At 41.8% G+C, this 125612-nt stretch overlaps 8 protein-coding genes and 1 long non-coding RNA gene across 11 annotated transcripts; 5 read left to right on the top strand and 4 right to left on the bottom strand.

The window, feature by feature from the left end:
* Positions 1-8459: 8459 nt before the first annotated feature.
* On the top strand, positions 8460-10090 carry LOC309702842 (HLA class II histocompatibility antigen, DR alpha chain-like). Its single transcript, XM_082527463.1, has 4 exons — positions 8460-8601; positions 8692-8940; positions 9195-9476; positions 9562-10090. The coding sequence occupies exons 1-4, from the start codon at positions 8544-8546 to the stop codon at positions 9690-9692; spliced, it is 720 nt and encodes a 239-aa protein (XP_082383589.1). The 5' UTR covers positions 8460-8543; the 3' UTR covers positions 9693-10090.
* A 1420-nt stretch (positions 10091-11510) lies between these two features.
* LOC309702837 (H-2 class II histocompatibility antigen, E-S beta chain-like) lies at positions 11511-15138 on the top strand. 2 transcript variants are annotated; one of them, XM_082527457.1, is made up of 6 exons: positions 11511-11642; positions 11731-12003; positions 13856-14069; positions 14168-14235; positions 14326-14439; positions 14770-15138. In XM_082527457.1, the coding sequence occupies exons 1-6, from the start codon at positions 11588-11590 to the stop codon at positions 14793-14795; spliced, it is 750 nt and encodes a 249-aa protein (XP_082383583.1). In that variant the 5' UTR covers positions 11511-11587; the 3' UTR covers positions 14796-15138. The 2 variants fall into 2 exon arrangements, with proteins under 2 accessions (XP_082383583.1, XP_082383582.1); XM_082527456.1 differs by having other exon boundaries at positions 14314-14439.
* A 36314-nt stretch (positions 15139-51452) lies between these two features.
* Positions 51453-53425, top strand: LOC309702845 (H-2 class II histocompatibility antigen, E-D alpha chain-like). Its single transcript, XM_082527466.1, has 4 exons — positions 51453-51593; positions 51672-51920; positions 52371-52649; positions 52839-53425. The coding sequence occupies exons 1-4, from the start codon at positions 51536-51538 to the stop codon at positions 52967-52969; spliced, it is 717 nt and encodes a 238-aa protein (XP_082383592.1). The 5' UTR covers positions 51453-51535; the 3' UTR covers positions 52970-53425.
* Positions 53426-54597: 1172 nt separating this feature from the next.
* Positions 54598-58277, top strand: LOC309702839 (H-2 class II histocompatibility antigen, E-S beta chain-like). Its single transcript, XM_082527460.1, has 6 exons — positions 54598-54729; positions 54938-55210; positions 56930-57143; positions 57238-57305; positions 57394-57513; positions 57926-58277. Exons 1-6 carry the CDS (start codon positions 54675-54677, stop codon positions 57949-57951), a joined length of 756 nt encoding a protein of 251 aa, XP_082383586.1. The 5' UTR covers positions 54598-54674; the 3' UTR covers positions 57952-58277.
* A 520-nt stretch (positions 58278-58797) lies between these two features.
* LOC309700339 (uncharacterized protein) lies at positions 58798-68117 on the bottom strand (the record flags this gene model as incomplete). Its single annotated transcript, XM_082523864.1, has 6 exons — positions 68034-68117; positions 67610-67697; positions 67126-67531; positions 63842-64001; positions 63514-63649; positions 58798-58960 (listed from the first exon to the last, which is right to left on the bottom strand). Exons 1-6 carry the CDS (start codon positions 68044-68046, stop codon positions 58798-58800), a joined length of 966 nt encoding a protein of 321 aa, XP_082379990.1. The 5' UTR covers positions 68047-68117.
* An 18-nt stretch (positions 68118-68135) lies between these two features.
* LOC309702852 lies at positions 68136-77431 on the bottom strand. The gene is made up of 4 exons (XR_014275764.1): positions 77315-77431; positions 75525-75557; positions 69674-70362; positions 68136-68251 (listed from the first exon to the last, which is right to left on the bottom strand). It is a non-coding gene; the product is annotated as an uncharacterized lncRNA (long non-coding RNA).
* A 4151-nt stretch (positions 77432-81582) lies between these two features.
* LOC309702836 (H-2 class II histocompatibility antigen, E-S beta chain-like) lies at positions 81583-109309 on the bottom strand. 2 transcript variants are annotated; one of them, XM_082527455.1, is made up of 6 exons: positions 109188-109309; positions 108812-109084; positions 106131-106344; positions 105966-106033; positions 105763-105876; positions 105026-105389 (listed from the first exon to the last, which is right to left on the bottom strand). In XM_082527455.1, exons 1-6 carry the CDS (start codon positions 109240-109242, stop codon positions 105364-105366), a joined length of 750 nt encoding a protein of 249 aa, XP_082383581.1. In that variant the 5' UTR covers positions 109243-109309; the 3' UTR covers positions 105026-105363. The 2 variants fall into 2 exon arrangements, with proteins under 2 accessions (XP_082383580.1, XP_082383581.1); XM_082527454.1 differs by lacking the exons at positions 105026-105389; positions 105763-105876 and adding an exon at positions 81583-81752.
* Positions 90268-93241, top strand: LOC309702848 (uncharacterized protein). Its single transcript, XM_082527469.1, has 4 exons — positions 90268-90742; positions 91612-91760; positions 92447-92611; positions 92689-93241. Exons 2-4 carry the CDS (start codon positions 91704-91706, stop codon positions 92806-92808), a joined length of 342 nt encoding a protein of 113 aa, XP_082383595.1. The 5' UTR covers positions 90268-90742; positions 91612-91703; the 3' UTR covers positions 92809-93241.
* Positions 109310-110511: 1202 nt separating the features above from the next.
* Positions 110512-112727, bottom strand: LOC309702841 (H-2 class II histocompatibility antigen, A-U alpha chain-like). Its single transcript, XM_082527462.1, has 4 exons — positions 112570-112727; positions 112243-112491; positions 111211-111492; positions 110512-111040 (listed from the first exon to the last, which is right to left on the bottom strand). Exons 1-4 carry the CDS (start codon positions 112625-112627, stop codon positions 110910-110912), a joined length of 720 nt encoding a protein of 239 aa, XP_082383588.1. The 5' UTR covers positions 112628-112727; the 3' UTR covers positions 110512-110909.
* Positions 112728-125612: the final 12885 nt, after the last annotated feature.

Genomic DNA, 125612 nt, shown 5'->3' with positions numbered 1-125612 from the left:
TCTGTGGAAGCTCCGCCATAGCCACCACCAAACAACTTTACACATCTGCTAACCAGAACGCTGTTTACTCGAGTGTGACATTATTCCCAGGTCCTTGTTCCGATTTCCGAGGTAAGTCGAACGCAACACACGAAGTACGAATAACGATCTAAATCCCAGTAACGATTAACGCGTCCCTGATTTTGGCATAATAACTAGTTACCGTGCTCGTTACCACAATAATAACATAGTTACTGTAACGCGTTACTTAATAACACGTTAGTCCCAACACTGCTCATACCGAGTTTAGAGCTGCTTCCACAGTGAGATTTGATACGAGAGAGAGCGAGATCAAAACAGCCACGAAAAGTCCCGCATATATGTGCCCAAGGGTTGTGTTGAAGCAATCAAGTGAAGAATAACTGTTTTCCAGTGTGTTGTTTTGCAGTGTTTTTTTTTTTTTTTGCATTGTTGATTTGTTTTTCACCGAAGCAGCTAATAAAGCATAATGGACTTTTACAATTTTGCCTCTTTCTTGTCAGATTCTATAATAGAATGAAACAATAGTGCCAGTTATAAATAAAGACAACAAATTGCATGAATTACAAAACACTCATTTTATTTCTATTAGATCTGAAAATGTTGTGTAACACTACAGCCTGAAACAACAAGTAGATGCGTTTGCCTGTACAGGAGATAAAGGAAAAAACAACAGCTGTGAAATGGAATCGTCCAAATCACCAAAGTAAACTGGACCTGGGCTTGTTGCAGGATCTGAAGTTACTAAACATGTTGTGAGTTTGTGCACTCACACTTAGGACCATATAATAATAAATATGTGCGTGATGAAAGTTGGGCAGCACGCTAACATCCTTACTCCACTCTGTATGCTCGCGTGGGTCTGACCCTTTCACTCTTTTGATTTTTTCCTCCTACTTTTTTTTGCCTTTTCGCCACGTCTGTCTTTGTACAGACCATTGACTGTAGAAAAGAAGGACGACGTGACCCCGCCTCCTCCCATTGTGCAAAAATGAAGCCAAAATATCCCGCTTGTGGAGGCTGCCATCTTGCAAATTTGGAGCCAGAGTCTGCGCAGTAGTGACTTGAGGTGGAGCGACTGTGTAACGCTCCCGCCCACACGCCCACTGGACGTAGGGTTGCCAACCGTCCCTTAAAAAACGTAATCGTCCCGTATTGAGCTAATAAGGGACGCACTTTGTCCCGTAATACAGTGAGAATCAAAAGTAGTCTATAAATGTTAATGGAATTAACGCTTTGTTTGAAAACATAATTCCCAGCCCCTCTCCTGCTTTGTGACCAATGAGCTGACAGCACACTTATGACAATTCGAGTATGACAATTCAGATTACCGCTCATCTCATTGGTCGAGGAAAGGTCGCTTACGGAGAAAACACCGGAAGACAACAGATGACCACAACAAGAAGCATGGCCAACAGGGAAACAAACGCCGTCACTGCGGTGCAAGTCTCGGACGACAGTACACCTAAAGCTGGGCAAACACTGTGCGATTTTTTCAGTCACGTTATTCAGCTCCTGCTCAAACTGCACGATTGACTCGCAGGGGTTAGAAGTTGGTAGGTCACGATGTACTCTCACACTATACGGCCCGATGCTCTGATGCGACCCGAGTGCTCACACTGTGCCTCCATAACATGAAGGTTATAACAGAAAATCTGTCGCTCTCTCTCTCTGTCTTTCACTCACACAGACACACCACCACCATCAACTTTGCTAAATTGCTAATGAAAAACATGATCAGCTGTGATTGAGCAGCAGTGTAGATCCAACTATTTTCACGGTTGTTGTGGTCGTGATCATTTTGTGAGGCCACATCGAAAAGGCTCGGATGAGCTTTCCAAAGTTCTACAAGTTGTGCCTCCATCGCTTGTGTCCAGATCACACGCTGCACAGCCGTGCTGCTCCGTCTTTTTCACCGACGTTTACGTGTTTGCGCGCGAGCAGTGTGAGCGGCTCACGAGCGATTGATGATCGGGAGCTGCTCGAGGTGTTAATCGCGTCTCGTTACCCCACGTATACTACACGACGCACGATGAAGGCCAAAATCGGGCCGATCACCAAATCGGTCGCACGACTCAAAAATCGTCTCAAAATGGGCCAAAAACCGCACAGTGTGAGCCCAGCATTAGAGCAGCAATGTTTGTTCCCCTCAGAGAAAGAAAAGAAAAAAGGCTGCAAAAGTACAGGGAGGACTGGGAAAAGGGAAACACCTGGCTGGGAAAAGTTAATATGGGCATGTGCAGTGAATATCAGCGCTATGTGGCCAGAAGTGTGATAATATAATTTATTTTGTGTAATAAACAACTGCAAGGATAGATGATTACAACAAATAGATCACTAATACATAAAAGTAATACATAGATGAATAATGATGATGAGTTATGATGCGTAACCATGGGAACAAGCGGGTTTACAAACAGGAGCAGCTGATTAGCTTTAGAAAAGCTGAAATAATACCTCAGCTGAAGCCAATTGTACTAAATGCACTAAATGTGCACTGTTACAAGAATATTTTTCGTTCTATTATTTTAAGTTAAGCAGGACAGAGTTCTTTTAAAGAAAGATTTACTTATATCCTCAAAAGTTAAGCATGACAGGCTTCTGTTTAAGAAAGAGACCTGTTTTACTGTGTTAATGTTGTCATTGTGAGCTAAAAATAAATGGCTAAATGATCATTTGTTTCCCATATGGTCATATCACAAAGAATATGCATCTGCTTAAATCAAATTCAAGTCAAATGGTTAAAAAATAATTTCACACACAAAAAAAGAGCTACCACACTGGGAAGGGTGAAGACAACTGGGTTGCCCGGCCCTGGCCACGAGGTGTCCCTTATTTATTTTTCAGGGAGTTGGCAACCCTGGCTGGACGTGACCGCAAACACGCCCCCTACACTTTTTACGTAGCCTGGCGACTCGAGGTTTTTTTGCTGGTTTACAGTGACTGACGACTTGTTTAATTAAGGTAAATACAACCATGTCACTGTTATAAAAAAAGACACACAGTTTATCATCTTATAGTTCTACAACATCTAAAATCGCTCTGTTGTTAATTCGTTAGTTAGATTAGCCGCTAGCATACGCACTGTGTTGGGGGCTTGTTGCTAGCTAGTTAGCGATGCTACACCTGCTACTCTAATAGTTTGTTATTGAAGGATTCAGGACTTCTTATGGTTTTTTATCCGTTTTTAGACAGCGATGAGATCAGCTGCACACTCCACAGAGGCCCAGAGTTACTGTTAATATCAAAAATATAACACTTTGAGATTTTAACATAAGACTGTGAGTGTAATGGATCTAAAACTGTTTAAATCTCTACAGCCTGGTAACATGGAGACTTTAAAAACATCAGCAGAAGGTTTCAGTAGTGTAGTCTAATTTGTTCTTTTCATTTAATAATAGAGTCCATATTATATCAACAGCTACATTCACCCTGGAGAGAAACTAGTGAGGCAGACCATCAGGACCAAGCTGGGTTTCCTGGGTCCAGAGGTTTGGAGAAACTTCTTCCCTTTCTTCCATCACAGCTGTCCTGTTGACCCACTGAAAGAGGCTTCATTTAAGAAACACCAGGAACACTGGAGCTCATCGCATTGATCAAGCAGGACTCATGATCTTCACCAGCAGCTCCCTCACAGGGAAATCTTCAGCACTCCTCCGTAGGCCCGCCCCAGGAGATGGATAAACCCAGCATTTCATCAACACTGTGATGGAGACCTTTGGTTTGTGTAATGTTATAAATACTCGGATACTCCCCAGAGGCTCCGGACTTTTACATAAAGATATTATATTCAGTCCTGTACAAAGTTATATATTTAAAAATATGTGATCCTCTCTGGTTACTCTGGTATGAATAACTCTGCATCACTTTATGGTAAATAACACACTAACTGCAAAAAACTGTGAAAACTGTGACCTTTGACCTTCATCAGGTTTTATTTAATTGTGTTAGAGAAACTCAAACGTGCTCTTCATGCAGCTGAGTGCATCAAGTGATTAAAACAGAAGCTGTGCAGGTCTGAGATACAAACTGAGGTCGTGTTAGTGCTGATACATAGTGACACAGTTACATGAGTGATTAATCCTTTTGTTTTTTTGTCTTTAACTTTATAAATAAAGCTGCAGCTTTCACTACAGCACATGTGGTACTTTAACCTTTGTACTGTTTTCATCAGTTCATTTTGCAGTTAACATGTGAACATGTTGGATGATCTGTGCTGTCACTGGGTGGTGCTGAGGTCTGAATCTGAGGGCAGCTCCTGTAATCAAAGAGAACAGAACCATCAAACTCAGATATAAATTTTATCCCTCAAAATTGAAATAAAGCTGATTCTTCTGTCCTCACACACTCAGGATCTGAAGTTCTTCTCTTACATTTTTCAGTATTACAGTACACTACAGTACTTTGATCCATAGTTCCTGATTAATGAGGAGTTACTGAAGTACAAGCTTTAAATTTTTTTTACTGTCTTTACAGATGTGGCAAGAGACTGAAAACATGCTGTTGTTTGCACATCGAGGGCAGGGATAGCTTAGTAGGTAAAGTGGTCGCCCCATGATCGGAAGGTCGGCGGTTCGAATCCACTTAACGGCTACCCTGAGGTACCCCTGAGCAAGGTACCGTCCCTACACACTGCTCCCCGGGCGCCTGCTTAGTGGGCTGCCCACTGCTTCACTGAGTGAATGGGTCAAATGCAGAGAAAAACAAGTAATTTCCCCATGGGGATCAATAAAGTATCCATTATTATTATTATTAATATTCAGCTCTGCACAGGAGCTGCAGCCTGTTGCTCTTACAGTATAACACTTGTAATAAAAGTACAGTAATCAGTGAGCAGCCCGGAGCGTTTCTCTTGATTTCTTTAGTCGGTGTAAATTCATTCACCTGCACAGATTAGCTAAACGAACCTGACAGCCGAGTGCTCATCTTAGCTAGCTAGGTGTCAGGACCGAGCTAAGGACGGTAGTTACGGAGTAGCTGACAAACACGTTTAACTTACCGAAAAAGTGCAGCGGGGCCTCGGGTCCTTCTGTCGGGGAGTCCAGTTTACTGAAGAACACCTCAGGCTGTCAGGTTAAAACACTCGGTCGTGTTTTCGTAGCGTAAACGCTGGCCCTCCTCTCAGAGCCTACCTCTATCTGCTATTCCCGAACAGAGATACGCAAGTTTCTCCGTGACTGCAGCTGCCAGTCAAAGCTGCTATGATGACGTTTCACCCCAATCTAACATCACCGCGGTAGGAATTAGAATCAAACTTATGGGAGAGGAGACCCCTCGGACATCAATCAGCGTGATGAGAACTGTTGATAACAAAAGAAAGAATCTTTGGAAAAAGTTGATCTTAGGAGAATAAATTTATTTTAGTCTGACCCCAGTCCCATCCGCTAACATGGAGGAGGCGGGGTTTATGACCTATACTGCAGCCAGACACCAGGGGGCGATAGAGACGTTTTGGCTTCATTTTGGGGACCTGACGTGGTGTCCGTCGTTTTGTACAGAACTGTTCTTGGGGCAAATAAAATGCAAGTAGGGATTAAAACCGCAGAATGAATGATTACCGGTGCTGGAAACACTAGCGCTTGATGCAGTGTTTTGATTTTGTTGCCATGGGTACCCACAAAGCAATCCATGAAAGTCACGTGGTCACAGGGGAGGGGGCGTGGTCACGAGTTTGGGTCGAGCCGCCATCTTAGTAGGCCAAACAAAGGCTACAGGAGGAAAGCACACAGAAACATCAGCTGTGGCTCATACTTGCTGTGTTGTCGTTGCAATGTTAGAGCGCGCGATCGGGAAGGAATAAGCTGGAAAATGGGCTCTTTTTTTATCGTCTCCCCTCCTGAGAGCAACGCGAAGGAGCTTCGACACACAGGACACATCACTAGAGCTCATGTATGTTACCAAACGAGGATGGCAGGCCTGGATAGCAGCGGTGAGTCGAGCTCAGCTCTCTGCCATCATGTTTGCTGGTGTGCTCCCCACATTTTCATTCCGGTAAGTTCCAAAGAAATTCACATTGCTGTTTATTTTTGTTTATATACTTTGTTGAGAATAGATTCCTTGATATAGATCAGAGTTAAAGAGAATATAGTTTGCTTGCAACATTATAATATTGCGGTTAATGAGTGTAAGAATACAAAATAGAAAAAAGGCCTGAGATGGGAACAAAGAACTGAGGTGCAGGCAGGAGGACAATCAACCCCCAGGACAGTAGCAGGAGGTACTGAGGGTGAGGAGCAGACCATTGTCAATGGACACTACCTTAAAAGGAGATGGGGTCAGGGTGTCACTGTACTAGTCCATTGTGGAGGTGTTTACTGTAGAGGGGAGGAGACCAGAGGTTATAACTGTAACTGTTAGATCAGCCTTTAGCATAGGATGCAGTAAGAATAGTGTATAATAGGGTAATAAAAGGATTGTGTAAAACATGGGAACATCTCAGCGTGATCTCTACCAGGACCAAAAGAATCACAGAGACCGGCGTTGTCTCAACAGCTTTTAGTTTTATTTTCAATGTGCTGAGGTCATAATTAGAACAAACATCCTAATGTGTGATGCAGCAGAACTGTTCTGTTTATGGAGCAGCTCGGTGACATCTCCACAGTAGCAAGTGGAGTTTGCCTTTTTTGTGGATGGTGTGTTTATGTTTTCATCTAGAGCAAATTTTGGGGCAGCTGCTGAGGAGAAGTCAGTGTTATGTGCAACCTCTGCGCAACACAGTGTGTTTGTTTTGATTCGTGGCCTTCTAACATGGCGCCGGGATCCCACAATGCACTGCGGCGTGACGTCAACTCCAAAGCCCTTTAATCCATAATGTGAATATAATATGGCCAATATTATAGTTATTGTCAGAGTATTAGGATATATTACAGCAGTGAGCCTGAACTCTGTGTCAAACACTGAGCTTCAGTAAAGATTCAAGTTGTATTTATTTATATTTCCTGTCACCTTAAATCTTCACTCAAAGACAAGTATCTGTGACAGTGTGTATACAGATGTATTATATATAAGAGACAAATATTGTTCGTTTAATTTGTTGGCATTACTAAATTTGGCTCAGTGCTTACATACATGTGTAAAAAGCAAATGTAGGAGCTGTGATAACTGTGTCTGATAGAATGAAGAGTCGACTGATATATGAAATATTCCTTTATTGGGTGAGAAAATCAGACCATGTCATAACTGCTGTAAGTCACACAGAATAGATATCAGAGCCTTAAACAGGCTGACGTCTGCTAAATGGGTCAAACTGGGCAGAAAGTCTACAAACACATAACATCCTTATAGAATATGATGTAACACTATAGATCAACTTAGCTCAGAATATATAAAGCATATAAACAGTTACAGCAATATGATGCAACAAACACAGCAGCTACTGATCCAAAATACTCAAAGCTTCATAGAACTGAAACCAACATTTATTTTAGCTCCATTCTGCTGCTGATACAGACTTTAGGTTTCTGAACATTAAACTTGTTGCTGCCTTTCATAGTGTGTAGCTTGAAGGCCCTGAGTACTTTCTCCCACACTGGAAACACTGGGATGATCACATTATTTGAACATTACCTAATAAGACTGATTCAGCACAGACAGTTATGTTAAACTTTGCTAGCAGTCCTTCACAAACAGGGAACAGTCTGTCTATTCTCTCCATCTGTCAGCTGCTGCTGGAGAACACTTCAGATTGGGACAGCCTTCGTAGCGTCGCTGTGACGTAATAGGTCCCAAAATGCGTACTCGAAGCGTGCGGACGCTAAATTGGGACACAGCCAATGATCTGAGATGGACTGACTCACCTGTCACACCTGCACAGGTGAGCTGTGTGACAGCAAAGAGCTGATTGGCTGATTATCAGCAGAGGAAACAGGAAACACTTTAAACTCCTCCTCAGCTCTAACTCAGCTGCTCCTCTGACAGCAGGTTAACTACTGAACCATCTGATCAATAATCACTCTCTGAAAGCTGATCAGGTTATTGTAGAGGTGTCAAACATAAGGCCCGGGGCCAGAATCGGCCCAGTAAAGACTCTGATGGACCTGCTGGATGCATCTACAACATATGATGGAGGCGTAAAGTCTTTGTGTTTGTAAAAGTTTCCTGCTGACAAACACGGCTGTGACTCTCACTGTCACAGTAACACACATGAACTCAGGTGTGATTTCAACTGGAAACTATTTAAATAACACATGAAGTCATATTTCACAGTGTTTGTAAACAAACTGAATCATTTTATTAAAATAAATTGTTTTATTTTGAAAATCCTCAGAGTGGAAGCTGATCGGGCTGAGCTTTATTTTGAAGAGTCTATAAATATTGATTATTGATCGTGCTGTGTGTCTCAGATCATGTTCACCTCCAGCTGCTGTCTGCCTGGACACTGATGACATCATGAACTGTGAGCTCTGTGATTGGCTGCTGTGTGTTAGAGCTCAGCTGCACTTTCAGTCACTCACAGACTCTCACACACACTCTGTGAGGTTCACACACAGACGCACACTCTGAGTTTAACTGTCAGAGATCTGCTGATGAAGATGAAGGAGCTGCTGCTCTTCCTCTCCTGTGTCCTCTGTGTCTCTGCTGACGGTGAGTTTGTCTCTGTAAACAGCAGGTTATTGATCAGGTCATTGATCAGGTTATTGATCAGGTCACTGATCAGTGTTTGATGTGTTTCAGCTCTGCACAGTGACATTGGTATCAGTGGCTGTTCAGACTCTGATGGAGAGTTCATGTATGGACTGGATGGTGAGGAGAAATGGTACGCAGACTTCAACAAACATACAGGAGTGGACGCTCCGCCAGACTTCATAGGAAGCTTTAATTACCAGGAAGGAGCTTATGAAGGAGCTGTGGCTAATCAACAGGTCTGCAGAGCTAACATGCAGAACAGTCGTAAAGGGATGAAGGACTTCCCTCTAGAACGCGGTAAATACAACATGTAACACCTGTCTCACCTCACCTGTGTTTACACTGCACGCTCTGTAGAGTAACACACTGATGACATCATCAGCATTAATGTATTCTGTCCAATCAAACACAGGGAGATTCAAATGCATTAAATATATGAGATTATTCCACGTTAACCACATTCAGACTGATCATGTGTACAGAAACTTCCACCTGACGTGTTTATATTTATGTAAAATTGATCCTCCTTTGCCTGATGTGTTTGTGCACAGATGCTCCTTCAGGTGTGATGATCTACACCAGAGATGAGGTGGAGTTTGGAGAGGAGAACTATCTCATTTGTTATGTGACTGGTTTCTATCCTGCTCCTGTCAACGTCTCCTGGACCAAGAACAAAGAGAAGGTCACAGGATCCAGCATCAATATTCCCTACATCAACAAAGATGGGACCTTCACCCAGATCTCCAGACTTCAGTTCACCCCACAGCTGGGAGACGTGTACAGCTGTACAGTGGAACATCTGGCCCTGACTGAACCAGCAACCAAATTCTATGGTGAGAAAACTTAAACAGAGAACACTGACAGAGGTACAGATGAGACAGATGTGTGTGGTTCACAGTTTCTCCTCTTTGTCTCCAGAGGTGGAGGCGTCTGCTCGCTCTGATCCAGGTGTTGGGCCCTCTGTGTTCTGTGGAGTGGGTCTGACTCTCGGTCTGGTCGGTGTGGCTGCTGGAACCTTCTTCCTCGTCAAAGGAAACGAGTGCAGCTGATTGGCTCACATAGTTCTACAATGAGCTCATAATCAGACTGTGCTATATGTGTGTGTACAGAGAGTTCACCTGTAGTGAACATCTGATTCCTCTTTTCTGTCTGCTTCCTGTTACCTGTCCATCTGACATGCTTTAATAATAGAACCCCACCTGTTCTGTCTGTCATCATAGGTGTCAATAAAGTTTGAGTCTGGAATTAAAATCAAAGCTTCTTTCAGCCGCTCTCCCACCACAGCTCCACAAAGTCAAAATATAACAATGAGACTGAAATCAGTTTTATCTGAACTCCGTGTCAGGAGATCTCAGTGTGTTCATAAACTGTTATAATGATTCTTTGTTTATCAAACTGTTTCAGATTTTCATATATCAATAAAACATCTGAGTAATAAACCCACAAATCTGTGTGAGGCTGTTCTTTAAATCAGCGGTCCCCAACCCCCGGGCCTCGGACTGGTACCGGTCCGTGAGTCGTTTAGTACCGGGCCGCGAGAGTTGAGGCTCAGGTGTGAAATGTTTGGTTTTCAGGGTTTTTATCGGTTTTCAGCGTTATTTTGTTATCGTTTACTCTGTTTTCCTGGGTCTTTTCACGTGTGTTATGAATAAATCGTCTTTTTTTCAGTACCGGTACTAGTTTTATTTTGTTGTATTTATCCGCGACACCTTAAAGGCCGGTCCATGAAAATATTGTCGGGCATAAACCGGTCCGTGGCGCAAAAAAGGTTGGAGACCGCTGATCTTAAGTCTTTTTAAATGTTCATGGATCCATTTCACTCTGTGGTTTGAGTCAGTGCAGAGCTGAGTCAGGTGTGTCTCTGTGGGTTCAGGTGTTTAGGCTCTGCTTCTTGTTAATCATCCTGTAACACCATCTGTGACATTGGTCACTGATGGTGTTACTAAATTCCAGCTTTTAAGGAAGATTTCAGGTGTGTGTGTGATATCAGACTTTTAGCTGTAACTCATCTGTATGCTGAAAGGCAGAGATTCATCGACTGATCATAATGCAAAGCAAAGATGTAAAACTAAATATCAGATAAAGATGCTGATGCAGACAGTTGAATTAAAAGTCAATGAATGTTTATATAAATGAAGCTAACATGTTTATACTCGTGCTGTAACATGTTTTAATATCTGACATTTAAATGATTGAAGCAACATTATATTTACACTAAAAATGACATTGAGATGAATTATTTTCCTCATTAACAATCTGCTCACTAATAATCAGCATCTATTAGCTGAATATGAATTTTTCAGTATGAAAAAGGTCAGATCTTTGGAGCAGCTGAATCACATTTCACTGTTACATTGAGAGTAAAGGTTCAAATTAGCTCTACATGATGACATCACACTTCACATTAATTTAAATACATGCCTGATTTCATGTTTGAGACATATTTCAATCATATCCATGAGATCTGTATAGATCATGAGATCTATAGACACAGGACGTGTTAGTATAAACAGTGTGATGCAGGACTGAAAAGTACTGAAAGAGAGTGGATTGTTTTATTGATTATTAAACAGGAGGAAATTATGAACAGATGTTTTATTATTATTACAGCAGTGCTGATGTTAGGAGCTGGTTTAGTGTTTGCAGATAATTATTGTAGATTTATCCATGAGTGCAGACTGTGACTGAAATATAAATGAACACAGAAAGTATTGAGTGCAGCAAAGAGGAAATGTGCTGATGAAGTCTCAGAGTGCTGCTCTCTGCTTTTAAAGCCTTAATAGACTCTAACACACACATTCACAGTCATGAAGAGTGTGAGCTGTGAGCTGGTGTCACAGAGTTCTTCCTGGTAACAGCTGACGCTGTGGTCATGTGACCTGTCCTCTGTTTTTAGAGCAGCTCTCAGTCAGACTGAGTCAGTTTGTCAGGAGAACTCAGGAACATGGCTTCATCCTTCCTCTGCCTCAGCCTCCTCTTCATCAGCCTCAGCACAGCAGGTATGATCAACACACTGATCACTGATCAATACACTGATGAGTGATCAGGCCACAGTCTGATGTTCTGTGTGGCTCTGTTTGTTCTCAGATGGATTCATGGAGTATAATGTATGGCGCTGTGACTTTAACTCCACTGAGCTGAAGGACATCGAGTTCACCTTCTCTTACTATTACAACAAGATCGAGTACGCCCGGTTCAGCAGCAGTGTGGGGGAGTTTGTTGGATTCACTAAGTTTGGAGTGTATAACGCAGACAGATGGAACAATCTACCAGGAGAGCTGGCTCGATGGAGAGCTCAGAAGGAGACGGTCTGCCATAACAACATTGGTGTCGACTACCAGGTTGCTCTGTCTAAATCAGGTGAGTGTGCTGGTCTGTGTGACATCATCAGGTGTTGACCTCACTCTGAATCATTTATGATGGACTCACAGCTGCAGGTCAGACTCTGGTGATCAATAACTGTAATAAATCACTGACTCTGAACACTCTAACCTCAGTCTGTGGCGCTCCCTGCTGGTGAAACAGGCAAACTGACAAACACAGAGCTCAGCTGCTGTTATTTAAAGTGTGTGTGTGTGTGTGTGTGTGTGTGTGTGTGTGTGTGTGTGTGTGTGTGTGTGTGTGTGCACATTAGAGAGGCACTTTCACTGTCCACTTTTAAAACACGTCTTAAACCTCATTTTTATTCTTTGGCTCTGAGCTTCAGCCAGGCTGCCAGATGTAGTTTTTCTTTTAATTAATTGACTTTATTATTATTTTTATTTGTATCTTTTGTATTTTTATTATTTAGTTCTGATGTACAATAATTTTTGTCAGCTGTGGTTGTTTTAAAGCGACAGGGAGCTCTGTGTGTCACACACAACCTGTGACCTGTGTAACATGAGGTTAGTAATTCATGTGTGACAGAATATAGTTTTCTGTCTATTAAATTATCTAACAGACAGATTATAAAGTGTTTCTTCATGTTATGGATGAAATCAGCTCCTAGCAGCAGCTCAGAGAAACATGAGGAGAACCAGCTCAGACCTCCTGTGGAGAGCAGCAGCTGTCTGGTTCTACATGTTCCACTTATTGCTTTAGAGTCTTAGATGGTTATATTTATAATTGCACCTAAACGCACCATGAGTGTTGACCCATGTGTAGATGAGCAGGCTGTTTAAAGCAGTAACTTCCTTTCTGTGAGATGGTGTTACCTTAGAGAAGGAAGCATGTGTGAGAGGTTTCCAGCAGCTCTTATGTGACCCATCTGTGTGTGACTGGTTAGAAATATGATCTAATAAACAGTCACAGTGACCCCTTCAGGCTCTGGATGGTACAGTCTGATCAGAGTTCCCCTCCATCAGGGCCTTGCTCACCACCACCATTATTGTTCAGATTTTCATCACCAACTTTCCCCAGTGTAATAAAATAGCACCCAGTGTAAAACATTCTTTAATCAGCTGCTCGCAGTGTTTCTGAGTTTGATTTTGTTGATAGTTGTAAAAATCAAACAACAAAAAAACACTGTAAAATGAAAAAAGTGTATCTATCAATATTAAATCATTTGCACTTAATAATTTCTGCTCATCAATCAAACAGCTGGATGAGCAGAAATCCAGACTGGGACCAGCTATGGATTCAGTCCTTGATGTTGATATTAAACTGAGTAAAGCAGGCTGGGATCATTTATGTGTGGATGATCTATAGCGTTAGTGTATCATCTAGTTCAATTCAATTCAATTCAGTTTTGTTTATATGTTATTATATGCTGTGGAAGAGAGACAGAGGTTAATAACAGATGTGATTCAATGCAAAGAGGTCTGTTAACACATAGTGAGTGAGAAAGGTGACTGGAAAGGAAAAACTCAATGCATCATAGTCTGCACATGTCAGATTTTAGTTGTAAACCAGCACAGCAGCTGATCTGCAGGAGGATCAGTTCACTGATGGTTCACACTGATGTCACTCTGAGTCAGCACTTCACTGGATGTTAATAAAAACTGATCCAGGTTCAAGTCTGGTAGATTTCCAGCACATACAGCTCTGCATGTCTTACTTTATAATAATAATGTTTACAGCCTGATGATGTTTCTCCTCACAGCTGATTCATGATCTGATGTCAGACTGGTTATATGTGACTCTACTGTTGACAGTATCTTTATTAATGCACATGTATACAATCATCCCTGATGATATGACGTTAACAATAACAGAAACTCATATTGTCTTCCAGTTAAGCCGTATGTCAGACTTCACTCCATGACGCCTCTCTCCAGTCAGCATCCTGCCATGTTGGTCTGCAGAGTCTATGACTTCTACCCCAAATACATCAAAGTGAGCTGGCTGAGAGATGGACAGGAAGTCACCTCTGATGTCACTTCCACTGAGGAGATGGCAGATGGTGATTGGTACTACCAGACCCACTCACACCTGGAGTACACACCCAGGTGAGCATCATAATCAGTAGAGACGAGACTTTTAATATAAAGTCTAGACTACAATTTAAAAGTTTAAGATCTGAGAGTCACTGATGTTTGTGTTGAAGGTCTGGGGAGAAGATCTCCTGTAAGGTGGAGCACGCCAGCCTGGAGAAACCTCTGATCACTGACTGGGGTAAATACCTGTCTGTATCTACACACCTGTACACACCTGTACATACCTACCTGTCTGACTCTCACCTGTGTGACTCAGATCCCTCCTCAGACTCGTCCCTGCCTGAGTCAGAGAGGAACAAGCTCGCCATCGGAGCCTCAGGACTGATCCTGGGTCTGATCTTATCTCTGGCTGGATTCATCTACTACAGGAGGAAGGCCCGAGGTCAGGACTCTCACTCACAGACCAGTTCATAACCCACAGAAATCAGTTCAGACCAGTCCAAAAGTAAAACCACATTACATTAGCCTAAAACTGGTTTGGATCTGGTTTACGTCAGTGTATTTTTTTTATATATTGAAGTTTTAACATTTAACCCAATTTTAGACCATTGCTGTTTGTTTTCGAACAACTGTTAGATAGATTAATGTTTCAAACACAGGTTTTTAAAACATGAAACATGAAGCTTTACTGAATCATTGGCATTGATCAGTTTAAATTCAGTGTCCATGATGTGTTTGTTGGTGACTGTGTCCTCGTCTCTTCTTCTTTCAGGTCGTATCCTGGTTCCCACTAATTGAGTCTGTTCCCGGTTCTGGTTCTGTCTGATGTTATAAAAGCAGCTGCTTCATGTGTTCAGCAGACTGATGATGATGATGATGATGATGAGTCTAGACTCTGAACCTGATCCAGGACCCTCTCACAGCTGTTGGTGGGTGTTTTGGTTTTACTGGGATGGTCTTGGATCAGGTCTAATGTAGACTCTGCTGTGCTTCACTGTGCATCTCTGCTGTTTAATCCATGTAATGTAATCCCTGTAATCCACGTCTCTGAATGATTTGGGTGTTTCTGCTCATCTGATTACCATAGATCACACATTTTTACTGGAGGTCATTGTTCCAAAATAAATGACTCAAACTCTCAGCTGTCTGTTTGTTTACCTGCATCATGTTAATGGCATACTGAAGATTTTAATGATGTAACAAAATCCCGGTGTGTTGGCCAGAACACCACTTAAGGCCACATTGTCCCAGAGTATAGAGGAAATAGCTTGAGGTTCAGTTTGAGGCACTTTTATTGTCACAACTCAATTCCTGGGGCTGTAAACACATTTGCGTGGACATGTGTGTGGTTTTCTACAAAGGAAATAAACAATACAAATAGATGATAAATAAAGAGAATAGACAAGTGCAATATTCAGATATAGACATATATAGATCAGAACAATTTAGTACACTTCAAACTGCTCACACTATGCAACTAAACAGCATTAGTGCGAGGTTAAGTTACCGTCGGTACATAGGAACTACTTCACAATAATAAATACAAAATAAAAGCTTCCCCAATATAATCTGCTGTCATGCTCTTATTGCATTTCGTTGCCCTGTACCTGTGCATGTGCAATGACAATAAAGTTGAATTCTATTCTATTCTATTCTATTATTGCGAAGGGCAATCAGGAACGCGATACTTCCGGACGAACTACGATCGGTATTTTATTAATCCTCATAACTAATTGTCTGCTGCAAACTCCGTATTTTAAAGTAAACAATCACCAGCATCACATACAACATACAGGGAAGGTCTGATAACACAGGAATGACGTTATGGACATGTGAGAGACCGTACATCAGGGGTTTGTTTATTTGTTTGTTTGTTTATTTATAAGGAACCCCATTAGCTTCCACAACAGTGGTTGCTAGTCTTCCTGGGGCCCAAACCATCAAATACCACCAAATAAAATGTTACACAATGAGTTGGATGCAAATTGTCCACATAATTTGTCTCTTAGATCCACAATAAGGTTTTACAATTCTGAAAATGTAAACATGTGAATATTAAAAATTATATAAAAAAGCAAAAAAACCAAAACAAAACATTCAAACAAAATACACAATTTCCATTACAAGTGACATTACCCTCTACAATTTTTACAAATACATTAAAAACTGCCTAAATAGGCTTTTAGGTGATTTTTAAAATTATGAATAGAAGCCAATTCTCTAATTGCATAAGGCGACTTATTCCACTGAAAAGATGCTCTGAATATAACAGAGTTTTTCAAAAAGTTACTTTTAACTCGAGGAGTTACTAAATTGTGTTTAGTTGAGAATCGTGTAGCATGATTATGTATTTCATCTGGATGCTGCAACTGAGCATAAAAAAAGTGTGGTGTGTTTACCAGTATTGCTTTCTTTAGAAATACAAGTAAGCCATAGTATCATTTAGCTTGTACAGAAAGCCAAGAAAGTTTATCATGCATTTTATCAATACTTGTATAATATGAACACCTTAACACTAATCTGGCCGCCCTATTTTGGACTAACTGAAGTCTGTTCAGATCTGTCTTATTAGCTGCTGACCAGATGACTGAGCAGTACTCTAGATGAGATAATACTAGTGCATTAATGACATCTTTCATAATTGAAGAAGTGATGTAAAAAGAGCATTTCCTAGCTATAGCTATGCCCTGTCCCATTTTCTTAATAACAGAGTTGATGTGCTGAGACCATGAAAGGTGGTGGTTTATGGTAACACCAAGTAATTTAGTCTGGGTGACCTGTTCTAATACCGATCCAGATATGGAAAGATTTAGTTGTGGGCTGTTGACTAAGCGGCCTCTACTTCCTATTGTTGAAATTCGTTCGATTTGGGTAAGAGAAGAAAGCAGGCCGAGTCCAGGTAGGTGTCAAAAATAGTGATTTTTATTACACACTTTGCGCAGAAGTGTGGGAAGAAAACTTGCAACACATTCTCCGCCGGGCGGACGCTCTCCATCCTTATATTACCCATGATGACGTCACACAGTTAGACCTTACTGGAAATGATAACAGTTTCCCCACACTCCAAAAGTTCTCCTTATATAGACATCAGATGATACTTTAGAGAAAAACAAGTGTGATATGGTTGTGCATTTTGTGAGACTGTGTGTCCAACAGAGAGGATGTCCTGAGACGAACTCCCTGTGTTAATAAGTGTGTATGTGAACGTGCGTGTTTTACATAACTCTCTATGTGCGTGTTTGGTGTAGGCCTGCAAGTGAACTAGAACAAGGTCCTGCTGGACCCTCCAGTTATGGACGGTGAATACAATGCTGTGGATACCATTTGAGACTGATTAAAATGATGATAATATGCATACATTACTCTTTTCTCAGATTACCATAGATGTAATTCAGAGATTATACTGTCATCAGATTCGACAATGATGAATGATTGATCAATGATAGTTCTGATTATAAAATGTCACCATAAGAATACAAAATAAAATATCTCTTGTCCACACTATTAACATGGATTTGGATTTAGACACGTTTAAAATCATGTTGTTTTTACTTATCCAGTCAAACACGTTCAGCAAATCTAGTTGTAACACGCTTGTCAATTCAGAGTGGCTACTGGCTGAATAAAACATGGTGGAATCGTCAGCGTACATTACAAGATGAGATTTATCCAGGACGTAAGGCAAATCATTTGTAAAGACTGAGTAGAGAAGTGGACCGAGGCAGCTGCCTTGGGGTAGACCACAGTTCATTTCACAGCCCTCCGAGAAATAACCGTTATAATAAACCTTTTGCCTTCTTCCAGACAGATAACTTTCCATCCAGCACAGAGCAGCTGGTGAAAATCCATAATATTTTAGTTTATCTATCAAAAGATCATGATTTATCAAATCAAATGCAGCACTAAAATCCAAAAAACTCATTTTAGTTCAGGGGCCACATGGAGAAAAGTCTATTCTCAAGTGGGCCGGACTGGTAAAATCATTGTATATATAAGTTAAAAACAACAACTTCAGATTGTTTTCTTTGTTTTAATACGATCAACATAAAAATAAATCTAGAGCCTGTGGACAGTATGTTCAAAGTAGTACAGGCACAACATAGCTATTAATCATAAAACATCTCAAGTTATTGGAAAATTCTGAGGACAAAGAACACACAAACACACAGTGCCTTTCAGTGCTGTTGCATAGTTTGACTCCTGATACCTGACATCTGTAGCTTTCACCAGCTCATCAATATCAGGCTTCACATCCTGAGCGGCAGCTAACTTCAGGATGTGATTCGAGTGCCTGTGCGTGAGCCTTGAGCGCAGTTTTGTTTTATTTATGCTCATTACAGAGAAAACTTGCTCACAAAGATACGTGGTTGCGAACATGCACAACAGTTTTGCAGCGAGGGCGTCAAGTTGGGGTAACCTGGCAGGAGATTCTGAATGTGTTCAAGCCAGCTGCGACAAATTTGCCCTTCAAATCCGAGTCACACTGCAAGTCTATTATTTCAAGTTGGATGCTGACGGGCAGATCAAAGGGATTCACGGTGAACGGCGAGCACAAAACTTTGAAGTCTTTCTCCAGTTCACCAAAAATCTGAAATCGTTGCTCAAACTCTAGTAATAGTCCTGTTATTTTATCTTTGAACCGCTTCATATCTGCCACACTTTGGATCGTGCACACATTTTTCAGACAGGGGAAGTGAGCTGCATCACCACCAGCGAGCTGCGTCTCCCACAATGACAGCTTCAACTTGAAAGAACGTATGCTGTCATAATACTGCGTGACAACTTTGTTGCGTCCTTGCAGCTGTTTGTTCAAGTTATTCAGGTGCTCTGTAACATCCACCATAAATGCAAGGTGCTGCATCCATTCTGCAGAATGAAATTCTAACACTGGTTTGCCCTTTTCTTCCATAAACTGTTCAATTTCTTCTCGTAAATCAAAGAAACGCCTCAGCACAGCACCTCGGCTCAGCCATCTTACCGCAGTGTGGTACGGCAGGCCATAGATGTGGTCTTTCTCTCTGAGAAGACTGTCAAACTGACGCTGATTGAGGCTTCTGGATGAAATTAACAGTTTGGATGACCACCTTCATGACGTTATCCATTTTCAGTGACTTGCAACACAAAGCCTCCTGGTGCAAAATACAGTGAAAAGTCCAAAAACCACGTCCTCCATTTGCAGATTGCACTTTATCTCTGAACCTTTTTACAACGCCTGCTTTCTTCCCGATCATTGAGGGCGCACCATCTGTAGCCAGGCTGACAGCGCGGGACCGGTCCACTCCGACCCTGTCCAACGCGCCGACGAGTGCGGTGAAAATATCAGCTGCGGTCGCTGTATCTGTCATCGGTACCAACTCCACAAACTCCTCGGTGACGGTCAATGTGTCATCAACTCCGCCGATGAAAATTGCCGGTTGCGCAACATCTGTAATGTCCGTGCCTTCATCAGTTGCAACTGAAAACACAATAAATGACTATTTTTTGCTTCAACTGTCTGTCCAAATCCGCTGAAAGATCAGGAATCCTGTCGGCAACCGTGTTTCTTGTCAGGCTGATATTTGCAAAGGCCTGGCGCTTTTCAGGGCACACAATCTCCGATGCCTTCATCATACATGTTTTTACAAATTCACCCTCACTAAATGGTTTTGAAGCTAGTGCAATTTCGTTAGCAATGAGGTAGCTGAAAAATTGCTGCTCATTTTTATACTTTATAAATTCATCTCACGGGCCGAATTAATCCCGTTTGCGGGCCTGATCCGGCCCGCGGGCCGTACGTTTGACACCCCTGCCTTAAACAAAAGCGCTGCTTTGCACCCTAGTTGCAATTATGCAACACACGTACTCCTTTATGCAACACACATGGTCCTGCATGCTACACTCTATTTCATACATAAGACACTTCGTTCACAAAATGAAATTTCAGGGTGCCATTTGGAAAACACATGTATCCAAAATACAAAACACATCGGGTAATTGCAACCACTCAAATACACACCTGAAGGCACCTACTTGCAAAACTGAACACCAATTAGCCAACTACAAAAAGCCCTCAGTTTAGCCAATTCAAGAACTTTGCAAGCATGGATGGAGGGAGAGCAAGAGAAGGAGGAGGAGGAGCACTGAAAAAAATGTTTTGTTCAATTTACTCAATTTTTTTATGACAAGTGGTTGCACGAAATAAATTTGTTTGAATCCAGAAATATTTTTTAAGTACACTGAATTTAATTTAAGCGAGTAAAACCAACATATATTTTTAAGCTACTTTAACTTAACCTTCCTCTCGTGTTAGCTTTCTGTTATCATCTCTTATGTTAGCGGGTCGGTTTTGACCCGTGAATTAAATCAGCTATAAAATATACTAAAAACAATAAGTTATCATCCAATTTGTTTCTCATCTCTTGGTTACCTTGTTAGGCTTCCTTATCCATGAAAATGTTGGTTTTAATACTTTTGGTGTGCGCCTCTGGGTCTTTTTTTGTCACTATACCCCTCGATTTCAATTAAAAAAAACTGTAAAATTAACCTCAAGAGAATCATATTAATAAATAAAAGGTTTCTGTGTTACCTGAGTATTACTGAGGGGTATAGGACACATCTCTTAAATAAATCTGTTTTATTGATTTTTTTCATTTTAAGATTAATAACTAAAATGACATCTATGGTGTTACGGGTCAATTCCGACCCATAGACATTTACATCAAGAAAAGACAAAAAAAGTTTGTTTTTTTCAGCAGTAGACCTTTAATATAAACTGAAAAAAAGAAAAAGTCCACTCCTCCTTTGTTTTGGTTATAGCCGTGGGTAATTGTGGGCTTTTTATCACTTCCCAATGATACAGCTTCACCTCAGTTTCCTTTGTGAAGTTCTTGTCCGAGGTCATATCTGGTAAAAAATAAAATAAAATATCACAGCTGATATTGTGATCCTGCAGTCCAGTGGTCATATGGAGGACCACACATTTTCATTGTTTCTTCTCAGGGGTGCCACTCGCAGCTTTGACTGTGAAAATCTGTACATTCCAGGCATAGTTGGTTTTTGCATCACAGGCTTCCCAGATTTTTCTGCCGTTTTTCCCTTGCTTACTGGGTATATATTGCCGGAAGGGGCATTTTCCTCAAAAAGTGGACAAGACGTTCATCCACTGACACTGGCCCTGGGATGAACATCAGTGGAAGAAGCTGCACCCATCTCTCCCAGACATCCCTGATGGGAGCAAGCTTGTCAGACCTCGGTCTGGTCTCTCTGTTGTCAAATCTGAGGACTCTTGAATCAAAATGATATCAAATGTGTGAAGTGACATCGTTGCCCAGAAAATGTTTCTGCCTGTCGATGCATCCCATAGACAATCAGTGGCCTCATTGCAGCATCTGTACACTCCAGCAAGAACAATGAAAGCATCCAGGTATTCCTCATCATGTCGCCATTGACTTTTTTTCCTTCAAGGTTTATCATAGTAATGATGATTCTTTCTAGTGACAATGGCATAAATATCTCAAAACATCTCTTGATGTCACTGACTTTGGTCAGAGCAAACCTTGTGATTCCAGGGGTCATTTTGATGACATTTGCAGCAGCTGCCCTGCCATGTACATCATGAGGTACTGAGCTCCAAAAGATCTTACCATTTTTGGACTTGAATCTTTCAGCAGGGGTAGCTTCAGCACCAGCGACCTCCACCTCTGATCAGATGTGTCTGTGTCTTCTGGATGATAGTCCACATTGTCTTCCTCCTCAGAAACCTGCCCATCTGAATCGCTATGCTGCTCTGTGTCCTCTCCTTCATTTTCACCAAAATATGATCCTGAACTTAGCTCACTGTGAATCTTCTTCTCAGTTTTTGTATGCTGCAAATTGTAAATGTGCACTCTGGAAGTCAAATGGCCACTCAAATAGTGAATTCACCTCACATGCCCGTGTTTATTTTGTTTTGTTTTTGTGCAGGTATACTGCAAAAAACATGCAAAATAAGAATCCCCTAAAGCTCATATGATTAGGAGAGGCGCTTGCTGTAAGTGTTTTAGCTGACAGTGCACTTATGATTTCAGTTTTGGCTTTAATTATTGCTTCATACTCATAATATTATACCTGGGTCGAAACCGACCCTAACAACACAAAGGTCATAATTTCAACTAGGGCATTTTATAATTTAGTGAAAATATTTTTTTTCGTTTTATTTTGTAGAAATAGAGGTTCCTGACAAAGTCAAAAAGCCTTGAAACAATAAACAAATGTATGTGATTTTTTTATGCATTTGAAATTTAAAATGGGTCGGTGCCAACCCTAACACGAGAGGAGGGCTAGAGTTGATCAGAGGCTGGAGGTTGAAGTGCGAGCTTACCCTACGGGGGCTCAATCAGCACTCCCCCCTCACCACTGAAACAACCAAGTGTGAGATTTCTCTAATGTGCTGTCTTGGGGGTGTCGGGGTTTCCTGGGACCTCAACCTTTTTGCAGTGGCTCTGATAAATCCAGGAGGGTCTCTCCGCTATTTTGCAGGTCAAGGTGATGTTCATAGGAAACTGCTGTCATCACCACCATAGCTTCTGGTTCCTGTGCTTTTCACAGAATCATAATGCCATCCTTAGACTCCCCCTGCGCTGTTGATGGAGCTTGGCACGCTCCCCTCATCCTTCAGGTGCCCGTCTGTTGTCCACAATCTCCTCTGTTGGCCTCTGGAAACCCCCCTTGGCACAGCTCTCATTCCAACGCAGTTTCATGGTCCTTGCTGTGGCTCCAAAGTCTGATCTCATGATGGGCCCTAACTAGCTTGACCTTTGACCTCAACCACTGCCTGGTGCTGTCAGCTATGCCTGGAATGTTTCTGCTTCTCACTGCTGCACCTGTATTTTAGAAAAACTTCTATTTGGAGAGCATGTCAACAATCATCAAACCACATTCTTTAGTTCAGTGAACTTATAGGCCATCAAAGCCTCATCTGAACATGGGTGCACCACTTGCATAGGTTTAATACCCGTAAATAAACGGTTAAATCACTGCAACAATAATAATAGAAAACATTGTTTAATGTTAATCCTTGGACTCCACCTCTTGACGCATGGACACTTCTCATGCGTCAACTCACCAAACCTGGATCCCTGTCTTAAAAACTGGCTCCACCAGGAGCCTGCATACACACCTTCATGGCCTGGAAAACAAAATCTAGAAGTAAAATCAAACTTCACACTTATAAACAATTATATCATAAGAGTAATAAGCATTCAGCACGGGCAAGACAAGTGTCATGTGCAAGTTTTCTCAAATCATTAAATCACTATTATCACCCCAATTTGCCCCAGACATGGATCATCCCATGTACTCAGTTAACATTAATGTAATCAGTGACTGCCCTTAAGCAAAGTCACTCCACTTATATATTATTATGGGTCCAAAAGTGGCCAGCAAATGAGCCCATAATAAACTATTCCATAAATACCGTAATCTCTCATTTGTTTTACTCATGGCACTTGTCCGCTTCTGCTGAATCTTCCACATGCAGTCCCAGAAAAAACAAACATAAGCAATACACATTGACTGTGGTCAGACGGAGGTCAGACACAGGTCAACAGGTTCCAGAGGTGCCATAAAAAAGACCATAAAGTCAACCATCCCTTCTCGTGGAAGGAATGTCATTCACATATAAACCCAGAAATCCTATAGTAAAAAAAACCATTAACTAATCCTCTTATAAACCACATGATCAAACACATGATTAATCATCTGCTGTAAAAAGAAATGTAAATGTTATAGCGCTGCGCAGGTGTGTACACCTTCTCACAGTTTCTTTTACCAGTCAGTCAGCTTTCTTTCCTTTCACTCACGCATTCATACATTCATTCTTTGCTGATAGTGGAACCTGTAGTCGCATTTAGTTTCCACTTCCAGCAAAATGACGTCATTGCAAAAGGAAAAAGAACTTTAGATTGGATTACATCGCTGGATCCTTTTTAGGCCGGGACTTTCATTTAATATTGTCCCAATAAGTGGCTTTCTCCAGAACCCATTTTAATGTGGAGAAAACTCACTTGTAAGGCTTTCTCGACAGGTCGTATAGCACTTTTAATTCCCGACGTACAGATCTGCTTAAAGAAAAGAAATAGACAAACAAAATCAGTGCCTGTTCAAAAGATAAAAATGAAAAATAACAGAGATTATCAAACAAAACTTTCAGTGCACTGTGAAAGTATCAAAATAAAAAGGCCTTGTTAAGTCATGACACAAACTCCTCATCTCAGGAGGGTAAATCATACCATCATACTAATCGGCAAGCTCGACTTCACAACAGGAGAAGAATCATCAGCTAGATTCACTCCAAACCAACCATCAGCTGCACAACACACACATAAGCCTAATGTGTCTTATTAGCTATGAGTTTAATCACCAGGTCTGTGCTTTTCACTCATTTAGGCCACAGATTTTATTCAGTTTTCCTTTTTCCCTTCATCATAAAACATGTGACATGTTGTCGCGCACTTCACAAAGGAAGTTTGTTCTGACGTATTCAGAGTTGTGTATCTAAATACAGGATTCACTCGCACATCAAAGCAGGAAACTCAGTGTTTTAGAGTCTCCACTCAGCACACAACAAACTCCAACACATCTCATTCACTCGTGCTAGAATTCAGTCACCTTTCATTAATCTAAGAACGATCAACTAATTTGCATATCAGCTATTAACCCACTAAGTTGACAGGACAGGAAAGCATGTTCAAAATAGTATCACAAAAGACAATTTCCCTCATACAGTAAATTACTTGCTGCATCAATCAAGCAGGAAGCTTCTCCCAATTTACCATTTTAACACTAAATTTATTGTCTGATCGCTGGTTGGTCAAACCAGGATCTTTTTTCCCACAAAAGTTAAACTGTTGTCCTGCAACCTAGAGAGTCAATTTTTTGCATTGGATAAATTCAGTATTTGATAACAAGTGTCTGCTAAATTGACACTATTTTAACACTGATGAAAGATAACAAGCTAAGTTTCATTGCATGGGTGTTTGTGTTATTAGGCAGGTCTAATGCATGTCTGTGGAGCTGCATATCCAGCAGAGCATGTAATGTGCTATGAGTCCACTGGTCTTTGCATCACACGAGGTGACTTGGACAAGATGATAAACAGACTCACACACTTAAAATGTTGTCTAATCTTCATGAGCTCTCTTGTGTTTGTATTAGTCGGGTTAATACATCTTCTGTTTCTGTGTGTCCTTTTATGTACCTTCCCCCTTTTTCTGAAACAAAACCCCAAATTTTGTTTCAGAAACATCTAAATAAAAAACTCTGTCATAGTCAGGCACAGCTAAACCCCAAATGCTTGCAGGTTACCATCGGCAACCACACTGTGTGTTGTTAACCCCTTCTACAAATGCCCTCTCTTAATGTGTAACACTTTGTGTATGATTTTTTTTTATCTCTGGTGGATATTATCTGTATGTGTCGTGTCACTTTCCATTTTTCTAACAGTACACTTTCATACCTCAGTGCTTGTCTTCCTCCCCCTTTTGTGGTGGTCTGGACACTGTGTCAATCCTCCACTTCCAGGCAGTCGCTTGTCTCCCCGGATTCCTTAACCTAATTTGATTGCCCACACTAAAACAGCAGCCTCAGTCCTCTTCTGCTCCTTTTCTTCTCTCCCACTTTTCAGTCCAATGGCAGTCAGCTTTTTCAGTTTTGTCCCGTGTCACTCTTTGTCCCACTGTCTCTTTTATTGCCATCTCACTCCAAACATGGCAAGTGTCAAACTCAGACAGTCTTCTCAAAAGTCCTTCACACACAGTGAGGTTGCAGCTGGCTGGAAACGCATCTCCATCCATCCAATCTAGATGGTGGTTCTTCTCTTCCTGATGCCGTTTGCCCACAGCGCTGCTGGACCTCTCTGCTCAGATTGTCTCTTGGACTCCTGTCCACTGTTGATGTTCATGCTCGTGCTTCTGAAACTGCACTCGGTGTCTTCAGGGAGAGATTCGTTTCCTTGGTGCTTGCTTGTTCAGGATGAGGACGGGAAGCTGCAAAACAATTCAGCCAAAAAATTCTGGCTGAGTGTTTCTATTTTTTCTAATGATTTCAACCTATAATTTTCTTCTGACTGCTGCCCGTGGAGAATTGATCCAGGTCCGTTCCCCACCTGTAAACGACAGACTGAGAGACTTTCATTATTATCCTCACTGCTTAATCAACACACATCTCTCTCTCTCTCTCTCTCTCTCTCTCTCTCTCTCTCTGTGTTTGTGTGAACCGTCCTTTCTTAAAAGCAAAAAATAAGATTGTAGTTGTTCTTGGTTGATCAACACAAAACCTTTTTCCTATAATTATTTTTCATCTACAATGTAAATTTTGTCTCTTTTTCACTCTTTTTTGTTTGTATTATTATTATTATTTTTTAAATAGCTGGTGATCTGCAGTATCACCGCTCTCACAATCAAAAACAATTATTTTTACAAAGCGCACAAAAACACTGTGACATCAAACACATTCACACTCACTTTTTCATCTGCGTAAATAAATCACATAGCTGATATGTACCATGGTGATCCATAAATATGATCACCAGTTTATTTAACTATTTTTCAACCCAACAAAACAAATAAACAAAAACATAATGCTGATGTTATGAACACTCTACACACAAGTCAAGATGCAGGAAAACTGCTCAAGGAAACGCTGCACACTCCAGTTATCACAGTTCTGTTTGTGTGAATTATCTGCTTTCATTATTAATACCAGTTTATAGGTTGTTATCCTTTTTATTATTAGTTTGAATGCATTAAAATTAAGTTGTAATTTAGCCTTTTGTTTATTTTACTTTATTCCTCTTGCATTTATATCTATTCAGTCGGGTCTGTTTCCAACCCTTTTTTAAACAACTAAAAACTACTATGATCTCTAATTTTCACTGGGTGAGGGATTATTATGTTCTTCCTAGTCTGAACTGCTCTCTTCACCTGAGCTGCTATCCTATTCTGAGTTACTGTCTTCTTTGTTTCTTACAGTCACGTACAAAATGTCCCTCTTTTATATTATATTCAGTGCGCATGCGCCAACCAGCGTGCAGCCTGTTACAGTCGCTCCTGCTTTTCTCTTAGTTTAGCTCTTTTTTCTTACGTATTCTTTTTTTTTCTGACTTGTATTTTCCTCCGTTTTCTATCTCTTACTCAATCATGTGGATTGAGAGAGTTTTTGTTCTTCTGGTGGCCGTGGAACTGTTACTTTTATCATGGAACGGGACCGCGGCACATCTCCTACACGCACGGACTGTTTACTCCAGAGATCAGCTGATCGCCCTGATGCCGGGCGGCTCGCTGGCCAGGCCCGCAGAAGTGCCCGCAGAAGTACCAGCTGAAATTTGGAGGAAAACACATCGGGGATGCAGAGGTCAAGGACAGAAGAGAAGAAAAAAGGTGACGGTGAGACAGCGGAGGCTCGAAGCGAGGAGGAGGTTTAAACCGTGTCTGCCGTCTATCGTGATGGGAAATGTGCGATCGTTGGCAATTAAAATCGACGAGCTCTCAGCACTGGTACGGAGTCAGAGGGAATACCGAGAGTGTAGCCTGATGTGTTTCACCGAATCATGGCTGCACCAGGTCATTCCCGACGAGAATGCTTCCGTGGAAGGCTTCCACACTGTTCGGGCGGACAGGGACAGCATCGCTAGTGGTAAGCGTAAAGGAGGTGGGCTTGCTGTTTTAGTTAACAACCGGTGGTGTAACCCTGCCAACATAACAATCAAAGAAAGGATTTGTTGCCCGGACACTGAACTGTGTGCTGTTGGACTCAGGCCGTATTATTTACCCAGGGAATTCTCTCACGTCATCTTGGTGGCTGTTTATGTTCCCCCCTCTGCTAACCCCACAGCTGCATGTGACACTATCCACTCTGCCATAGCTCGGCTACAGACTCAGCACCCGAGTGCCTTTATTGTGATCTCGGGTGACTTCAACCATGTATCACTGGACAATACACTACCAACATTCAAACAATATGTGGACTGTCCCACCAGGGGAGAGAAAACTTTAGACTTACTGTATGCTAACGTCAAGGATGCATACAGCTCCTCCTCCCTCCCCCCACTTGGTAGGTCAGATCATAACCTGATTCACCTCACCCCCCGCTATGTGCCAATTGTGAGGAGGGAACCTGTGACCACCAGGAGCGTTAGGAGGTGGTCAGAGGAGGCAATAGCAGAACTACAGGGCTGTTTCGAGGTGACCGACTGGGAAACACTCTGTGAGCCTCACGCCGAGGACATCAATGGGCTTACTGAGTGTATCACAGACTACATAACTTTCTGCACCGACTCCATTGTTCCAGCTCAGACTGTTCATTGTTACCCAAATAAGATAAGATAAGATAAGATAAGATAAGATAAGATAAGATAAGATAACCTTTATTAGTCCCACACGTGGGAAATTTGTTTTGTCACAGCAGGAAGTGGACAGTGCAAAAGTTATGAGGCAAAAATTAGAATACAATAAGAATAAATACAGTACACAACTGTACAGAATAGAATAAAGTAAAATAAAATACTATATACAGTAGAATAAAATAAAATAAATATACAATAAGATAAAAATAGAATACAAATACAAATGCTATATACAACTGAGTAAAAATACAACGATGACAGAAAGGATTATTGCACTTAGTATTATTGCATATGTATGGATGTGTGTGCTTGATCAGTTAAAGTCTTTATTATGGAGTCTGACAGCAGTGGGGAGGAAAGACCTGCGAAATCTCTCCGTCCCACACCGTGGGTGCCGCAGTCTCCCACTGAAGGAGCTGCTCAGTGCTGTCACAGTCTGCTGCATGGGGTGGGAGACGTTGTCCATCAGGGATGACAGCTTAGCCGCCGTTCTCCTGTCACTCACCACCTCCACTGGGTCCAGAGGGCATCCTAGAACAGAGCTGGCCCTTCGGATCACCCTGTTCAGTCTCTTCCTGTCCCCAGCAGAGATGCTGCCGCCCCAGCAGACCACACCATAAAAGATGGCTGAGGCCACCACAGAGTCATAGAAGGTCTTCAGGAGTGGGCCCTCCACCCCAAATGACCTGAGTCTCCGCAGCAGGTACAGCCTGCTCTGCCCTTTCCTGTAGAGGGCGTCTGAGTTATGAGTCCAGTCCAGTCTGTTGTTCAGATGAACACCAAGGTACCTGTAGCTGTCCACAGCCTCAATGTCCATACCTTGGATGTTCAGTGGTTGCAGTGGAGAATGCTTGTGCCTGCGGAAGTCTACCACCAGTTCCTTGGTTTTACTGGCGTTGATCTGGAGGTAGTTCAGCTGGCACCAGTCCACAAAGTCTTGGGTCAAATAACAAGCCGTGGGTGACTAAGGACATCAAAGCCCTCCTCAACAACAAGAAGAGGGCTTTCAGAGGGGGCAACAAAGAGGAGGTGAGGAAGATCCAGGTGTTACTAAAGGACAAGATCAGAGAGGCTAAGGACAATTACAGGAGGAAGCTGGAGTGGAAACTCCAGCAGAACAGCATGAGAGAGGTGTGGAGGGGCATGAAGACCATCACTGGATTCAGGCCAAACAACAGCAGGGGAGCTGAGGGAGGTGAGAATAGAGCCGACGAGTTGAATCTGTTTTTCAATAGATTCGACACCACAGTGTCTGCTCCCACCCCCACAACCTCACCTGCAGTCAGCCTGGAATCCAGAGCCACACCACTGTGCCAGCCTCTCTCTTCACATGTTGCCTCCTGTGAGATTCCTGACACCCCTCCCCCACCCATCACCTTCACTCAATACCAGGTTGAGATGCAAATGAGGAGACTTCACTCAGGCAAGTCTGCTGGACCAGACGGAGTGAGTCCCCTTGTCCTCAAGACCTGTGCCCCCCAGCTGTGTGGAGTCTTTCATAAACTGTTTATGCTGAGTCTGAGTCTGCAGAGGGTCCCGGTGATGTGGAAGACATCATGCCTCGTCCCTGTACCAAAGACGCCACGTCCCAGTGGCCCCCAGGATTACAGGCCCGTGGCACTGACCTCCCACATCATGAAGACCCTGGAAAGGCTCATCCTGGACCAGCTGCGACCCATAGTAAGACCACATCTGGATCCCCTTCAGTTCGCTTATCAGCCTCGTCTCGGAACAGAGGACGCCATCATCTACCTGCTCAATCGTGTCTACACCCATCTGGACCAGCCGGCGAGCACTGTGAGGGTCATGTTTTTTGACTTTTCCAGTGCTTTCAACACCATCAGGCCGACCCTCCTGGGTGATAAGTTAGCAGCGATGCAGGTGGATGCTTCTCTGGTGTCCTGGATTGTTGATTACCTGACAGGAAGACCACAATATGTACGTCTCCCACAGTGTGTGTCTGACAAGGTGATCAGCAACACAGGGGCACCACAGGGGACTGTCCTCTCCCCCTTCCTCTTCACCCTCTACACCACAGACTTCAGCCACTGCACAGAGACCTGCCATCTTCAGAAGTTTTCTGATGACTCTGCGGTGGTTGGATGCATCAGCAGGGATGATGAGACAGAGTACCGGGCTGTGGTCGACTCCTTTGTCACGTGGTGTGAGCAGAATCATCTGCAGCTCAACGTGGCAAAGACCAAGGAACTGATCGTGGACTTCAGGAAGACCAGGAAACACTTGACCCCTGTTTCAATCCAGGGGGTCAGTGTTGACATTGTGGAGGACTATAAATACCTTGGAGTACACATTGACAATAAACTGGACTGGGCTAAAAACACCACAGCACTTTACAGGAAGGGCCAGAGTCGTCTCTATTTTTTGAGGCGACTGAGGTCCTTCAACATCTGCCAGAAAATGCTGAGGATTTTCTATGAGTCTGTTGTGGCCAGTGCGATCCTCTATGCTGTTGCATGCTGGGGGAGCAGGCTGAGGGTCGCAGATGCCAACAGACTTAATATGTAAATGGCCTGCATTTGTATAGCGCTTTTCTAGTCCATAGGACCCCAAAGCGCTTTACACTACATTCAGTCATCCACCCATTCACACACACATTCACACACTGGCGATAGCAAGCTACATTGTAGCCACAGCCACCCTGGGGCGCACTGACAGAGGCGAGGCTGCCGGACACAGGCGCCACCGGGCCCTCTGACCACCACCAGTAGGGAAACACGGGGTTAGTATCTTGCCCAAGGATATTTGGCATGCAGCCAGGATGCAGCCTGGGATCGAACCACCGACCTTCTGATTAGTGGCTGACCTGCTCTGCCACCTGAGCTACAGCCACCCCCAATAAACTAATCCGTAAGGCCAGCAATGTTGTGGGGATGGAGCTGGACTCCCTCAAGGTGGTGTCGGAGAGGCGGATGCTGTCCAAGATAAAGACAATGTTGGATAACACCTCCCACCCACTCCATGACATGTTGGTCAGTCACAGGAGCTCGTTCAGTGAGAGACTGAGATTACCGAAAAGCACCACTGAACGACACAGGAAATCATTCCTGCCTGTGGCCATCTCCCTGTACAACGCATCCACTTAACACACTGTTTGCTGCTACAGCTACACATGTTTCTTTTCCAGCTATTTATTTATGAGTGACTTATGTATGTATGTATGTATGTATGTATGTGTATATATTGTACTATTCTTAGTTAGCGTATTGTCTGTCTTGTCTTAATGTTGGTTTAAAATGGAGCACTGTAACAAAAAATAATTTCCCCCAGGGATCAATAAAGTATTCTGATTAAAGGATTGGAATAACCAAATAACTTTCAAATAAAAAAACTACAATGATCAGTGACATAAAACAAATTGCAAATGGTTTTAATTACTGTTTTTTGCAGGGGGACACGTAGTGTGTTACTGATGGTGACCTTTGTTACTTTGGTCCCAGCTCTCTGCAGGTCATTCACCAGGTCCCCCCGTGTGGTTCTGGGATCTTTGCTCACTGTTCTCATGATCATTTTGACCCCACGGGATGAGATCTTGCGTGGAGCCCCAGATCGTGGGAGATTATCAGTGGTCTTGTATGTCTTCCATTTTCTGATGATTGCTCCCACAGTTGATTTCTTCACACCAACCTGCTTACCTATTGCAGATGCAGTCTTCCCAGTCTGGTGCAGGTCTACAATTTTGTTTCTGGTGTCCTTTGACAGCTCTTTGGTCTTGGCCATAGTGGAGTTTGGAGCGCGACTGTTTGAGGTTGTGGACAGGTGTGTTTATACTGAGTTCAAACAGGGGCCATTGATACAGGTAACGAGTGGAGGACAGAGGAGCCTGTAACAGAAGAAGTTACAGGTCTGTGAGAGCCAGGAATCTGGCTTGTTTGTAGGTGATCAATTACTTATTTTCTACCATAATCTGCAAATAAATTCTTTAAAATTCTGTCAATGTGATTTTTCTGGATATTGTCCCTCTTTTGTCTCTCATAGTTGAAATATATCTATGATGAAAATTACAGGCCTCTCTTATCTTTTAAGTGGGAGAACAATGGGTGGCTGACTACATCCTTTTATGCCCATGGAAGCAGAACATCACTGACACTGAATCCAGCAGAGTGATGATGGTGGGACAGTTCAGAGGTAGAAATAAATCCACTATAGGACGTGCAGTTAGACAGCTAACTAACATGAGGGTATATCAATGGCCCCGCCCCTCCCTGAGGCTGGTTCAGTTGGTTTCTTCCTGTTTAAAGGGAGTTTTTCTGCTTCACAATAAGAAAATAAAGTAAGAATAGAAGTCGATTTGTTTCTAATGCAGGACTTCGTGTGTGTTTGTAGTATTACCGTACTGCAGTGAAGGATCAGAGCACTTCTGCTGCTGTTCAGCTTTACCTGGTGACTGATGACTCAGCTGCTTCTGATTGGCTGCTTGCTGCAATAATCAGCTCTAAATTTTTATTTATGTATTTTTTCAGACTTTGTGTGGACAGGTGATTATTACTGATGTGACTCAAACCTGCAGGCTCCACTCAGACTGTCAGACTGGTTAAACTGGTTTGGGACATTCCAGCCTTAAACTCTGACTGATCTGACTGAGTGTGGATCCAGCAGGGGGCGTCTGACACTGTGTGTCTCTGTTGCTGTTCACATACAGTCTTCTGCCTGTAGTAACAGCTGACACAGCAGCAGCTGCTTTTCTGATTGGCTGCTGGCTGAACAGGAAGTGAAAGCACAGAGAGAGCGGGGACTTTCTGAGAGTTCAGGTGACCGATGGTAAACCTCAGAGACGCTGCTGCTGTTTACGTCATGTGACTCAGTTCTCAAACACTGAGTCTGAGCTTCATGAAGCTCGCTGTTCTGCAGCCAGTCTGACCTCCGAACTTTCAACAACTGCTGAACTCTGGGTCCTCAAAATCAGTGAAAAGCTTCAGCCAGAACTGAACCCAGAATCCAACACGTGTGTGATAACCTCAGACTTTAGTCATAGAGACACAAACAGTTAAATACTGTGACATCTCTGAACCTGCAGAGTCTTGAACTGGATCGAACAGAAGAGGATATAAAGCTGCTGCAGGACCTCTGGAAACAAAGGAACTGAAAAGAGAGTCGTCAGTGGAAAGAGGCTAAAGTTGGCTCCACTTCCACTTCACCATCCACCCAAACATCCATCTATCATGCATACATCCACCGTTTTGCTGTCTGATTAAAAGCCTTTTATGTTCTTTAGTCACAATAAAACCATGAAAGTGATCAGAAACCTCCAGCCTCTGATGATTCATCTTTATCTACAGTTTGTTTCTTGTATTGAAGGCAGGATCCAAACATCGAGCTTCATATTATCCATATTTCCATCTTCACTGGCTGCTGCTGTTTGCTCATTAATCATTGATTATGTACAAATGTGCTTGAAATAAATGATGAATTAATTGTAAAGGTTGTCAGTCCTGTGTGTGCTCAGCCTCATGAAGGTGCAGCGTGTTCCTGACCCACACTGTTTATACGTTTACATGTGTGGGTTTAGTTTGATAAGTTATGTATTTAGTTATTAAACTTATTTTAACACAAATGGAGGAACAACAACACACAAATACAGCTGTTTAGTTTGTATCAGTGTTTATCACACATGATTGATATGAAGACGTGGAGATGAGACACAAACATGAACAGTTCCTGTTCCCTCATACAAATATATTATTGAACTATTATGTTCATACAGCACCAGGTTCACTCAGCTTTGATAGGAACGTCCTTCAAAGAGCTGCTTGTTGCTGCACAACACAAGCATGTGTACCTGAGTGAAGTATGTGGACTTTTCCTTAAAAGGAATATTCACATTTATAAATCCACAGTTCACATTTATGTGTTTACAGTTGATGTGATTTTGATTCATCTTCGAGCAGTTAAAGTGAACCTGAATTACTTCCCTGATAAACTAAGAACATCATCCACCTATGAAGTGAAAATAAACGTGTGTCACTGCTCAGCTGGTTGGACTGAACTACAGCCTGCTGCAGCTGCAGCACTGACCCTCCTCACATCACAAACAGTGCATGAAGAATAATCACATTTACTGAACATATTAATGTTTTATAAGACTGGAAGCTCTCGGTGAGCACACATATTTGCTGCATGCAGGAGAAACTGTGATACAGCAGGAAGCTTCTGGAAATATCAAAAACCAGCACATGTTGGTCTGACTGTGGCTCCTGTATTTACTCTAAATAACTTCGTCTGGTTGACTTGATTAGCATTTGTTTTAGGTCTTTGTTTCTTATTAAAGTGTTAAAATGATGTGATGTTTTTCACTGCTGCTGTTTTGTGTTTTCAGATGATGAGGTTGACTGTTTGTTCCTGTCAGACAAATGTCTGTCTAAGCTGAAAAATCCATGAATGAACCAAGGCCCTCCACCCTGCACCAGACTGAAGAAGGACACAGCTCCTGGACTCCTCAGTGAAGCTAGAAACATCTGAACTCTTAACTGTGCCGTGGTCAGGACCAGCCCAGGCTTCAGGTCCATGGAGCACACTGAGCACCCAACCAAAGGCTCCACTGAGCTTCAGTCCACCAGGATCTAAACCCAGGACTACAGCATGAAGCACTGGCAGACGGTCTTGACTCCACCCCTCACTGTCAGGAGTTCATCCACTATTTCAGCCTCCAGGATGAACTAAGTCTCCTTGGTGGAGGACAGCCTATGGTCTCCATCTCCAGGGAATTCAAATGGATCAGACTCCTGAAGGAAACCTGCACCTCTCCAAGTGACACCTCAAGAATATCACAGCCTCAGCTCCTCCACAGCATCCTGCAGCACCTCGCCCTCCATCTACATGACACCACAGCTGATCCCAGCCTGGTCTTCACTCCATCCTGCTTCACCTGATGACTTCATCCTCAGGAACAACAGGATGAAGACAAAAAACCTGCTTGATAATTTCCTAAATCCACAGTCTGACCTGTTTAAACCAGATGCTCTGCATCTGTTTGGGGTCCTGGAGTCTCTGAACCACCACACTCACCTCAGTGCAGTGTCTCAGCTGTGTGGTGGGTTGTTTCAGTCTGCTGGTCTCACACACCTGTCTGTGATCAGTCTGTGGTGACTGTGATGTGACTGTTATAGATAACTTTACCCTGCTGTGGGAGCACAGAGGACTCTAACAGAGGGACGGTCTGCACACTGTCAGAGCTGCTTCTCACATGATGTCTGCAAACATGGTCTGTATAGTTTACACAGAACCACAGTGGCTGTGTCCCAATCCAGCCACCGCACCGTCCGTAGTACGCGCAGTACGCGCAGTACGCATACTACAGACGGTGAGTACTAAGGTCGTGTCCAAATTCATGGGCTGCTTCCTCCTGAGGCCGCATTTATAGACCGATTACGTCACAGCGACGCACCGAAGGCTGTTCAAATTCATGGACTCCTCCGAATGCAGCCGACAAATGCGTCCTCCTCTTCCCCGAATTTGAAGGACGGGTCCTCAGGAGGATGCAGCCCATGAATTTGGACACGACCTACAGAGATTGAAAGATCATTCAGGGGTAAAACCGCAAAGGGTTTTGGGTAGGGGTGGCAAGCGGTACTAGCACACACAGGCTTTCACAACAACAGCCACACAGCGATAAAAAGAACACAAATAATAGCAAGAAGCTGTTGTATTATTAGTTGCATTACAGCCACGGGAAGTCAACGGGTAAAGAGATCGGTTAATCGGATTACGTCGTGGAAGAGAAATTGTTCGAGCCATGTTTCCAAAGTAACAAAGAGGCGACGGATGGCCTGGATTGCAGCCGTTCAAAGACCAAATATAACGTCCCAGAACACTCCAGCTCACATGTTAGTCTGCTCCAAGCATTTCCACAAAGGTCAGTCTTCTGTTGTAGTTATTACGTATTTATCATAACATAATTGTTGATGTAGGTTACAAATAAGTCTTATATTGATTTGAATTTAATTCGTTGCTATGCTGCTTTGTTCACTGTGGCTTTGTGGGCTAATGTTTGTTGTGTTTTGTAGGAAAACCAGAAACAAAATGCAGGAATGTGATCCAGACTGGGTCCCTCTATCAACCTCGGTCAGGCCGTGTTGGGTAAGTTACTTTAAATTAGTAACTTAGTTACATTACTAGTTACTTCTCTCAAAAGTAACCCAGTTACTTCAAGTTACTCGTTACTTCCAAAGTAACTTTGGTTTTACTCAGACTTCTCTTGTTAATGTGTTGCTTCTGTAACTGGATACCCAGCCAGACTGCCAGTCTTCTAGCTTGCTTACTTGCCACAGTGCACTGTGCCACCTACCAATAGAAAGGAAAATATAATGTGCATATTTCCACGAGAGAAATCCCACGCCTGGACCATCGTTGACCGCCGCCATGATTCTAGCCTACGTCACAGCGTCATGTGCGCCTTTTACATCCAACACAAAAACTGCAGTCGTGGTGCTTTGATTGTACTCAGAACTCTGAAATTCTGCCTTCTGAATAGGAAGATGTAGGTAACACCAGACTGCAGATGAGCTGCACACAGGGCTGGACTGGGACAGAAAATCGTCCCGGGCATTTTGACTAGAGACCGGCCGCCATTATAGGAAAAATTATAAAGCCTTTGAATGAAAATAAACACTGTTGTGACAGTGATGTGCACTGTTCTGATGGTATATATGCATCAATCTATCAATCGTTTGTTGTAAGATTCAGATAATTATTTTTTTAAAAGTGAGACATTTTAAATGAGAATAAGAAAGAAAAGTATTTCTTTGTGCCCTCCTCTCCCTGTTAATGCCCTACCTGCCCCCTGGCAACACTTTGCTAGACCCGCCCCTGCACAGTTACCAGCTGTCAGCTACTTAGAAAAGGATCCTGGTGTTATTTGTCTCTCAGAAACAGTTCATAACTTCAACTCATTCATGTCACCTAAAAGGTAAACCTGTTTCTCCATCACAGCTCTGATGATCCAGTAAGGACATCTCCTGGTTTCATCTTCATGTTTCCCTCTCACCACATATCCAAACCGACATCATGACCAGCAGCTTTACAGCTGTGGCTCCAGCAAACATCAGCTGATACTAGAAATTAATATTAAATAAATTCTAACAACAGCTGATCAAGCTTAAACGTGCTGCTGTTGTTTAGCGCGACTTCCGCTGGTTTCCTCTTTCGGCGCAAAGTGAGCGATAAACAAACAAGAGAGACGATCAGCTGATCATTGATCAGTTTCATGATTGAAGTAGAAACAGAGAGGCAGGGGGAGAGGATCAGAAAAGAAGAGGCAGCTGTGCAGCGTAACGACAGAATAACTCCAGCTTTGTGCCTTTTTTTCATTCTAGCTGAAGTCCGGGACAAACTGTTTTCAGCTCAATACGAAGTGCGTAATATTTTCTCTGAATACCAGACGATTCAGCTTTTTACGGGACTTTACTAACTAATAAAATAAACTTCACTATCAGTAACATCATAGCACCACACAGCTGTATAGAAACTCATGCTAGCTCACATAGTACGAGTTATTGTAACTGACTGTAAAAAGTTAGCACGACTAAAATAAACTCCACCTAAACTTGGTTTATATCTGACCCAGATAGACTGCAGCTCATAACTTCTTACCTGAAGTTCAGTTCACCGCCTCGGGTCTCTGCTCCTCCTGCCTTTTCCTCATCCACCTGCTGGGCTCCACCAGTTGCTAATGTTACTGAATCTGTGTAAGCTCCGCCATAGCCACCACCAAACAACTTTACACATCTGCTAACCAGAACGCTGTTTACTCGAGTGTGACATTATTCCCAGGTCCTTGTTCCGATTTCCGAGGTAAGTCAAACGCAACACACGAAGTACGAATAACGATCTAAATCCGAGTAACGATTAACGCGTCCCTGATTTTGGCATAATAACTAGTTACCATGCTCGTTACCACAATAATAACATAGTTACTGTAACGCCTTACTTAATAACGCGTTAGTCCCAACACTGGTCATACCGAGTTTAGAGCTGCTTCCACAGCGAGATTTGATAAGACAGAGAGATCAAAACAGCCACAAACGTCCCGCATATATGTGCCCAAGGGTTGTATTGAAGCAATCAAGTGAAGAATAACTGTTTTCCAGTGTGTTGTTTTGCAGTGTTTTTTTTTGTTGCATTGTTGATTTGTTTTTCACCGAAGCAGCTAATAAAGCATAATGGACTTTTACAATTTTGCCTCTTTCTTGTCAGATTCTATAACAGAATGAAACAATAGTGCCAGTTATAAATAAAGACAATGAATTGAATGAATTACGAAACACTCATTTTATTTCTATTAGATCTGAAAATGTTGTGTAACACTACAACCTGAAACAACAAGTAGATTGCGTTGGCCTGTACAGGAGATAAAGGAAAAAACAACAGCTGTGAAATGGAATCGTCCAAATCACCAAAGTAAACTGGACCTGGGCTTGTTGCAGGGATCTGAAGTTATTAAACATGTTGTGAGTTTGTGCACTCACACTTAGGACCATATAGTAATAAATATGTGCGTGATGAAAGTTGGGCAGCACGCTAACGTGCTTACTCCACTCTGTATGCTCGCGTGGGTCTGACCCTTTCACTCTTTTGATTTTTTCCTCCTCCTTTTTTTTGCCTTTTCGCCACGTCTGTCTTTGTACAGACCATTGACTGTAGAAAAGATGGACGACGCGACCCCGCCTCCTCCCATTGTGCAAAAATGAAGCCAAAATATCCCGCTTGTGGAGGCTGCCATCTTGCAAATTTGGAGCCAGAGTCTGCGCAGTAGTGACTTGAGGTGGAGCGACTGTGTAACGCTCCCGCCCACACACCCGCTGGATGTAGGGTTGCCAACCGTCCCTTAAAAAACGGAATCGTCCCGTATTTAGAAACAAAAGCACACGTCCCGTATTGAGCTAATAAGGGACGCACTTTGTCCCGTAATACAGTGAGAATCAAAAGTAGTCTATAAATGTTAATGGAATTAACGCTTTGTTTGAAAACATAATTCCCAGCCCCTCTCCTGCTTTGTGACCAATGAGCTGACAGCACACTTATGACAATTCGAGTATGACAATTCAGATTACCGCTCATCTCATTGGTCGAGGAAAGGTCGCTTACGGAGAAAATACCGGAAGACAACAGATGACCACAACAAGAAGCATGGCCAACAGAGAAACAAACGGCGACACTGCGGTGCAAGTCTCGGACGACAGTACACCTAAAGCTGGGCAAACACTGTGCGATTTTTTCAGTCACGTTATTCAGCTCCTGCTCAAACTGCACGATTGACTCGCAGGGGTTAGAAGTTCATAGGTCACGATGCAGGTCTCACACTATACCGCCCGATGCTCTGATCGACCTGAGTGCTCACACTGTGCCTCCATAACATGAAGGTTATAACAGAAAATCTGTCGCGCTCTCTCTGTCTTTCACTCACACAGACACACCACCACCATCAACTTTGCTAAATTGCTGATGAAAAACATGATCAGGCAGCTGTGATTGAGCAGCATGTAAATCCAACTATTTTCACGGTTGTTGTGGTCGTGATAATTTTGTGATGCCACATCGAAAAGGCTCGGATGAGCTTTCCAAAGTTCTACAAGTTGTGCCTCCATCGCTTGTGTCCAGATCACACGCTGCACAGCTGCGCTGCTCCGTCTTTTTCACCGACGTTTACGTGTTTGCGCGTGAGCAGTGTGAGCAGCTGTGGTGACACGCTCACGAGTGATTGATGATCGGGAGCTGGTCGTGAGGTGTTAATCGCTTCTCGTTATCCCACGTATACTACACGACGCACGATGAAGGCCAAAATCGGGCCGATCACCAAATCGGTCGCACGACTCAAAAATCGTCTCAAAATGGGCCTAAAACCGCACAGTGTGAGCCCAGCATTAGAGCAGCAATGTTTGTTCGCTCAGAGAAAGAAAAAAAGGCTGCAAAAGTACAGGGAGGAATGGGAAAAGGGAAACACCTGGCTGGAAAAGTTAATATGGGCATGTGCAGTGAATATCAGCGCTATGTGGCCAGAAGTGTGATAATATCATTTATTTTGTGTAATAAACAACTGCAAGGATAGATGATTACAACAAATAGATCACTAATACATAAAAGTAATACATATTTTAATAATGATGATGAGTTAAGATGCGTAATCATGGCAACAAGCGGGTTTACAAACAGGAGCAGCTGATTAGCATTAGAAAAGCTGAAATAATACCTCAGCTGAAGCCATTTGTACTAAATGCACTATATGTGCACTGTTACAAGAATATTTTTGTTCTATTGTTTTCTATTAATTTATATAATTTTAAGTTAAGCAGGACAGAGTTCTTTTAAAGAAAGATTTACTTATATCCTCAAAAGTTAAGCATGACAGGCTTCTGTTTAAGAAGGAGACCTGTTTTACTGTGTTAATGTTGTCATTTTGAGCTAAAAATAAATGGCTAAATGATCATTTGTTTCCCATATGGTCATATCACAAAGAATATGCATCTGCTTAAATCAACTTCAACTCAAATGGTTAAAAAATAATTTCACACACAAAAAAAAGAGCTACCACACTGGGAAGGGTGAAGACAACTGGGTCACCCGGCCCTGGCCACGAGGTGTCCCTTATTTATTTTTCAGGGAGTTGGCAACCCTAGTTTACTCATATATGCTTAAAGTTTTATAATCGATTGCATAATGATAGAGGTTTGATCCTTAGCAGTCTGTAAAGACTGTGTGTGCCTTCCAGAGTGCTCTGGCATGCACACACCACTTGGGGCCATGAGAGAGGTCGTACCCTCTCTTACTGATTTATGGTGTAGGACAGGGGTCTCAAACTCAATTTAGCTGGGGGCCGCTGCAGGCAGAGTCTGGGTGAGGCTGGGCCGCATTAGGTTTTCCACAAGAAAGGCATGGTCAAAAAATTCCAATCTTCTCAAATCTCTTTATTTTTATTTTTTAACACAAAATATGAAAAATAAATAAACAAATTAAGAATTAATAATCATAAGAGAGATACTCCCTACAGTATGTGACAAAATTTGATTCGATTTGATTGATGGTAAATGGCCTGCATTTGTATAGCGCTTTTCTAGTCCCTAAGGACCCCAAAGCGCTTCACACTACATTCAGTCATCCACCCATTCACACACCCATTCACACACTGGTGATGGCAGCTACATTGTAGCCACAGCTGCCCTGGGGCGCACTGACGGAGGCGAGGCTGCTGGACACTGGCGCCACCGGGCCCTCTGACCACCACCAGCAGGCAAACACGGGGTTAGTATCTTGCCCAAGGATATTTGGCATGCAGCCAGGAGGCAGCCTGGGATCGAACCACCGACCTTCTGATTAGTGGCTGACCTGCTCTGCCACCTGAGCTACAGCCAAATCAATCGATTTGATTGATGACCCTAATCATGACCTTTTGACCTCCCCCCTCCCCCCCGGAAGTGTGTAATTTGATCCCCTAAGCGCGCCACCTGTTGCGCCACCTGTTGTTGGAAAAAAAGAAAAAAAAGTTTTTAGAGGGAGGGAGGGTCTGCGGCAGGGGAGGGGAATAAAAAGCAGAGAGGAGGCCGTCACAATTTCTAGGCACAGACGCAAGATGGATCCTTTCATTCTGCAGCCCAGCGTTCCTGTGTACTTGGACGGCGAAGAGATCTGCTCTCCCGAGGCCGCTAGAGAGACAGAGCGACAGTTAGTTTTCCACAAACTCATAGTTTGAATTCTGTTTCAATATTATGACAATTTTCTCTGTATTTCTTTTTTTTTTTTTACAATAGCGGATGTAATTTTACTTTCTTAAGCTGCACCGGTGCTTGTAATGGGAAAAAAGAGTGACTTCCTATTGCCTGTAGAGAACCGTTTCTTTCAATAGTATTTTATTTTCCTATAATACAGATGCAGTAAAAAAAAAACCTTTAAGATGATCAGCCTAGCAACAAATTGCATTTTTAGGCTACACCATAGCTTGTGATGAAAAGAAGAACTTTCTATCCACTTGTAACCTACAGGCTGCCTACCCCGTATGTGTAAAAATGAATAAATATCCCTTAGTGAATAGTTTTCTTTGAATACTACTTTTCCTTTGAGAGTCCCTTTTACAAGGGACTGAAAAACAAACCATAAAAGATAATTGCCGTGACAGGCGATCTTGTTTCACACACACACACCGCGGGTCAAGGAGGAGTGAGACAGCAGATATCAGTTTTTTCTCAATGCTTATAACCTATAACGCGCCCCCCAAAAAATATTATTATTATTAAAACATCTATATGAGGTAGGTTTTGCGCAGCCTGCTCCTTGGTAGAGTTTTTTTCTTCATTACTTTTACAATGGGTTTTCTCAATAGACAGAAAATGAAAATGATGACGCTGAGGAGTCAACAGCCGATATTATCATTGCTTGTAACCCGGTAAATAATTTCGTACATCTCCCCATAAAATAAGCCTTAGTGGAAAAAAGCTCATATTCGAATAAGTTTATTAAAGCACCCCCCTCTGTGGGAAAGAGTTTTTTTCTCAGAGTCAAGTTTAAACCATGAGGCGAGTTTTGTCAACAGGAGGCGAGTTTTGTCACGAGCAAGAACAAGGGCAGACAACTGTTGCCCATAAGGTAAAACAAATATCCGCCTCTAAGTCGTATTTTACCGTTGCAGAATGTGGAAAACAGACAGCCCTCACAAGAAGGCACCCAAAAAGGAAATTGGACACACCAATTCCCCCCCCCCCCCCCCCCCCCCCCCGACTGCACACACACACACACACACACACAGAGACCCGAAGGATGAGAAAAAAAAAACCCCTCTCTAACTGACAATATTGTCAGGAGAAAGATGCGAAAAAACAGATGCCTAGCTAGACGAGGATAAAATGACAGAAGAAACGAGAGGGGAGTCAAAAGAGCCGATATCTGCTCAGCCCCTACTGTGAAAGTTCTACCAATCGCGAGGAAGAGTCCGTGAATATTATGTCAGCATTCCGTTCAAACAACACCGCCGATCAGAGCGCCAGGGCCATCTCGCCATTCTCTCTTAGATTAAAATTGCATATCTTAGATAAAAAAAAATGATATTTTTAATGTGTAGCAGAAACATTTGATAAATGTTTTCTGTCACTGGGATAAAGGCACAACTATAACGTCTCACACATATGACATTAAAGGCATCATATAGTATTTATACATGGCTCTGCATTCTGGTATGTTAGGCTTTAAAGGAGTTTAACATAATCTTCAGCCTATTCCTCTTTATCTTCTTAGCAGTAGCAATGAAGTGGTATTAACTCTTGCAGAACATCCACGTAACTGTATACATAATGTATGCTCAGAGAGGCCAATGCATCAGGGAAACTATTTTTTAAGTGACTATGTGAACTCCTTAAAAATAATACAGAGAAAATATTATAGTGTCCTTAAGGCTTCAGATGCATTAGTCTTCTTGTCTACGATTTGCTCAAGAGAGTAGAAGATAAATGAGGGAGCAGTAATGTCTGGGAAAAAAGGCAGAATATTTGGCTGCCATTCTCTCTGCAAATATTGGTTCAGTTTGTTTGAGGTCCCTTCGCAAAATAAACATTTTACATTTTGAACAGATTATCCTACTTATCCAACCTGGACACTTTACGATAGCATGTGAACATGTCTTTAACCTCTATGCATGGCCGACAAAGACGGACCACCCTTAGAAGGAGGGGGGTGGAAGTCACTTAACGTGGAAGTTTGTGTCCTTTGAAATGCACCATTTGTGATTATCAGATGGAGCTCAGTGAACATCGGAATCCATCCTTTATTAAGGATGTCCCATTTACTTTGTCGTACGTGTAGATACCCGATGCTTAAATAATTCCTAAGGACCCTAATGTAATAATAATTTAGTGCCATGATTTACCCCAACACTAGAGCAAGTGAACAAGTTCATGCAAAATCCAGCCTCACGTTGACAGCAGACAAAAGAGCATCATCTGAGTCAGACACAGACATGGAAACGGCACATTTCATAGGAGCAGCCCCACATTCAAAGCCAATGGAAAACTGAAGACGTGTTGCAATAAATCACAAGAGGACATGTAAATCTTGCCTTACAGATGTTTGTGGAAAGATTAGAATGGCAAGGCGATAGGTCATAACTTAGGAGCAGACCTTGTAACAAGAGGCAGATTGTAGCAACTCTCACACAGCTCCCACGGGAGCTGGCAGTGTGTGCAAGCTAAGCTGTTACGGTACCCGGTGAGTTTTTAAAGCATTGTTGTTTCTCCAATGATCACTCGAATGCAGGCTTTATACATCTATGCTGTAAACCTTTAGGTTTGGTCAGGTGTTGGCCAGCTAGACAAGCCAGTCTAGCATGCTGCAAAAAAGGCCTCCGTCACACGCTGGAATGTCTCCATGGGTCATGGATATTTATTGATGGCATCTGTTCCAGGTTAAAAGGCCACAGAATGTACAAGTACATATGGAAGTCTCTTTTCTCTTTAGAGAGGCCTTTCCCTCAATCAGTGCGGATGTCCAGAGAATATGTCCCTTCTCCAGCCTTTGACTGTACACATGTAAACTGACAGCCATCCGCTGAGATTTATCAGGACAAGATTTATGTTTTTAGCAGCCAGTTCTCGCTCACTGCGGGCAGTGTTTTTCTTCCTGCACATTCTTATTAGTTTAGTTTATTACAGCAGCACGTCTGGTGAGGTCATTTATGGCCAACCATGGTGGTAAGACAAACTCATTTATAACGATGAGCCTTCAACACCTTGGATGAGCTCACTTGTACCTTCCTCTCGCTATGCCTTGTTGCCCAGACATCAAGCTCCAGAGCTAATGTAATCATCTGTTTGTCTGTATATTTGTGCGGGGATGTGACGGGCTAGGGATCACTGTTGTTGGTGTTGAATTGGTAGCTCGGGGGACATTTCACGTGCTGGTGAATTTCTTCTCCCACAGTTATTAAACACTATTGAGATCATATGATAGAGGCAGCAGGCTGGGGCTACATGCCAGTGCAGTCCTCAAAAAAAACAAGACTGGAAAATATTTCTTTTTTTGAGCTCCTGTACTAAAAAATTGGTGACACGTGCTTGCATCACATTTTCTTTTTGCTTCATTGTTTTACCTTTGAGCAACAAACTAACAAATGACAGATGTTTTTACTTCAAACTTGTATCACAACAATTTTTCATTTGCATGCAACAGATTTTTTTGTTCATCTCTCATATCTAGAAGTAGAAAAACAATCACATGTGTGTTAGAAGAGGCTGAAAAGATGTTGAAAGACAATTAGCAGCTAAATGCCATGTGTTTGTACTATCACAGGTTCCCCGCTGGTATTGAACTTATGACCCTGATCCCTGAGGGAGATGTTCGGACAAAGATAGAGGGCAGTAGAGAGATTTAGACATGCTTATGGATCCTGTGTGGTCTCCAGATATGCAATGTGCAGTCCAAACACACATTCAAGCCTTGGCTGAAACTTAGCCTTGATTCATACTGAGTATCCATCTGGTAGAATACCCAGCAGCGTTGTACCCAGCCCTCTGCAGTTCCCATTTCAGAAGAGAAAGCACACTGACAGAAAGAAGCACAAAGGAATAAAGATTAAGATGCCACATTGAAAATAAAGCGCTTGAACAATAAATGTGTGTATAAATACACTTTCAAAATGAAAAATTACAGTAAAACGGTTGCATTATAAGACTGGATTTTTCTGTTTTTTAGATTATTAGAAATAAATTTGTTTGGCTGAAAATAAAACTCACAGATTGTGTCCCTGTCATATATGTGCAGTAGATAAATATTTTTCATTCATTCAAATTGTTTGTGCTAAAAATATGATAATTGGCTAATTATATTTTTGAAGCTGCCACATTTCATCTGGAATGAGTTCCCTGTCTCAAAATGCAACACATCGTACACGTGTGTTAGAAACAACTTTAATATTTTTTATCAAGAGAGGGATATTACATTGCATTCTGTGCGTGCATTTAAGGACACTGAAAATTCTGCTATTGTAAAAGTGGAGATGATGAGTTTTTCCCCAGGAGGACTGCACAGCCAACGTTGCTCTCCTTTGGTCACACAATAACGAGAGTCACATCTGTGGCAACAACTTCTCACAGTGCTGCATGCAGTGCAAGCGACAAAAAGGAAATGTTACTCATCATTTCATAAAGGCTGATCATACCCAGACTCTTAACAGATATTTATGTTTTACGAAAACCAGTCTTGCAATTTCACCAACAGAGTGAGAGCCGGAGCTTCTTTTACCCACTCTGAATGAAGGCAGCTGAAGTGGATTAGGCTAAATGTCCTTGGAAAAAGGGGCTCACCACAAGAGTAAAGGAAAAATCTTACAGCACAACACTGACCGCTCGGTGTGTTCCAACAAATAGTACTAAGTACTAAGTCTGTTCATTGCATCCAGCACTACAGAGTGAAAACTTTCTTTATAAGAGTTTGAAGGTATAAGCAAAGCTGTATAAGTTGATGTTAATTGAAGATAAACTCAGGACGAGTTGCAGTTATACTGTAATTCTGACAATATTGCAGTGTCATAGCAGATTGGTGCCATCTACCTGAAAACACTTTCACTGACTTTATTATGTATAAGCTTGCATGTAATGAGGTATTCTGCAAGTGACTTGGTGCACTGGCGTGTCTTCCACTTTCAAAATTGCTCACTTTTTTTATTTGCAACACGCAGAACTGGTCCAATCACGATTTATCAGGATATGTATCTTAAAAATAATCATTGGATTGAGTAGAGATGATGATATCGGGTAAAGAGATGTGCAAAAAAGCCTCCTCAATCAGCTGTGGCAGCCAGCTGTTAGAATCATACACTTCAGCCTGGTTGCAGGGCAGTGGATGATAACAGACAAACTTTGTGCTTCTCCATGGAGACAGTTGGCAAAGACAGTATTAATGTCTAGTTGAGTTCAACTTAGGCAGCAACAGTTTGTGTAATGTTATAAATACTCGGATACTCCCCAGAGGCTCCAGACTTATAAAGATATTATATTCAGTCCTGTAGAAAGTTATACATTTAAAAATATGTGATCCTCTCTGGTTACTCTGGTGTGAATAACTCTGCATCACTTTATGGTAAATAACACACTATGTGTAAAAAACTGTGAAAGAATTCCAGATGACAAGTTTGTAGTTCAACATACAAGTGACGACCTTTGACCTTCATCAGGTTTTATTTAATTGTGTCAGAGAAACTCAAACGTGCTCTTCATGCAGCTGAGTACATCAAGTGTTTAAAACAGAAGCTGTGCAGGTCTGAGATCAGCAGCTTTGTGAAACACCAAGCTGAGGTCGTGTTAATGCTGATATATGTGACACAGTTACATGGGTGATTAATCCTTTTGTTTTTTGTCTTTAACTTTATCAATAAAAGAGCTGCAGCTTTCACTACAGCACATGTGGTACTTTAACCTTTGTATTGTTTTCATCAGTTCATGTTGCAGTTAACATGTGAACATGTTGGATGATCTGTCTGCTGTCACTGGGTGGTGCTGAGGTCTGAATCTGAGGGCAGCTCCTGTCATCACAAAGACAACAGAACCATCAAACTCACATATAAATTTTATCCCTCAAAATTGAAATAAAGCTGATTCTTCTGTCCTCACACACTCAGGATCTGAAATTCTTACATTTTTCAGTATTACAGTACACTACAGTACTTTGATCCATAGTTCCTGATTAATGAGGAGTTACTGAAGTACAAGCTTTTACATTTTTTACTGTCTTTACAGATGTGGAGACTGAAAACATGCTGCTGTTTGCACATATTTAATAATCAGCTCTGCACAGGAGCTGCAGCAGGATGCAGCCTGTTGCTTTTACAGTATAATACTTGTAATAAAAGTACAGTAACAGTAATCAGTGACTGAGCAGCCCGGAGCGTTTCTCTTGATTTCTTTAGTAAATTCATTCACCTGCACAGATTAGCTAAACGAACCCTGACAGCCGAGTGCTCATTTTAGCTAGCTAGGTCTCAGGACCGAGCTAAGGACCGTAGTTACGGATTAGCTTACAAACACGTTTAACTTACCGAAACAGTGCAGCGGGGCCTCGGGTCCTTCTGTCGGGTAGTCCAGTTTACTGAAGAACACCTCAGGCTGTCAGGTTAAAACACTCGGTCGTGTCTCCGTAGCGTAAACGCTGGCCCTCCTCTCAGAGCCTACGCTCTATCTGCTATTCCCGAACAGAGATACGCAAGTTTCTCCGTGACTGCAGCTGCCAGTCAAAGCTGTAATGATGACGTTTCACCCCAATTTAACATCACCGCGGTAGGAATTAGAATCAGACTTATGCGAGAGGAGACCCCTCGGACATCAATCAGCGTGATGAGAACTGTTGATAACAAAAGAAAGAGTCTTTGGAAAAAGTTGATTTTAGGAGAATTAATTTATTTTAGTCTGACCCCAGTCCCATCCGCTAACATGGAGGAGGCGGGGTTTATGACCTATACTGCAGCCAGACACCAGGGGGCGATAGAGACGTTTTGGCTTCATTTTTGGGGAGCTGACGTGGTGTCCGTCGTTTTGTTTTTGTTTGTTTTGTTTTTGGGGCAAATAAAATACAAGTAGGGATTAAAACCGCAGAATGAATGAATGAAACACTAGCGCTTGATGCAGTGTTTTGATGTTGTTGCCATGGGTACCCACAAAGCAATGCATGAAAGGTCTGCCAACCTCTTTCGTGACGTGACGTCAGGGGAGGGGGCGTGGTCACGAGTTTGGGTCGAGCCGCCATCTTAGTAGGCCAAACAAAGGCTACAGGAGTGAAGCACACAGAAACATCAGCTGTGGCTCGTACTTGCTGTGTTGTCGTTGCAATGTTAGATCGCGCGATCGGGAAGGAATAAGCTGGAAAATGGGCTCTTTTTTTATCGTCTCCCTTCCTGAGAGCAACGCGAAGGAGCTTCGACACACAGGACACATCACTAGAGCTCATGTACGTTACCAAACGAGGACGGCAGGCCTGGATAGCAGCGGTGAGTCGAGCTCAGCTCTCTGCCATCATGTTTGTTGGTGTGCTCCCCACATTTTCATTCCGGTAAGTTCCAAAGAAATTCACATTGCTGTTTATTTTTGTTTATATACTTTGTTGAGAATAGATTCCTTGATACAGATCAGAGTTAAAGAGAACACAGTTTGCTTGCAACATTCTAATATTGCGGTTAATGGGTGTAAGAATACAAAATAGAAAAAAGGCCTGAGATGGGAACAAAGAACTGAGGTGCAGGCAGGAGGACAATCAACCCCCAGGACAGTAGCAGGAGGTACTGAGGGTGAGGAGCAGACAATGGTCACTGTTATGTTTTCATCTAGAGCAAATTTTGGGGCAGCTGCTGAGGAGAAGTCAGTGTTATGTGCAACCTCTGCGCAACACAGTGTGTTTGTTTTGATTCGTGGCCTTCTAACATGGCGCCGGGATCCCACAATGCACTGCGGCGTGACGTCAACTCCAAAGCCCTTTAATCCATAATGTAAATATAATATGGCCAATATTATAGTTATTGTCAGAGTATTATGATATATTACAGCAGTGAGTGAACTCTGTGCCTCTGAACTTCAGTAAAGATTCAAGTTGCAGTTATTTATATTTCCTGTCACCTTAAATCTTCACTCAAAGACACTCAAGTATCTGTGACAGTGTGTATACAGATGTGTTATGTATAAGAGACAAATGTTGTTCTTTTAATATGTTGTCATTACTAAATTTGGCTCAGTGCTTACATACATGTGTAAAAAGCAAATGTAGGAGCTGCGATAACTGTGTCTGATAGAATGAAGAGTCGACTGATATATGAAATATTCCTTTATTGGGTGAGAAAATCAGACCATGTCATAACTGCTGTAAGTCACACAGAATAGATATCAGAGCCTTAAACAGGCTGACTTCTGCTAAATGGGTCAAACTGGGCAGAAAGTCTACAAACACATAACATCCTTATAGAATATGATGTAACACTATAGATCAACTTAGCTCAGAATATATAAAGCATATAAACAGTTACAGAAATATGATGCAACAAACACAGCAGCTACTGATCCAAAATACTCAAAGCTTCATAGAACTGAAACCAACATTTATTTTTAGCTCCATTCTGCTGCTGATACAGACTTTAGGTTTCTGAACATTAAACTTGTTGCTGCCTTTCATAGTGTGTAGCTTGAAGGCCCTGAGTACTCTGAGTACTTTCTCCCACACTGGAAACACTGGGATGATCACATTATTTGAACATTACCTAATAAGACTGATTCAGCACAGACAGTTATGTTAAACTTTCCTAGCAGTCCTTCACAAACAGGGAACAGTCTGTCTATTCTCTCCATCTGTCAGCTGCTGCTGGAGAACACTTCAGATTGGGACAGCCTTCGTAGCGTCGCTGTGACGTAATAGGTCCCAAAATGTGTACTCGAAGCGTGCGGACGCTAAATTGGGACACAGCCAATGATCTGAGATGGACTGACTCACCTGCACAGGTGAGCTGTGTGACAGCAAAGAGCTGATTGGCTGATTATCAGCAGAGGACACAGGAAACACTTTAAACTCCTCCTCAGCTCTAACTCAGCTGCTCCTCTGAGACATTAACTATTGATCCTGAACCATCTGATCAATAATCACTCTCTGAAAGCTGATCAGGTTATTGTAGAGGTGTCAAACATAAGGCCCGGGGCCAGAATCGGCCCAGTAAAGACTCTGATGGACCTGCTGGATGCATCTACAACATATGATGGAGGCGTAAAGTCTTTGTGTTTGTAAAAGTTTCCTGCTGACAAACACAGCTGTGACTCTCACTGTCACAGTAACACACATGAACTCAGGTGTGATTTCAACTGTAAACTATTTAAATAACACATGAAGTCATATTTCACAGTGTTTTTAAACAAACTGAATCATTTTATTAAAATAAAGTATTTTATTTTGAAAATCCTCAGAGTGGAAGCTGATCAGGCTGAGCTTTATTTTGAAGAGTCTATAAATATTGATTATTGATCGGTGCTGTGTGTGTCCGATCATGTTCACCTCCAGCTGCTGTCTGCCTGGACACTGATGACATCATGAGCTGTGAGCTCTGTGATTGGCTGCTGTGTGTTAGAGCTCAGCTGCACTTTCAGTCACTCACAGACTCTCACACTCACACGGTGAGGTCCACACACACACACACACTCAGAGTTTAACTTTCAGAGAGCTGCTGATGAAGATGAAGGAGCTGCTCCTCTTCCTCTCCTGTGTCCTCTGTGTCTCTGCTGACGGTGAGTTTGTCTCTGTAAACAGCAGCTTATTGATCAGGTTATTGATCAGGTCACTGATCAGTGTTTGATGTGTTTCAGCTCTGCACAGTGACATTGCTGTCGGTGGCTGTTCAGACTCTGATGGAGAGTTCATGTATGGACTGGATGGTGAAGAGAAAGCCTACGCAGACTTCAACAAGCAGGAGATGATCTACCCTCTGCCTCCTTTTATTGATCGTATCACTTACCAGGAAGGAGTTTATGAATCAGCTGTGGCTAATCTACAGATCTGCCAACAGAACCTGAAGGTTGTTCGTGAAGATATGAAGGACTTCCCTCCCAAACACAGTAAATACAACATGTAACACCTGTCTCACCTCACCTGTGTTTACCTGCACGCTCTGTAGAGTAACACACTGATGACATCATCAGCACTGATTTACTTTGTCCAATCAAACACAGCCAGCTTCAAACTGATTAAATATATGAAATCATTCCACCTTAAGCACATTCAGACTGATCATGTGTACAGGAACACTGACGTGTTTATATTTGTGTTTATATTAAAGATCACAGTTTATTTTATTTTTCCTCCTCTTAGTTCCTCTGAAGCTGAACTGAGTCTGTCTGTAGTTTAACTTCATGATTCTGACCTCACTCTAGCTTCTCTCACACAGACAGTGATGACATCATCTGACTGAACACCTGAACTTTTTATTGATGTTTATTATCATCATGATCACCTGCTGATGGGAACCAGCTGAGCTCTGATCCTCTGCCTGATGTGTTTGTGCACAGTTGCTCCCTCTGTGATGATCTACAGCAGAGATGAGGTGGAGTTTGGAGAGGAGAACACTCTGATCTGTCACGTGACTGGTTTCTATCCTGCTCCTGTCAACGTCTCCTGGACCAAGAATCAGCAGAAGGTCACAGGATCCAGCATCAACATTCCCTATCCCAACAAAGATGGTTCCTTCAGACAGACGTCCAGATTGGTCTTCACCCCACAGCTGGGAGACATCTACAGATGTGCAGTGGAACATCTGTCCCTGACTGAACCGCTGACCAAGATCTATGGTGAGAAAACTTTATTTAAATGTCTCTGTGTGTTTCTGTCTCCAGAGGTGAAGTCCGAGCCCAGTGTTTATTACAACAGCTGGATCTGATCTGAGCTGACAGTTTGAGACAGCTGTGGGCACATCATCCTGTGTTTCCTGTTTGTGTCCAGATGTGAAGGTTCATGTTTCTCTGTGTTTGTGTCTCCAGAGGTGGAGGCGTCCGCTCACTCTGATCCAGGTGTTGGACCCTCTGTGTTCTGTGGAGTGGGTCTGACTCTCGGTCTGGTCGGTGTGGCTGCTGGAACCTTCTTCCTCGTCAAAGGAAACGAGTGCAGCTGATTGGCTCACAGTGATGATGTCATCAGTGTTATATGATGAGCTCATAATCACTGTGACTGTCCTGTATGTAAGTGTGCAGAGTTCACCTGTAATGAACATCAGATTCCTGTCTGCTTCCTGTTTACCTGCCTTAAGTTAATCACCTGTATGAGCTGTTCTGTCTGTCTGTCTGTCATCATGTGTGTCAATAAAGTTTAACTCTGAATTCAAAGCAAAGCTACTTGCAGCCGCTCTCCACCCACAGCTCCACATGTTCGATCCAGCAGATGTTACCTGGACTCTGCTCCTGCCACAAAAACAAAGAAGATAAAAGTCAAATCATTGTTGCTTAAATCGGTTTCATCTGAGCTCAGGTGATCTCAGTGTGTTCATAAACTGCTATAATAACTCCTTGTTTATCAAACTGTGTTTCAGATCGTTATGTATCAATAAAAACATCTGGGTAATAAACACAAATCTGTGAGTCTGTTCTTTGTGTGTTGTTACAAATGCTCACTCTCTGTGGTTTGAGTCAGTGCAGAGCTGAGTCAGGTGTGTCTCACTGGTGTCATTATTTAGGTTCTGCTTCCTGTTTGTTGTCACGTGACTTCATTGGTCAAACATACAGTTTAATGAAGGAATCTGTGTGTGTGTTTAAAATGAAAGATATCTGAAGTTATCTTAATGCCACACAAAGATATAAAACTACATTTCTGATCATGTGTATGCTGATCCAAACAGGTGAGAGAAAAATCAATTAACAGTTTATAGAAATGAATCAACATGTTTAGTACTTCTGTTGTAACATATTTTAATATATAACGTTTAAATTGATCCTGAATGCTGTTAAAATCTCATCATGATTCATTTCAGTTTTCTTTATATACCAATAAATCCCACCAATAGTGACCTGAAGGAGTCACTTTTGTAAGGCAAAGATGCTACAGTAACACAGCACAATAATCATTTTATATGAGCTGATGTCCATCTGCTGCAGTCTGACTGTTAACGATTTTATGTTTGAATCCAAATTTGTCTGCTTTAGTATTTAAATGGCAAATTCTAATTATTATTTAATTTAATCACAGTAAAACGGGATTCAGCTGCTCCGAACACTGAAATGTAAAAATATATCTCTACATGATGACATCACACTTCACATTAATTAAAAAAAACCCTGTTTTCATCTTTGAGACATTTCCATCACATCCATGAGGCCTGTGCTGTCACACAGAGGAGCATCAGCCAGCTGCATGGAAATCTTTCACAATAAAAGTGTTTCTATCCTTTTAAAGACAAACAGGAAGTGTTAATATAACAGTGCGATGCAGTCATCAAAAGTGCTACAAAGATGCTGGATTGTTTTATTCATTATTAAACAGGAGGAAGAAGAGAGAAGATGACAGTTTTTAATATTACAGGTTGTGGTTATTATTACAGCAGTACTGATGTCAGTGGCCAGTTCAAACTGTTTGGTGCAGATAAACATTAAAGATGAATGATGCTCTGACTGTGGGATATAAATGAGAACAGAAGATTCTGAGTGCTCTCTGTTTTTAAAGCTTTAATGGACAAACACACACACGGTGATGAAGAGTGAGAGCTGTGAGCTGGTCCCACAGAGTTCTTCCTGGTAACAGATGATGCTGTGGTCATGTGACCTGTCCTCTGTTTTTAGAGCAGCTCTCAGTCAGACTGAGTCAGTTTGTCAGGAGAACTCAGGAACATGGCTTCATCCTTCCTCTGCCTCAGCCTCCTCTTCATCAGCCTCAGCACAGCAGGTATGATCGATATACTCATCAATACACTCCTTAATATACTGCAGAGATACACTGATCACCAATCAATGTACTGATCACTGGTCAATACACTCATCACTAATCAGTATAGTGATCAATACATACAAATCCACTCATCAGCACACACATACACTCTCTCACTGGTTGTGATCAATACAGTGATCAGTCCTGATGTTGTGTTTGTTCTCAGATGGATTCATGATGTATAATGTGGGGCGCTGTGACTTTAACTCCTCTGATACGAAGGACATCCAGTTCATCCTGTCTTACTATTACAACATGATGGAGTACATCAGGTTTGACAGCAGTGTGGGGAAGTTTGTTGGATTCACTCAGCTGGGAGTGAAGAACGCAGACAGATGGAACAAAGATCCAGGACAGCTGGCTGCAATGAGAGCTCTGAAGGAGACGTACTGCGTACCCAACATTGGTACTGACTACAGCAACCCTCTGTCTAAATCAGGTGAGTGTGCTGGTCTGTGTGACATCATCAGGTGTTCATGTCACTCTGAATCATTCATGATGGACTCACAGCTGCAGGTCAGACTCTGGTGATCAATAACTGTAATAAATCATTGATCACAGCTCTGACTGTAACGTCACAGAGCTAACCTCAGTCTGTGGCGCTCCCTGCTGGTGAAACAGGCAAACTGCAGCTGTTCATCATAACACACTGATGATATTAAAGTATTTATTTAACCTGTTCGAGGTGAAATATTGCTCACATTAATTTTATTAATATTTCCACATAAATATTTCTAACAGCATGAAGCAGCCTGACAGGTTATTGAACACTTTTTTCTTCTTTACTTATTTTAAAGCAGATAAATCTTATAAACACTGATGTTTGTTTAAAGTTGGATTTTCACACTAATGTGTGTCTGCAGTTTGTTTCTTTGTTGTTTGTTGATTTCTTTAACAGCTTCACACCTGCACACATTTACAGCTCAGATCAATGAGTCAGTGTAACAGTGGAGTTATTAAATATACTGAAACAATTATGAAGTTATCATCATAACACACACAACCTGTGAGCTGTGTAACACAAGCTTAATAATTCATGTGTTCCAGTGGGACAGAACACAGTTTTCCGCTGGTTGAACCGTCTGATAATCAAACGAGTGTTTCTTCATGTCATGAACTACAGTCAGCTCCCAGCAGCTCAGAGGAGCATGAGGAGAACCAGCTCAGACCTCCTGTGGAGAGGAAGCTGTCTGATAGTGAAAAGGGATTCCACGTGTCTTATCCATCAGTTTTGGGTTATAGATGGCTAGATCTACAGTGCACCTAAATGCACCTTGAGTGTTGACCCATGTGTGGATGAGCAGGCTCTTTACAGGAGTGACTTCCTCTCTGGAGTGAGATGGTGTGACCTCAGAGAAGGAAGGATGTGTGAGAGATTTCCTCCATCAGCCAGCAGCTCTTGTCTCACCCATCTGTGTGTGACTGGTTACAAATATGACCAAATAGACAGACACAGCGCCCTCTGCAGGCTCTGGATGGTACAGTCTGATTAGAGTGACCCTCCATCAGGTCCTCGCTCACCACCACTATCACCATCTCCTCCACCATTGTTGTTCAGCCTACAGTTGTTCATACCTACACCCAAACGTAATGAAGCAGCAACCAATGTAAAACATTCATTAATCAGCTGCTGTGAGTCTTTAGCTGTGAAAAACAAACAACACAAACACACTGTGAAAAGAAACAAGTGTATCAAACAAAAATAAATCATTATTAATTTCTGCTCATCAGTCAAACAGCTGGATGAGCAGAAATTCAAACTGGGACCAGCTGTGGATTCAGTCCTTTAGTTTGCAATCAGTACTTTATCAGCTACTCTCTATATGTCAGACTTTAGTTGTAAACCAGCACAGCAGCTCATCTGCAGGAGGATCAGTTCACTGATGGTTCACACTGATGTCACTCTGAGTCAACACTTTGCTGGATGTTAATAAAAACTGATCCAGGTTCGAGTCTGGTAGATTTCCAGCACATACAGCTCTGCATGTGTTACTTTAAAATAAATGATGTTTACAGCTGCTGATGTTTCTCCTCACAGCTGATTCATCATCTGATGTCAGACTGGTTATATGTGACAGTATCTTTATTATTAAACATGAATACAATCATCCCTGAGAATATGATATTACCAACGACAGAAACTCATAATGTCTTTCAGCTAAGCCGTACGTCAGACTTCACTCCAGTACGCCTCCTTCTGGTATCCATCAAGCCATGTTGGTCTGCAGCGTCTATGACTTCTACCCCAAAAACATCAAAGTGAGCTGGCTCAGAGATGGACAGGAAGTCAGCGCTGATGTCACTTCCACTGAGGAGATGGCAGATGGTGATTGGTACTACCAGATCCACTCCCACCTGGAGTACACACCCAGGTGAGCATCATAATCAGACTTTTAGTAAAAAGTCTGCACTAAAGTTTAAACATTTAAAGTCCAAATCTGAGAGTCAGTGATGTTTGTGTTGAAGGTCTGGGGAGAAGATCTCCTGTGTGGTGGAGCACGCCAGCCTGGAGAAACCTCTGATCACTGACTGGGGTAAATACCTGTCTGTATCTACACACCTGTACACACCTGTACACACCTGTACATACCTACCTGTCTGACTCTCACCTGTGTGACTCAGATCCCTCCTCGTCCCTGCCTGAGTCAGAGAGGAACAAGCTCGCCATCGGAGCCTCAGGACTGATCCTGGGTCTGATCTTATCTCTGGCTGGATTCATCTACTACAGGAGGAAGGCCCGAGGTCAGAGCAGGACTCTCACTCACAGACCAGTTCATACCTGAAACCAGTTTAGACCAGAATGAAACCAGTTTAGACCAGTCTTAATCTCAAACCACATTACATGAGTCTAAAACTGGTTTGGATCTGGTTTACATCAGTGTTTTATTTTATATACTGATGTTTAAAATTCATATTCAGGCTGTTTTTAAACCAGTTTCACAAAGTTGTAGACCAGTACAGTTTATTTTCAGACCACATTAGTGTCAGGCTGCATTCAAACCCATTTTTTAATGCATTTTTTTAGAGAACTCTCAGACCTGGTCCAAGCCCTGAAACATGAAACTGAATCACTGTTACTGAGCAGTTTGAAATCAGCTTCCATGATGTGTTTTCAGAGTGTTGGTGACTGTGTCCTCGTCTCTTCTTCTTTCAGGTCGTATCCTGGTTCCCACTAACTGAGACTGGATCCTGGTCCTGTTTGTGTCTGATATTGTAAAAGCAGCTGCTTCCTGTGTTCAGACTGATGATGATGATGATGATGATGATGATCTCTGTCTGGACTCTGAACCTGATCCAGGACCATCTCAGTGTTGTTGGTGGTTGTTGTGGTTTCACTGGGATGGTCCTGGATCAGGTTTAAGGTGGACTCTGCTGTTTAATCCATGTAATGTAATCCCTGTAATCCACATGTCTGAATGATTTGGGTGTTTCTGCTGTTCTGATTACCATAGATGACAGATTTTTACTGGAGGTCATTGTTTCAAAATAAATGACTCAAACTCTCAGCTGTTTACCTGCATCATGTTAATGTCAACCTGAAGATTTTATCGAGCTCCACTGTCCTGCAGGAAGGCTCAAGATCATATAGAGAGTTTTTGGAGGTGACTGATATGAAAGATATACAAGTTGTGACAGTATGTATGGAAATATCATAATAACTATAACTAATACAATTTCAATTTCCTGAGAAAATGGGGTGTGAATGCAAAAATCAGCAGAACAATAGAAATTTAGCAGAAATATTGAAAAAGCTGAACAAGCTGAAGTTCCATCAAAACTACTTGTTGTTGAACTGTGAAAACTGGGCAGAAACTTTAGAAAAGCCAGAAAGAACAGCCAGCAGGTACACAAAATAAGGTAAAAATGACATGACTAACAATGTTACAAATATGGACACACATATTTAAATTAATAACACTTGTGTCGATGTTCTAGAAGGAGTCGTCTGAGCGCGCTCATTAAATCACGTGATGAGAGCATGACAGAAGCTGTTAGTGTGCACACGCGTGTCTGCACGTGAGACAGTCAGGAGCTTTCACCATTGTTCACCATCGCACAGAGGGACTGGCAGCTCACAGTACTGACATCCAGAGTCACCATGAACTGTGTCCAGCAGCTGTTTGTGCCCAATGGAGACACACCTGTGGGGCTCTTCAGTCCCACAGAGTCTCCATTGGGAACACCTGTCCTACACAAACATGGCAAACAGAGGTGCTGGTGGAGTTGCTGTTTGTGTGAAAAGTGACATTGAAGTACCTCCACAATGTAACTGATGGTGAGTTTGTGACTTTAAAAGTTGAAGCTCGGGTGACTGATTTCAGTCGTATACAGACCTCCAGATCATTCCTGAAAAACCTGGTAAGCCTGTCAGACTCATTAGAGGTCATGGACTGTCACCACATCATAGTGTTACTGTGACTTTAATGAGAATGTTTTATCCAGGTGTTACGACCTGTCTAGGGGCCAGGTTATATCATGATTGAGCATTCACCAAGACATAATGTGTATGTCTGTGTCCTGTTGACCTGCTGCAACCACATGATCACCATAGTTTTTCTTTTTGGATGAAAGTTTGCAGGGCTAAATATGTGTTTATGCTGTGTGGACAGACAAACGCAGAGGACAGATTTGAGGTCCACATCATTGGTGTGGCCACGACTGACATGCAGAACCAGCTGCAGCTACTCCTGGAAACCTGACAGAGCGTCTATAGTGAGGGGGAAACGTGGAAGCACTTGGATGAGGAACTGGATAGGACGAGGTCACCGTTAACAAGACAATCAAAGGGAAACAAATCATGCAGATAGAAAAATATCTGTGTCAATAATTTAAAGAAAACTATTTATGGTTCCTTTATTTTGTTCAGGCTGTTCAGACAAACATGCAAAATGATATTTTATAAATTATAAAGAATGAGGTTCATTGTTTTTTATGCTTATTCATATTTTAATGGCACCTTATTATGAGCAGTACAGTATTTAACAGTAATAGTTTTAAGTGCTTTGCATTAAAGATTCTAATAAAGAGTTGGAAATGCATGAAACAGTCTGCAGCTTTGATACGACACACTTTTCATCTGCTGTTTAAGCATAAAAATGATCTGAAGCAACAGAACGTTCCACCAGAAGGACAACAAGTGCCCATCTGTGTGGTCAACACCATTAGTGATTGGTTTTTGGGGAGGAGGAGGAGATTAAAAATGTTGTTAAAAAGAAGAATAACACAACTAAAAATAAAGATCAAAGCTTAATGTTGTATTTTGTAGGTATTAAATGGGGCGCGTCCATCAACTCTGTACCTTCAAAGAACCCAATAAATTCCTTTCATTATTCATTTTAACATTGCTGCTGTTTAATGCTTTGTTCAGATAATGATGTGAGGGCAAAATGATGAAGTCCAGATTTCTGGGTGGATGTGATATCAATGAAACCAGGCGTGAACATTTGATTAAAAGGTTTATCCAACAACACTGAATTACAGGATTAAAGCAAAGATAAATCACAGGATATCAGTTTGTATACAACGAGTGCCACCTGACACACTGAAACAACAAAACGTTTAACACTGAGGTGTTTGAAACATGCATTCAGTGATTTGTAAAACAAAAAGTCTTTAGTGTGGATCTATTGAACCTAAACGTACATTTGTTACGATCCAGCTCAAAAGCCTCAACATAAATATAGAGACTAAAATAAGTTAGTGGTACCATCTCTTTCAGCTAAGACAAAGACTGTATACCAATTTAGGTTCTGCAGCCTTAACAGTCTACAAGGGCCGCGAAGACCACTAAGGCCGGAAGTGCGAGGCTTGTAGGCTCATGAAATGGGATGGTCTAACCTCCGTCGCGCTGCCCAGGTTGCCTAGCAACCATGATACCAACTGTGGGAAACGTTTCATACAGCTTTGTGTGACAGAAATGAAGGAGAACATATTTAGTTCATTTGTTTCTACATGAGCTCTGTGTGATTTAATAAGTATCTGAGGCTGAGACCACAGGACTGTAAAACATGATTGTTGGGCTTAGGGTTGGAGCCTCACCTCCTCCACAGCATCCTGCTCCACCTCACCCTCCACCCACAGCAGGCTGTTCATGACAGCACAGTGGATCCAACCTGTCTTCTCTCCTTCACTCTATCCTGCCTAGGGATGGGTATTGATAAGATTTTCACGATTCCGATTCCATTTTCGATTCTGTTTAACAATTCGATTCTTTATCGATTCTTTTTAAAAAAGGAGAACACTAAGGTCGATTAGCTTAGAACTTTGTTTTATATCTTCTCTTTGAACAAGATAGAAATTTAGGAGTAACATGGCCTTACAAACCCAGCAGTGAGATCTTAAGAGATCCAGCCTACGGCTCTTCAATGGGAAGTCACAGGGTCCCCAGGAAAAAAAAAATTGTAAATGTAAAATAATAAATAAAGAATATCCAGTAATGTCCATGCCTACAATTAAACACATTCACTTACTAGACTAAAACTGGCCAGTGGCGGACTCCCTCAGACATCGGTGCGTTGGTGGTTCTTTGTGTCCGGGGATGGGCGTCCAGGTACACACCGGCTCACTCCTTGGCGGCCGCTTGTCGGGGCCTGGAGCCTGGGGCTCGCTCGGGCCACTTCGGAGGTGGGGTGCCCCCGGCCTCTCGGCCTGGGGCTCGGTCACTCAGGCACAGCTGGCTGCCGGCGGAGCTCACGGGCGCGTCACTGCAACTCCCCCTGGCTTCTGCTCCGCGGCTGCTGAGTGAGCCCTCATCTGGGACTCTCCTCAGCTCTTTCTGGGACAGTGGCGCAGCTGCCCCTCTGTGGGTCTTCCTTGGTCTCTTGTGTTCTGGGGACCTCTGGATGTCTGGAGTTTTGATCTCCTCCATACCTGCTTCATGCCCTGGAGGACGGGGCTGTGGCCCCCCCACACCCTCTAGCAGATCATTACATGAAGGAACCTTTTAAAAAAACAAGCGCGTCCATGCTCACAGGTGTACACACGGGTGATCACACCCACAAACTACACCCTTTTTGGCTCCTACCTCAAAGCACACTGTGTTCTGTTGATCTTATGTGCTGCACAATAATGTTTAATATTTAGTATTTACTGTCATATTCCCATATATCATTGTGATGTTGTTTATTCTATTACTCTTGTTCTCTTCTGCTTGTTTTCTTTTTTCTTTCTCAGCAGGTGATCCAGGTGATCGATAGATGCTTTTTCTTTTTCTGCCCATTCTGTTGGTTTTTGCCCTTCTCCCCCGTCCCTCTTCTCAGCTCTTTCTCTTTCTTTCTCCCCTTCTTTCCCCCAGTCAAGTCTGTCCCGTATTCAGCAAGTGAAAATAAAATAAACAATAAAAGGTGAATCAAATAGACCATTATGGCAAGGCTGGGATGGTCTATTTGGTAAAGTAAATCCGTTGGGCATCTTTCTTTGCCTTTAGACAATAATTCTGATGCAAAAGAGCCAAACGGGACAGGCAAGCAAAAAAAAAAAAAAAAAACTAGACTAAAACTTGTACTGCAGAATCCAGTTAAAAGTCCAAATATGTTTGCTTATTCACAACACGCCCAGCCAACATTTATATGTGGGGCCCATATGGTTTGGAAATGGGCTGAAAAATGGGCCCCATATAGGATTGTCCGCGGGTTCCGTAATGGCCCCATGTTAAATGCCCATATAGGTGTTATATTGGTAAAATCTAGGAACTAAATGGGCCCCAACTGGGCAACATACACAGAAACCCACCCGGGCCCCATCTTTTAATTTTTTTTGGGTACCATGTGGGCACCACATAGGCTAAAAAGTGGGTTTTAAGTGGGATTGTCCGCGGGTTCCATAATGGCCCCATTTTATAAGCCCATCTTGGTGTTATATTGGCAAAATCTAGGAACTAAATGGGCCCCAACTGGGCAACATACACAGAAACCCACCCAGGCCCCATCTTTCAAGTTTTTTGTGGGTACCACGTGGGCACCACATAGGCTAAAAAGTGGGTTTTAAGTGGGATTGTCCGCGGGTTCCATAATGGCCCCATTTTATAAGCCCATCTTAGTGTTATATTGGCAAAATCTAGGAACTAAATGGCACCCAACTGGGAAAGTACACAAAAACCCACCCAGGCCCCATCTTTCAAGTTTTTTGTGGGTACCATGTGGGTTCCACATAGGCTAAAAAGTGGGTTTTAAGTGGGATTGTCCGCGGGTTCCATAATGGCCCCATGTTAAATGCCCATCTTGGTGTTATATTGGTAAAATCTGGGAACTAAATGGACCCCAACTGGGCAAAGTACTCAGAAACCCACCTGGGCCCCATTTTTCAAGTTCTTAGTGTGTACAAGATGAGGAAAACATGAGCTAAAAAGTTGGAATGGTATTATCAGTGGGTTCTGTAGTTGCATCTTACTTCTTGTTTGAATTGGCTAATTTCTGGCACTGGGCGGGTCCCAAAACAGCCACAAAATCAAATTAACAGACGGCCAATACGGCTTCTGTGACACAAAGACACTAAATATATTAAAGCTGACTGCAAATAGAAACATCAAGAGGGGACACAAAACACATTTTGTTCACATTTATTTTGTCACACAACTGTGGGTTTAAGTAACTGTATTCCAAGGAGTGTGAACTTAAAAAACTAGAAATATCAAACTACATTCAAATTGCTTAGAGTTGAAACTGTAGCAACATGGGAAAAAATAAGAAGGGAAACTCAGAACCTTGTCTTGAATCAGCAGAGGTGTCTGTTATGTTTTTTTACAGAGCCGTTAGCCTATTTTGTCCCCTAGCAGCCCTCAGTCCTCCTCTGTCTCTAGCTCCAGTGAACCATTTGGAGAGAGCTTTCTCTGCTTCTTGCAGGTTGACTTTTGCAGTCAAAGAATTCTTCTTCAGTGCCTCTGCAAATGAAGAAGAAAAATGGGTAAGCCAAAGTAAAGGTAACCATAGCTTACTTCCTTTGGTAATGATTTACAAAGAACAATGTTTATTTCACTTTCTTGCCTCAAATATATAAGATGGCACAATAACCAATCTCACTTACACTTTCAAACACTTTATTAAAAAAAGTGTCTCAAGTGAAATTAACTTACCATACACAACATTAAAGAGGCGCAAATCTCGGAACTTTTTCTTCCCATGTCGGCCAAGCAAGTTGTACTCCACGGCAAGCTCGGGTGATATGAGGAATTTCATCATTCTCCTTGTAGCATCATCTACACTTGTTCCCCCTATATCTGCTACCATGGCAACCTGAGGGGAACATACAAAAAGGACAGATTAGATCATAGGTGTCAAACTCTGGCCTGCGGGCCAAATTTGGCCCGCAGCCTACTTATATTTGGCCCGCGAAGCCATACCAAATTACTATTAGAGCTGGCCTACTGGTATTATACAGCTAATATATATATATATATTGTTTAGTATTAAGCTTTGCTTGTTCCATATTCAGTTTTTCAGAAAAATGTGTTTGAGTCCATAAGAAAAGATTCATTCCTATATCTGGAGGAATAAATATATTTCAATAAATATTAACGTTAGCCCGCGACTTTGTTCCAGTTTTGAATTTTGGCCCACTGTGTATTTGAGTTTAACACCCCTGGATTAGATACTGGCATCTGGGTAGGATGCCTCCCTGGGGAGGCGTTTTGGGCACATCCAACCAGGAAGAGACCCAGAGGAACACCCAGGACATGCAAAAGGGACTATGTTTCTCTGCTGGCCTGGAAATGCCTTGGGATTCCGCTGGAGGAGCAGGGCCAAGAGACTGGAGAGAGCGAAGTCTGGGCCTCTCTACTTAGTACCGGATTGGGTCACAGGGGGAGCAGCCTAAGCTTAAGATAATGGACCAGGAATGGAGGATAAATGGACGCTTTACATATTACTTAATGTTAATTGTGTGGAGATAAAAAAATACTACACAGCAAAATCTCCAGTTTTAAATTAACACTGGAGAGTGTCTATATGGGTCCACACCTCTGAGTGTTAAATACAACACTGTTGATTGTTAAATTAACACTTTTGACAGTGTTATATGTTTAAAAGTAACCTAGTCAGTTTTGAAGATTAACAATGGCTAACACTGAGCAGTGCTGATTTTCTAATACTGGAAAATAACTCAAAATGTTAGAAATATTCCAGTACCGTCATGGAAAACCACCATGGTGGAAAACCAAAACAGCAAAAGTAAGAGGGAATTCATGACGATGTTTACGTGAAGCGAAATTTTCAGTGTAGTTTGGATCTTCTTTTGCTGCTGGTTCAGTCAATATTGTTTGAAAAAAGATAAAACCTGCAGCTTCAGAATCTAGCACAAAAAACACAAAGTGCCGTCGGCTGAGAAAGGCCACATCTCACTGATTCTGATCTGTCGGCGGGTCCGCGCTTTGTGTTTACATCTTTGTGCAGAATGCGTGTGCCTGCTCTCATTTACTTTCTCCAAACTAAAATAGGTTTTATTTGATAAATCTATAATCAAAACCCACCCCTATTCCTTACCCCTTTATCATTTATCCATAATGTTAAGCAGGACACCTGTGAATATTTTGTTGTTTTAGCTGTAAAAGTGTCATAAAATCAGCTGTGAGTGTGTGTGCTTTTTTCCATTTTTTCAGGATTACTTCTACTTTCCACATCTGCTAGGTTTTTTTCTCTACTGTATACTATAAGAGTGTAATCGGGGATTAATAACAGAAAAGGGCAAAAAACAAACTTGAAATTTTACTGTTTTTTTAACTGAAAAAGGGACTCATAATGTACATGAATAAAAGATTTAGAATAGGCAATTTGAATTATTAATTGTAAAACAGAACAAAAACAATTTTGTGACCTTTGGCCCTGTGGTTTGTTTTTGGGCATCTCTTTTCTTCTAAATAAGTCCAGCTGTGTTGGGCCCCTGGTAGAGCTCTGGTTGGAAGAGACAGGTTGGAAAAACCTGTCATCGGCGACGGGTTGGGGGCTAAAAGGTTAAAATAAATAGGAACTGGCCAGAATTTGCATAAACTATCATAGCAGAACAAATATAAGAAATCTATCCGTTATCAAAATCAGAATCAAATGCTTCATTAGAATAAAAAAAATGTAACTTTCTGGAAGGTAAACATATGGTATAGGGCTGCCACAAACGATTATTTTGATAGTCGACTAGTCACCGATTATTTTTGCGATTAGTCACTAATCAGATCATCATCCATTGGACGTACAGCGTACAGCTTATTGCACCAGCAGCATCTGCTCTTATATAACTATCATTAGCTTACAGCTTTAAGTGTTTAAGGTGCTAACTAAAAATAAAGACAAGATGATAGTTTATTAAATTTTAATGAAATTTGCAGATTGTTTCAGTGAAGTTTAATAAACTCCTTGCTATCTAAAATATAACAGGACACCGGAGTAAATTCTCCAGCATCTCACACTTCTGATAATCAGCTGTCTGCTTGATGTTTATTCAGCTGTGTAAAAACTATAAATTTAATCTCAGCCAAACCGATTTACTCAGGAACAAATAAAATACAAAAAAAGCCAAACAATAACAGTTTTAATTTATCTAAGTGACTTATATATCATGTTTAACCTGAGTAACGAAAGACTGCGGTGGGTTTGAAAACGATTAGCCGGGAGTCCGGTGTTCTCACGGCTCTAGTTAGCCTAGCCCCCGGCTAGCTATCGAGCTAGTGGGTAACAGACGTCTCTGAAAACGTCGGAGCGCTTTTGAAAATATGTGGTGTCCTGATAAACTGAGCAGATATTTGAGGTTTACACAGCTACATTCTCGCCTGAAAATATGTTAAACGTTTATTTTGTGACCCAGAAAGAATAATAAGAGTAACATTAAAACTAAGTAGCTGCCGCCATTGTTGGAAACTGAGCTGGGCTGCGCTATGAATTCTGGGACAGAGCTACTTCTTCTTCGGGGTTTAACGGCAGCTGGAATCCTTGTACATGCAGTGCTGCCATCTTCTGTTTCAGTCTGTTATTACACTCTTAAATCCTGCTACTTATTCCTGCGTCTTTTGTGATCTTACAAAGCTTCAAACGACGTGTCGACTATTAAATCAGTCGTCGACGATTTTGATAGTCGACGTAATCGTGACTAGTCGACTAATCGTGGCAGCCCTAATGTGGTATAAAAGTAACATCTCAGAAAAAAAAAAAAATCATAGCAACAGAAAGACATGGTAGCAGATGTGATGGTCTCTGGCCTGCTTTGCTGCCTCAGGACCAGTAAGACTTGCTGTGTTAAATGAAACCAATTATGCTGTATACCAAAAAAAATCATGAAGGAGAATGTCTTTCAGAAAATATATCAAAGAATTTTTCTGGCTACTGTATAAAGAACAGTGGCAAGCAGAATGGGGAGGAAAAAAAAAAAACTTACTACAGCAGACATGAGACTGGAGTCCTCCAGTTTTCCATTAAGAGCCTCAACATCGTCTTGGGTTTTAAGAGGTAAAACAACCCCTTCAGGGACCTCCGTAACTGAACCGTTTTTCTGCTTCAGCAAGGCATTTAACATCTTGCTATGAACCAGTTGAGTCTCCTTCACTTCCTCTAAAATGGCAAGTACTTTCGAGAACATGGCTTCACAAGTGGGGCTGGCGGCACTCCGGGCAGTGGGGCTGGCGGCACTCCGGGCAGCGGGGCTGGCGACTACACTATTGTTTTTTCCAGAGGGTCGCTGAAGGAGTTGTTCTGGAGGCGTGGGTGGAAGTTCTTCATCTGAATCAGAAGGCTCACTTGATTCAGTGTGGCTGCTCAGTTGATTGATCAGTTTAACACTTGGCCTAGAAAGGTTAAGCACAGAACATTTATGACACTGCAGGAAATAAACTTCATCTTGTTTGTATGCTAGTACCACTTACTTTCTTTTTCTTATGCCATTCTCATTGTCCGTCAAGTCTGATGAATACTCTGCTTGATGCAACTTTGCCCTGGCATTTGCATAAGTTGCTATAACATAAATTGTACAGAATACAACATGTAAGATACAATGTAAAGAAGAAATAAATCTGCAAAAACAATGACAATGAAAAAATGGTTTCCAGTAGAATAGAATAGAATAATCCTTTAATTGTCCCACAAGGGGAAATTTGGTTGTAACAGCAGCCAGAAAGACACATATAGAAACAAACAGTACACAGGACACAGAACAGAAACATACAATAATACAGTAATACAGGGCCTTACATTTTCAAAAGCCTCCAAGTAAAAAAAAAAAAAAGTTCATGTATAAACTTTTAAAGAAAAGGAAATACAGATGTAGTGTACAAATAAAGTCAAACTTACCTGCATTTCCCATGACACGGACATTGCAGAGTATCCAGTTGCTGGTTGGTGGTGTTCCTTCCTTTACAGCCTTTGTCACATTCACCAATGAGGAAGGAGGCCACCAGCATAATTTTCTCTCTGCGTCATGGAACCACTCTGATGGAATGATGTCTACCTTCTTGCAGCCATCAGAGTCAACTTCATCCACAAACTCGACCACACTGAATGAAGACATCCTGTAAACGCCATTAAGTTACATGCTGTGTAGCTGAGGCAAAGCTACAAATGCATTACGAAAAGGTAACAAAATAATTGGTTTTGTAAATTTAGTTACAGGAGCACTAGCAAGATGACCTGACAGTTTTGACAACAAATGTACACCCAGAGATGTTGAATCAATAGGGTAGTTAAAAAACGCTGTTCCAGTCTCAAACAGTTCAAACAAAACATGTATTTCTCCGATGAACAGCACAATGTTCCGCACAACTGCAACTTTGCCTTCAAGATCAAAACAATTTGTTCCATTGGAGGTGGAGATTATTTGATTTCCATGTCTGTACATCTTGTACTGAAAAGAATGATGGACAAAAAATTCAGTCATCATAGGTCCAGATGTATGTGGCTGTGTGAGTACACCCTCTGGCATTTTGCAAGACCTGTGAGGATACAATTGCTTTTCACAAACTCGTCTGACAATTTGCTGTACAGGATCCTGTGGTCTTCTCACCATCTTTTTTAACTGTCCCAAATAATTCTCAAATGGAAAACAGAAACCAAATCCAGAGGGCCATACTTTGTAGCATCATCTGCTAGGTGCAAAAGACTGTGTGTATTGTTAACTAAGAATTTAGTCCCATAAATCTTAGCAAAGTTGGCAACAAAGCATCTCAATAATTTTTTTGCATATTAGCAGTACTCTTTACACAAAGGAGACAAAAGTATCCTCATAGCAGATGACAAAACCAGGAAGTTCTTGTACTGTGGATTGCACAGTTTCTGGAAAAGCACAACTGGTCCAGTATACAACAAAAATTGTCTTAATTCTGTAGCTTTCCATTGTCTGTACTCCATTAGGGACCGTGGCTTTCTGGAAAACGTGCGTGGCAGACTTTGCCTACACTGTTTTAAGTGATCTGAAATGGCAGACAGAGTAGAAGTAGGAACCCGACACTGCAATGGTCCCTTAATCCACAGGGCAAGTAATTTACGTACAATACCCAAGCAAATTAAATGCATATAGTCTAAGGGAAAGGCTGAAACCATGCCAATGCCTAGCTCTTGAAGAGGTGATTTGGAGTTGTGGTGATCTTCATCTAACATTTCTTCAAACTGAGAATCTGATCTGAGACTTGAATCCATATCTGGAAAAATAACTTTCCCATCAACATAAACACCATACTGTGTACAGCGCTCACAAGAACTGTAGCCACCATGACCTTTGATGCATTTTAAATAAGCTCTAGCTGGGGTGTCACAGATAAAAGCATCTGGAAGGGGTACATTGAAGTGTTTTCCATTGAAAACAATACCAGTTTTTGTGACCTTTTTTACATCTTCTATAAAATCATGCATGTAGTCGTTCACCGACTCAGGTTTGCAGGGACCAGCATATATACCCATCATGAAAACATTTGCTTGTGGCAGTTCAACTATCTTACCTAAAATAGGCCACAGTTGCATATTAGAGCTCTTAAAGAGAGGCAAACCATCAACATTCACACGAATGGTTAATGTATCAGTTTTCAGTTCATGTTGATTTATCATTTTCAGTTCTGACAATACTGCACTTTCAAGACCAAAATGGTAGTAACTTCCCCTGCCAATTTGTTTCACTTCACAGTCTTTTAATGTACTGAGCAAAGTTCTGGGATCCTTTGGCAAATCGAGACCAAGCTCCAAAAGTATGGTTAAGAGCTCTGACAACACAGAATGAGACACATTTCGGTTTGCTGCCCATTCAGCAAGTTTCCTCTTAGCATCAGAGTTTGACTCCACATCAGGAAAGTCACAGTTTTGTTCTTCATCCGCTTCACTATCCATGTAAAAGTCATTACTATTAAAATCCAGAGGTAAATCTTCATCCAAGCTGTTACTCGAATATTCCTCTACATTGTCCTCTGCCTTGTTGATAGTCTCATCTTTATTTTCTATATCTTCAATATTTTCCACTGCTTCATCCACAATCGAATGTTTGTTCGCCACATCTTCAGTGTATTGCAAAGCCTGGTCCACGGCCTTCTCTGCAAGTTCCACAGCATCTAAAGCAAGGCTCTGTAAATGCTGCTGAACTCTAACTTTAATTCTCCTTCTCCTCGTCCGTGATTTGGCAAGAAGGTAATCCATTTCACTAAAATACACAGAAGATTGTGTGCAGAATAGAAGTGTGAGCCATTTTCACACATACGGCAATCCATAAAATTGCAGAAGATATTCTGAAGAGGAATACAGTAGCTTGCAAAAGTATTCACCCCCCTTGAACTTTTCCACATTTTGTCACATTGCAGACACAAGCAGGTAGGGCTGGGCCATATTATACCGTTCACGGTAATACCGGTATAATGTTAGGCAACGATAGGAAAATGAAATATCGCGATAGAATGGGAGTAAAACGCGCATGCGCAGTGCCTTTGTTTTCATACGCACATGGCCGGTCGTTGAGTGAAACAGATGAACCAGAATTGGTTTGTAAAAATGGTGCAACTTCAGTGATGTGGAACTGGTTTGGTGTTTGTCCGTCAGATACACAACAAAGCACATTTTTTTGCAGAACATGCAAGCGGCCGTTGTTATTGTCATATTTGTCGGACTAAGATGCTCTTAAATCTGGGAGTAATCTGGGTCCTAAACTCCGTATGCTTCAGGTCAAACAACACTGCAGCATCACTTAGAGTTAAAAACTGTCTAAATTCTTTCATCTTTAATAAAACGATCAGCATTGCTGCTTTACCAGGTGTAACTATGAAGTTTAACTTCCAGGCATCCATGAAAACAAAAGTTATTACATTTAACGGAGTTAGAAGTTAGCAGGAAGCTAGCGGAAGTTAGCTCGCTAGTTTCGCTAGTTACCTAAGCATGATATAGCATGTTCTGACTGAGAGATTTCTGAAAAAATCAAACGTACAGCTCTGCTATCACTTCCAACATAAATGAAGACAGGAAACTAAACAGCAGTGACGTTTGTAGGGTTACTGAAGTTGGGCTAGCTGGTATATAATGATGTGCTACGTGATCGCTAGCGACACAGCTATGTTAGCATAACATAAGCAGTGAAGCTGGAGGACGAACACTAACACTTTTCCACTTATAAAAGTTAACGTGAAGGTTCTTCATGGTTAGAAACAAATGCAATCGCATGGCAGGATGCTGTAAACGGACCAAACTTCAGTCAGGAGAACAACTGAGATAATCCATCCACAATACGAGGTTAGTCATTAATATACTGCAACAACATGGGAATAGAGCAGCTGCCAGAGAATTCAACATTAATGAAACAATGGTACAGAAATGGAGGAAGCAAGAAGAATGAGTTTAATAAAGTTTGATTTATCTGACTGCTTTGTTTCGCTTAATGTGCCTTATAATCCCGTGCACCTTATGGTCCGAAAAATGCGTACTGCACACTGCAGTTTAATGTTGCAAAGCTCCTCTTTTTAACTTCAGTGGATATTATACATGGTTATGCTCAGGATATGTCAGCCCATTTCTACTGGAAATGCCTTTTGGTTAAACTTTCAGCAAGGAATTTGCATTTGCACTGTTACATTTTTATGAAGCTTTAATGTACATAAAAACCAGCTTCTTGTTTAAGTGAAAATAAATGGAAGGTTGTCTTTTTGCACTAGTAATGTTGTGGAGTTGTATTTTGTCTCGCATCAATTATATCGTCGGTTATATCGTTATCGCAAATTTTCAAATATATATCGTGATAAATATTTTTGCCCATATCGCCCTGCTCTACAAGCAGGAATCATTTTTATTGGAATTCCATGTGAAAGACCAACACAAAGTGGTGTACACGTGAAAGTGGAATGAAAGTCATACATGATTCCAAACATTTTTTACAAATAGATAACTGCAAAGTGGGGTGTGCGTAATTATTCAGCCCCCTTTGGTCTGAGTGCAGTCAGTTGCCCATGGACATTGCCTGATGAGTGCTAATGACTAAATAGAGTGCACCTGTGTGTAATCTAATGTCAGTACAAATACAGCTGCTCTGTCACAGCCTCAGAGGTTGTCTAAGAGAATATTGGGAGCAACAACACCATGAAGTCCAAAGAACACACCAGACAGGTCAGGGATGAAGTTATTGAGAAATTTAGAGCAGGTTTGGGCTACAAAAAGATTTCCCAAGCCTTGAACATCCCACGAAGCACTGTTCAAGTGATCATTCAGAAATGGAAGGAGTATGGCACAACTGTAAACCTACCAAGACAAGGCCGTCCACCTAAACTCACAGGCCGAACAAGGAGGGCGCTGCAGAGAAAGAGAGAAATGCAGCCAAGAGGCCCATGGTGACTCTGGACGAGCTGCAGAGATCTACAGCTCAGGTGGGGGAATCTGTCCATAGGACAACTATTAGTCGTGCACTGCACAAAGTTGGCCTTTATGGAAGAGTGGCAAGAAGAAAGCCATTGTTAACAGAAAACCATAAGAAGTCCCGTTTGCAGTTTGCCACAAGCCATGTGGGGGACACAGCAAACATGTGGAAGAAGACACTCTGGACAGATGAGACCAAAAATGGAACTTTTTGGCCAAAATGCAAAACGCTATGTGTGGTGGAAAACTAACACTGCACATCACTCTGAACACACCATCCCCACTATTCTTCTTTCACGTGGGATTCCAATAAAATCGATTCATGTTTGTGGCTGTAATGTGACAAAATGTGGAAAAGTTCAAGGGGGCCGAATACTTTTGCAAGCCACTGTATTTGGAAACATTGTTTGTAAAAAACACTTCAGCCAGAGTGGAGATTTTCCATCAATCTACACTGTAAAATGTATAAATCAGCAAGTGATAAATTCTCACTGCTGGTATTTTCTCAAAGAGTTGTATGTGATAGAAATTGCTGTTTATAGTCCTTCTGTACATCTGCATGTTGCTTCCCAATTAAAATCTATAATTGTGGGGATTCATATTCATGTGATACTTATAACAACAGTTATCAAGTATACCAATTTAACTTTGCTGATGTGCTTGAAGGAAAATGGTTATTTCCATGTATTTCCCTATTCTGCCTTTAATTTTGAGGAGTTCCTTCTAGCTGTTACAGTGCTATGGGCTCAAAATGTGGTCATAAATATTTTGTACTTGTAAATCAGGATTTGTATGTGTAAAAAAGATTTGTGTGTGTGTGTGTGTGTAAGAAAAGATTTGTGTGTGTGTGTGCATAAAAAAAGATCTGTATGTGTAAAAAGAATTTGTGTGTGCGTAAAAAAAGATTTGTGTGCAAAAAAAAGAACCCTGCAAGTTACAAGTATGAATTTTGACCCTATTTTTCTTCCTTTCATCTGATTGGTCAATGTCATGTCACAAATGTAACAATCCAATCAGAGAACAGATGGGTTTGGCTGTCGGAGGGGCGCTTATTTTGAACTGCAGGTCTTTGAAGGGAATAAATGCCCTTTTACATGCCAACCCAGCGTTTTCCTTCATCACCACGAAGGAAAACAGTCTGTGGTCGTCCGACTTGGTGATTTTTGTGTCACAGGTCTACGTGCTTAATACAGGGACTTCCACAGCCTTTTCAACAGCGCTGCGGACCGCGGGGTGGGGGCGGGCAGTGTTTTGGAAATGACAGCTTTCATTACAAAGCTTTCTCCGTTATGAATTAGCATACATGTTTTTATTGAACATTTGAAGAACTAGCAAAAAAAACCAGAAACTCTTGTAGAGGACATAAAGTCAGAGATAGAAACGACAAGGAGCAGATGCATCTAGTACAGGTAGAGCTGCTGCACACAGAGCCCAGCAGCCAGCGCTACAAATTCTGGATCCTTTGCTTTTAGTTAGCAGTTAGCATTAGCAGCACATCCTGCGTCTGATGTGAAAGCACTTTTATGCTGCGCACTGTGACTCACAGCAATGGTCCTGGGTCAGCCCTGACTTTGTGTTAAACTAATCCTAAAGTAATAATGGTATTTCTAACCACTGACATACCACAACTTTATCTTTTCAACAGCTGCTGAGAGTTAGGGGACCTAACTGCTATCGGATATTTATATAGAGATCCTCCAGCTTCAAACTGTATCACCCTTCAAGGACCTGCAGTTCAAAAAAGCTCCCCTCGACAGCCAAACCCATCTGTTCTCTGATTGGATTGTTACATTTGTGATTGACATGACATTGACCAATCAGATGAAAGGAAGAAAAATAGGGTCAAAATTCGTACTTGTAACGTGCAGGGTTTTTTTGGCCACACACAAATACTTTTTACACATACAAATCCTGATTTACAAGTACAAAATATTTATGACCACATTTTGAGCCCATACAGTGCACCTAAAACAAAAAATCTGCAGTGATTTACATTTGTTGAATGATCAATTTTGTAAATTAACAGTCTGTTTGTGTGCACAGCTTACAAAACTGTACTGTAAGGCATGCTCTGATTGCATGCTAAAATGTTGTTGCTTAAAAATAAAATCTGTAATACATGATAATTAAGAACATCAGCATAAAGACTTATTAAAAAGTAGATACACAATTTCTATAGAATGGAAAACAACTCAGTTAATTTTTGTTCCTATGAATATCAGCATCTTAAACAACTCCAACAACTACGACGAAAAACGCTTTCCTGCTCCCCTCACCATCCGCTGATTAACACTGAGCTGCTGCTGTCAACACCATCAAACTTATTTAATGTTTAATGTTATGTTATTTTTAAATCTTTACCAAAGCTTAACGACTATGGATGCTCACACCTGCTGTTAAAAAAAACTGTTAGAAATTACAGGAGTAATTTCTTTTTTTTTTTTAAAGCGGCACTGCATTTTTATTGGTTACCATGTTTATTACCACTTTTATCAGTAAAAACCTTCCTATAAAGTATAGATTTCAATTCAACTCACCTTAATGAGCTGCACTACTTACAGTCCTGTGAGCTCTGGTTACTGACAGCAGGTGTGAATGTTTGGAGTCCTAAACTCAGATAGAGATTCGAATAACAAGGGAATGTAAAATGTTTTGATGCACCTGACAGCAGCAGCTCAGAGAGAACTCCAATTGTGAGGGGAGGAGCAAAACTGTCAGAGTTGTGGGACATGTGAAGAGAGCACTGTTGGCATTATGTTAGCACAAAACATTGAAATTTCAGTAGATGTCTAATTATGAAATTGGTCATTGACTCCTGCAGCTAAATAAACATTTATACCGATTACCAGAAGAAAAAAAAATAGTAATGCACTCCTTTCACAGATGTACCATTAACCATCACTTTTCAAAATAATCCGTGCAAGCTATTGAATATGGCTAATAAGTAATACAAATAATATGAAAATGACTTACATGTCAAAGATGGTGTTTGAGATCCCAAAGAATCTAAATGTCGTAAGGAAATAAAAGAAAGTACATGAGAAAGAAAAAGTTGCAAACGTTTCCATTTTTTCCAGGATAATTCAATATAGGAGATTTACTTACTAATGCACAAAATGAACAGTGTAATTATAAGTTTGAAATGCACTGCAAGTGTTTATATTGTCTATCTTCAGCAACTGTGTGCTGTACAAGCAGTATAAAATTTTAACATGTTTCATTTACAGTTGAATGACACAAAATCACTTAGGGGGGCACATATGACCTGCAGGCTGCACTTTGGACATCCTGCAGTAGACTGCTACATAGACTACTTAACTATGCATAGGGGGATATTTAGTGAAAGACTTAATTTTATTAAATAGTTAATTAAGCCATCAATGGGAGTTAGATTTAATACTAGTGTTTTACACAGCATTCAGCTATAGTAACATGTTCTGCATTTTCCTACATCACCATCTGATCTGCACTTACTTATTAAATTAATAACTGCCTTGGACCAATAACTAGATGGAACAGCACAGTATTTAAGGCTACGTCCACACGTACACGGGTATTTTTGAAAACGCAGATTTTTCTGTGCGTTTTCACCTTTCGTCCACACGTAAACGGCATACGGTTACTGAAAGCGGAGACTTTTTTGAAACTCATGCCAGGGTGGAGATTTTCAAAAACCGTTTTTGCGTTTAGGTATGGATGAGGGAAACAGAGGAAACGCAGCATCAAAGGTCTGTGCCTTTTTTGACATCACACCATGTGCCAGGTTATTGCTTCGGTGAAATGAATTTCTACAATGACTTAGAAAAAATACCATTACTGTTAATTTTACTCTATGCAGTGTTTCAATGCTTACATACACACAGTTACTGTCCCTCCACACATAGGACTCAGTTCTGCTTCTATGCACCATCTTTGTTTACTCTTTCCCACCCAGGCTTCATGACTTCTGATTGGCCGACATTTCTACACGTTAGGAATATATCGCCACCTGCTGCTTTGGCATGTTCCTAGCAGCGTTTTGGCTTTTGCGAGTGGACGGGATTTTTTTTTTTAATTTTTTTTAACGAAAACAGAAAATGTCCGTTTTCAAAATTACCCATGTACGTGTGGACGTAGCCTGACAGTGATCCAGGCAGTGTTTAGGCTGAAAAAGCTGTGTTTGTCCCCCATCCCCCGTTCTTTTTGCACACCATAAATGCATATCTGATAACATTACCATTTAAGCTGCAAGCATCTACTGCAGTAATTTAAACAAACATCTCATATTTTACACCCCTATAAAGTGAGCTTGCCACATTGCACATGTATGTCACGTGGTACTGTACGACTAACTGCCATTTTGTTTACTGAGTAGTGCATAATGGCCGCATTACCTGAGCGGGAATCCACTAAAGCACAGTACTAAAAAATAAAAAAATCATTACTTTTTGAATTAATTAAAAATAGCTGGTTGCAGATGCACAGAGGGAGAAAAAACGCGGTGTACATTATATTACGTAAATTCACAAACTGTATAGAGATATTGGTGCGATGGAAACAGAATAAGATAAGATAAAATGTACTTTACTGAGTAGAATATAGGCAGTAGGAGTTTTGTGAGTAACTTTTAATTATATTCGCCAAAGACAATAACAGCAAATTAACCCAGTTCCACCTGCTAGCTAAGGATGTTATATGCCTCTCTCCCTTATACCGTTTAGGACAAGTATAGAAAGCAACTAAAATAACCATTGATGATAACTTATCAAACCTTCAGTATTTACCTTGGTGTTAGTTTTAAATTCCTTTAAATAATCGATGTCCTCCACGTACTCCAGGAACCAGCAAGTCAAAAATCTGCTCACAACTGAGGACAGACCACACTAGTCCATAGGCGGCGCAATCTGCTCCTCCCTCATTTAAACAAAAAAGACCGCGAAGACTGGTTGCCGCTCACTTTAAAAAACAACTTTATTTAAAAAGTCATTTTATGCCTGATACAAACATTTTAAAAGGCAAACCATGCACAAGTTAAAGATAAATTTTAGTTTTTAAGTATAGGAATAGTGTCATCTGGACCTGCTATCCTTGTAGTAATAGTTTGTCTTGCACCTGACTTGCGCAAACACAGAGGTCATCTTACATATGGTTCGCCCCTCAGGGGGACAAAGGACCTCAGGAGTGAGAAGAGATGAACCCGGCCACACTGGGCTACAGGGTGTTTGTGAGGTCATTATTCTAATGACCTCATCAGGGGGAATTGTAAAATTATGATATTATTTTATGCCATGTTATACCCCTAATTAAAGATTGTGAATTATTATGTAGTTTTAGTTTGCATTATTCTCCTGAATTAGAAGAAGCTGATAACTATTGCATTAGTTAAACTGATTTGCATTACATTAGACTGCTGATTTATTGTGAATGAATGATATTGTTTTATGATGCATTATATTGCTGAGTTATAAGAAATACTGTTTGCAGAAAGTCATCGCCTTATTTGTCTGATTAGAAGAGAACATGCTGGAGTTTTCTGCCCCATTTCAGCAGGAGCAGATAGACGGGGAGCCAAGGTCGTAGCTTAGGCGCTGTGTGAGAGAGAGCATGTGAATGTTTAGGCTTTTTATGATAAGGTGGAGGCACCAGAGGTTATAAGAGTTTGAGCAATGCTCCACCATTTTGAGATTTTGAGGCTGTCTGCATCAGTGTCCATCTCCCACGTGTGTGATCATTAAATCATCGTTTGACTCAACCCGGCCGGACCAGTGTTGTTATTGTGGTTTTTTCTCTTGTCTCCATCCCCAATATTTTGAACCTTAACAGCGTATATTAGTGAACTCCGCCCTCCACAAAACTTATCCCGAATGAGTCTCTTAATGACAAACAAAAACGCGGCGGTTTGGCTGTATTCACATTGCAGCTTGGGATCTGAACAAACTTTAATTAGCTGAGAGCAACGTGGCAGTGACTTACCTCCGGCCATGCTGAAAGGAGCTGTGACCGGGGCACACATGCACGCGCCTACGTCACCACGCAGCGCACACACACACATGAACGCACACAGACTCAGATCACACAGGTAGGAGAGTGAGATGCAAAAATGACATATTTAATCCAAGAAAAAGAAAGTGTTTTGGGTGAAATTCACAAGTATTTAACACATATGTTACACTACCATGTGAATTCATGGATTTTTTTTTTCACATTCTGTCTCTCACAGTTGAAGTGTACCTCTGGTGCAAATTACTGACCTCTGTCATCATTTTAGGTGGGGGAACTTGCACAATCGGTGGCTGACTAAATACTTTTTTGCCCCACTGTATATACCAGGCAGCCCAACTTCAGTAACCCTACAAACGTCACTGCTGTTTACTCTCCTGTCCTTATTTATGTTGAGATTGATAGCAGAGCTGTACGTTTTAATTTGTTTCTTAAATCTCTCAACCTGCTGAAATTCTCTGCCAACACAGAGGAGATTCTCAGGAGGAAAGCATCATGACCTTCTCCATCACCTGCTGGTTCCACTCCCTCAGCCTTCATACAGGAACAGACTGCAGCACACTGCATCAGTGTGCTCTAAAATCATCGGCCTGCCTGTCAGAACTCTGGCACAGGTTTTCAGCCCACAGGCCCGGAGACAGGCCAGTTTTGAAACAAACGAAACACAAAGAGCCAGAAACCAAAACGGCAAACACAGGAGCCCAGAAAACAACTCAAAGAAAACCGACCAAACAAAAAAGGGTCACAAAAGGTACAGGCGGCCAGTAAAACAGTTCCGAAAAAAGTTCAGGGGGCCGGCCTGGAGGTTGACAGCACAAAAGTCCAAACCCGGGCAGTTCAGGAGGCCGACCCTGTGAAAAGCAATGGCGGCGATGCAGGCGAAGGAGGTCCGGAGGCAGGCCTCGCAGAGGGCAGCGGTGGCGACTGGGCAGGTCCGGAGGCTGGCCGCATGGTAACAAAACTGAGAATACAAAATAAGCTCACGCAGACAGAACACACAGCAAGATGAGGGTAGATAAGGGTAGTCTAAGGAGCTTGGAAGAAAAGCGTCTGGACTTGTTCGCGGTCCGCGACACGGACACTTCTTCTTCTTCTTCTTCTCTCAAAAACTGAAAAAAAGCCTGATAACATTTATCCCCTGACTCCTTCTGTACTAACCCTACAAGATCAAGCTTCATAGCAATGCTACTGAGATTTTGGACCAACCGTCTCCTCTATACCGTATATTTCTGACACTGCAAAATAACATGCTCCAAAGTTTCATCCTCTCCACAATAATCACATTTCCCCGAGGCATGCTTCCCTATCAAGAACAGTGTGGAATTCAAACCGTATGTCCAAATCTCAGTCTTGACACCACCACCTCCTCTCGCCTACTCCTTCTTGTGGCTCTCCTCACTCCCACCCCCCTTTGGATTTTATATAACCACCTTCCCCTCCTGTCTTCTTCCCACAGTTTCTGCCATCTACCCCTCATTTGTAGCTTAATAATACTCTTTACTTCCTCCTGACCAAAATTCACCGCCAGACTAACTATCTCATGATTAGTGGCTGCCTTTGCTAACCTGTCCGCTGCTTCATTCCCCCTTACCCCAGTGAGCCAGTACCCATACAAACACTACTGACAGACCATCATATGTATCCTGAAAAGAGTTTGCTGAACCTCTAATAAAATATCTGACCTACCTTTCGAGTGACCAGTCTGTATGTAGCCTGGCTAACTAAAATGGAAATTATTATTATTAATTTACTACTCGGCTACATGTAGACAAACCAAGGCTGCACTTGAATCTGAACAAATAATCGTTTTCAGCAGCCTCAAATCTTCCACCCACTGTACTGCTAATAGAATTGCTAACATTTCTCCTGTAAACACAGACAATCCATTAATAATTCTCTTCCCAATCTTTACCATAAAGTCCAGAATTACTATTGCCACCCCCCACTTGACTAGCTATATATATCTGCACATACCCATAATACTGATCTATGAAACTGGGGGCAAATCAGGCCTAACGAGACAAAGGAAGCACAACCAGACACATTAACATGAGACACAGACTTTCAAAGTAAGACAGGAAACACAGACTGAACTTACAGACACAAACTCACAGGCAGGCACTGCAACAGAGGGAACAGAGACGTAAACCATAAGACAGAACTCTAACAAAGACACCAAAGACTAGAAACGATAAATAATGTAATAAACTCAAAACTCCGGGTCAACGACTCAGGCATCCTAACAGTTTTAAACACTTCAGTGTTAATCGTTTTGTTTCAGTTGTTTGAACAAAGTCACTGTGTGAATATGTCAGCTGACATTCATTGTTGTATACAAACTGATATCCTGTGATTTATGCTTTAATCCTGTGATACAGTCAGTGTTGTTGGATAAACCCCGGCCTCTTAATCAAATGTTCACGCCTGGTTTCATTGATATCATATCCACCCAGAAATCTGGACTTCATCATTTTGCCCTGACATCATTATCTGAACATTAAAACTGCAGCAATGTTAAAATGAATCATGAAAGGACTTTGTTGGCTTCTTTAAAGGTACAGAATATAAATTTTAAATATATGTTTACGTGATTAACTTTGACCAATTTGTTATCAACTGATTATGAGTTATTTTTTATATTCAGTATAAATCTAATTGTGTGGTGGGTCACAAATTTACTTATTAGGTAAAAATCATTCTCTTTTTTATTTTTATGACTTGTTATCTTATGTGCAGCACTTTGTGATTCTATCTAGAAAGGTGCTATATAATTAAAATTTTATTTATTAGTTAATTTATTTATTTATTTTTATCGGTGGCACAGTGGTTAGCACTGTTGCCGCACAGCAAGAAGGTCCTGAGTTCAATACCAACATCAGGCCGGGGTCTTTCTGTGTGACTTTTGCATGTTCTCCCCGTGTTTGTGGGTTCCCTCCAGGTACTCCGGCTTCTTCCCACCGTCCAAAGACATGCAGCCTGAACCAGATCTGAGAGTCCTCCAAAAAACAGTAAAAACCTGTGTTTGAAACATTAATGTAACTAACAGTTGTCTGGTTTTAAACTGGTTTCAGGTATGAACTGGTCTGTGAGTGAGAGTCCTGCTCTGACCTCGGGCCTTCCTCCTGTAGTAGATGAATCCAGCCAGAGATAAGATCAGACCCAGGATCAGTCCTGAGGCTCCGATGGCGAGCTTGTTCCTCTCTGACTCAGGCATGGACGATTCTGAGGACACACAGGTGAGTCAGACAGGTCAGTGCAGGTCAAACTGGTTAGTTTACAACACTGTGGTGAAGGTTACAGAGGTGCTCTATGTTGGACTGGTGCAGAGCGTGGTCAGAGTGCATCAAGGTTAGCAGACATCAAAGCTTTACAGGGTGTGGATATCAGCCACAGAGCTCATGTAACATCTGTTCACATGTTGTTGAACTGACTGTGACTGTGACGTGAGGTCAGCTGATCACAGCTGCACACAAACAAAACAAACGACTTTTCCTCACTGAGTCTTTTCCCCACTTTGCATTGCTGCACCTGATCTTAGTTTCAGTGTTCATTGATGACCTCACAGAGGTAGTTGTATTTAATAGCAGGTTTGCCATTATTGAGGAAGACATCTTATTTTACTGTCACTATATATCATTCATAAAGCACTGTTATTATTTCATTATTACTTCATTAGTCTGCATCAGCTTATCATCAATATTATCATGTATCACTTATCATTTAGTAAATCTGCTACAATAGAATTCTAGATACAATACTCTATCAGTAAGTAAAAGCACCAGTTTAGCTGGGGGTCCATCAAGTTTTCATGCTAAGCTAACCATCTTATGACATCAATGGACAGAACGAGGTCAATATTTTCATTTGACAGCACAACTATGACAAATGAACTCTTCTAAAACACCATGAAATCTATGGAAGTACTTTATAGTCTTGGATGAGATGAAATCAATGTGGCATCTGGTTTGATTGTTGTGGAGACAACTCTGTACTTCGCAGTTCAGCTTGTTGTTTTTAAATGGCCTGTATTTTTACACATCCAGTCATCCACACATTCACACACTGGTGATGGCAGCTACATTGTAGCCACAGCCACCCTGGGGCGCACTGACAGAGGCGAGGCTGCTGGCGCCACCGGGCCCTCTGACCACCACCAGTAGGCAACGGGTGAAGTGTCTTGCCCAAGGACACAACGACCGAGACTGTCGGAGCCGGGGCAACCTTCCGATTACAAAACTAACTCCCAACTCTTGAGCCACGATCGCCCAGATTAGTGTAATCCAGATTAATTGTAGACAGCCGGTTTTTAAATGTTAAAAGAAGTGAGAAAACATTTAATAAATATCTCTAGTAATTATTTACTGCTCATAAATATTACACTTTCACCATCATATTATTCCTCAACAAAGCGTAAACTTGCAGCAGTAACTCACGTAGGTACATATGCAGTTGTCAGCACCCAGTGGTCGTTGATCAGAGACCCTCCAAAAACACCACTGGACCCTCCAACAAAAAGGTTTATGACAGCGAACCAGGGCCAACTTCCTGGTGCTGCATCATGAGCTCCTGTGATGCTGCTGCTGTTCACAGCCCTGCTGCCACATGCTGAGAAAAGAAAAGACCGCACAGTTTAACAGCGAGTACACAGATCAGCACATGAAACCACTCAGAGACAGAGGTAACACTGATCAGTGCATCCTGAGCGCTGGCATTCATGTGGATGTTATTTTAAGAAGGATCTGAAGACTCTGGTGCACATGTGATCCACAGATCTTCCTCCTCTGTGTCACAAAAGTGGAAGATTTTACTGACAAAATCATTTCACAGATGAAAGAAAGACCAAACGTCAGCGCACTGTGTCACTGAAACGAATGTGGAGATCACTGTGCACATGTTCTCATTACTGTACAGTAGACTTGTAGTCAAGACCGCCTAATCCGAGACCAAGATAAGACCAAGACCAGAGGGTATGGAGACCAAGACAAGACCGAAACTGAGTCGAGACGAGACCAAGACCAAGACCGAGACAAAAAAAGTCTTTAAACTGCAGCCAGATGCTATTCTATATACATGTGCAGGACACCTTAAACTAGTTTTTTAATGAAGCGGCAAGGCAGAACGAAGTTGGGCCTGTATCAGGACACAGGGACTAAACCCCAGTTCAACCAGACCCAGAACTGATCCGGAATTAAAACAGGACTACAACAGTTCAAAATCAGGACTACTGAGGACTTAACCAAGACAGAACCAGAACTAGATGATAGTAGCACTAAAAATCATCATAGACCTGCACTACACTTATTTTTAATTCTACCAAAGTCCACTATTTAGATTGAGAAAAGTTTATATAATTATTTAGCCTTGTTGTGCAAACAAGCTGCAGAACTTAATAAATATAGAATTTGAAAAATAACAAATGGCATCTAAAAAGAAACACTAGGTACATGTTCTGATGAGTTTTAGCAAACAACCATTTGACTAACATGTGTGTCTCACCTGCTCTTGTTCATCTCTCCCCCTCTCTCTCCCCCTCTCTCTCCCTCTCTCTCCCTCTTTGTGCTGACAATCAAGCCAAACACCAACATCATCAAATATACAGTTGAAACCAGATATTTACAAACTCTTCAGATAAAAACACAAACACTTTTTTAATTGTAACATCAAATCAGACTAAATGTTTATTTTTTTAGATTGATAAATATAAAAAACATGTTTGTTAACTTTAAGAGTAAAGAGAGAAACAGTGCAGCGAGGAATGCCCAGACCTCTACATCGGAGAGACCAAACAGCCACTTCACAAGCTCATGGCACAACACAGAAGAGCCACCTCCACAGGACAAGACTCAGCAGTCCATCTGCATCTAAAGGATAAAGGACACTCTTTGAGGATGCCAATGTTCACATTTTGGACAGAGAGGACAGATGGTTTGAAAGAGGAGTGAAAGAAGCCATCTATGTCCACTGTGAGCGACCATCTTTGAACAGAGGCGGGGTTTACGACACCAACTCTCTGCCATCTATAATCCAGTTTTGAGATCCTTCCCAGACGCCTTAACGCCCACTCACATCCTGGGCCATCTGACCTCAGGAATTCACATGATAAGGTGGAGCCAGGTTTCACAATGAGCACACCCGAAACTCTGGCTGATTGGGACCCACGCCCAGTTTCCCACCTTGGCTCAGGCGATTAGAGGATCATCAGGGGGTCCTTTTGTCCCTCTGTGGGGGGAAACTCCCACTAGGTTTATATCTGGGACTCTCCACCATTTGACCTTAGAACTGAAGAAGCTTCTCGGATGAGAGGTGAAACGTCTTCAAGCAACTTAAAGAAGTCCAGACGCTTTTCTTTCCAAGCTCCTTTGACCGTCATATTTACATTATTAGTTCAGTACGAATCATTTGCTTTGGTACCTGGTCAAACTTAAGCTCTCCTCTGTCTGCAGCAAACTCGCAGGCAGCAGCTTCTCCCCCCTCGCTCACATGGGTGCTGTGCTCAGTCGCCTAGTGCCTGAGCTCGGATCATACCAAAATTAGGGGGAATTTACGACGGTGCGCTCTGTGCTTTGTGTGTTGTTTTTGTTTTATACAGTTGTCAGTCAGGCATCTAACTAACAAATTACACTCCAAAAGCCCCCATGCTTCTGAAAAAATGACCCGGGCTTAAGCCCAGTAAGCCCCCCCCCCGCTCCGCTGATGGTTGACTCCAAATCTCCCGAACACTATGTCGATTTGAGAACGCAGGACCGAAACAGCGAGACCGAGACCAAGACAAAAGTCAGTCGAGACCAAGACAAGACCAAGACCACGTAAAAGTGGTCTCGAGACCGGCCTCGAGACCGGTCTTGGTCTTGAGACCGGTCTCGGGACATCCAACTCTACTGTACAGCTGACAGAAGGAACAAGGTTCACATGTCTTTGGATGCTTGCCGGGCTGATCCAAATGACAACCTGAAAATGAGAAAACAGACAAATCTGTTAAACCGCTTCACAGAAAACATGTGAAAGTAAGCAGTGATGTTTTTTCCAACTTGAAGAACTGATCAGAAACTAAACAGGACATTTTTAGAGGACCCAGTTAATCTTTAGGTTTCCGTGTGTTTAAAACAGCTAACAAGAAAACGTTTGCCTTATGAGCATGGGGAGGCCCAGCCTGGGGAACCTTACTGGAAACAGCCAGAAACTAGTTTGTGCTGTTTCCTTTGATACCGATCAGACGATCACGCTGAGGACGACTTCCTCCTCCTAAATGAATCGAACAGAGCTCTGCTGCAGAGTCACATGCCAGGTGACGCTGGGCAGGTCCTCCTAGAGATATAATTTAATGCACTTAATGTTGTAAATGATCAGACTGTCAACCAAACATATTAAGCCCTAATTTATTAAGCAGTCACTAAAGTAATTAACTCTTTACCCTTTAGTTCTGGTTATTGTGACGTCTTACTGGTTGACTGAAACAGGTCAGTGCAGGCGATGAAGGCAGTGAGTTCGTCTAACTTGAGAACTGATCACATACTAAACAGAACATTTTAATGCTGACTGTTGTCAATAACCTACCAGTTCATCTTTAAGTCCCATTTCTTTGTTTTAAAGAAAGAAAACAACATCTTTGCAGAGACAAACTCAGAGTCACCTCTGTTGTTGCTTTGGGTGTCAAACGTTTAGCTCAAATAATTCACCGATGTTCTCACAGTGAACTCACTACACTCACAAACATGACAACACGACGTGTCTGCACTGTGTCAACGACAGAACTGTTGGTATCAAATAAAAGCGTGTGGATTACTGTGAACATGAAGCACTGCTGAATGACATCAATCAATCAATGACATCAGTACTAAACAGACGCTCTCCTTGTATCCAGGAGAAACATTTGGGTTAGAATAGTCGACATTTGAACCTCTAGTTCATTGCACACTTCTTCCACCCTGATATAATCTCAATGAGAAAATATGAGAAAAATCTCATCTTTGCAGAAGAAAGTGATCAGCACAGTGACGCAGCACACAAACTGCTGCAGAGCCATGGTTCACTGCAGCTGTTTCAGCTCATCTTAGACTTTAAATATGTCAGATGTATATTGAGCTCCGCCTGTTAACAGTCATCAGGGCCCCACCAAAGAATCAGGTCAGACTCGTTGGTCCATGTGCTTCTTTGACTGCAGTTATGCACGACGCACGGAAGTTTGGAGCAGGTTCAATTTTATTTATACAGCAAAATCACAGCAACAGTCACCTCATGGTGCTTTATGTTGTAAAGCAGACCCTGCAGTAGCAGGTGAAAGCAAATTGCCCACACAGACTGTAATCAGACCTCATCAGTTTGTGACTGTCGTGTTTTTGGTACTTCTGCACACTTTAAGAGAAACATGACACTTTGTAGGTTACAAATAATCCTGTTAAATTAACACCACAGGAGGTGGGCGGTTCAATGTGTGTACATGCATCTCTATGTCTGTGTGTGTGTCACTAGTGGGTGGGTGGGGTGGATCAGGGCTGGCTGGGCCTTGGCCTCGGTGGGACACCTCTCCCTCCCTGGGATGCGGGGGCTTGTCTCTTACAGGTGTAACACTTGATACATCATGCATTTCTATGACACGCCGACTCTGCTCACAGGATGTCTACTCAGGTTTAAGCACAGCAGGCTGGCTCTCCAAACTGGGTCTTCAGCACAGCAGGTGGGTGTCTGCCAGGTAAAGAGCTGGACACTGACTGAATAAGTATGATGAGGAGAGGTCCAGGTTACCACACAAGAACGCCCCCCAATGAAAATGCAGAAGTGTGGGACCTGTGAGCGCTCGCCCTCCCAATCCTCACCACTTTACTGTTCAAGTAGCACAGACAAACAAAAGTCGCCCACATGAAAATGTTTGTTTGTGTTTTTAAACTGAAAACAAGACAAAACTGTATTTTCTGACTATGAGCTGAAGCCTTTCATTGAACTACAGATAAACACAGTGGAGCTCTCTTTCTGCCCGTGGCAGCACTGCTGCCATCACTTTGTTTGTATTTAACAAAATCAATCAAGTTATTTATGCCCTAGGAAGTGATAAAACATGTGGTAGCCATAAAAATATATTAATAAAATTATTATATTAATAACATTAACATATTTCATAACTCGTTCATTTTCAAGAATTAAAAAACTATTTCATTATTAAAAATATTGTGTTTTTCTCATTTCAAACCAAAAAAAGTTTTCCTTTTAAAATGCCATCAGTTCGCGGGCCTCTGCCCTGATCTGGGCCTTTTTCTTGCCAGACTCCTGGACTTGTGGCTCACAAGTGGGACCACATGAGTTCACCATTTTTTAGTCTTGTCTCGTCCTCCTCTTCCTCCTCCTCCTCAGATGAGCTGCAAAGCTCCTCAGAGCCTGGCAAAAAGTCCTTCCCTTCTTCATTGTCAGAAAGATTTCCACTAGTGCTATCTTTTTCGCTTTCAGAAGACCGCAAAACTGCAGCAATAGTGTGCGCTTCATGGTGTCTGTGCAGAAAGGACCAGTAAGAGCAGGCTGCATTTAAAACCACTGAAAATGTCTAAGGTGGAGCTCCAGCTATATATGTGCTCATTATAAAATGTTAGGATTACAGTATATCTGAAATATATGATTACAACAGGACCCAATGGGGCCAAAGAATTACGAGGGTAAAGAGTGTAGGCATATACGCCAGTCTCCTTTTCTGTACACCATAGAGGGGCTCGTTGAATTTTTAAAATCATCCTAAAAAACACATCCTGGCCAAGTTTCATGCAACTTGTCTTTAAAATGATATATTGAGAATCAGAAACTGAGCAAAAGGACCGTTTTGGGTAAGAGCGTGCTAGAAGGGCTAGAACAGGGGTGGGCACTCTCAGTCCACGAGGGCCGCTGTCCTCACCTTGGGTCAACACAGCTGAATCACATGATCAGTTCGTTACCAGGCCTCTGGAGAACTGCAGGACATGTGGAGGAGCTAATTTAGCCATTTAAACCAGCTGTGTTGGACACATCTAAAACCTGCAGGGACACCGGCCCTCGTGGACTGAGAGTGCCCACCCCTGGGCTAGAATGTCTGACTCAAAGCAGGAAGGTGCTCAACAAGCCAGAGCTCATATTTATTTTGTTGTAATGTCATCAAATAGTGATGCAGATGCCATTTTTGTCACATAGTACGAGTAGAAAGCACTGACCACTGCTCTCTTTCATGGAAGTTCAACACTGTGACCCAAACCCACTGCCAGCACCCAGCACTGCACAGCAAAGGACACCCTCAGCAGGTCCACCAGAGCTCCCACAGCTTTGCTCTCATGGAGCTGTTTTGGAAGCAAAACACAAACTGTGACGAGGAGAGCAGCAGGTTACCTGCTACTCAAGAACACCCACTTCTAGAGGAGGCAGCAGAGCTAGTCCACACAGAGAAACAGTTTTTAAATGGAAAAAGAAGCTAACATTAAACTATAGATGTATAACATTATTAAAGTGGACTGACAGATAAAATGAGCGTACACATGACTCTCTGGCTTTGGTGTTTTGTTTGTTACTAAACTAATATGCAAAGCAATGCTGCTGCCAAACACACCTCTGACAAATACCTGGAGTGTCTGGTTCTGCACATGCAGCAAGCTGTACTGGGAAGATTTTAAATATTTTCTCTGAAGTCTTGAATATATGATGTGTGTATTGATGCAGTGCAGCCACATTTACCCGTAATGACCTTCTTTGGCTCGTGCTCCTCAGCTTTACATGAGCATATAGAAGTGTGCAGTTATAATATGAAGAAGATAACAGAGAATAGCAGTAATAAGAATGATGAGACAAAAGTATGAAATATTTAGAGAATTTAAGACAAGTTGTATTTACTCTTTGTGTAAAACTTGTGCAATGACCAAGGAGCTTGCAAAGAAAAGCGTCTGGACTTCTTTAAGTTGCTTGAAGACGTTTCACCTCTCATCAGAGAAGCTTCTTCAGTTCTAAGGTCAAATGGTGGAGAGTCCCAGATTTAAACCCAGTGGGAGTTTCCCCCCACAGAGGGACAAAAGGACCCCCTGATGATCCTCTAATCGCCTGAGCCAAGGGGTGAAACTGGGTGTGGGTCCCAATCAGCCAGAGTTTCGGGTGTGTTCATTGTGAAACCCTGAAAGCCTGGCTGATTGTTCCCATTTGGGAACTAATCTTTCTAGCAGTGAAAACAGTGTGTCCATCCTCCCCCTGCTCTCCTCAGCCTCTCTTTGCTGCCTCATGCTGTGGGGGGCTCACTCTTCCTCATCGCTGTCGTTTTGGTCGCCCACTGCTGCACTTGGCCCTGGAGTGTCCTCAGGGAGAGAGGACATTAGGACAGGCCTCTGTCCTCTCACCTCAAACCACACTCAGAAAAATTATGGTTCTTAAATGGTTCTTTAAAGAACCATCATACGTCAAAGAACCTTTTTATTTTGTGGATGGTTCTTCAGCTATTACAAATGGTTCTTTAAAGAACAAAGGGTTCTTCATCCTTAGCTGTCTAAGTTTGATGGTGTAAATGGCATAAATATTTATTCACCATAACGAGGCTGTGAATTATACTGTGTGTTTTCTTTGTGTGCATGTGTGTGCGAAGGGGGAGGGCGGATTACCTGGCAATTACCCTTTAAGAGAAGATGGTAGGAAGCTGAATATTCAAATAAAAGTTAGAAATATTTGCAAACAATAGACACAATACACACATTCAAATACTGTACTTTAGTTTTAAATTTTAATAAAGCATTACTATTTTCTACTCCAAGGCATTACTTTTGAGATTATTATATATTTTTGAAAATATAGCATAATGATAATACTAGTTATTGTAAACTTTACAAACCACCCAGCAGTATGTAAAGTCAAATTATAAAATACAAGTAAATAACAATTGCAGAACAGAATGTCAGTGTAATGAACACACACTTCGTTTTGACAAAGCGCACTGCTTAGGTAAATGATCTGAGTAGTTGTTCATCACTGAGCAATTTGTTAATATGTGTTTCGAGCCAAATAAATGACAGGGAGAGAGAGAGTGACGTCAGAACACGTCATACTATAACCTCCCGGGAGCGGACGGAGGGGTCAGTCGTTGGGATGCGCATGCGCAGACAGAGTGTGCGAGCGGCGGGCCTTGACCTTTCGGGAAAAAAAACTCACGGACGGTGACAGCGAAACGGATAGCAGTCTTCAGTACCTTCTGGACTTTGAAGCTGTGGATTCTGGGACTGTTAGAAAAGGTAAAACATTTCCATTAAAACCTTATTACTGTTTTGTTTTTGTTACTCGTCATTGTAGCTTGCTGTTAATGTTGTGCTAACAGTAGCGATTAGCTAGATACGTTAGCCGTTGAGGTCAAACCACTGTTATAATTAAGTGAAGGTGCTCCCAGCTAATTTGAACCTTTGGCTTCTAAAATATGTGGTTCAATTGCGTGCTGCGTACATAACCTAATGTCAGCTAGACCGAAATTAAAATTTAATATATTGTTAAAGTCAGTAAAATGGCGCCTGAAGCCTGTTGTGACGTGAGCTCTGTGTCTGCTCTAGAAACTCTGAAATTCTGTAGATCTGAGCCGTACATTAAATACTCACATGAACCTGTACTTTGAATTCTGTATGAGCTGTATAAAATACAGCTATGCATAAGAGTTTTGAATGAATAATTAGATTAGATAACTCTTTATTGTCTAATCGAATTATATAGAAATGTGACATGAGAAGGTGTCTTTGACTGTTCCTGCATAACTTAGTTTCGGACTAGTTGACAAGTTATGCTCCGGTCATTTGATGTTTCCAAGATAGATGTTCTTTTGTAATATAGTTAATTTTTTTGTATATTTCATTTATCCACCATCATACATACAAGCTAAGAAGAGGTCGTTATACTAACAAGAGGTATCAACGCTGGGCCAAAGTTCAGCACATGGTTAAAGTTTGTAATCCAGCCAGGGTGTAAATATCACTCAGCAGCCAGAGCTGAAGCAGGTAGCATCAACACATAAATCTACTCTACCCGGCTTAAATCACAAGAGCACCTCTGACCAAAAAGCTGTAGATTTTTCTTGTTTGCACAAATTAATCCAGATTCACATTAATTGTGTTCACAGCTCCAACAAAATGAGGAAGAGGAGGGGGAGAAACACAATTAGGTTGAATTACAATTGGATGGAAGGCGAGGACAAGGAGAAGGAAGCTTAGGATGAGGAGGAAGAAAAGCAGCAGGAGCATCTTTAGGGATCCCTATGATGTCATTGAGGTTGGTTTCATTAATATGGTCCTCTCACAAAGAACGATGACATGTTTTAGTTCACGTACTTCCTGTATTAAATAGTGATATGCAAAATGTTGTGAAAAACCATGGAGCAGGTACGTATAGTGCATCTGCAGGTAAATGAACATCAAATCTCTAAGACAGACTGAAATCTGTATATTTCTCACCCTTATGATAAAACCCACGTCAGCCATTGGTTTATGGACTTTGTATTTTGAAGCCTCAACACTTTCTTTATTGCTGTTGCTATGTTGGGACCATATTAGGATGAGGGATCAGAATCTATTGTTTCATTTAGTGTGTATCCATAAGATTCGTACAGCAGATCCAAGTTGTGCCTTGAAAACAGGAAAGTCGTCTGCATAGAGGAGAACTGTAATAGCAGGCTTGTACAAAGTGAGGCTTTGTGCTCTCGTTTTACTTCTGTCACCCTGTTTTGATGCAGAATTCATTTGAAATCAGGCAAGAACTGGACTTATTTTTTATAATGTGTTCTTGTGAATTGATTGTGTATCGAATATGTTTGATTTGACTTTCTGCAAGACAACAGTCGTCCACTGGCCAAAAAAGTTTTCCAAATACCTCCACGTGATCTAGCCTGCATTTAGAAAAGAATAGCAAAAAAAATCTGCACCTCCTGCTTCAGATGCAATTTGTGTTTGTGTGTTCAGAGGCAGCGGCGAGAGGGGAGACCTCGGCTCATCCAGCTGGAGAGCCTGACCAGGAGGAGTCGAACATTAACTCAGCTCTTCCAGGGCACCCTGCAGACTCGGCTGCTGGCATCGGCGAGGGATGACGTGAACGCCAAACTGGAGTCCATCACAGGTCAACTGCAGGTATGCGAGTCAGACCTTCTGAGGAGGGTTTCACTTTTCTCTCTTCTTTATAATTGACTCTTTTCTCTCTCTTTCAGCTCCTTGTCTCAGAGTGGGAGGGATTTGAAGCACAAAGGGAGGAGCTTGTCGTTTGGTTGGCTGATATGGATGTCCGCCTGAGTGACTGGAAACACCAGGAAACACCAGTGAAAAACTGAAACAACTGCAGGTGTGGGCTTGTTTTGATATGACATATATTTGATATGATACATACGTCAGAGACATTATCCTAAACTGGACTAACAAAGGACCATGAGTACAACATGAAAAGTACATTACAGAGCGTAAGGCTGAAGTTCATTGATCATTTTAATCATAAACTTGTTGTTGAAATATTTTTATTGAACATGCAAACATCTGCTGATGAAAATGTGTTGATTTATTGGTCTGTTATGAAGCTGTTGCTATTTCTAATGTGTTTTATCACTTTCTGATGTTTTATTAATTAAACAATACATGTATTATTTGTTGTGTTATCTGTAGCTATAGTATTTATATATTTATTTATAGTATAGCAAATATATTTAATTATTACTGTTTAAAACACTAATATGTGACATGTATTAGTATTGATGTTGTGCTGAGGGTTAAAATGCCTTTTTGTCTTTTGGTAAGTACAAAATGACAATAAACCATTAATATATGTCTATGCTGTGCTCGTATTTATTTTACCCTACTCAAATTCAATTTATGATGCATTTTATTTTGAAAGATTTAAAATGGTTTTTTAAAGAACCATTTGAAGGACCCTTTTTAAAAATGGTTCTTTAAAGAACCATTTTTAAAAAGGTTCTTTGAAAAACCATTAAAGGTGCCCCAAAGAACCATTTCTTGATGGTTCTTTGGGGCACCTTTAATGGTTCTTCAATGAACCACTGAAAGAAATGGTTCTTCAAAGAACCATTGTTTGAAAGGTTCTTTGTGGCACCAAAAAAGGTTCTTCTATGGCATCAGTCTAAAGAACCACTTTTGGTTCCAGTTGGCACCTTTATTTTTCTGAGTGCAGGGCCAAGCACAGCAGTGGGCTTCCCACTGACCCCCTCTCCTGAGCCTGGATACTTGCAATCCTAAAGGCAGAGGAAATCAAAGATGACAGCAGGCAAATAAAAACACCACAACAACTCTTAGTAGTTGCACATTTATTAACTTGTGTTCTTAAGAATTATCTTTTTGATAACACACAGACGTACTTTGTCTTTAAAGTTATCTCATGTCTTCTGGCCTGCAAGCGGGTGACTTTCCCCTGCAGGCCCATCTTCTCCAGGATTGTCCTGATCACACACAACAAATAAGAGGAGAAAGGAAACCATGGCAACTATGTTAATCCCTAAACCCAAAGTTTTCACAGCAGAGGAACGCCGTCTGGACATCACAGGTTCTGTACAGCAGCGGTCCGTGGGTCGTTTGGTACTGCGCCGCGAGAGTTGAGGCTCCGCTGTGAAATTTATGGTTTTCAGGGTTTGTATCGTTAACTCTGTTTCCCTGGGTCTTTCCCCGTGTTGTAGCTGTGTGTCTTATTTTGGAAGAAATATTTACACGTTACCATAGTGACCAGAGAGCATTAAGTGGCAGAGAGGAGGATGTTACTCTCAAACAAACTTTATTTGTCACATACACAATTATACAGAGTACAACATGTAGTGAAATTCTTGGTTTCCTGGCGTGGTTTTAACATGGGGGGTTATCACGAAATTAATATATTGTTAGAGCTTATTTAGTGCTGATTGTTACTTTCTTTAAATATAGTTTGCTTCCAGTCTAAGAAAGGGCCGACTTTGGTCAGAGGCTGACAGGAAACTGCACGCTCTGTCCAGAGAACAGGAAGCTGCAGACAGAAAGTGAAACTAAGCAGAGATGTTTTGATTAAACTACGTGTGTCTGTGTGTGACGTAGGGCAGAACTACATATACTTGCAATGTTTTCAGAACTGTGGGTGCTCGTGTCTACAGTTCTCTGTTTCCGGAAATGTACAATAAAGATGATTTTTTTGAGCTTTGACCACACTGAGTCCAGTCTTTCTCTGTCGGCAAAAGAATTCAGAAAAGAACATGATGATAATTGCATTTATACAGCGCTTTACAAGTCATTCACTCACTCTCACACGCTGGTGGAGGCAGCTGCAGTTGTAGCCACACCTGCCCTGACCGACAGAAGCGAGGCTGCCATATCGCACCATCGGCCCCTCTGGCCAACACCAGTAGGGTAAAGGACACAACGACCAGGACAGAGAGGCCGGGGATTGAACCAGCGACCTTCCAGTTACAGATGCACCTCCCAACCCCCTGAGCCACGGTCGCCCATGATAGGTTCCAGCCAGGACCCTTACTGGATACCGGGTGGGAATCGAACTCGTGACTCCCGCTCTGATGGTGTGTAGTCTTATATTTACAAAATACCACAGTTTTTGTCTTGGTCATTTTATGTGGTTGTATTTATCCGCTTTACCTTAAACGCTCCGTCTGACATAAACCGGTCTGTGGCGCAACAAAGGTTGGGGAGCGCTGCTGTGCAGCATGAGGGTTAATAGGACCGCACTCATATGAATATGATGTGTCAACTGATGTATTCTTGTACCTGCGAAAAATTATTCTTCTTGTTCTAAATTTACGCAAAACTACTCTCCTGTGTAACCCGCAATCAATCGTGGGATATGTTGGGCCACGAAGAATACACCAGACCCATCCTTCAAATCTGGGAAAGGACACATCTGTCACCACATTGGGAGGACTCTTTGAATTAGGACGGTCTTCGTCGTGTCGCTGTGACATAATTGCCCACAAACGTGGCCTTCGAAGCATGCAACCCTGAATTTGGACATAGCATGTGTATTCAGCCAGCGTCTCCCTCAGTCCTTTGTTGGGTCCTCCCTCATGGTTTTGTACCTCTCCCTGGGTTTCCCCTTTTGCTTTGATTTCACAGGTTTTGTCAGTCAGCAAATAAAGGTGGTTTTGAGTGTAACTCCTGTCTCCACATACGAGTCTGCATTTAGGTCCTTTTCCTGCACACAGCCAATTTATTACAGCAGATGCCATTTTTGTCACGTGTACCAAGACAGAGTAGAAAGCACTGACAACTGCTCTCTTTCATGGAAGTGGAAGCTGTGACCCAAAGTGACTGCCAGCACCCAGCACTGCACACCGAAGGACACATGCAGGTTCACCAGATCCTTTTAAAAAAATGAAACTGCTCCAGGACTCGGCGCTTTGGCCTGAACAGCCTGTGCAGGAGATAGTTTTTAAAAAGTGTCTGTGTGTGATGTGTGGTAATGTCAGAGAGTCCACACTAAAGAGTCATTAGAAGGAAGCACACAGAACATGAACAAACTGAAAACACTGGGTCACCAGGAACCCTGGAGTTGATCCCCAGAAACATAGTAAAATTCCAGTTTCTGGTCCCCACAGAGATACGTAAACATGTACACACAGACACACCAAGAAGCAGGAGGGAGGCAGGCGAGTGAGAGAACAGCTGCTACAACGACAACAAGCTGGAAAGGTGAGAACATGAGAGAGACATTAAATGTAGATGCTCTTCAGTCACACTGTAAGATAAAGACCGTCTGTGTTTCCCCTTTCACAAGACCTTACATATGCCAAGCTAACTTCTGTTTGTCCACATTTATTGAAGATGTCATAAAACTCTGGATCTGCTGTTCAGAATGTCTTTCTAAGTTTCTTTGGCTTCTTCACAGCATGAGGTGCTAACAGGCTTCATCTTGTTGTCATAAATGAATGTGTGATCGATTTAAATTCAGTGCCACGCAGACATCCACACAGACGCCTGAAATGTCTCTGTTGACGCAGTTTGTCCAACGCTGGTCCAACGTTGGTCCAGTCTGCGCTCCAGATGGGTTGAGTGTGTTAAAAATTTGAACCGCAGCTTGAACGAGTCTGCATTAACACGTTAACGCTGACAGACCGAATTTAAAGCATGAATTCCAGGAACAGTAAAACAAGAACCGTCATTTTGTGTTGGAGCACACAGACGGCTACATTTCACACAAAGTTATCAGTTATGCTAAGGACAGGAGACGGGTGGGAAGATCATACACGTACTGCCACGTTTCAGGTCATCTGCTACCACGGTGAGAATATGTGGACAGTAATAAGATAATACAATCTTTAATGATGTTATAATTAATTTTATAACCTGTGTTATATCATAGACTCCTGAAAGAGACAGTTTGAAGAATGAGACGAGTTAGCTGATAAAGATGTTTTTGTGTTTCTCTGTTAACTCGACGATGAACGACAATAAAACCTTTGACGTCTGTGACCTGGACTCAGAGCTACTGCAGACAGCATCACACCGACCTGGCCAGTGGACTCCATCAGATATACAGTGAAGAGAAGCTGCAGAAGTCTACAGCCTCGTGGATCGGCCTGTGGTCAGATGGGAGTAACTTCTCTTTCAGATACTGGGACATGGACTCATGCAGTGATGGACTAAACAACAGGACATGTGCTACGACTCTGTTAGAGAGATCAGGAAGATGGAGCTCTGCTGGATGTGACCACAGAAAGCCTTTCTTCTGCTATGATGGTGAGTTTACACAGATTTATCTCAGCTGTTTGTCCAACAGATGAACCGCTGGAGTCTCTGAGAGGATTTAGGTCAGTATGTCTCTTCAGCCACTTATTTCTGCATGTGTGTTGAACTTCTGTCAGAGGTGGAGATGTTTAGCTGATGGTTGGAGCAGAGATTTCTCTGTAGAGCAGCAGATTCATCTGAAGAATCGCTGAAATGTTTTCTCTTGTTCTTCCTGTGAAACTGGACCAAACATCCAGAGACTGTAAGTCCAGATTTAACCGATTCAATCTTTTCTCAGATTAGATGCATGTAAAACCATTTTTATGTCATGAGTTTTATAATCTGATCATGTTTGTTCATGAAGCCAAATAAACCAGTGTGTGAGTGCAGGAATCTACATGACTTATACACCTGCAGTTAACCCAGTGGTTCCAAACTGTTTTTGGTAGGCCCGCCTTTGTTTTACAAGAAAAATGTTGCTGCTCCCGACGGAGGGAAAACCGATCCTGCAGGGAGACCGACCTCGGCACTTGTGCAGGTGAAGCCAAAGGCAAGACAAATGTAGGGTCAGTAGTAACGTCGTTATGGCAGTGTTGTTTTTTTGTAAATCTGTGCTTATTTTACTCTTTGAAACACTATGGTAACCTATGTGTCAATGTTAACAGGGTGTTGTGCCAAGCCATCTGTAACTAACTGAATTTAAAATCAGCGTATTCTGCTCCAATCTGGACAAAAACTTTTCACATATTTTCAAAAGTATTTTTACTTTAACAAAATTTCACTAAATTCTTATTAAATCGATGCACTTTTTATGGAAATGAATAAACGTGTTTACCTTCTTGTTGTGTTTATGTACGTATGCATAGATTAGTGTGTCACTAGCACACAGCAAGTGTGTTTCTGTTCCAGGGACCATTAATAAGGAGGCAGTTCTTTGAAAGAATGCAAACAAAAAAAGGATAAATTCAGACTTGTGGACAAAAGTTATACTTGGACGTTTTGTGTGTCTGTTTTATATTTTGCTGTAAATTAGATTTTTTTTTTTCAAATATGCAGTTGTTGTATTTGCTGGAATAGATGGCTCTTCCTGAAAGCTAAACAGCCTTTTTTCACCACATAAAACATTATTGTTGAAGTAAAACAGTACTCCATTACATGTACAGTTGTTTTCTCTAAATTAATGAACTACCAGAGAGAAAGGGCTGTGTTCTTCTTCCACTCCTTCAACAAGAAATTTATGTTCACTAGTGTTCAGCTGTGTCATTTCACTTTAAGAGATGACATCACTGTTAGGTGTCATTTTTCTGTTATGTATTGTGTCTGTTTGTCCAAAACTAAATTATTTCTTCATAAATTATGTTCCAGATGATGCACCTCGGTGCTGGAAATAATAACAAGGCATCAACTGCATCAGGCTTCTTTATGAGCTCTGTTGAACAGTTTCCTTTAAGTGGTTATAAAAACTTGACACATGCTATATTTGTAGTTAATTTTCTGTACTTGTTTGTGTTCTATGTCATCATGCAGAGCAAGAGGAGACTAGGGTGTGGAAAATGTTGGCATTGCTCATTGCATGTTTACTGTTCGTGGTTGTGGCAGAGCAAGCTGCTTATTCCAGGAATAATTGGTTTAACAGTTTCAACAGTTTTGTTCTTTCATACACACAAACCATGCTTTCTCTCGGTATAACACTGCAACCATGCGTGAAAAGGAAGAAGAAAATGCTCTTATTAAACCCTGCCCCCTGTCTGCGATCCAACTTATATTACAAGTGGGCACCATACACCAAGGAACAAACTGCTGAGTTATAAGAAATACTGTTCGCAGAAAGTCATCGCCTTATTTGTCTGATTAGAAGAGAACATGCTGGAGTTTTCTGCCCCATCTCAGCAGGAGCAGATAAACAGGGAGCCAAGGTCGTAGCTTAGGCGCCGTGTGAGAGAAAGCATGTGAATGTTTAGGCTTTTATGATAAGGTGGAGGCACCAGAGGCTATAAGAGTTTGAGCAATGCTCCACCATTTTGAGATCTGATGCTGTCTGCATCAGTGTCCATCTCCCACGCGTGTGATCATTAAAATCATCGTTTGACTCAACCCGGCCGGACCAGTGTTGTTATTGTGGTTTTTTCCTCTTGTCTCCATCCCCAATATTTGAATCCGGTAACAGCCTACTTTGGGGTTCTTATCCTTGCAGGAGTTTTCAGGTCCAAAGGGGAATCGACAGAATCCCTGTGGGATGCAGAAAACGGCAAGAACCTTTCCGTGCATCAATGTCTCTGGAAAACTTCCACAAAATTTCCAGGATTATCCGTTTTGATAACCGAGACGACAGACTAGCTCGACGGCAGAGAGACAAGCTAGCTGCCATCAGGACAGTGTGGGATAAGTGTGTGCACCACCTCCCCCTGTTTTACAAACCTGGGCCTAATGTCACCATTGATGAGCAGCTGATCCCATTTAGTTGTGAAACATATTGCTTCACGTGTAAATGTGTTGTGTCTTTCCACTCACTCCACTTGATTACAACTGATTTATTTTTTTATAACATTTTATAAAAAAAACCCCCCAAAAAACGCGAAGCACATTATTCATAAATGTGATCTAACAAAGGTAAAGGGAAAAAATTAACCATGTTTGCTGTTCATATGGTTTGTAATTGGGATGAACTAAAGCCACCTGTTGAGTAATTTAACATAAAATTGTTTGATAGTGTTAATTTGGAAAGCCAAAACTCTAGCGGGTCCACCAGACCCATGAACACTGGCTGAGTAACAAAAATACGAACACCACACAAGGGTTAAATACGAGTCGTATAAAATAATTGGGTTCTTATATGACATGTTTGAATTGTTTGTATAGATTTTAGATTTGTTCGATTTGCATTTTCTATGAATATTTCCTGTTAAAAACAGCGCCCCAGTGCTACTTCTATTTTTGTAATACCATTATTGTATTCATTGGAAATAACTAAATATTTACTGTACATTTCTACTTTTGTGTCACATGATGCAAAGCTCGATGGATGAAAAATATTAGCTGAAAACCAAAAAATGTTGGGTTTGACCTTGTAAAACATAATTATCAATCCAGTCTAACTTTTTTCAGTGTTGTTGCCCCTCTGCAGCTCCTGTTCTCTCTGCAGTGGCAGTGCAAGAATGTTCAGCTGTTGCTAACTGAGCACACCTGGTGAGGTGTGGATAACAGCAGTCTTTGTGTTAGCTTAAATAGCTGGTAGCACTAACTTATTATGGAACTCCCAATCAAACCTGTGAAATTCTGCTGTTAGTCTCTATATTTATGTTGAATTTCAATACTTCCACATGACAGACTTTTTGTTTTACAAATCACTGAATGTTTCAAACACTTCACTGTTAAACGTTTGGTTGTTGTTTGAACAAACTAAGCCACTGTGTGAATATGTTGACATTCATTGTTGTCTACAAACTGATTTATCTTTGCTTTAATCCTGTAACACAGTCAGTGTTATTAGATAAACCTTAATAAAACGTCCACGGCTGGTTTCATTCATATCTGGACTTCATCATTCTGCCCTCACATCATGATCTGAACATTAAAACAGCAGCAATGTTAAAACTAGTAATGAAAGGAATTTGTTGGCTTGTTTAAAGGTACAGAATATTAATTTTAATTCTATTTTTGTTCAAATATTTGGTACCACACAGCATGCTGATTGTTTGTTAATTTATAGTGAGTTCCCAGGTTTAATGAATACAGCGGGGATAAATATTTTTGATTTTTCCATATTTGACCTGTCGAAAAGAACCAGGTGATAGAAGATGGCCAATTTGATCTTTGGCAGACTGATTTTAGCATCTTGAATAGCAAAGTTCAGCCTGTTAGTGATGTCCTCCCCAACAGTCACAGTTACTGATGTGGCCCATGGTTAGTAAAGTTAGGAACAGTGTTGGTCAAGTTACTTGAAAAAAGTAATCAGTAACTAATTACTGATTACTCCCCCAAAAAAGTAATCCCGTTACTTTACTGATTACTTATTTTCAAAAGTAATTAATTACTTAGTTACTTAGTTACTTAGTTACTTTTTAAAAACACGATTTACAACCTGAAGAGGTGATAAAGCGATAGATCTTTCAGCCCAATTCTACTTTTTCTGCATAATCCATCATACAAAATGTAATCAAATGGAAAAGTCTCTTTTTAACTTGTTTTATCAGTTTTAATCTTTTAACTTTATGCATCAAGCAAAAATTTAATTATCTGCAACATTCTCTGACTTGAATAAATTAGTTTAACATTTAAACCTATTTTCTACACATTCCAGCACATAAAATAAAATGTTTTTTGTGTTTACACTCAGTCTTTCAAATAGATGCAAGTAAAACACAGCAGAAAATAAATAAAGTCAAAGACTCAGCGGTCCTTTTGCTCTATTTTCACCTGTAAAGCAGGAGCAGGGTAGGCGGAGGTTTACCCTGGTGTAGGTGTGCTGCGGTCAGTTGAAGAATCTGCGCGAGTGTCTCTGTGAGTTTCCCATCACGTCGTAGCTACTCGGTGCTTGCTCGGAAGTTTAGGGGTTTTTTCCGCTGTAAAAAGAAGTTTTCTTCCCACACACAACAGACGCTAATGTTTTTGTCACTTTTTATGGAATCAAACTCAAAGTAAGGTCAGTGCTTCCACGCTTTAAACGCTGCACGCTCATACTCTCTCTGCACTCGATATATGATCCATTGTTGATCTGCACACAGCTGCTGTCACCAACGTCGTACTTGCTTACGTCACTGTCGTGAGACATTCTCGCAAAAAAAATCACGGTTTTAGTAACGCAGTAACGCAGCATTCCTACGGGAAAGTAACGGTAATCTAATTACTGATTTTGCAATAGTAATCCCTTACTTTACTCGTTACTTGAAAAAAGTAATCAGATTACAGTAACGCGTTACAAGTAACGCGTTACTGCCCATCTCTGGTTAGGAAGAAAGTAAAGTGTATTTATCATTAACACATTAACACCAATCTCAGCACTTGAGAGAGAGAGCAGCCCTTCAGCGGGGCACTGATACCCAGTCTCTCTTCTTCAGGTGGATAGCACAGTCCTCTTTTGCTGTTCACACCCTTGACCCTCTCCAGAATGGGAGAGATTTTTACAACCTTATTTCCTCTTACAGTGATTGCCCCTTGACTCTTCCACATCCTCAAAAACAGAACTAAAGGCTTCACCACCTGTGGAATTTCCCCCTAGTGGGTGTCACCCCCTTTCTCGAAAGTCTCTAAAGTGTTTGAAAGTGTAACTGAGATTGGTTATAGTGCAATCTCATATATTTTTGAGGCAAGGAACAGAAATAAACATTGGTCTTTGTAAATCATCACCCAAGGAACTAAGAAAGGGTTAACTTTACTTTGGCTTACCCATGTTTCTTCTTCTTGTGCAGAGGAACTGAAGACGAATTCTTTGACGTCACAAGTCAACCTGCAAGAAGCAGAGAAGGCTGTGCCCAAGTGGTTCTGGAACTAGAGACAGTGGAGGACTGAGGGCTGCAAAGGTACAAAATAGCTAGTAAAAAAAAAACAGAGGAAAAAGTCTGCTGATTTGAGATAAGGTTTGGAGTTTTCCATCTGGCTTTTTCCCATTTTACTACAGTTCCAAATACAAGGAATTTTAATGTAGTCTGACTTTTCCTGTTTTTCAAAAGTTTTTGCAGTTCAGCATAGAGATGGCACGATACCACTTTTTTATGTCCGATACCGATACCGATATCATAAATTTGGATATCTGTCGATACCGATATGAATCCGATATAGTGTTTTTTAATCAACAAAACTGTTTTTTAAATATCTTGCTGCATTTTGTATAAGTTCATACTCAAGTTTAAAACAACAACTACACTAAAGCTATTCTGTTATACCTGTATACAAAAAAAATATTTCATAGTTCAGCAATACTGATCAATCTAATAAACTTAAACCTACACCATCCTCACTATTCTGGTATTTTAAAGAGTACTTAGCGTAAATATTAAGCAACCTAACTAATAGGGTTCCAACTCCCAGCAACAACAAAAATAAATAAATAAAAAATAGGGAACCACCCCTCACGCTCCACCTCATGATGCTTAATCGACGTAATCAACCTTAATTTGATGCAGTGTGAAAAAAATGCACAGAAATCAATTATTTTTCAAGAAATATTAAATAGATTCAACATCTTTCTTCAACAAAATTGCAGACTGCACAGATGGTACCTTCCCAAAGGAAAAAGTACTATAGCTTACTAGGGTATATATATTAGACTTAATAGTCACTATATACAGTAATTGACTTCTATTCATTTTACATCAAATTAAAACTTTGGGTGTCAGATAATTATTTATTAAAAGCTCGACATTTTAAATGAGAATAAGAAAGAAAAGTCTGTCTTTGTGCCCCCTTTTCCCTGTTAATGCCCTATCGGCCCCCCTGGCTAAACTTTGCTAGATCCGCCCCTGCACAGTTACCAGCGTCAGCTACGTAGAAAAAGATCCTCGAGTAGAAAGAAATATTAAATACATTCTAACAACAGCTGATCAAGCTTAAACGTGCTGCTGTTGTTCAGCCGCTGGTTTCCTCTTTCTGGTGCAAAGTGGGCCAAAAACAAAGAAGAGAGACGGACTCGCTACAGAAAAGCCGATCAGCTGATCATTAAGCAGTTTCATGATTGAAGTAGCAGCCGGAGAGCGAGAGGCAGTCGCTTGTTAAGCTTAACGCAGGAATGCTTTACAAACATTCAGAGATGGACTTACACACTTGCTTTACTTCTCTCGGGGATAACTTTGTCGGAGATGAAATGCCGGGTTGCTAGCGAAGCTCCACATGCTATCCAGACCACCGACAGGTCCCGCATGCCACAGCCGCTCTATCCCGTGATGCATACTGCTCCGACGTGCTAACGTTCTGAGGCGAGTTACGGCGTGTTGCAAGTTTTGTGAGGTGCTTTCGTGATATTTAATGGATCGGATTACATTTTTTATTTTTCTCCGATATCCGATCCAGTAATTTAGGTCAATATCAGACCGATACCGATACGTAATATCGGATCGGTCCATCTCTAGTTCAGCATACAATTACTTAAAATCACAATTGTTGGACAAAATTAATGTGAAAAACATTATTTTGTGTACCCTCGTGATTTATATAATGGTTATATTTACAAACTTGTTTCTGTTTGCAGTCAGCTTTAATATTTTTGGTGTCTTTGTGTCAACCCGTATTGGCTGTCTGTTAAATTTATTTTGTGCAGAACCCACTCATAATCCTATTTCCACTTTTTAGCTCATGTTGTCCTCTTGTTGTACCCACTAAGAACTTGATAAACAGGGCCCGGGTGGATTTTTGTGTACTTTGCCTAGTTGGGGCCCATTTAGTTCCCAGATTTTAACACCAATATGGGCATTTAACATGGGGCCATTATGGGCATTATCGACAATCCTATATGGCGCCCATTTTTCAGCCCATTTCCAAACCATATGGGGCCCACATGTAAATGCTGGCTGGGTAAATTTCAACAGTTCTGCTAAATTGTGATATTTCTGATAATTTATTATGTTTTTTCTGAGTTATTAAAGTTCACCAACTTTAATAATATTGACTTCAGCAATACAGCATTTTTGCAGAAAATGCAATTCTTTCTAGTTATTATGATAATTCCATTGAGACTGTCCACTATTTAGTTTATACACTGCTTGTATATTTCTCATATCAGTCACCTCCAAAAGCTCCCTATATGATCTTGAGCCTTCCTGCGGGACAGTGGCGCTCCCTCAATATTTATACTGGTTTTTGTGACAATAAGAAAAACTCCAGCGTCACATTAACAGGATGCAGGTAAACAGCTGAGAGTTTGACTCATTTATTTTGGAACAATGACCTCCAGTAAAAATGTGTGATCTATGGTAATCAGATGAGCAGAAACACCCCAATCATTCAGAGACGTGGATTACATGAATTGCATTACATGAATTAAACAGCAGAGGTAAAGCATCAAACAGCAGAGTTTACATTAGACCTGATCCAGGACCATCCCAGTGAAACCACAACAACCACCAACAGCAATGAGATGGTCCTGGATCAGGTTCAGAGTCCAGACAGAGATCATCATCATCATCAGTCTGTTGAACACAGGAAGCAGCTGCTTTTACAATATCAGACACAAACAGGACCAGGATCCAGTCTCAGTTAGTGGGAACCAGGATACGACCTGAAAGAGGAAGAGATGAGGACACAGTCACCAACACACTCTGAAAACAAACCATGGACACTGGTTTTAAACTGGTCAATGCCAATGATTCAGTAAAGTTCTATGTATCAGGGCCTGAACCAGGTCTGAGAGTCCTCTAAAAAAACAGTAAAAACTTGGTTTGAAACATGAATTTAATTAAATGTGGTCTGAAAATAATCTGCACTGGTCTAAACCTGCCTGAAAGTGAATGTTAAAACATCAGTATATAAAAAACACTGATGTGAACCAGATCCAAACCAGTTTTAGACTCATGTAATGTGGTTTGAGATTTAGACTGGTCTAAACTGGTTTCAGGTATGAACTGGTCTGTGAGTGAGAGTCCTGCTCTGACCTCGGGCCTTCCTCTTGTAGTAGATGAATCCAGCCAGAGATAAGATCAGACCCAGGATCAGTCCTGAGGCTCCGATGGCGAGCTTGTTCCTCTCTGACTCAGGCATGGACGGATCTGAGGACACACAGGTGAGAGTCAGACAGGTAGGTATGTACAGGTGTGTACAGGTGTGTACAGGTGTGTAGATACAGACAGGTATTTACCCCAGTCAGTGATCAGAGGTTTCTCCAGGCTGGCGTGCTCCACCACACAGGAGATCTTCTCCCCAGACCTTCAACACAAACATCAGTGACTCTCAGATCTTAAACTTTTAAACTTTAGTGCAGACTTTATATTAAAAGTCTGTTTCCATGGATTATGATGCTCACCTGGGTGTGTACTCCAGGTGTGAGTGGGTCTGGTAGTACCAATCACCATCTGCCATCTCCTCAGTGGAAGTGACATCAGAGGTGACTTCCTGTCCGTCTCTGTGCCAGCTCACTTTGATCTTACTGGGGTAGAAGTCATAGACACTGCAGACCAACATGGCAGGATGCTGACTGGAAGCAGTTATCGTGGAGTGAAGTTTGACGTACGGCTTAACTAGAGGATATTATGAGTTTCAGTTATTGTTAATATCATATTATCAGAAATCATTGTATTCATGTGTATTAATAAAGATACTGTCAACAGTGATAGTTGTACTGAGCTGATCAAACATCAGATCATGAATCAGCTGTGATGAGAAACATCAGCAGCTGCAAACATCATTATTATAAAGTAACACGTGCAGAGCTGTATGTGCTGGAAATCTACCAGACTTGAACCTGGATCTGGATCAGTTTTTATTAACATCCAGTGAAGTGTTGACTCAGAGTGAATCCAGTTTGAACCATCAGTGAACTGATCCTCCTGCAGATCAGCTGCTGTGCTGGTTTGAAAGTAAAAACTCACAATGCAAGAACTCCAGCATCACTTAAGGGAAGATGAAAAACTTTAATGATTGACCAACGTGTTTCAGCTTGTGGCCTTCATCAGGGTCATCTGATGTTCTCTGCAGTCACACCATCACTCTTCAGAGAGGAAGTTACTGTAAACGGCCTGCTACACATGGTTCAACAGTCATGCTGCGTTTAGGTGCAATTGTAAATCTAACCATCTAAAACCCAAAAGCAACAAGTAGAACAAGCAGAATCCGACTGCTGCTGCTCTCCACAGGAGGTCTGAGCTGGTTCTCCTCATGTTTCTCTGAGCTGCTGCTGCTGGGAGCTGATTTCAGTCCATAACATGAAGAAACACTAGTTTTATAATCTGTCTGTTAGACACTGTGGCGGGGCGTGGCCTGCGGTGCCGTGCAGGGAAGGCGGACGCACCTGCACGGCATCTGCAATCACGCCCTGCCGACTTAAATATTGTAATGGGTGCTGTGTTTGTTGGTTGTTATGTTGAGCTGGCAGCGGGAGAGCTGCAGCTCTGAGTGCGAATGTACAGCAACCGTGAAGGGATTAATAAAAAATGATCAAAATGCCACTGGGTCTGCTGTGGTCGTTTACAGACACTTTACTCAAAACTGTGTTCTGTCACACATGAACACATGAATTACTAACCTCATGTTACACAGGTCACAGGTTGTGTGTGTGACACACAGAGCAACCTGTCACTTTAAAACAACCACAGCTGACACAAAGTGATGTACATCAGAACTAATAAAACTAACTAATAAAAATACATAAGATATGAATAGAAGCCAAATAAAAAAGTAAAATAATTAAAAGAAAAAATAAGTCTGGCTGAAGCTCAGAGCCAAAGAATAAAAATGGGTTTTAAGACGTGTTTTAAAAGTGGACAGTGAAGGGGCCTCTCTAACATGCAAGGCAGGTTATTCCATCATTTAGGACCCACAATAGTAAAGGCCCCTCCCCCTTTGAGCTTCCTCCAGGAGCAGCTGGTCAGCTGACCTGAGAGACCGACAGGGTGTGTGGAGATGAAGAAGCTCAGAGAGGTAAGGCGGGGCAAGACTGTGAAGGCATTTAAAAACAAACATAAGAATTTTAAAATGAACTCTAAAAGACACAGGCAGCCAGTGCAGAGAGGCTAGCACGGGGGTTATATGCTCTCTTTTACAAGTTCCTGTTAGCAGTCGTGCATTTTGAACCAGCTGCAGATGTGAGAGCAATGACTGACTCACCCCCACATAAAGTGCATTACAGTAGTCTAGGTGGGAAGAAATAAAAGCATGGATCAGTGTTTCAAGGTGCTGCCTCGAAAGAAAAGATTGTACTCTTGCCAGTCGCCTTAAATGATAAAAACTGGACTTCAACACTGCTCTGATTTGGCTGTCCAATTTAAAAACCCATAATTTAATAAAAAAATAAAAAAAATAAACTAAACTTCCTGCTTGCTTTACTGCAGATGTGTTGTGAACAGTAAGACCACACACGCACGCACACACATACACATTAAAACACAGGACTTGAGTTGTGTGTGTGTCTGACGAGTACACAGGAAGAGTCGGATACACACAAACACTCGTGTAGTGCAGCAGGGTGTGACCACAGACATTCACACAGCAGCTGTTTCCTCCGGGTTATGATGATAACTTTATAATTGTTTCATTATATTTAATAGCTCCACTGTTACACTGACTCATAGATCTGAGCTGTAAATGTGTGCAGGTGTGAAGCTGATAAACAAGGTGTGAAAATCAGAATCAATAAACTGCAGAAGGTCTTTAAAGAAACATCAGTGTTTCTAGGATTTATCTAATTTAAAATGGTTGAACTATAAGAAAAGTCTTTTAATAACATGTCAGGCTGCTTCATGCTGTTAGAAATATTTATATGGAAATATTAATAAAATAAATGTGAGCAATATTTCAGCTTGAACAGGTTAAATCAATAATTTAGTATCATCATCAGTTTAATGACAAGCACCTGCCTGTTTCACCAGCAGGGAGCGCCACAGACTGAGGTTAGATCCGTTCTCTGGTGTCACAGTCAGAGCTGTGATCAATGATTTATTAAAGTAACATGAACACCTGATGATGTCACACAGACCACTGGACACTCACCTGATTTAGTCAGAGCAACCTGGTAGTCAACACCAATGTTGTTATGGCAGTACGCCTCCTTCTGAGCTCTCTCTGAAGCCAGCTGTCCTGGTTGATTGTTCCAGTACTCTGCGTTCTTCACTCCGTACTCAGTGTATCCAACATACTTCCCCAAACTGCTGTCAAACCGGGTGAACTCAACCTTCCTGAAATAGTAAGACTTGATGTACTCGATGTCCTTCAGCTCAGAGGAGTTAAAGTTACAGCGCATTGCCGTATAAATTTCGAATCCATCTGAGGACAAACAGAACCACACAGAACATCAGACTGTGCACTGATCACATCATTGATCAGTGATCAGTGTATTAATGATCATTTATGAGTGTATTGATGGTACCTGCTGTGCTGAGGCTGATGAAGAGGAGGCTGAGGCAGAGGAAGAATGAAGCCATGTTCCTGAGTTCTCCTGACAAACTGACTCAGTCTGACTGAGAGCTGCTCTAAAAACAGAGGACAGGTCACATGACCACAGCATCATCTGTTACCAGGAAGAACTCTGTGACACCACCTCACACTCTTCATCATCCTGAGTGAGTTAGAGTCCATTAAAGCTTTAAAAGCAGAGATCGGCACTCTGTGATGTCATCAGCATATTTCCTCTCTGCTGCACTCAAACCCTTCTGTGTTCATATATATTCCACAGTCAGTGCCGGGCTCATGGAGGAATCTACAATAATTATTGGCAAACACATTAAACCAAACACTGACGACAGCACTGCTGTAATATTAATACAAACCATGATTCATAATTTACTCACGTTTATTAATCAATAAAACAATCCAGTCACTTTCAGTACTTTTGATCAGTTGAACTTGCTGCATCACACTGTTTATACTCACACTTCCTGCATCTCTTTGAAGTTAAAAGGACATATTGTGAAACATTTCCATGGAGCTCTGACATTCCACTGTGTGGACGGCACAGATCTCATAGATATGATTAAAATACGTCTCAAACATGAAATCAGGCATGTTTTTTAATTAATGTGAAGTGTAATGTCATCATTTACAGATTTATTTGTAGTTTTCCGGCTCCAGAGCAGCTGAATCACATTTCACTGTGTTACATGTAAAGGTTCAAATCAACTTTAAATGTTTGTAATTCACATTTTCTGTTTAGATATTTATGCAGACAAATTCCTGTTCAGAGATACAAAATCTTCACAGTCAGACTCTAACAGCACATGTTTCAACTCATAGATGTTATATGTGATATCAGATCATTGACGAGGAAAACAACATCTTGAGATTGTTTTCTCAGAACAAATATAAATGTTGCTTCAATCATTAAATGTCAGATATTAAAGCATGTTTGATTCATTTCTGTAAGCTATTCATTGATTTTTCTTTCAGCCGTCTAGTTTTACATCTTTGTTTTGCATTATGATCAGTCAGTGAATCTCTGCTGTTAAACACACGGATGAATTACTGGGTTTCCTTCATTAAACTGTTTGTGTGTTTGAGCTGAAATCTTCCTTAAAAGCTGGAATTCAGTCATTTTTTCTGTGACCAATCAAGTCACATGATTATGGACAGGAAGCAGAACCTAGAAACATGAACCCACTGAGACACACCTGACTCAGCTTTGCACTGACTCAAATGAGTCGAGTGAAATGGATCCATGAAGATTGATAAAGACACACAAAGAACAGACTCACAGGTTTGTGTTTATTAGTCAGATGTTTTTATTGATATATGAAAATCTGAAACACAGTTTGATAAACATTGAGTCATTATAGCAGTTTATGAACACACTGAGATCACCTGAGCTCAGATAAAACTGATTTCAGCAACAATGATTTGACTTTTATCTTCTTTGTTTTTGTGGCAGGAACAGAGTCCAGGTAACATCTGCTGGATCGAACATGTGGAGCTGTGGGGGTAGGGCGGCTAAAAGTAGCTTTGCTTTGAATTCAGAGTTAAACTTTATTGACACACATGATGACAGGCAAAACAGTTCATACAGGTGATTAAATTAAAGCAGCTGAAGCAAGTAAACAGGCAGCAGACAGGACAGAGGAATCAGATGTTCATTACATTACTCATCACTGTGAGCCAATCAGCTGCACTCGTTTCCTTTGATGAGGAAAAAGGTTCCAGCAGCCACACCGAGCAGACCCACAGTCAGACCCACTCCACAGAACGCTGCAGGTCCAACACCTGGATCAGACTGACCAGACGCCTGCACATCTGGAGACACAAACACACAGAGAGACAGTGAACCACACACATCTGGAGACGAACTGTCATCTCATATCAGGTCCAGCTGCTCTGATGAACACTGGGCTCAGTCTTCACAGCTGGAGACTGTCACATGTGTACCTCTGTCAGTGTTCTGGGTTTAAATAAAGTTTTCTCACCATAGATCTTGGTCAGTGGTTGTGTCAGGGCCAGATGTTGCACTGCACAGCTGTAGATGTCTCCCTGCTGTGGGGTGAAGTCCAGTCTGGAGATCTGGGTGAAGGTCCCATCTTTGTTGGGATAGGGAACGTTGATGCTGGATCCTGTGACCTTCTGCTCGTTCTTGGTCCAGGAGACGTTGACAGGAGCAGGATAGAAACCAGTCACGTGACAGATCAGAGTGTTCTCCTCTCCAAACTCCACCTCATCTCTGGTGTAGATCATCACAGCTGAAGGAGCATCTGTGCACAAACACATCAGGCAGAGGATCAGAGCTTCAGCTGGTTCCCATCAGCAGGTGCTCATTTAATTCAATTCAATTCAATTCAATTTTATTTATATAGCGCCAAATCACAACAAAAGTCGCCTCAAGGCGCTTTATATTGTACAGTATGTCCTATAATAATAGATACAGAGAAAAACCCAACAATCATATGACTCCCTATGAGCAGCACTTTGGCAACAGTGGGAAGGAAAAACTCCCTTTTAACAGGAAGAAACCTCCAGCAGAACCAGGCTCAGAGAGGGGCGGGGCCATCTGCTGCGACCAGTTGGGGTGAGAGAAGGAATGATGATAATAAACATCAATAAAATGTTCAGGTGTTCAGTCAGATGATGTCATCACTGTCTGTGTGAGAGAAGCTAGAGTGAGGTCAGAATCATGAAGTTAAACTACAGACAGACTCAGTTCAGCTTCAGAGGAACTAAGAGGAGGAAAAATAAAATAAACTGTGATCTGCAGTAAATGCAGAATACTGCATTCAGAAATACTGAAACATGAACACAAATATAAACACGTCAGTGTTTCTGTACACATGATCAGTCTGAATGTGTTTAAGGTGGAATGATTTCATATATTTAATCAGTTTGAAGCTGGCTGTGTTTGATTGGACAGAATACTTCAATGCTGATGATGTCATCAGTGTGTTACTCTACAGAGCGTGCAGGTAAACACAGGTGAGGTGAGACAGGTGTGAAATGTTTGTATTCACCGTGTTCTAGAGGGTAGTCCTTCATCGTTTTACGAAGAGTCTGCAGGTTGGTTCTGCAGACCTGTTGATTACCCACAGCTGTGTCATAAGTTCCTTCCTGGTAATTAAAACTTCCTATGAAGTCTGGCGGAGGGTCCACTCCTGTATGTTTGTTGAAGTCTGCGTACCATTTCTCTTCACCATCCAGTCCATACATGCCCTCTCCATCAGAGTCTGAACAGCCATTGATACGAATGTCACTGTGCAGAGCTGAAACACATCAAACACTGATCAATAACCTGATCAATGACCTGATCAATAAGCTGCTGTTTACAGAGACAAACTCACCGTCAGCAGAGACACAGAGGACACAGGAGAGGAAGAGGAGCAGCTCCTTCATCTTCATCAGCAGCTCTCTGACAGTTAAACTCTGAGTGTGTGTGAGTGTGTGTGGACCTCACAGAGTGTGTGTGAGAGTCTGTGAGTGACTGAAAGTGCAGCTGAGCTCTAACACACAGCAGCCAATCACAGAGCTCACAGTTCATGATGTCATCAGTGTCCAGGCAGACAGCAGCTGGAGGTGAACATGATCTGACACAGACAGCACGATCAATAATCAATATTTATAGACTCTTCAAAATAAAGTTCAGCCTGATCAGCTTCCACACTGAGGATTTTCAAAATAAAACACTTTATTTTAATAAAATGATTCAGTTTGTTTAAAAACACTGTGAAATATGACTTCATGTGTTATTTAAATAGTTTCCAGTTTAAATCACACCTGAGTTCATGTGTGTTACTGTGACAGTGAGAGTCACAGCTGTGTTTGTCAGCAGGAAACTTTTACAGCCCTGCTGCACTTTTTCGGTACGTTAAACGTGTTTGTAAGCTAATCCGTAACTACCGTCCTTAGCTCGGTCCTGACACCTAGATAAGCACTCGGCTGTCAGGGTTCGTTTAGCTAATCTGTGCAGGTGAATGAATTTACTAAAGAAATCAAGAGAAACGCTCCGGGCTGCTCAGTCACTGATTACTGTTACTGTACTTTTATTACAAGTATTATACTGTAAAAGCAACAGGCTGCATCCTGCTGCAGCTCCTGTGCAGAGCTGATTATTATAGATGTGCAAACAACTGCATGTTTTCAGTCTCTTGCCACATCTGTAAAGACAGTAAAAAAATTAAAAGCTTGTACTTCAGTAACTCCTCATTAATCAGGAACTATGGATCAAAGTACTGTAGTGCACTGTAATACTGAAAAATGTAAGAGAAGAACTTCAGATCCTGAGTGTGTGAGGACAGAAGAATCAGCTTTATTTCAATTTTGAGGGATAAAATTTCTATTTGAGTTTGATGGTTCTGTTTTCTTTGATTACAGGAGCTGCCCTCAGATTCAGACCTCAGCACCACCCAGTGACAGCAGACAGATCATCCAACATGTTCACATGTTAACTGCAACATGAACTGATGAAAACAATACAAAGGTTAAAGTACCACATGTGCTGTAGTGAAAGCTGCAGCTTTATTGATAAAGTTAAAGACAAAAAACAAAAGGATTAATCACCCCTGTAACTGTGTCACATAAGATAAGATAAGATAACTCTTTATTGTCATTGCACAGTCATACATAGTACAGTAGTACAATGAAATTGGAAAAACTGTCCTACGTCGGCACTACATATAACACAACACGACACGATACGACACATCACAACGTAACAAACAACACAACACAGTATATTAACTTAGTATAAAAAAGAAGAATAAGTGTATGTGTATTGCACACTGTTATTATTGCACATTAATTATTATTGCACCTTGTTATAAATATAAATATTATTGTTTTAAACATTGTTACCTCCCCCCTAAAAAGTCCAGGGAGGTATCCAGTCAGGTCAGCTATTTACATTGATCAGGGCTATTGCCCTGTTGTAAAAGCTGTCCTTGAGTCTATTTGTTCAGGACCTCAGCAGCCTGAACCTCCTGCCAGACGGCAGCAGCTTAAACACCCGGTGTCCTGGGTGTGTGCAGTCCCGTAGGATGCTGCGTGCCCTCTTGAGACAGCGAGTGCTGTACAGGTCCTTCAGGGAGGGAAGAGGATGTCCAATGATTTTTTGGGCCGTATTAATGACCCTCTGGAGTGCCTTTCTGTGTGCTGTGGTGCAGCTGGAGAACCACACACCGATGCAATATGTCAGCACACTTTCAATGGAGCAGCGGTAGAAGACGGTCAGCAGCTCCTTCAGGTCCATTTTTCTGAGGATTCTCAGAAAGTGGAGACGCTGTTGGGCCTTCTTTAAGACCACAGAGGTGTTAGAGCTCCATTGGAGGTCTGTGTCTATGTGCACACCCAGAAACTTGAAACTGGAGACCCTTTCCACGCACTCCTCGTTGATGCTGACAGGCTGCAGCTCGGACTTCCTCCTTCTGAAGTCAACTACCAGTTCTTTTGTTTTGGTGGTATTGAGGTCCAGGTTGTTGTCTGCACACCAATCTGACAGCCTCTGAACTTCAGCTCTGTATGCAGTCTCATCTCCCCCTGAGATGAGCCCCACCACGGTGGTATCATCTGCAAACTTGATGACTGTGTTGTCTGGGTGGGAACTAACACAGTCATGTGTGTACAGAGTGTACAGTAGGGGACTCAGTACACAGCCTTGTGGAGAGCCGGTGTTGAGGCTGAGGGCTGAGGAAAGATGAGGCCCCACTCTAACTCTCTGTACACGGTCTGAGAGGAAGTCTCTGATCCAGCGGCAGGTGGTGGAAGGAAGTCCAATTTCCAGCAGTTTATCTATTAGTCTATCTATTAGTTTATCTATTAGTACATATATATCAGCATTAATAGGACCTCAGTTTGTATCTCAGACCTGCACAGCTTCCATTTTACATCAACACTTGATGCACTCAGCTGCATGAAGAGCACGTTTGAGTTTCTCTGACACAATTAAATAAAACCTGATGAAGGTCAAAGGTCACAGTTTTCAGTTTTTTGCAGATAGTGTGTTATTTATCATAAAGTGATGCAGAGTTATTCATACCAGAGTAACCAGAGAGGATCATATATTTTTAAATATATAACTTTCTACAGGACTGAATATAATATCTTTATGTAAAAGTCCGGAGCCTCTGGGGAGTATCCGAGTATTTATAACATTACTCAAAGCAAAGGTCTCCATCACAGTGTTGATGAAATGCTGGGTTTATCCATCTCCTGGGGCCTACAGAGGAGTGCTGAAGATTTCCCTGTGAGGGAGCTGCTGGTGAAGATCATGAGTCCTGCTTGATCAATGCCATGAGCTTCAGTGTTCCTGGTGTTTCTTAAATGAAGCCTCTCTCAGTGGGTCAACAGAACATCTGGCACAGGACAGCTGTGATGGAAGAAAGGGAAGAAGTTTCTCCAAACCTCTGGACCCAGAAACCCAGCTTGGTCCTGATGGTCTCCCTCACTAGTTTCTCTCCAGGGTGAATGTAGCTGTTGATATAATATGGACTCTATTATTAAATGAAAACAACAAATTAGACTACACTACTGAAACCTTCTGCTGATGTTTTTAAAGTCTCCATGTTACCAGGCTGTAGAGATTTAAACAGTTTTAGATGCATTACACTCACAGTCTTATGTTAAAATCTCAAAGGACAGCGTTATATTTTTGATATTAACAGTAACTCTGGGCCTCTGTAGAGTGTGCAGCTGATCTCATCGCTGTCTAAAAACGGATAAAAAACCATAAGAAGTGCTGAATCCTTCAATAACACAGACTATTAGAGTAGCAGGTGTAGCATCGCTAACTAGCTAGCAACAAGCCTCCAACACAGTGCGCATGCTAGCGGCTAATCTAGCAAACGAATTAACAACAGAGTGATTTTAGATGTTGTAGAACTATAAGATGATAAGATGCGTGTCTTTTTTTATAACAGTGACATGGTTGTATTTACCTTAATTTAACGAGTCGTCAGTCGCAGTAAACCAGCAAAAAAAAACCTCGAGTCGCCAGGCTGCGTAAAAAGTGTAGGGGGCGTGTTTGCGGTCACGTCCAGCTAGGGTTGCCAACTCCCTGATAAATAAATAAGGGACACCTCGTGGCCAGGGCCGGGCGACCCAGTTGTCTTCACCCTTCCCAGTGTGGTAGCTCTTTTTTTTGTGTGTGAAATTATTCTTTAACCATTTGACTTGAATTTGATTTAAGTAGATGCATATTCTTTGTGATATGACCACATGGGAAACAAATGATCATTTAGCCATTTATTTTTAGCTCACAATGACAACATTAACACAGTAAAACAGGTCTCTTTCTTAAACAGAAGCCTGTCATGCTTAACTTTTGAGAATAAAAGTAAATCTTTCTTTAAAAGAACTCTGTCCTGCTTAACTTAAAATTATATAAATTAATAGAAAACAATAGAACAAAAATATTCTTGTAACAGTGCACATTTAGTGCATTTAGTACAATTGGCTTCAGCTGAGGTATTATTTCAGCTTTTCTAATGCTGATCAGCTGCTCCTGTTTGTAAACCCGCTTGTTCCCATGATTACGCATCTTAACTCATCATCATTATTCATCTATGTATTACTTTTATGTATTAGTGATCTGTTTGTTGTAATCATCCATCCTTGCAGTTGTTTATTACACAAAATAAATTATCACACTTCTGGCCACATAGCGCTGATATTCACTGCACATGCCCATATTAACTTTTCCCAGCCAGGTGTTTTTCCCAGTCCTCCCTGTACTTTTGCAGCCTTTTTTTCTTTCTCTGAGGGGAACAAACATTGCTGCTCTAATGCTGGGCTCACACTGTGCAGTTTTTGGCCCATTTTGAGACGATTTTTGAGTCGTGCGACCGATTTGGTGATCGGCCCGATTTTGTGTAGTGTAGTATACGTGGGGTAACGAGACGCGATCAACACCTCACGACCAGCTCCCGATCATCAATCGCTCGTGAGGGTGTCACCGCAGCCGCTCACACTGCTCACGCGCAAACACGTAAACGTTGGTGTAAAAGACGGAGCAGCACGGCTGTGCAGCGTGTGATCTGGACACAAGCGATGGAGGCACAACTTGTAGAACTTTGGCTCATCCGAGCCTTTTCAATGTGGCACCACAAAATTATCACGACCACAACAACCGTGAAAATAGTTGGATTTACACTGCTGCTCAATCACAGCTGATCATGTTTTTCATTAGCAATTTAGCAAAGTTGATGGTGGTGGTGTGTCTGTGTGAGTGAAAGACAGGGAGAGCGAGCGACAGATTTTCTGTTATAACCTTCATGTTATGTTGGCACAGTGTGAGCACTCAGGTCGCATCAGAGCATCGGGCCGTATAGTGTGAGACCTGCATCGTGATCTACGACCTTCTAACCCCTGCGAGTCAATCGTGCAGTTTGAGCAGGAGCTGAATAACGCGACTGAAAAAATCGCACAGTGTCTGCCCAGCTTTAGGTGTACTGTCGTCCGAGACCGCAGTGTCGGCGTTTGTTTCCCTGTCGGCCATGCTTGTTGTTGTGGTCATCTGTTGTCTTCTGGTATTTTCTCCGTAAGCGACCTTTCCTCGACCAATGAGATGAGCGGTAATCTGAATTGTCATACTCGAATTGTCATAAGTGTGCTGTCAGCTCATTGGTCACAAAGCAGGAGAGGGGCTGGGAATGATGTTTTCAAACAAAGCGTTAATTCCATTAACATTTATAGACTACTTTTGATTCTCACTGTATTACGGGACAAAGTGCGTCCCTTATTAGCTCAATACGGGACGATTCCGTTTTTTAAGGGACGGTTGGCAACCCTACATCCAGCGGGTGTGTGGGCGGGAGCGTTACACAGTCGCTCCACCTCAAGTCACTACTGCGCAGACTCTGGCTCCAAATTTGCAAGATGGCAGCCTCCACAAGCGGGATATTTTGGCTATTTTGCACAATGGGAGGAGGCGGGGTCGCGTCGTCCATCTTTTCTACAGTCAATGGTCTGTACAAAGACAGACGTGGCGAAAAGGCAAAAAAAAGTAGGAGGAAAAAATCAAAAGAGTGAAAGGGTCAGACCCACACGAGCATACAGAGTGGAGTAAGGATGTTAGCATGCTGCCCAACTTTCATCACGCACATATTTATTACTATATGGTCCTAAGTGTGAGTGCACAAACTCACAACATGTTTAATAACTTCAGATCCTGCAGCAAGCCCAGGTCCAGTTTACTTTGGTGATTTGGACGATTCCATTTCACAGCTGTTGTTTTTTCCTTTATCTCCTGTACAGGCAAACACATCTATTTGTTGTTTCAGGTTGTAGTGTTACACAACATTTTCAGATCTAAGAGAAATAAAATGAGTGTTTCGTATTTCATTCAATTCATTGTCTTTATTTATAACTGGCACTATTGTTTCATTCTGTTATAGAATCTCACAAGAAAGAGGCAAATTTGTAAAAGTCCATTATGCTTTATTAGCTGCTTTGGTGAAAAACAAATCAACAATGCAAAAAAAAAACACTGCAAAACAACACACTGGAAAACAGTTATTCTTCACTTGATTGCTTCAACACAACCCTTGGGCACATATATGCGGGACGTTTCGTGGCTGTTTTGATCTCGCTCTCTCTCGTATCAAATCTCACTGTGGAAGCAGCTCTAAACTCGGTATGACCAGTGTTGGGACTAACGTGTTATTAAGTAAGGCGTTACAGTAACTATGTTATTATTGTGGTAACGAGCACGGTAACTAGTTATTATGCCAAAATCAGGAACGCGTTAATCGTTACTGGGATTTAGATCGTTATTCGTACTTCATGTGTTGCGTTCGACTTACCTCGGAAATCGGAACAAGGACCTGGGAATAATGTCACACTCGAGTAAACAGCGTTCTGGTTAGCAGATGTGTAAAGTTGTTTGGTGGTGGCTATGGCGGAGCTTACACAGATTCAGTAACATTAGCAACTGGTGGAGCCCAGCAGGTGGATGAGAGAAAGGCAGGAGGAGCAGAGACCCGAGGCGGTGAACTGAACTTCAGGTAAGAAGTTATGAGCTGCAGTCTGTCTGGGTCAGATATAAACCAAGTTTAGGTGGAGTTTATTTTCAAATGGTGACTTTTTACAGTCAGTTACAATAACTCGTACTGTGTGAGCTAGCATGAGTTTCTATACAGCTGGGTGGTGCTATGATGTTACTGATAGTGAAGTTTATTTTATTCACAAGGTTAGTTAGTAAAGTCCCGTAAAAAGCTGAATCGTCTCGTATTCAGAGAAAATATTACGCACTTCGTATTGAGCTGAAAACAGTTTGTCCCGGACTTCAGCTAGAATAGAAAAAGACACAAAGCTGGAGTTATTCTGTCGTTACGCTGCACAGCTGCCTCTTCTCTCATTCTCTCCCCCTGCCTCTCTGTTTCTACTTCAATCATGAAACTGATCAATGATCAGCTGATCGTCTCTCTTGTTTGTTTATCGCCCACTTTGTGCCAGAAAGAGGAAACCAGCGGATAAACAACAGCAGCACGTTTAAGCTTGATCAGCTGTTGTTAGAATGTATTTAATATTACTTTCTAGTATCAGCTGATGTTTGCTGGAGCCACAGCTGTAAAGCTGCTGGTCATGATGTCTGAAAGAAACTCCGTCCCGGGTCTGGTCCATGGATCGGGTTTCCCCGAGGCGTGGGCGTCTATAAGCGGAGTTTTGTCTTTACCCTATAAGATTCAAAACTATTCTTAAGTAACACTCAGCAATATATTCTCAAGATATGCCGTCAGCGGGTTAGTTACGACGTCGGGAGCAGTTAGGAGAACAAAATGATACAGAGACTGTTCAGGTTGCTTTCCCAAAATCAACTCAAAGTTTTATTCTTTTGTGCAGCAGTATTTATAGGCAGAAAGTTCGTGTGTCAACAAGTTTCAAGTTAAAACCATATAAGGAAGGTCCCCCAGCTCTGAAAGAGGCCTTCTACAATCGTATCTCAACATACCTTTGACAGGTCCGTTAAACACTAGACAGTTAGAATCCTTTGTTCTACAATTGCAGTAAGATGCACTCTCAAGGCCTATAAATCTTATACAGAGGTCTCCTACATCCGTGAGTTCTGACACAACCCAGATGGCCTTCACATAAACATCTTCTGCAAGGGAGTGATAAGTAAAAGAGTGATTTGTTGGTGTTTTCCTTCCAACCTTAGTATCTACTTTCACACCATAAAATCTTGAGTTGACAAAGCAAGAGAAAATGATGGTTAACATAAAGAGCCTTGTTGAGTCACAGAATCTTCTGTCTAATATCATCAGAAAAGCAAAAAAATACCCAGTAAATGCTCCCATAATACTAAAATATCTAACAATGTCTGTTTGGATATGTGGTGAGAGGGAAACATGAAGATGAAACCAGGAGATGTCCTTACTGGATCATCAGAGCTGAACAGGTGATGGAGAAACAGGTTTACCTTTTAGGTGACATGAAGGAGTTGAAGTTATGAACTGTTTCTGAGAGACAAATAACACCAGGATCCTTTTCTAAGCAGCTGACAGCTGGTAACTGTGCAGGGGCGGGTCTAGCAAAGTGTTGCCAGGGGGCAGGTAGGGCATTAACAGGGAGAGGGGGGCACAAAGAAATACTTTTCTTTCTTATTCTCATTTAAAATGTCTCACTTTTAAAAAATAATTATCTGAATCTTACAACAAACGATTGATAGATTGATACATATATACCATCAGAACAGTGAACATCACTGTCACAACAGCGTTTGTTTTCATTCAAAGGCTTTATGATTTTTCCTATAATGGTGGGCCGGTCTCTAGTCAAAGTGCCCGGGACGATTTTCTGTCCCAGTCCAGCCCTGTATGCAGCTCATCTGCAGTCTGGTGTTACCTACATCTTCCTATTCAGAAGGCAGAATTTCTGAGTTCTGAGTACAATCGAAAGCACCACGACTGCAGTTTTTGTGTTGGATGTAAAAGGCGCACATGAGGCTGTGACGTAGGCTAGAATCATGGCAGCAGTCAATGACGGTCCAGGCGTGGGATTTCACTCGTGGAAATGTGCACATTATCTTTTCCTTTCTATTGGTAGGTGGCACAGTGCACTGTGGCAAGTAAGCAAGCTAGAAGACTGCAAAGTTATGGAAGCAACACATTAACAAGAGAATTCTGAGTAAAACCAAAGTTACTTTCCCTAGTAACTAGTTACTCTGAAAGTAACGAGTAACTTGAAGTAAGTGAGTTACTTTTGATAGAAGTAACTAGTAATGTAACTAAGTTACTAATTTAAAGTAACTTACCCAACACTGGTATCTACTATTGCACGATCTTCTGTACAATATAAAGCACCTTTAGGCGACTGTTGTTGTGAGTTGGCGCTATATAAATAAAATTGAATTGAGTAAAATTCCATTTTTGACCTGAAACTTTGTTGTAGCTGTAGAGTGAACACACTGATCCCAGATCAGCTCTCACACTGCCACACTGTTTGCTTTATTTGGAATATGAGTAATGCCAACATTCACAGTTTCTCTGTTTCCAGTCTTTAGATCCCGTCACACTTTTTACCTTCACCTGTGCAGTAAAGAGTGACAGCAGAGCTGAAACCAACTATCCAATCAGTGAGCAGCATCAACACCTGAGCTTCATTCAAATGTGGTGACAGGCTGGGGTTGTTTGTTCAGCTGCAGGGGAAGTTTGCTGTCGCAGCTGCGATCATTTAAATGTGAGTTTTCATTAGTGTGGACGTAGCCTTAAACAGAGTTATGAGTATACCAGCTCTAAAAGGACTTTTTTTTTTTTTTTACAAAATAATGACAGTAAATAATTCACAGTAAAATGAAGCTCAGTGCTAGTCTGCTGAGTCCCTCCCACCTGTCCACCTTCAGGTGGAGTCCCGCGTCCTTCCAAGAAGCAGCTCACTTGCGTGTCCATGTTTAGTGTCCAGTTGTAGAGTGGAGCTTGTTGTTGTTTTTACTGTGATGAGCATTTTCAATAGATCTGTACCAAACTTTGGAGCCATCAGACATTGATCAGTGATCTTTCTTTAACTGGAAACAATCAGATAAACTCAGTTTGTTCTTAAGAATTCAGCATTCATATATCTGCATGTTGAGTCTTGAGTCATAATGTGCAGCTGAATGAAGCTCACTTAACGATGTTATTTGAGTTACTCATGTAAAGTTTAACATCACCACACAACACACAGTCAAAAGCACAAAAGAACATTAATCAGTCACTTGTTCACCATTAATAGCAACAGCATCACTTTATAATAAGTTGATAATATTTTATTATAATGTCCTTCTACATCAGACACTCAGTGAAGCGGGTTTGTTGGAGATGTTCAGGTGTAAAGATCAGAACCACTTTAACAAGGATTACATCAGGTGTGATCAGGTCAAAGTCTGTATGAGACCTTGTGGTCTCCTGTTTAGCAGAGGTGAGGACCTGCAGAGCAAGAAGCAGTCTGATCCAGACTCTTCATGCTGTCCTTTAACAACAACTTCCATTCATGAGAACGGAAGAAGGAACAGAGCAGACCCAGCAGCACAGGTGGGAGGGGCTCATCAGTTCATTTGACTGGACACTGCAACATTTCTCTGCTTTCTTCCTCTTTCATTTACATTAAATTTGTATTTTATTTCCCTGTGTGTGTCTCTGTGTTCAGATGTGACTCACTTCTTTTTGATTGTCCTGTTGAATGTTCATCTTGGTCAGAGGGCCCGGTGGCGCCAGTGTCCGGCAGCCTCGCCTGTGTCAGTGCGCCCCAGGGTGGCTGTGGCTACAATGTAGCTGCCATCACCAGTGTGTGAATGTGTGGATGACTGGATATGTAAAGCGCTTTGGGGTCCTTAGGGACTAGAAAAGCACTACACAAATACAGGCCATTTACCATTTACCATCTCTACTGATTTGACTTTTAGACCTCAGAGATTATTTTGCTGCTCACACAGGTACCGGCTAGATATAGGCAGGCTCACCTCAACACATGGCTTGGGCTTTGGAATCAGCCTCCTGGAGAGAGGCTGGACTCTGTCTCAGTCTGGAGTTGCCCCCGAACCAAATGGTGGACACCAGAGCTGAGGGGAGCCACCAAGCTGAAGAAGGAGTCCTATTGGGCTTAGTTAGCCTGTGGAACTTGGGAAGCAGCTGATATGTACCGATAGGGCTTTGGAGTTGACGTCACGCCGCAGTGCATTGTGGGATCGCGGCGCCATGTCAGGAGGCAACAAATCAAAACAAACACACAGTGTTGGAGTGTTGGAAGCGGGACTGCCAGAACCATGCTTAAAATCAGCGCAAAAGACAAAGGGCTGTATCGCGACCGATTGCGCCCAGACGCCAAGAGACGGTACTTGGAAAAAATAGCGTGCATGGGTAATGTGGACCCGTATGAAAAAAGGCAGTGGAGAGGAACCCAGACAGCCTACCGCTGTTGTCCTATCCCAATATCTTTGCGCACCTTGCCTGTGGAGTCAGCGCATAGGGGAAATCATTTTCGTGAATATAAATCCCTGGAGGTGCATATCTAATTCACAAACAGTTGGGTACAAGATTTCGCCGTTTTTAAGCCTCCACGTGAGTATGTTGACCATATGACCAAGATACAGCCAGAGGTTGCACATAACATGGACTTCTCCTCAGCAGCTGCCCCCAAAAATTGCTCTAGATGAACGATTGATGCCAGCTGTGCGTTGCCATGTAAATAGTTTGCATACTTGCTAAGTACATGTGAACAGATCTTGAATTTAAAAAAACAACATACTTTTCTTTTCTGTTTTATTGAAACCACTTTACAGAAAGTACAATTATTTACAATGAACTGTGCATGCAACACAGCAGTTTTATGAATATTCAACAAGAGCAAGTTTCATTTGGCCCTGGTTTGACAACCACACATGGGGCACATATTCACCAAAACACAGCACACCTTAACAATCTTATCAAGCAGTGTTGTGTCTTCACCCTCACATGATATGAGTAATCAGATTGGAATTGTAGTGTGTAGCTTCTTGAACTTGTTACGCAAACTACTATTACACGCTCAACATGAATTCTCAGGTGGGCAATTGCTCTCGTTTTGGGATGGCAGAGAACTCGATATGCGCTCGGCTGACCGCTGCAATCCAAGCGTGACGTCTTCGTTTAGTAATATCGGATACATGAGATCCCTCCCGTTGCCTCCAGGATGGGAAACGATGAAAAGAGAGCCAATTTTCCAGCTTCTTGCCTTCCCTATCGTGTGATCTGCCATTGCAACCGACAACACAGCACGTACGAACCATAGCTGTTGCTTCCGTGTGCTTTGTTTGGCCTACTGTTATGGCGGGGGGGGCGTGGCCACCCTCCTGTGACATCACGCTCCAAAGCCCTATAGAGATTGACAGACCACATGACTTTCATGCATTGCATGCCGGGCACTGGTGGCAAAACAATCAAAGCAATGCATCAAACGCAAGCATTTGCAGCACCGCAAAATGTTCATTCTTCGGTTCCAATACCTTCTTGCTTTTTCTTTGCCCCCCAAAAAGTTATGTACAAAACGAAGTAGAACAATGCCGGTCCGTACGAAGATAGACTTGATGAAAAGTCAAAGAAAAGATACGAGGAAAAAATCAAAGGAGTGAAAGGGTCAGACCCTTACGAGCACACAGAGTGGACAAAAGACGTTAGCGTGCTGCCTTAACTTTCACCACGCTCATATTTATAATCATACGGTTCTTGGAGTGAGTGCATACACTCATGAAGTTTAGTAACTTCAGGTCACTGCAACAAGCCCAGGTACAGTTTACCGACGGATGGGTGCAGGACCTTGAAATGCACCGTGTAGAACGAAAGACCATCGTACGAACAAAGGTAAGTTTACCAGTCTCACAAATCGTCGTCATATTTTATTTATTACGGGCATATAATATGATAACGATATTTTAGCAGTTCAATGATAAATGTATAACATTAATTATGGTGGGGGTGAAAAATGGCTATTTCACTCGATGCACTCCAGCTGACTTACTTTGACGACGTACTCAGAGTTTGGCGGCTTGAAAATAGCCAAATCTTGCACCCAGCCATTTGTAAATTGGATGTGCGCCTCCAGTGACTTGTAATTACGAAACTGGTTCGCAGTGTAAGCGCTTACTCCACAAACAAGATACGTGAAGATATCGGGGTAGGACAGTGGCGGTAAGTCGTCTGGGTCTTTACTCCACCGCCGTATTTCATATGGGTCCAGATTTGCGATGCACTCTATTTTTTTCAAGTACCGCTGCTTCGCCTCTGGACGCAATCGGTCTCTATACCGTCCGTTTTCTTTTGAGCTGCTTTTAAGCATGTTTCTTGCCGTCGTCGTTCCAACACAGTGTGTTTGTTTTGATTCGTAGACCCCGAAAATGGAGCTGCGCTCCCACAATGCATTGCGGCGTGACGTCAACTCCAAA

Source organism: Aulonocara stuartgranti (genome assembly GCF_965226115.1).
Source record: "Aulonocara stuartgranti genome assembly, chromosome: 3".
Lineage (NCBI taxonomy): Eukaryota > Metazoa > Chordata > Actinopteri > Cichliformes > Cichlidae > Aulonocara > Aulonocara stuartgranti.
The sequence above is the reverse complement of the archived record's forward strand: the minus strand, read 5'-3'. Positions and strand labels throughout refer to the sequence as shown.

Bases quoted from the DNA above. Each gene is read 5' to 3' on its own strand.
- LOC309702842 (XM_082527463.1), top strand. From the start codon at position 8,544: ATGAAGATGAAGGAGCTGCTGCTCTTCCTCTCCTGTGTCCTCTGTGTC. The intron at 8,602-8,691 runs GTGAGTTTGTCT...GATGTGTTTCAG, and splicing joins CCTCTGTGTCTCTGCTGACG to CTCTGCACAGTGACATTGGT. The intron at 8,941-9,194 runs GTAAATACAACA...GTTTGTGCACAG, and splicing joins GGACTTCCCTCTAGAACGCG to ATGCTCCTTCAGGTGTGATG.
- LOC309702837 (XM_082527456.1), top strand. From the start codon at position 11,588: ATGGCTTCATCCTTCCTCTGCCTCAGCCTCCTCTTCATCAGCCTCAGC. The intron at 11,643-11,730 runs GTATGATCAACA...GTTTGTTCTCAG, and splicing joins CATCAGCCTCAGCACAGCAG to ATGGATTCATGGAGTATAAT. The intron at 14,236-14,313 runs GTAAATACCTGT...TGTGTGACTCAG, and splicing joins ACCTCTGATCACTGACTGGG to ATCCCTCCTCAGACTCGTCC.
- LOC309702845 (XM_082527466.1), top strand. From the start codon at position 51,536: ATGAAGATGAAGGAGCTGCTCCTCTTCCTCTCCTGTGTCCTCTGTGTC. The intron at 51,594-51,671 runs GTGAGTTTGTCT...GATGTGTTTCAG, and splicing joins CCTCTGTGTCTCTGCTGACG to CTCTGCACAGTGACATTGCT. The intron at 51,921-52,370 runs GTAAATACAACA...GTTTGTGCACAG, and splicing joins GGACTTCCCTCCCAAACACA to TTGCTCCCTCTGTGATGATC.
- LOC309702839 (XM_082527460.1), top strand. From the start codon at position 54,675: ATGGCTTCATCCTTCCTCTGCCTCAGCCTCCTCTTCATCAGCCTCAGC. The intron at 57,144-57,237 runs GTGAGCATCATA...TTTGTGTTGAAG, and splicing joins CACCTGGAGTACACACCCAG to GTCTGGGGAGAAGATCTCCT. The intron at 57,306-57,393 runs GTAAATACCTGT...TGTGTGACTCAG, and splicing joins ACCTCTGATCACTGACTGGG to ATCCCTCCTCGTCCCTGCCT.
- LOC309702848 (XM_082527469.1), top strand. From the start codon at position 91,704: ATGAGGAGGAAGAAAAGCAGCAGGAGCATCTTTAGGGATCCCTATGAT. The intron at 91,761-92,446 runs GTTGGTTTCATT...TTGTGTGTTCAG, and splicing joins ATCCCTATGATGTCATTGAG to AGGCAGCGGCGAGAGGGGAG. The intron at 92,612-92,688 runs GTATGCGAGTCA...TCTCTCTTTCAG, and splicing joins CCATCACAGGTCAACTGCAG to CTCCTTGTCTCAGAGTGGGA.
- LOC309702836 (XM_082527454.1), bottom strand. From the start codon at position 109,242: ATGGCTTCATTCTTCCTCTGCCTCAGCCTCCTCTTCATCAGCCTCAGC. The intron at 106,345-108,811 runs GTGAGTGTCCAG...AATATCCTCTAG, and splicing joins GGTTGCTCTGACTAAATCAG to TTAAGCCGTACGTCAAACTT. The intron at 106,034-106,130 runs GTGAGCATCATA...TTTGTGTTGAAG, and splicing joins CACCTGGAGTACACACCCAG to GTCTGGGGAGAAGATCTCCT.
- LOC309702841 (XM_082527462.1), bottom strand. From the start codon at position 112,627: ATGAAGATGAAGGAGCTGCTCCTCTTCCTCTCCTGTGTCCTCTGTGTC. The intron at 112,492-112,569 runs GTGAGTTTGTCT...GATGTGTTTCAG, and splicing joins CCTCTGTGTCTCTGCTGACG to CTCTGCACAGTGACATTCGT. The intron at 111,041-111,210 runs GTGAGAAAACTT...TTGTGTCTCCAG, and splicing joins ACCACTGACCAAGATCTATG to ATGTGCAGGCGTCTGGTCAG.